We start from the raw sequence: 140,478 nt of genomic DNA, 5'->3' as shown, positions 1-140,478 counted from the left end.
TCGTCAGCAGTTCACTCAAGGAAGGGAACATTCAGTTTATCATTTTCAAAATATCTGTAGCTTTCCCTTTTCTCTCTTTACTTTCTTTTTATATAAGTCCTGTTTGAGCCTTTAATAGAAGCAATCAACCATGAGTTGGTTTCCCTGAACACAAGTAACAACATGCTAATTAATATCTGAGTTTATGTCTTTGAGTTGTTCTTTTTTCAAATTTTATTGAAGTATAATCAGTTACAATGTGTCAATTTCTGGTGTATAGCATCATGTCCCAGTCATGCATATAAATACATATATTTGGTTTTTATATTCTTTTGCATTAAAGATTATTACAAGGTATTGAATATAGTTCCCTGTGCTATATAGAAGAATTTTTTAAATATATTTTTATATATTGTGGTTAACATTTGCAAATCTCAAGCTTCCAAATTTATCCCTTCCCACAGTAACCATAAGATTTTTTACTATGTCTGTCAGACCCCCACTGCGAGTCTGCTTCTTAAGGCTACACTCCCTGCATCTTTCCTGCTCCCTGCATTTCTCTCCTACCCATCTCTATCCAACTCTCGGCCCCGCTCTCTGTCCCTGCTCCTCAGTCCGATGGTCCCCCCAGCTCTGGCTTTTTCTCTACGTCTCTTTCTCTGCCCACGTGTACTCCTCTTTCCTTCAGTTGCTATGCACCCACAGTTTCATTGTCTTGCTCTCCTGCCCAGGCCCCTGGGGCTCACCCTGGGTGTTCTGCAGCTCCTTCACCAGAAACTGAGCCTCCTCCTGAATCCGCTCCTCCACAGTCCTCTTTCCCATCCCAAAGTCCCTCATGGTGGCCAGAGAGAATCGTCGAAGGGCCTTCCAACGTTCCCCGTTGGCAAAGACCACACCTGGGGGTTGAGGAGAGGCATGGGTTGCAGAAGAAGTTGGAAGGAGACTCCGGGTCCCTCTCAATCCCTCATCCTCCTTCCCAGACTCACCCACCCCCATCCCCATTCCGTCTTTCCTTCCTTATGCCTCTGAGTCCCTTACCATATCCTTGGAATACTGAGTCCACGACGGCGATTTGCGCCCGGCCAGAGAAGGCCTCAGCCTGGTCCACCAGGGCCTCCCGCACGGCATCTGTCCCACATATCACAACGACTGGTCTTGGTCCCAGGTACACCGTGAAGACATCCCCGTATTTTTCTTGCAGCTGCCAAGCATAACCATGGCCAGGGTTGCTTTTTGTCAGTATGCCCCTCCGTGGCCATCCCAGTTTTAAACCATTAAAACACTTCCATATACATTGGTGATTAGCCACTGCCCCAAGACCTTCCACCTCACTGCCTTTCTGCTTCTCAGGACCCAGCAACTAAAGGATTAATCCGTGAACCAGCCCTGTCCACATGATCGGTTGGTGCCTTAAGCAGACCAGATGGTTACATAGCCCTCATATCACCCCTACTCAGGTGATATTAGTTGAGTCTAGTCAGATCTCCCCCTGCATCTCAACTAAAGAATCATCCTTCCTGTGACCCAACTTCAACCTCTGGCTGCCGCCTGACAATTTCCCCAGAGAACTACCCTGAATTACCCACCCACATGGAGAACATGAAGGGAAAGTGATGGCCTTCTGGGAGTGATCATGAAATATGAAAAATCATAATATCCTTTCAGCCATTTGGGAAACTGCTCAGCAGTATTTACTGAAGCTGGACGCAGGTATACTCAGTGACTTGGCAACTTCACTCAGATACACACCCAACAAAAATGTGTGCACGTGTTCACCAAAAGAAAAAACGAGGAGATTCACAGACGTTCAGCAACATAGGTAGAGAATAAATAAATAGTCATGTAGTCATGTCGTGGAATACTATACAGCAATCAAAAAGAACAAACTACCACTAACCCCACAACAGAAATGAAACTAACAGGCATCATGTTGAGTGAAAACAACTCAGACCCAGAAGACTCCATGTGTCATCATTCTATTTATATGAAGTTCAAAAAGATAACAGGAGCCTATGGTGTGAGAATAGTGGGAGGATAGTGACTAGAAAGGGGATGGACATAAGGAGGGTCTCTGGGGACAGAATGTGTTGTTACTTATCTGTATGTCAACTATGTGACTATGCTCATTTGAGAAAATTCACTGAGCTGAGCACTTACGATTTGTGCACTTTTACCCTAAATGTGAAACTTCAATTAGAAGTTGGCTTAAGCGAGGGAAGGGTACAGCTCAAGTGGTAGAGCACATGCTTAGCATGCGTGAGGTCATGGGCTCAATCCCCAGCACCTCCATTTAAATAAATAAATAAACCTCTCTGACTTCTCCTCCCACGCACCCCCTTCGCTCACACAGATCCAGCCTCCCTGTTGTCCCCAAACATGCTGAGCCTGCTCCTGCTTCAGGGCCCTTGCACCGACACCTGTCTCTCCCTGGTACCTTCCACCTGCATCTTTCAGGGTATCTGCTGTCTTCTGTTGCCAGAGGAGAAACCTATCTGATTGGTGCCATCAGCCCTTTTTCTCTCCCTTCCATTGGCAGGCGGACACCCAGGGACTTGGTGGAGGGAGGCAGAGGAATGTGAAATTCTACTCCCCTGGCTCACATCCAGACACTTGTTCGTGCCCACTTGCCTGTTCCAGGGACAGGGCCCGTACACCTCCAACTGAGCAGGGACACCTCTGGCTGTCTGACCACCAAGCACCATGCTTCAGCTCCATGCACCTTCCTCACCCGCCTTCCCACACCCCACCCCTGAGCCTGGAAGGATACCTCATGCCTTCAGGGGAGGGATCCCAGGTACAAAGTCAGGGGGCCACCCTCAGACACCATCCATCTTCATCTCACCTTCAGGAAAGATTTAAGCAGGCCTTTTTTGTCCACCTGCAGAATGTTCCCCAGCAAGGGCAGAGGACGGGGGCCTGGTGGGAGGTGGCCATGGGCCTTTGGGCGGCCTCTGGCCAGGAGAAGCAGGAATCCCACAAGCAGAGCAAGGAGGAGGAGCACGCTGAGGTCCATGGCCCCGGTCTGGTAGACTTCCCCCTCACTGCAGCCTCTGAGCTGAGCCTTTTATTCTGAGCCTGCCTCCCCACCCAGTTGTGTAACTTCATTCCTTCCCTGACATCACCCAGGAATATGCACTTGACAGAGAGGTGCTAGGAGCCCATACTTCCTGCTCTGGCTGCCAGGCGACCTATTCATCCCCTACCTCTGCTGCTCTACCTGGGTGCTGGCAGAGATCCCATGCTAGACACTCCAAGGTCCACGTGTGTGCGTGTGTGTGTGTGTGTGTGTGTGTGTGTGTGTGTATTTTTGTGGCTATAGGAGGGCATGCGCTGTCCCTAGTTTTGGTCGTGTTTGTGTGTGTGTGCTTGCACATGCTGGTCCACGCCTGCTTGCATGCATGTGTGCTTGCACAATTCTTACATGTGAAGGAGTGTTTGCACTGATGTGACTGTGCCCATTTTGTTTCTGCATGTGAGTCTGCACGTGCTGATGTTTGTATTTTTGCACGTGTGCAGACTTCTCTGTATTTATACGGTTTCATACCTGAAGGTTGTATGTGCATTTTCGTGGTGGTGGTGGTAGTGTGTGTTCATGTGTGTGAGGGTGTGTGTGTATGTGAATGTGTGTGTGTGCATCAACCAGTCCCTGTCCTTATAGAACCTGCAGGCTCTTAGCATCTGTCTCTTTTATCCCCCTTCCTCCTTCACCCTCCCTTCTGTGACAGCCACATATAGGGGTGATGGGAGAAACAGAACAAGGCGGGGAGAGACACAGAACCGGTGAGACTCAGAGGCAGAGGCAGCGGGGGTCAGGGCGAGAGAGATTGAGACCTGGCAGGTAGAGCATTTTGGGTCTTCTGGAATTTGGATCGCTCTGACCTGCTTCCTGCTCTGTCTTCATAGCGCAAGACTTTTCTCTGGCCCTCTCCATCTCTCCTGCTATCTCTCCCTGTCTCAGTGTCTCTGTTTCCCCCTTTAGACTCTGAGCTCCAGGAGCACAGAGACTGGGTCCAGTTTGACTTATGTCCACTGGGCTTGCCACTATCTCCAGCATCCCTCTGAGCCTGTCCCCATCCAGCCTCTAGCAAGCTCAGCCCATATTTGCTGAATATGTGAATGACTGGATCTGTGTCCCCCTGCCGTGGCCTGGGCCTGGCTTTCCCTTATAGAAGGGAGGTGGCAGCATCTTGCTTGCAATGTTAGGCTAATCCCTCGCTGGAACCAGGACTCTGACCCCAGCAGTTGAGTATGTTCCTCTGAACAAGACCTCATGATATTTCCAAGGGGTGGAACCTATACTTTCCTGACCTTGGAGAGATGCCAACATAGACTTTCCTGACCCCTGGTCCTGGCTCCTGCTGTGTTGTGTAACCTGGCACTGAACTTGGGTCCTTTTTTGAGGCCCAGAAATCACTGATGGGGGAACATGAAGTGCTTTCCACTTAATCCTCACCCTTTGAGGTAGGTGGTGTTATCACCTACACTCTGTAGCTGAAAGGAGTGAAGCACAGAGAGGTTAAGACCTTGCCCAAGGTCACACAGCAATCTAGAGGTAGAATCAGGCATCAAACACAGACAATCTAGTTCCGGAGCCTGTTATTTCAACCACTTCACTGTGCTGCCTTTCCAAGAAAAATGTGAATAAAATAAAATAAATGCATGTAAAATAGACCATGAAGGCACATTAATTGGTGATCCTGGAGTAAAAACATCAATAAAACAATGAGAAGTGGTAGATCTTATCACTAAAAAAAACCAAAACAAAAACAAAGACATCTCTTTCATGCAGAGATGAGACATTGAGAAACAGAAAGAAAAACAGATAGAAAGGGTGAGAGGCAGAAGAGGATATAAGTTCTGGGGGAAAGGGTTCTATAGATAAATAAGCAAAGGAGAGACTGGGTTAAACAAAGGTAAAGCGGTTTATTTTTCCTGCAGGACTTCTCAGGGCCTTTAGATTGCTAATGTGTGCTGTCAGTAACTCACCAAGAGCGGCTTCGGAATTTACAGCAGCTCCCAGGCCATTTGACTTTCCCTTTCTTTCTTTCTTTCTTCCTTTTTTTTTTTTTTACAGGACCCATCACCATCTCCCAGGTCAAGGTGGAGGGAGCACACTCCAGGAAGTGTTCACATGTCAGAATTAAGCACTAATTTTTAGAGTCAGACAGACTGAGTCTCAAACCTCAGCTTCATCATTTATCTGTCATGCCCAACACTTGGGCAAGTGTCTGCTCCTCTTTGAGCCTCAGGTTTCCTCATTGGGAAAATGTGGGTACCTACCCTACAGGGTGGTTGTGAGAATGGAACTGAGACCCAGTACGCAGGCAGCTTGGTACACAGTAAGTGCTCAGTGAATACATCGCTGAGAGACAGAGACTCAGAGACCGAGGCTGAGGGAGGCAGAGGGACAGACAGACCCAGAAAGAGAGTGAGAAACTCAAGACAAGGTGATAGTGTGGCCATGAAGGACACAGTAAGCATTCACTTATTCATTCAACAAACATTTATTGGTTACCTACATTTATTGGGCCCTATTCTAGGCACTGGAGATGCAGCAGTGAACAAAACAGGTAAATACCCTGGCTTTCACAGAGCTAACATTCTGTAGGAGGGACAGATGATAAGGAAACAGCGAAAACACAGTAGTTCACAGAGCGACAGTTAATATTCAGGCATCAAGTCCCAGGTTTCCCTTCCTGGTTGTTGTTCTGCCAGCGTTCACTTTGATTGATCAGTGTCTACGTGTACAGAGTGCAAGGTAGTTTGATCATCATCCTTGGAGTGTGGCAAGTGGAGCAGGGTTAGGAGGCACAAAGAAGGAAACTGTGATACTGGAGGCTTTAAGAGGACAGGCGTGGCGAAGAGATAACGAAAGATGGCAAGAAAACATGGAAGCCCAGAGACTGAAGAACAGAGAGACAGACATAGACACATGGGGAAATGAAGGCACACTGAGAGACAGGAAAGGACTGAGGGAGCTGGTGAGGGCCTGAGGGAGCTTGTGAGAGGCCGAAGGAGCTAGTAAGGGGGATGAAGGAAAAGTCAGGAGCCACCTAAGCCAGGCTGAAAGGCTGAAGGAAAAGCGGGGACAAGGATCACAGGGTGAAGGATCAAAACTACGCCCTGCCAGGCCTCTGGCATCTCCTCCCCAGACTGTGGGAGCCTGCACTGATCACTTCCTCCATTTCCCTGCCTGGGCCAGGTCCTCAGCATCCAGTCCCCAGGGCCCTGCCAGTGACTCTGCCATCTTTCCTCTTTCTTCTCCTCCTTGTGGGCCTGCCCCTCTGGAGCCAGGTCCGGGCCTCCCAAGCTGGCCTGCCCCCAGGCCTGCCATCCCTCCTGGGACTGGGCAACCTCCTGCAGGGTCTGCTCAGGATCAGCAAGCAGGGAGGGAGCAAAGTGTGCGGGAGCCTAGCTTCCCCCTGCGTCCCCCGCCCTCTCCTGGCTGCAGACCGTGGTGGGCTTGGGCAGGGGCAGGATGAGGTCTGAGAGAGGGGAGGGCATGGGGAGAGTTCCTCATCAGCAACATGGAGACACCCAGAGTCAGGGAGACAGCAAGAGATGGAGACAGACAAAGAGAGGAAAGGGGAGGGAAAGAGACACAGAGACAGACTCTGAGAATCCCTGAGAGAAATGCAGAGACAGGGCACAGAGAGAGATTATGACAGAGAGAAGGAGACAGAGACTCAGGGAGAGAAAGAACATAAAGCAAGAGAGGGAGGCAGAGAGCCCTCGAGACAGGAGCAGGGGGGAGGGCATAGCTCAAGTGGAAGAGTGCATGCTTAGCACATGTGAGGTCTTGGGTTCAATATCCAGCTTATTTATTATTTAATTTATGTATTAAGAATAAATAAATATATAAACCTAATTACTTCCCCAATCAGAAAAAAAAAGAGAAACTTATTAAAACAAACAAACAAACAAAAAAACAAGACAGGAATAGAGAGTCACAGAAAGACAGGGACACACACGGAGACCGAGGCCAAGGGGGACAGAAATACAGAGGTGAGGAGAGCAAAAGGCCGAGGCCCAAGGAAGCCGGCCCCGAGAGAAAAGGCCAGTCGGAAAGAGCAACAGGTTGGGAGATACGGAGAAATGACACAGAGACGCTCAGGATCAGAGACACAGAGGCACAGAGATGCCTGGAGAGACCCAGAAACAGTGCCATGGAGACACAGGGGCAGCCCCAGCGACAACCAGAGATGGACAGATGGACGCGTGGCGGCTGGCAGGGCTCACGGCCACCGGCCCGGTCCCCACCGCCGGGGCCGCGCTGGGGTCGCGGGCGCGGGCGCGGGCGCGGGCGCGCTGTGCGGCTCCCAGGCGGTGCGCGGGGCTGCGGGGAGGCCGGGCCGCGAGCCGCTCGGAGGGCGCTGGGCTCTGGGTCAGTTCACCCCAGCAAGGCCCTTGGAGGAAGTGTCTTGGCTAGTGGGTAAGCGCCTGAAGGCTGCTGCCAGAGGACCCAGGTTCGAATCTTGGTTCCAGTGCTGTCTGTATGACTGCTTGTGGGTTTTTTAGCCTCAGTGCCTCTTTTTTCTCACCTATAAAACGAGAATAATGTCCACTTCCCATCCCCAGGGATGCTGTGAGAATTCAGTCAGGTGACAGATCTAAAGCACTTAGACCCAGGCACATAATACTTAATAAACGTTGTTTTTCTGCTAAAGCCAATTCCTACGACAGGTTTGCTACTAGTCCTCTTCTGCCCATTTACACGTGACAATGCGCTGTTGTCTCACAATAATGTTTTTAGCTGCATAGGATTAAAAGCATTAAAGAAGCCAGGCACACAAAGTCATATATTGCATATGATTACTTTTCTATGAAATATCCAGAATAGGCAAATTCATGAACAGAGAAAGCAGATTAGGGGTTGCCGGGGACTGAGGGAAGAGAGAATGGGGAGTGGCTGCCCAGTGTACACAGGGCTTTCCTTTGAGGTGATGAGAAAGTTCTGGAACTACATAGTGATGTGGTTGTACATCATGCATGTACTTCATGCCACTGAATTGTACACTTTAAAGTAGTCAAACGGTAAATCTTATGTGTGTTTTACCACAATAAACATTTTTTAATTTATAAATTCCCACAAAAGTCAATTTTATTAAAATAGTTACCAGATTGTTAAAAAAAAAAATAAACCAAATTTGGGGGGAGGGTATAGCTCAGTGGTAGAGTGCGTGCTTAGCATGCACGAGGTCCTGAGCTTAACCCCCAGTACCATCATTAAATAAATAAATAAACCAAATTACCCCCCACCAAAAAAGTGAAAAAGGATCTTATAAAAATTTTTAAAATTTGTACTGTATTATGTTCTTCTCATGAACATGTTAAATAAAAAAGACCTAGAGGCAAGTCTGTAAGCACCGTAATTTTAGAGTGGTGATGAGTCTGAATGAAGTTTCCAAGACTGAAGCTGTAATGTGCTATGAAAATACCTGTGGTTTCCACTGGTGATTAAGCCATCGCTGTTGACACGACTTTCCCTGTGATCTGCCTTCATAACCAAAGGAAAGGCTAAATTTCAGAAGGAGGTCAGTGGAAAAGATACAATTTTGTTTCCCATCTAAGTTCATGTGCCCCCTGAATTCTAGTGGGGCCTGGACCCTTGTTAAAGAATTCCTGGTCTAGAGGCTTCATACCTGGGTCCTGGAGTCCTGTAACCCTGGATTTAAAAGTTATTTCTGCCATGTGTAAGTTTCTACAAGTGGTGTCCTCCCTCAGCCTCTGCTTTTTCATCTATAAAATAGCGATTTATAAAATTTTTTGCAAATCATCATAAGCATTAAACAAGAACGAGGATAGTGAATGAATCACCCAGATCACCCAGGAGGGCAGGAGCCAGGACCTGGGGTCAGGAAAGTCCATTTTGGCATCTCTCCAAGGTCAAGAAATTGCAGGTTCCACCCATTCAGTGAAATGCGCCACAAAATGAACAACAATAAATAAAGGTCAGGAGGCAGAAAAAATTTAAGATATAGAAATTCCAGTTCCTATGGGGTATGGACCAAATCTGTTTGGTGTTTTCAGCGCCCAGTTCGGTGTTTGACTCACAGGAGGGGCTCAGAAGATGATCGCGGCATGAATGACTGTATTATGGGTTTCAGCTGTGTTAGCCAAAAATTGATATATTGAAGTCCTAACCCCCAGTATCTCAGAATATGACCTCTTATAAAAACCCTTATGGTGGCATTGGGCCCATCCAGATAATCCAGAATAATCTCCCCAATTTAAGATCCTTAACATCATCACATCTGTAAAGTTCCCTACATCATGAAAGGCAACATATTCCCAGGTTTTGAAGATTAGGATATGGAGATCTTTGGGTGGGGAAGGGCATTATGACAGCTACCACACGTGACCTTCCTCTTGTTGCAAACTGAGTCTATGGGAAGCAACTCTGAAATGACATTAGTGCATATGACCTCTATTAGGTCTGGGGGGTTGGCACCTGGGGGAGAGAAGGAAGGGGAGCGGGACTGGGGAGAGGGAGAAGTCAAACCATGATGCAGTCTCTGGGGACATCTCCCGGACACTCCACCAGGCATTCTGGAGGTGCAGTGACCCTTCAGCGCTGTCCCCGTTTGGGCAAGATGTCTGACCCCTGCACGGAGCAGCCAAGAGAGGGGCTGGCTGGGAAGGGGCTGACAGCTGAGGGCAGCCCAGCAGCAAGCGATTTAAGTCCTCTATTCCTAAGGACGGATCTGGGCAGTGCGTCACGGCGTCCGCTTCAGGATTTACCAGAACTCTCAAAGTGAGGCCAATTCCCTAAATACACATTTCTTCAGTATAAGTAGAATTGGCTAATACATCTTTGAAATGCTTGCTCAAAAGTAGGTAGACGCCCAGGGCGACAACTTTCTCTTTCCCACCCTCTTCTGAATGGAGCAGAACTCATACAGCAAGAGACTGAGTGTGTGGTGGTGTTACGGAAATGACAGGCCAGCCAAGAAACAAGCACGACTCAGAGCATTGGAGTACTCAGGTTGATTATGCCGGTGGGCTCAGAGGGGCTTTTGCTCCAAAGCTCTGAACACCTCCAAGATGTGTGCATGGGGTTTTATATGGTTAATGACAAGCTTGGGGTATTTGGCCAATAGGCATGGAACAGCTTTAGCAGCATCATTATTACAAAAGTAGAGGCAGGAAGGCAGCAAGCCAACATTTCAAGGCCAGACATGTCTCTTTGAAAATCCAGCTGGCTAGCAAAGAAAACATGAACAGGGAATCAGCAAACTGACACTTATTAACTTAGATTTACAAGTTACCCCAGCAGAACTCAAATCAGTAAACTGACACTTGTTACACTTAGATTTGTGAGTTAGCTTGTTAGCCCAGCCCGGCTTTTCCTTCACATTACCCCCTCTTCACAACCCTTGTTGGAGTAAGCATCATCATTTACCTGTTGCAGGGGCTTATAATTGGAGGCTAACATCTGGAGTTTTATAGCCTCTGTTTGCTCACAGACAAAGTGGGTCAAGAAGTTTAGGATACAGGGCCCAAATAGCAGACTGCAAAAATCAGGAGCAAGGGATTTATGAACGGTGCCAGCCGGGAGGTCCAGGCCCAGGGGCCTGTCCATGGGCTTTTGTTTAAAATATGTTTTTTTTTTTTTTTCACTCGGTCTTATAACTCTTGAACCATCCCTCTGACAATTCCTGGTTGATTGGCATAAAAACAGCACTCTTTGTTTAGGAAGAGGCACAGTCCCCCCTCTCTGGCCATGAGCAGGTCCAGGCCCCTCCTGTTTTGTAAGATCATGCCAGCCAGAGAGTCAATCTGGCTTTGCAGAGCTTCCAGGGTTTTTGTTACTCATTGGTGATCCTGGCTGAACTCACCTGTAAGCTGGTAATAGTAATAAGAGGATGAGGCTATGCCACCAATTTCTGTGCCCACCCCTGCTGCCATTCTGAGCCCCGCTAGCAAGGGGAGTGAGGGCATTAGCATCAGTAACATCAGCCTTATGATTATCTTAGACATGATGCTGCAGTGATGGCACTAGTTATAACAAGGTATATAATAGCTATCAGGATCCTATGGCCTATATTCCAGTCAGGAGGGGCGGTGCTGGCCAGCCCCACTGCTAATACGCAGGCTAGTATAGCAAACAGGGAAAGAGGCTAGGGAGCACAAGAGGAATACATTTAACAGTTTTGTTGAACTTTCCTCAAGCTTCGGCCGTGCGTTGACTAGACAGCTTCTGGGTGTGGCTAGAGCAGGGCTCGTCAATCTTTTTCTGGTCCTTTTGATCTTGATCTTGAGTGGGTCTCCTGGGACACTCTCAGTTCTTTAGGGACCCTTTGCTGAGGTGGAGTCGCTCTCTTAACCCTGGAGTGGTGGATCCAAGGGTGGATCCCTGCAACTTTAATAGCTTTTCTGAGCTTTGAGGCCGGTATGCTGTGTGTAGGTGCCAGCGGATGCTCAGTGTCTTTGCCACTTGCTGTACAATCTCTGCCATGAAGGTGGGTCCACTGTCAGATGCAATGGAGGTGGGCATTTCAAACCGAGGGATGACATCCCTGAGGAGAGCCTTTGTTACCTCCCTTGCTTTCTCCGTCCTGGTGGGGTAGGCTTCTACCCACCCTGTGAAGGTGCAGACAAAAACCAGCAGGTACTTATATCCCTTACTGAGCCCAAGTTCAGTAAAGTCCACTTCTAAATCTTTGAAGGGAGCCAATCCACATCGTTGTACTCCCTTTGGCCCGGTGGGCCATTGTTTTGAGCACAGAGCAAGCAGCGTTGGGAAACTGATGCACACAGAGTAGGGAGATGAGAAATCAGGAAATATCGCTTTAGGAGGGCCTCCAAAGCAGATTTTCCCATATAGGTGGCTTCATGTTGTTGTTGGACTATGCGATAAGCTAGTCGTTCCGGGATGAAAACCCTTTCATCTGTCATGATCCACTATCCGTCCTTTTTTTCTTCCCTTGTTCAGCCTGTGCCCACTTGTTTTCATCGTGGCTATACTCTGGGGCAGTGGGGAGCTCTGGTGTTGCCATAATTTTAATTACTGGGTGTTCCTGGGTGGCTGCCTCTCTTGTCTTTTGATCAGCCAGCCTGTTCCCCTGGCTCACAGGGTCATTTTCTTTTTGGTGTCCCTTACAATGAATAATGGCCACTTTTTTTGGATCCCATACTGCCTCCAGTAACTGTAAAATTTGGGGGGGGGGTTTGATTTCCTTTTCCCCAGCAGTCAAAAGTCCTCTCTCCTTGTAGATGGCTCCACGTACATGCAAGTTTGCAAATGCATATTTGGAATCAGTGTATATATTCACTCATTTTCCTTTCCCTTCCCTTAGTGCCTGGACCAGTGCCCAAATCTCTGCTCACTGAGCAGACCATCCTGGGGGAAGGGACTCCGCCTTTATTACCTCTCGGGTTGTTGTTACAGTGTAACCTGCTCGCCGGTGTCCATCCTGCACGTAACTGCAGCCGTTTGTGAAAAGTTCCAGGTCTGGGTTTTGTAGGGGCTCGTTGGTTAGATCAGGCCTATTGGCGTAAACTTTTTTTTTTCTTTTTTTTACAGTCGTGGTCAGGCTGCCCTTCCCTCTCAGGAAAATATGTGGTTGGGTTTAAGGTTCACACAGTCTCTAGACCGACTCTTGGATTTTTACATAGAAGCCCCTGGTAGTGGGTCATCCTTGTGTTAGTTATTTATTTGTAACCTGGACCGTTTATCAGGTCCACCACAGAATGGGGCACTTTTACATTTAAAGTCTGTCCCAGTGTGAATTTGTCTGCCTCGTTGACCAAGGGGCTGTGGCAGTGAGGGCCTGTAGACAGGGTGGCCATCCTGATGACACAGGGTCCAGTCTTCTAGACAAATAGTCCATAGCGCGCTGCCATGGCCCCACATTTTGAGCCAGGACTCCGAGAGAATGTCCCAGTCTGGTCTGGTGTCAGGGGCCCGTGTCATGGCCCACCCCTCAACATCCAGTGTGTCCCTGGGGGCTCGGCCCTGCAGCCATTTTCGTGCTTCAGTGAGAATGTGTCTCTTTTCCTCCGTATTGAAAAGAGTCAGAAGCAGCTGGCGAACATCTTCCCAGGTGGGCCGGTGAGAATGAAAGACAGACTCTACGAGGTCAATCAGAGCCTGCGGTTAGACGGCCTGATTACAGTCGTCACACACCACCAACTAGAAATCATTATGGGCTGGACAGAGACCACATATTGACATGTCTTCGCGACAGAGCCCCATGACTGTCCCAGCATCGCTTCGGGACTGGGCAGGTGCCGGCGCTCCCCGACACTTGCCATGCAGGCAGCGGCGGTCGAGGTGGAGGCGGTGCCGGGGCTGCGGGGGCTGCTGCTGCTGTTGCTGGGCGGCTGTGGCCGCTGCTCTGTCTGCCGCCGCTCGGCATGGCTCCCTTGACATCTTCCATGGCCCGCTCTGACACTTTTCACTCCTTTTCTTTGGAGGGCAGGCCAAAAATCCTATTGTGGAAGCTCTTCTTCCTAATTTTGTTTAGACCATAATGTGATTGAAATGCCTGCAATTTTTCAGAGTAGGAAGGAATATGATGGCACCAATTGGGAAGGGCTGTAGTGCTAAAGGGTTGGTAGCAGAGTACGGGGTATCTGGGCTGAACAGTCCTGTCCTCCCCAACTTGCTGTGGCCCTTGTGTCTCCCGCAGCGGTATTTGGAGGGCCGGTGGTGCTGGCCTCCCAGCTTGTGCTGACCGGAGTCTCCTTCCTACCGGCTCAGGCTGGGGGCTGGGCTCTGCCTCTGGGTCCTCAGGTTGGGGAGGTGTTGGTGCCCCGGGGGCGTACGGAGGGGGTAGGCACATTTTGTTCTCTGTGTCTCCCTGGAAAATAGGCTTTTTTTTAATCTGTCCTTTTTGGCCTGGACCGGCTGAGCTGCTCATATCTTGCATTGTCCAGGTCCATTTGAGCAGAACCGATTCCATGGGGGTAGATTTGGGGCAATATTTAGCCAGGAGTTAATGTAAGGGAATTGATCTGGGTGGCCTGCGGCTCCGGTGATTATTCAATAGATTGCTCGCACTGTTGTTCAATCCAAAGTTTTTCCTGAGGGCCACCCGACTCCAAAGGGTGGCCATTTAAGTTTATACAAAGTATGAAGCCTGCCAGAGCTCATTTAAACTCCATAGTTTTCTGAGAACTCCTTTTTGAAATTTTCAATCATGCAGTCCAGAACTGTTAGCTTTGATTTAGAGGCTCTCATTACTATTAGTTGACAGATTTTATGGCCTAGAGGTGTGGGTCTGCTCCTGGCACCGAGGACTGTGACTCCAGTATTTCTGTTGTTTTTTGTTTTTTGTTTTTTCCACTCCTCAAAACAGTGGTTTTGTTTTGGTTTGGTTTTTGCTTTTTTAAACTCTGCTGCCTGGCTGGGCCTAATATCTATCTGCTTGGCTGGAAGAGCTGCCAGTGAGTTAGGGTTTCACAATAGGCACTTGTCCCAGAGGGTCCCCTGGGCCTGGATGAGCTCTAGGGGGTCCCTGCACAAAGCCTTCTCTATAGCCTAAATTGACAAAATATGAGGCTGGGATAGCCGGCCGGTGGCAGAATAAATGAACCAAAAGGGGACCTCAAAAGAGAGTTCCAGCCAGTCCTGGGGTAGCTCCCTGTGGCTCAGGTCTTGCCGGCTTTATTTTAGACAGAGGGGCATTATTGAGGCTGGTTTATTAATCACGACTGGATATTCCAGGGGACTGGTGACAAAGTCGTGTCTGAAACATTTTAAAGTAGCCTCGTTTTAGTCCCCAAAGGCACAGGGGTCGTTTACTTGTACGCTGTTTTATGTCCCTTTCCCTCCCAGTGTAGCCACCCTGTGCCTGTGTTGCAGACAAGACAAGGGAGGGTTTTCGCTCCGTCCGCCTGGCCGCTCCCCTCGCGGGGACGAAGGTGCCTCTTAGCTTTGGCGGGTCAGTATAAGCTGCTGACTCACATCGGGACCCTGAGGGACCGATACCTCTCTGAGCCATTTAAGGTCACCATGGAACCGCAGGTTGGGACACATTCGAACTCCGTAGCGGAATGCTGTGGAGCTACAAACCCGAGCCTGATCTCATGCTTCACAGGACGCACATTCACTTACACACACAGAGGTTAACAACAGTCCTCCCACCAATCCCAATATCCTGTTTCCTGTAGGAGGGGATCTGCCTCCTCTTCTGTCCACTGGGACAGGACCTGATTCCTCCCGGGGGTTCCTACCTTGTCTGGATGGCCACCGGGTGAGTCTGTCCGTCCCTCCACGGAGTCTGGCTCTGGTTGTAGCCCAGCCACACGGGGGCCCGAGTCACCATCACGAAAGAACCCGGAATACCGTCGGGCGGCGCCACATCATTCGCTGTCCCCCAATCGGCCGGAGCCACCAGTCCAGCGGCTCAAGGGGCTGTTGTAGTTGAACCTCGCTAGGGCCTCCAGAAATGTTACGGAAATGACAGGCCAGCCAAGAAACAAGCACGACTCAGAGCATTGGAGTACTCAGATTGATTACGCCGGCAGGCTCAGAGGGGCTTCTGCTCCGAAGCTTTGAGCACCTCCAAGACGTGTGCATGGGGTTTTATATGGTTAATGACACGCTTGGGGTATTTGGCCAATAGGCATGGAACAGCTTTAGCAGCATCATTATTACAAAAGTAGAGGCAGGGAGGCAGCAAACCAACATTTCAAGGCCAGACATGTCTCTTTGAAAATCCAGCTGGCTAGCAAAGAAAACATGAACAGGGAATCAGCAAACTGACACTTATTAACTTACATTTATGAATTACCCCAGCAGAACTCAAATCAGTAAACTGACACTTGTTACACTTAGATTTGTGAGTTAGCTTGTTAGTCCAGCCCGGGTTTTCCTTCACAGCGGGGCCAGAGAGACGGCCCTGCCTGGGGGACAGAGCCCAGACGCCATACACAGATGCTGTCCTCCGTGAGATCCTGAGGTTTGCAGACATCCTACCTTTGGAGGTGCCCCATGCTGTCACCCAGAACACCCAGTTCCGGGGATCCCACATCCCCAGGGTACAGACTGAGTATGGGTACAGACACTTGGGTTCAGCTGGTGTTTCTGGTCTGCTAGATAGAGAGGCAAGACTGGGCCTCGCAGTATCAGGTTCCTGAGTCCTTTCATAGCCTGATTCCCACCCCACCTCCCTCAACCCAAGCAAGTCTGGGATTGCCAGCTCCCTGATGGAACACCAAAGCACAACAGTTGAGAACTAGGACTCTGGAGTCATCTAGAATCCCTGCACCTCCTCTTCCCAGCTGTGCAACTCTGGGCAAGTGACTCAACATCTCTGAGCCTTGGTCTCTTCTTCTATACAATGGGTATAATAAACATACCTCTGCTGTGTGGTTGTGAGGATCCAGTGGGTTTATGGTATATAGTAAATTCTGAAAAATGTTACTGTTCTGATTATTTTTACAACCAGATGTCTGATTATTCTTGTTCTGATTATTTTTACACGAAAGCCAGAGTGGTCTTATAAAACCTGTTAGGTCATGTCCTTCCACTGCTCAAAACTCTTCCATGGCTCCCATCTCACTCTAAGTAAAAATCAAGGGACCCTGCCTGATCTGCTCTCCAATTTCCCACTTGATGTTCATCTCCTACACTCTCTTCCTAGCTCACTCCAACCCACTTGACCCCCTCAGTGTCCTTACATATTCCAGGGCTTCTTTCATTCTCAGGGCCTTTGCGCTGCTGTTCCCCAGCTTGGAAAGCCCTTTACTCAGAGATGCTCACAGCTCACTCTCTCCTCTCCTTCAGAACTTACTCAGAAGTCACCTTCTCCAGGAAGCTTTCCCTGGCCCCCCAGTGAACAGTTGCACAGTGTATAGGGAAGGGTCTGCCTGGTCTGTCAGAGGGATGGCATGGGTGGAGATGTCACCATGAAGGGGAGATGGGGCTCCTAGGGAACCATGTCTGGGGAGAGAAGTCCCAGGTCTATGCCTACCATCGTGATCACAGAGGATCTTAAGTCGGTTTCCTAGAAACAGACTGTGAGATGGCAGTGTGCACACAGGAGGTTCACAGGGGAAGCCTCTAGGGAGTGACACCTGCGGGGAAGCTGGGGCAGCAAGATGGGGCAGCAGGTGGCAGTGGACGGTGACACAGCTACACAGAAGACCCAGCCAGTCCCACAGGGAACTCTGGGACTATGCTGCCCCCCAGAGCTGTCCCAAACCGGAGCAAAGAGCTGGCTTCATACTCCAGCATCAACCAGTGGTTGGATGTGGCTTTCCTCAGGGAGGAGCTCTGACTGAGGCCAAGAACCTCCCTTTGGCCAAAGGCAATTCGTGGAAAGCGATCAGGTCTGAGCTGTTAGCCGCAGACACACTCAGTAGCTAAGAGTGAATGTCTCAGTCAGCCAAGGAAGTCTGGGCGGCCACCATCTTGTCCACTACACAGGGCAGGACACCAGTGGAGGTCCAACTTTGTCTCAGTATTTGGTAGCATGAGATGAACTAACAATCAGCAAATAAAGCCTGCCTTCTCCTCCTTCTCTGACAAAGAGACCTTCCCAATGAACTGGAAAGCAAGGCTTGACCTGGATACTCTCAGACTTTCTCAAAGGAATGCAACAGTTCAAGGAGGGCTGGCACTGGCCCAAGGTACCTGGCCCACGTCCCTTTCCTTCCCACTTCCGGGTCCATCCTGAACCCCAGCCCACATGTGCCAAGCTCCATCCATGCCCATATCCAGCCACTCCACCACCAGCTGAGACCAGAAGGAAGAGGGCAGGGCCTCACGGCTGCCTCTGTCGCTCCCTCCTCTTTGGAGTGTGTGACTACTTTTACTTTAAACTGAGCACCTTACCCCAACACCTTGTGGCCTTTCTCTTGTCTTCTGAAACAGCCTGCACTCTGTCTATGGAGTATGTATCTCTGAATAAATCCACCTTTACTCAACTGTGGCTCGCTCTTGAATTCTTTCCTGCACAAAGCCAAGGACCCACACTGGATAGAGTCATGTCCCGGGGACTCAACCAAGACCTAGGACCCTCCTCTGGCCCCACATTTTTTCTCTATCAGGGGTGTGCACACAGCAAGGATGCAGGTTGTCCTTGGAGGATGGGCCTAGGGAAGTGGACTCCTGGGCTCTGGATGTGGACTTGAAGCCATTGCACAGAGAATTCTGCAGTCCCAGGTGTGCAAAGGGACCTTCAGAGCAGAGTCATGAACACCAAGAAACCAGGGACCCTCAGCCCACAGGCCACTCCCCCCATTTTACAGGCAGGGCTGGAGGAGGGTCAGAGGGCCTAAATCTGTTTCTTTCTCTCTTTTTTCCTCCTTTTAAAAAAATTGTAGTAAAATATACACAACATAAAATTTACCCTTTTAACCATTGTTACGTGTAGAGTTCACTGGCATTAAGCACATTCACATTTTGTGCAAGCATCACCACCACGCGTCTCCCACACTCCATGTCTTGCAAATCTGAATCTCTGTCCCCATTAAACAATTCTCTATTCCCCTCCCCCAGCCCCTGGCAACAACTCTTCTAGCTTCTGTCTCTATGAATCTGGCCACTCGAGGAAACTCATATAAGTGGGATCATAGAGTATTCATCCTTTTGTGACTGATGTATTTCACTTAGCATAATGTCCTCAAGGTTCATCCATGGTGTAGCACATCTCAGACTGTCTTCCCTTTTTAAGGCTGAATCATATTCCCTTGTACAGATATAGCACATTTCATGCATCCATTCATCTGCTGATGGGCTCTTGAGGTGTTTCTACCTTTTGGCTGTTATGAATAACGCCATTATGAACATGGCCATACAATTCTCTCTTCAAGTCCCTGCTTTCAAATCTTTTGGGTACATACCCAGGTCTGGATCTGTTTCTGAGAAGTCCTTTCAGACACTCTCTCCAGGCCTGAGTTGCAGCAGAAATATTGAGCTTCAAGCACCTCCAAAATCATCCCCAAATCTCACCAAATCTCAGTGAGCCCACAATGCACAGGCCTTGGTGAGGGGTGCCAGGAAGGAGAGAAGTTTGCCAGGGGAGTGCCCAGATCTTGGTCCTCAGCAGCCTGAAAGTTCCCGAATGTCCTTAGTGTTGGCTGGATGTTTGCTTGAATGAATAGCAAAAGTGACCTTAGGTGGAGAGGTTAAGAAATCTATGACTTGCTCAAAAGCAGTCAAAATCGCTAAAGATGATCTAAAATATGTGAAAGTTCTCACAACGGGCTGAAATCTGCTTTTGTGGTTAGAAGTGATGTGAATAATACCAGAGGGGCCACTAGCCCCTTCTGATGCACATTTGGGAAAATAAAAAAGGAACCTTCTCCAGGCAAGTGGCCTGTGGAATGCATGGTATGAAGAAAAAGGGCCCATCTGGGATTTTCATCCTGCTGTGCAAGGCACAACCTTTGTGACCTCATGTGGCAGCCCTGAGTAATAATAATCACTTGTTATGTGCCAAGTGATTCTCAATATAGCACGGAATCCTCTGAATAGATACTATTCTTGTGCCCATTTTGCAGATGGAGACACTGAGGTTCAAAGAGAAGTCACTTGCCCAGTCATGCAGCTGGGGAGTGACAGAGCTGGGGATTGAGCCCAGGTTCACAGACCCCAGAGACCATAGTCTCCCCACCCTGTTGCTCCCCAGGGCCGAGGAGACCAGGAAGCTTTGGACCAGAAGCACATCTCTGGGTGCTTTCCTGGATGAGCAGCTGTGAAATTCTGGGCAGACTCCTTCCACAAGGCACCATGGTGTTCCTGCTGCTCCACTCTGTCCTCCACAACCCTGACCAATTCCAAGATTCATCCTCCTTCCAGCTCGAGAGTTTCCTGGATGCCAGTGGAGCTTTTCAGAGGAGCCTCTCTGAAAAATCTGCCCCTCTCTGCAGGTCAGTGTCCAAGCCTATGTCTAGGCTGGGCCAGCTGTGTGGCTCCAGGGAGGATGCCTTCCCTCTGTGCACCTCCTCCTATAAAATAAGCAAGTAGTTTTCTGATTGCTGATTTGCAAGACATGGCACAGGCCAGGCTCAAGTGAAGAGTGTGGATGGGGAGCACAGATAACCTCAAGCACAGTTAATCCTGAGGTCAATCCTCACCCAGGAGCTGTAGAGGGAGCCAGGCTTGTAAAAGAAAAAAAAAAAACACCCCAAGAAAGGTATTTTTAAAATGTCCGTTTGCTTAAAAAAAAAAAAGTTTTTAATTAAGCATAATCCTCCAAATTCTAAACAGCACGTTCAATCATTCAAAATACTAAATACTTTTTAAATGATCACTTTTGTTGTAGTTACCTAAAAGACAGATAGCTATGCAAGTACTGGCTAAGATTTCTATTTAAAATAGTCTTTAATTACACATACAATGCAAACACTTGGTAAAAAATAAGTCAAGCAGAACAAGAGTATGTGAAATGAAAGTAACATCTTCCTTCTCGATCCTGTTTCTAGATTGTCAGTTCTAAACCTAGCCATAAGCACATTAATGGTTCCTTGGGTATCCTTCAAAACTTGTTTAAGCAAATGCAAGCATAAATATGAATATATGTATACGTTTTACAAAAGTAGGTCATCCTAGCCTCCCATTGTGGGCTTCTTTTTTTTAACCATCCATGTTGGATATTGTACCATCAAAGCATGCAGTGTTCTAACTCATGCTTCTTAATGGCTGCATAGCTTTCCATTGCTAATGCCCCATCATGTATCACTGATTCCCATACTGATGGGCATTGCACTGTTTCCAGTTTTTCACTTTGCTCCAGTGTACATTGCTCTGCGTGGGTGTTGGGCCTCCTCTGGGAGTACTGCTGAAGGAGCAATCTCTAGGATTAAACTCCTGGGTCACATGCATTCATTTAAGAAGCTGCTGCCTTCACTTTGCTATATACCTGGAACTAACACAATATTGTAAATCAACTATAGTTCATAAAAAAAGAAAAGGAAAGAAGAAGAAGCAACTGCCTGATTTTATGAGCTGCTACTGAAAGACAGAAGAACGCAGACCCAAGGATATCTAAAATCTAAAGCAGGGCTGATCCACGGCATTCCCATCTGACTATTCAGCGTATTTGAAACATGGGTAATTTCGGGGTCTGTGAAAGCCACAGCACTTCAGACATGGTCACTGTGGGAAGACACGGAAAGGCCTCAGTCTATCTCTTCCTCAAACTGAGGGGCAGCTTCCCTTCTCAGATGGAGCTGTCCACACTCTCTATGACCACCTGGGAGGTACCTGCCTTCACAGGTGGACAAGAGTATGTGGCATCTCGGCTTACAGGAGAATGAGGGTTTCGTGTTCAAGGAGGAAATCAGGAAAGATTTTGCTAAAATCATAGTCTTAAACCATCAGTGGCTTGGACAGTGGCTCAGAGGTCATCTCTGATCTCTTCCCTCTCCCTGTCTCTGTCTCTCCCCCTTCATCTTTGATCTCGTGTCTCCCTGCTCCCCCAGGATGCCGAGCATGCTCCAGGGAGTCTCTAGCCTGGACTGAGCTCTTCCTTTACCTGATGTAGCTGCCAGGGCACTTCTCACCCATCTCGCCACTGCTTCCTGCAGCTCTGGACCTGCAGTCCCAGGACAGGGACTTCGGGAAGTAGCTGCCTCCTTTCCAGCTCATCCTGCAACCACGGAATCTCCTGCAGAGCCAAGCCCACTTCCCACACTGACCAGCCATCACCTGGCTAGGATCCTGTGCCTTCTCTCCATTGTCTGGCCTCACTTTCCCTACATGCACAGCACAGAAGCTTTATAGGGTCCACATATAGGCTCTGGAGTCTGACATCTTGGTTTGGGACTTCCTTCATTCACTGTTGTATCCCCAGCTTCCTAGAATAGGATCTGGCACACAGTAGATGCTCAATGAATGAAATTTTTTTGCTGAATGAGTGAGTTTTTTTTAATTTTTATTTTATTTATTTGGGAGGAGGGGTAATTAGGCTTGTTTGTTTGTTTGTTTGTTTGTTTTTAACGGAGGTGCTGGGAATTGAATCCAGGACATTGTGCCTGCCAAGTACGCACTCTACCAATGAGCTACATCCTCCCCACCTCAGAATGAGTTTTCAAAATAAATCCCAGCTCTGATACTCTACTGTGTGAACTTGGTCAAGTGACATTCCCTCTCACAGCCTCCATTCCCTCATCTGTAAAATGGGGTAATAAAAATAACCTGCCTCACAGGCCATTATTAGTCTTCATTCAATGCATTATTTATCAAGCATATATTATGTTCTAGTCATTCTTCTAGATACTGAGAACACAGCAGGAAACACACAGTAAAAGCTACTTGCCCTTGTGGAGTCGACCTTCATGTGTGTGAGGGGAGAGGGGAAGAGGATAAATAATAATCAAGAGACAGGAATAACTAAATTGTAGGGGATGCTAGAAGGTGATAAAAAAAAAAAGCTGTGAGAAAATAAAATTAAAAGGGCAAGAGTGTAAAACAAGGCCATTTGTAGTTTTCAGTAGGGTGATGGGGTAGACCCTACTGACAAGGAGATGTTCGAACAGAAACATGAAGGAAATGAGAGAGCACTGGTGCAGATGTCTGCATGAAGAGAATTCCAAGCAGCAGGAAAGGCCAGTGCAAAGGCCCTGAGGTGGGAATATGCCTGGCGTTGGGAGGAGCAATCAGGAGGCCAGTGTGGCTAGCACAGGATGAGTGAGCCTGCAAGTTGCAGGAGATGCTGCCAAGAGGGGATGGGATAGATGGTGGAGGTCTTTGACTTTAACCTGGGAAAAGATGGAACACATGGAAGCCTTTCGAGATTTTTGAGACATGATCTGACCTATTTTTAAAGGATCCTGCTAGCTGCACACCTGTGAGTCCTCAGACAATCTTCTCTGAGGCAAGCGCAGGAGGTGGGGTAGGATTGGGCCAGAGGTCATTTCCTCCAACCACCTGCCACGACCCAGGCCCAGACAAGCTAGGTGCCAGGGCTGGCTTCCCACCCACGCTCCTGCCTCTGAGCCAGAGCCTGTACCAGAGAGAGGGAGAGAGAGGGCATAAGGGGTCCCACTCTTTCACCTGCCTTTTGCATAACTCTCTGTCCTCGCGTAAACCAATTACGCAAAAGAAGCTGGTGCAGTGGGGCAAACAGCAAGCCCAGTTTTGTAACATCAGTCCAAAGGCTGGCTCTCTGCTGCCCCCTGTGGAGGGACAAGTTATAGCAAAGATGATCCTTGGAGCCCTTAATTATCAGTAGCGCCCCTTTCACTGTCAAAAAAATCCTGGGGGGGACAATAAAATATATGGTCTCCAGGTTAAATGATTTTACAGCCCAGGTGTCTATGGGGGGAAATAAATTTAGGTGCAATAAAGAGCAAGTAGTTTGCATCATAAATTGGCTGAACGTTAGAATCGTGGACTCTTCAAACAACCAAAAGAGCCGACCTTTATTAACTGCTTCCTCTGTGCTGGGCAATGATGTAAATATTTCAGTTATTAAGTCATTTAATCCTTCTACAACTTTAAGAGTGAGAACTGTAACTATATGCAGTATCTTGTAGTAACCTATAATGAAAAAGAAGATTAAAAGGAATATATATGTATGTACATGTATGACTGAAACATTATGCTGTACACCAGAAATTGACACAAAGTTGTAAAATGATTATATATCGATTTAAACAAAAAGAGTGGGTACCGTTATCTCCATGTTACAGTTGAGGAAACCAGGGTACAGAAGTTGCTGACTGGTAAGAGGGGAAGCCAGGACTTGTAATGTTCTGTGTCACAAGGCTATGTTGTCTCTCTTGTCACAGAGACGCCACAGGTTAGAATTCTCCATCAGTGATAATCACAACCTGTATTTATTACTTGCTCACATGGACCATCTTACTTAAGCCTGTGGAGTAGACATCGTGAGCCCTTCAGGTTTTTTCAAATTATTGATTTATTTATTTTTAATTGTGGTAAAAGAAACATAACACAAAACCTACCACTGTCACCTTTAAGAGTACTGTTCCGTGGGGTTAAGCACATTCACAATGTTGTGTAGCCATCACCACCACTAGTCTCCAAAACGTTTTTTCATTTTACTAGACTGAAACTCCGTACTTGCTTAAGGACAACTCCTCATTACCCTCCTTCCCCAGCCCCTGGCAACCAGCCTTCCACTTGTGGTGTCTATGAATCTGACTGTTTCTAGGTACCTCACATAAGAGGAATCTTATGGGGGAGAGTGTATAGCTCAAGCAGTAGAGTGCTTACCCATGCACAAGTTCCTGGGTTCAATCCCGGTACCTCCTCTGAAAATAAATAAATAAGCTTAATTACTTCCCCCTCCTAAAAAAAAAAAAAAAAAAAGGAATTATACAGCACTTGTCCTTTTGTGACTGGGTTATTTCATTTAGCATAATGTCCTCAAGGTTCATCCACGGTAACACAAAATTCCCTTCCTTTTTAAGGCTGAATAATAGTCCATTGTATGGATATACCACATTTTGTTTATCCAGTCATCTTCATGTCCGTTTTATTCATTCATTCACTTGCTCACTCAACCAATTTTACTTGGTGCCTGCTATGTACCCAACACAATGGCTGTGGCTAAAACTGACACTATTCCCTGCCCTCAAAGTGTTTACATTCTGGTGTGTTTGGAAACATCACAAATGAAAAACAAAATATGTGGTATACCGGCTGGTGATAAGTGCTGTGGTCAAAAATAAAGCAGGGAGGGGGCAAGGGACCTAGAGGAGGTGAGAGCCATTTGGCTACACTAGGGGAGAGCATTCCAAGCAGAAGAGCCAGCCAGTGCAAAGGCCCTGAGGTGGGTGGGCCTGGTGTGTTCAGAAACAGTGAGGGAACCAGTGAGGCTGGAGTTGAGTGAACAAGAGGGAGAAAGGGAGATGAGGGAAGTGAGATTCAGAGAGGCAAAAGGTCTTTCTCAAGGTCACCCAGGCCTGTGACTTAAACAGGATCTGTCTGACTTCAGAGCTCAAGCTCTTAACTTCAGCAGTGTTTTGCTTCACAGATAACCCAGTGTTTTGTGCTGGTCTCAGCCTATCAATAAGCAATGTTGTAGCTGGAACAGCCCTTGGGGTTCTTATTATGATTGCAAGATGCCCTTCAGCAATAACCATCAGGAAACTTTGTAAAAATAGACAGTTACTATTTACAAGACCTGGAAATTACATAGGACAGCAGGGCCACATAGCAGTTTTTCAAGGAGACAGAGAAAGGGAAAGAGAGAACAGGACTGAGGTTCTGCTTTTATTAGGGTCAGGGGTGGGGGCCTAGGGTTTCACTGGCTCACTATTAGTGAATTTAAAGCGTAAGAGTGGGCTGTGGAAGGTATAGCTCAGTGGTAGAGTGCCTGCTTAGCATGACAAGGTCCTGGATTCAATCCCCAGTACTTCCATTTTAAAAATAATAATAAATAAATTAAATAAATAAAACTTAATTACCAAATAAATGAATAAAACCGAAGAGCAGGAATTTAAAGCATAAGAAGAGAAAAAAGCAAGTAGCCCAAATGGTCTGTTATTGAAGCCAAACAAGACCTCAAAAACAAAGAGCCTGGGTCAGGGGAAGGTGACCTGGCTCTTTACCTAGTCCTGCGGCTGACACTGTGATTATTTGAGATCACCTTGGAAGTGGATACCTCTGAAATGGAATGCCTCTGACAAGCCTTAGTCAAGTATTTGCATTACAAAAAAGAAAAAGAAAAAGAAATAAAAACCTGTCAGGGTTTACACTACACCCAGCAACAATTCCCATGAAGTGATCTTGTACTTTGTGCCAATCCTGTGCGCATACATTACTGGCATGAGCCTCATTCAACATGTGGCAAAACAGAAACTCCAACAGGTGAAGGAACAGGCAGGAGCAGAATCGAAGGCAGCCTGGCTGAAGTTTAAGTTCATGTTCTTCGCAGCTGTTGCTCCACTGACACAGGGGACTGTGGAGTCCTTAAATTACGGAACTTCAGCATTTTAGGATCTTGGAGCCAAGACTGACATGGCTATGATATTGGTAGACTATCTGTGTACTTCCCAGGCTGTTTGGTAAAGAGAGGCTCTCCCCATGCTGCTGTCATGGGCTCCACCTTCTGCGAATATGGATGGGTGCCACGCTGGGAAGGAGTCCCTTTGGATGATTGAGTGGTAGCTGGTTTCCCCGACTTGCCCTTGCCCGACTTGCCCGTCTAACCTGAAGACTGAGAGTGGAGGGTTGAGGGTCGGGGGGAGGAGTTCCAGCATAGCCACCAGCTGTTTTGCATGTGAGAATCTCTGTTTTAAAGGAACCATCTGGTTGGGGAAAAGGTAGAGCTCAGTGGTAGTGTGCCAGCACCAGGTCCTGGGTTCAATCCCCAGTGTCTTAATGGAGAGGAAAGAAAAGAAGGAAAGAAAGAAGGAAAGGAAGGAAGGAAGGAAGGAGACGAGAAGAGAAGTGAAGAAAAGAAAAGAAAAGAAAAGAAAAGAAAAGAAAAGAAAGAAAAGAAAAGAAAAGAAAAGAAAAGAAAAGAAACCATTTGGGGCCAGGGCCCTGACTGAGACAAACTGTAACCAGGATTTTCATTCCATTCTATTTCTTTCCATACTTTGGTCCTTTGCCCAGTTGGCCAATAAAGATATTTTTTCATTCCTGCTTCATGGAAGGGATAACACGGGAGAAAACAGAGAAGGAGGAGTTATTTCTTTGCTTTTGAGTTTCCAAAACCTAGCCTACAGTGGGATAGTAATCATTTCAGTGGGAAGACTAGAGATTGTTGAATACAGTCAACTCTGTTTCCTAAATTGACAGAGTTGGTCTGGATTCGAGGAGAGGAGAGGAAATGCTTGGGGAAATGTTGGGCATTTTTGAAAAGGAACAATCTGGCCCTCCCCTTCTGCCCATACACCTGCCTGAACTTGGCTGGTTCTGGTTTGAACAGAACCGGACCCACACTGCTGGGTCAGGATGTGGGACAGGCTCGGGGTGCCTCTGGCAGAGTCCACTGGCAGCCTGCGTCAGGCCTCTTGCTGGGGGGGCCGTGGTTTGGCCCAGAGAGTGGAGTGATCTTAAAACCCAAAGAGACTTTGAAATTCTGAGGCAGAGATAACATAATTGTTAACTAAAGCCCAAGGCGATAACAGACAAAATGACTGGGTAGAAGGTGTTGGAGATTGACTCACATCCCCCCAAAATTCATGTGTTAAAAGTCTCAGCCCCTAGTACCTCAGAATGTGACCTTAATGGGGAACAGGGCCATTGCAGATGTAATTAGTTAAGACGGGGTCATACTGCAGTAGGGTGCGCCCTAATCCAACATGACGGGTGTCTTTATAAAAAGGGGAAATTTGGACACTGAGACAGACACAGGGAGAACACCACGTGAAGATGACGACAGAGACCGAGGTGCTGCTTCTGCAAGTCAAGAATTGCCAAAGATGGCCAGCAAACCACCAGAAGCTGAGGGAGAGGACCAGATTGCCCCTCACAGCGTCGGAAGGAAGCGGCTCTGCCAGCACCTTGAGTTTGGACTTCTAGCTTAACAGAGCTGTGAGAAGACATCTTTGTCATTGACATCACCCAGCAGGTGGTACTCGGTTACAGAAGCCCCGGGAAACATACAGAGGCTTTTCAGAGACAGCCTCAGAGTCCACTCATCCCTCCCTTCATTTATCCCACAGACCTTGATCCATTTCTTGTCCTCATGGAGTTTGCGCTCTAGTGGGAGAGAGACAAGAAGTAAACAAGCCAACACGAAGCACTGTCTTTAACGCCGGGTGGAGGATGGGAGATGTGGGGCCACAGGCAAGTCAGACACAGGCCCTGAGCTTGTGAATCATGAAAATACCTGGTGGCCAGACATGAAGGCTGGCCCAGCAGTGACCTGGCCATGACTTTTGTCCCAAGAGCAGAGGGTAGGGACACGAAGGGACTTTATTTTTAAAAACATCTATGGATAGGCAGTAACTAGGTTTGTTTACTTTAGATGAGGCACCAGGGATTGAACCCAGGACCTCATGCATGATAAGCAGGCGCTCTACCGCTTAAGCTGTACTGGGACTTACATTTTAATGAGAGCTGTGGCTGCTGAGAGGAGGTGAGCAGACCACTTGGGAGAGCCCTGCGGGGAGCCAGGCAAGGAGGCCAGCACACCAGAGGATGGGTTTGTCTGTTGGGGCCTCCGTAAGAGCACCACAGACTGAGCTGCTTAAGCAATGGAAATTTATTAGCTAGAAGCCCGGCTTCCAGGCGCAGCACCACAGACTCTGCCCTCACCTTCACATGGAGTCCTCCTTGGTGTAGCTCTCTGTGTCTAAATTTCCCCTTTTCATAAAGACACAGTCTTACCAGATTACAGTCCAATTAATAACCTCATTCTGACCATCTGCAAGGTTCTATATCCAGATGAGGTCACATTCACAGATCCTAGGGGTTAAGATCTCAGTGTCTCTTGTGGGGACATAATTCAGCCTGCAGTGGTGATGGTGATGCAGAGAAGTGGACACAGTCAGGAGATGTTTTGGAGGTAAAATGGACAAGATTTGGTGGTGAGCTGCACACAGGCAGTGGGGGAGAGATGTGAGGGGGAGGAGGCTGGAGCTGGGGTTGTGGCTGGGACAGTGGATGGAGGGGACATTCCCAGACACACAAAGGGCTGGGGTTGCTCTGATCTTGCTACTGTTCTGGGAGAGGGGGTTAGGGCTGGAGCATCTTCGTTTGCAGGAAAAGCCATTCAGAGCGGCTGGAAGGATGGGTGCTGCAGGATCCTAGAGTCAGAGAATAATAATAGTTGACGTTGACAGGGCCCTTCTTGGTCCAAGCATTGCACTGAGCAATTTACATCCATGACCCTTGTCATCTTCTGAGTCGGCTATCCCTGCCCTCCAGAGAAAGAAACAGCTCAGAAAGGGTGGTCTCCAGCCAGGGTTAGAATGTGGCAGAGATGGATTTGACCCCAGCTCTGCCCAACCCCAAACCCTTTAAACAAGAAGCTTTCCTCATACTGATGCCAATATTAATACTTTTTTAGCAACAATTGTTGCTGCGACAAGAATGCTCTCATGACCGTGCCTGTAGTGAGCCTGCACTGGCTGGATGTTTGATGGGACTTGTGTGACTTCAGCCCCAGTTTGCAGAGGAAGACACCGAGGCTCAAAGATGCTAAGCCACTCATCCAGCATGTAGGTGGCAGAGGTGTGGCTTGAACCCAAGCCATTTCTGTCCCCCAGATCCAGCCTAGAACTCCTCGCTCACCCTGGAACTTGAAAATGAAGGGACTGAGGGCCAGAGAAGGAAAGATCTTGTGTAGGTTTCCCCAGCAAACTGCAGCCGAGGGAAAGCATCGCACTGAGGAAGAGAAGGTGGAAGACTTGAATCAGAGCCCTGTGTTTGTACACATTCTTGTGCATGATTCTTTCACGCCCTTTTTTAGAAGGCTGTAAACACTGGGGACAAAGCAGGCCCAGGCCCGGGCCATTAATCTCCTGAGGAATTCTTCTGGAACTGTGTTCTGAGGCCTCCCCAACCTGTGTACTCTTCCTGCCAAGGCAAGTGCCTCCACTCCAGCCGAGAATACCCCAGGTATGTGTCCATGACTTCTAATGAGGAACCCAGCTCTGCCCTCATCAAGGTTTTGGCCAAGCCCTTTCCTCTCACTGTGCCTCAGTTTCCCCAGCTGTAAAAAGAGATCATACGAGGGGTCATGCACAGAGAAGCAGATTTGAAACAACTGGTCTAAATTCAAAATCTGGACCAGCCACTTACTAGCTGTGTGAACTTGGACGAATGTCTTGACCTCTCTGCCTCAGTGTTCTTATCTGTAAAATGAGGCAATAATAGTACCCATCTCAAAGGGTGGTTCTGTAGCCTCAGTGAGGATGTGGGTGTACCAGGGCAGATAAGTCACTCAAAAAAGTTCACCTCTCCCTATCCTCATTCTAATAAACCAAATGCATCCATGGGAGGATCTGAGGCACTGAGATAGCTGGACAAAGACGGGGTCCTTGAGCTCCAGGGGTGGACAGGGGACTGAGGCACTTAGGTCTGATACAGGGTCCCAAGACCCTAGATCCTGGACTCTCTCTGGTACATGAAGGGGCCGGGGCTTGGATACCTCAAAATACCATCTAAAAACAGGTCTTCAGATATTCTGAGAAAATGAAAAATTGACTATCTGAGCCAAGCCCTGCTTCAGGCTGGGCACTGACCTGGATCCCGGTCGCTCAGTCAATGCTCATCCCTGTCACACATCAGGACCTATCCAAGCTGCTGACCCCGCACTGGTCCTGAGCACAGCCTGGCCCATGAAAGGCATCTCAGGGGGAAGGACTGGCCAGGGCAGTGACCAGGAGACAAGAAGCTGTGTTGCATTTGGTTAGAGACAAGAAGAAAAAATACTTAGGTCAGAGGGCCCATCAGAAAAAAATTTGAAAAATGGACCCAGAGAGGTCCTTTGGGCTGTTAGCAAAATTTTTGAATGTCCCACTGAGGAGTTCTGAATTTTTCTTTGGGCCCTGGGGAACCATGGAGGATTTTAAGCAGAGAGGGTCACAATCAGATTTGTGTTTAAAAGAATTCATTCTGGTTTGGAGACTGGATTAGAGGAGATGAGACTGGATGTGGGAAAGGGAGGAGGCTAGGATGGCCCCTAAGTTTAACTATCAGGGTGGGTTAACCGTTGTAATAAAGAACCCCCCAAATCTCAGCAGTTTGAAGCAACAAATGTTTCTCAGGTCACACCCCATTTGGATGAGGGTTTAGCAGGTCTCCCCCTAGTGGTGGCTTAAGGAAACGTGGGGTAGTTTCTTGTTTTTGTTTTCCCCTCATTTTGTGGCTCTTCTATCTTCTTGTTGATGGAGGGAAAGACTATATAGGATTTCACCCCAAATACGTAATCATCTTGACCCAAAAGTGATACATACCATTTCTGGTCTCATTCTTTTGTTGAGAATTGGTCACATAGTCTCATCCACATAATACCAAGGGACAGCCACTTCCCAGACAGAACACGAATTCTCTGTGGTCAGCTCTCTCTGGCTGCCACACCAGGGTTCTGGTTATGGGGATTCAATAGTTAGGATTTGTTTATTAAATCAATCACTATTTACTGAGCTCCTAAAATGTGTCAGGCACTCTTCTACGTACTTGGAATTCAGCTGGGAACCAGAGTTCCTGCCTTCACAGACCTTGGAGGTTTGTAGAGGAGACTGAAAAATAAACATGTAAATATTGTTTCTCTTCCAGTTACAAATAGCAGAAACTCACCTCAAACCAGTTACGAAAGCAAAAAGGGAACAAAAAGGCAGTACTTATTAGCTCCCATATTGGGTGTTCCACGAGCGTATTTGGCTTCAGTACCTCTTTCTTTCCCTCTCCCTCTTTTGCCTCGCCCTCCACCAACTTGCTGTTATGACTTCATTCTGCCATCATCCTCACATGTTTTGGTGAGAAAGATGGTCCTCAGTAGTCCCAGTTTCCCATAACTCAAGAGGGACTCTGATTGGCTCTACTGAGATCACATGCCTATCCTTGGTCCAATCACCAATGATTTTATGATGGCAGCAGCCAGAGCCATTTGCTCAGCCCTGAGGATGGTGGAGGGCCAGGACTGTGTGACTGACAGTCCGACTGCGAGGAGGCCTTGTGGGGGAGGCTCCCCAGATCAGCTGGTGACCAGACAAGGAAGGAAATGAACGTGTGCTCCAATGACAATAAACGCTAGATCCCTCAGTCCTAGTCTGCTATTTTCCAATGTTTAGAAGACCAGAATCCAGACACACCTATCTGCTCATACAGGCAGCTCAAAAACATCCCCACTCAACAAAAAGCGACTCCCCCACACACAACCAAAACTCATTTACCCTCAGCCCCCAAATTAAGTCTAATCTTTGTGCCAGTGTCTAATCTAGGAACTCAGAGTGACGTGTGAGGCACACGGGAGGGTGAGATGTCAGTTAGATGTCCAAAATCAATAGCCAACTGACAATATAAACCATTCTTTGGGGGAGGGTATAACTCAGTGGTAGAGCACATGCTTAGCATGCACAAGGTCTGGGTTCAATCCCCAGCACCGCCATTAAAAATAATAAAAATAAAATAAAATAAAATAAACCACTCTTCACTCTGCAGTGGAGTTTGTTGATTGCCAACACCCCAGATATTCCCACTGTCTTCAGACGGTGAGGGCCTGTGTCCCACAAGAGAGTTTGGAAATACTCATTTTCCCAGCATGCCTTTTGGCTAGGGGGTATCCATATGTCAAAGTTTTGGTCAGTGAGATGTAGGGGGAATTCTTTGCCATGGTGCTCTAAAAAAAGATTATCCCCCTTTCATAAAAAGAGGGTAGAACTCCAGAAGACTCCTCAACAGTGCAGACTTCCCTCTGCTTTCTTTCTTTGGAGAATGTCATTCAAGGACGTGATGCCTGGAGCCATGGCAGCCACCTACAATCGTAAGACCATTGTCTCATTAGCCCGAGGCCTAAAAGTCAACAAGCAGGATAATGGAGTAAACTGAGTTTTTTATTTCCTCAGTTGATTTACTAAATCAGCTCTGGCACTGCCTACCTCCAGACTTCTTGTTTTATAAGATAATTAAATATATTTATTTTTAACTCCACTGTTGATCTAAGGTTCTCGTGCAGCCAAGGCGAGGAAGCAAATATGTGCCATCCAGGAAAGAGACCTGTGCGTGATTCGAGGTCACGGAGAACAGACAACACGCACACCAGGCGCAGGAGGAATAGCCTTTGTTTACCGCGAGGGAGGAGGCAGAGTGTGGGAGATGCAGGCCCAGGGAGTGCGGCAGTGCCCTGGGATGGCAGACCCGCTCCACCGCCAACACCCAGGCCCCCGGAACAGCCCGCACTTCGCTTGGTGCTGCCGCGGAAGGGACCCGCCCCACTGGGTCTGGAATTCGCAAAGCTGGGGATGCGCCTGAGGACCGCTGACAGGTGCGTGTTCCTAGGCAGAACTGGTTCGTGTTCCTAGGCAGAACTGGTTCTTCCTTGCAAGGCGCTAAGTCCAGCACAGGCTGCGAGGGCTCCTTATCTCTCAGAAAGGAAGTTCCAGGCTCCAGGCCCGTTCTTTTTTTTTTTTTTTTTTTTTAACTGTTAAAAATTTATTGCTTCTCTTTTTCATTACGATAAAATGGACATATAACATTGTGTAAGTTTAAAGTATACAGTCTATTAATATGATAAATTTATGTATTGCAATATGCTTACCACTATAGTGTTAGCTAATAACCTCTATCACCTTCAGTAATTCTTTTTTTTTTTTTCATTAATAGACTTTGTTTTTTAGAGCAGTATCAGTTTCACAGCAGAATTGAGTAGAAAATACAGAGTTCGCACATAGCCCTCCCCACCCACACATATATACTCCCCTACCCTCAACATCCCTCATCAGTGTGGCATATTTGGTACAATGGATGAACCCACAGAGACACGTTATCAACCAAAGTCCATAGTTTACACTAGGGTTCACTCTTGATGTTGTGTGTTCTATGGGTTTTGACAAATGTATAATGACATGTAGCCACCACTATAGTATCATACAGAGTAATTTCATTGCCCTAAAAATCCCTTGTGCTCCATCTCTTCATTCCTCCCTCCCTCCCTCTCCCCAAACCCCTGGAAACCACGATCTTTTTATTGTTTCTATGGCTATGTCAAGGCCCATTCTTATGAGGGGGCAGGGGTGACACTGAAAAACTGCACACAGGGGACCGCCTTTCCCAGTAATTTGGCTGCTTGCAATGGAGAGCATTCTACCTGCCAACTTCTTGGCCGTGGAGTGACTCCCTTTAATAACCAGCGTGGCTGCCTCTAACCCTCTTCTCTGAAAGCTGATTCTCCACCTTGTCCTCCTTGTCCAGCCTGAAGGGAGTTTAAAGGAGGATTTCCCTCCTGGGGTTGTGCTGCTTTACTTCTCATCCCTGGGGTCTTACAATTGTCTCGATCAACCACAGCCTCAGGGTCTATCTGGACAACTCCCTGAAATGTGAATTAGAAGATGTTTCCATTCTTGGGACTGAAACTGAGTTCCCCTAAAACAGAGTTCCCTTCCCGAGTTTATGATTAATCTCTCCATCCAAAACTTGATTCCCTTGCTTGTCTCCTCTGATCTCAATGCCTTTCTTCTCCCCTCTAACCTCAATCCTGTGCTAACTGAACACTAATCGACCAGAGTCAGATGACTAAGATTGCTGTTCTCAAGAACATCATTCATATACTAAAATTGCTATTATAGATCTCATCATTAATGTACAAACTCAGGTTCTTTTCTCCAGGGGAAGATGAGCTCACAGACTCCCAAGCTATGGACCACCTGGCCAGAGAATCCTAAACCAGAGACATCCTGCCTCCCAGAACCACGATTAAGAAATGTTACAAGATGATAATTAATCCCAGTTCCGTTGCTCTTCTCCTTTAAAACATCCTTGACTCAAAGACCAAGATGGAGTGGTTCTGAGACTTGTCTCCCAATCCCTTTCTCAATGGCCTGCAAGTAAACCCTTACTTTTCCGCAAACGCCCATTGTCAGAGTTTGGCTTTCTATGCCACGGGCACACAAGCCTCACTCCATTACAGAAAATCCATGGAGGTTGTCTGTAATACCAGAAAGCTTGGCCACTCCTGATTCTTGAATCTGAACTCAGGGCTAATAAGGTGCTTTTGTGTTAATCGTTCCCTCTAGATGAATAAATTAGAAAAAGAATCTCATCTGGGCAGATCCAATGCTTAGAGTGTAAAGTTTGATGACTGCCACTTTCTTGGGGTGCGGGGGGGGGGATGTGTCTTCCTATGGTTGGATGCAGCTCTGCACCAAGATGAAGAGCTTGGCAGGTGAAGTGTGAGCAGGTTGTGTTTTCTGCTCACTCCTTGTGAGCATAACTGTACAGCCATTCACTGTTTGGACCCCCACCCTCCAGAGTTTGACTCTCAACAACAGTCATTGGAGCTCTAGACCCTTGAAGGGAGTCAACAGATGCTGGCCACATAACTGATGGCTGATGGGACCAAGGGTATTTATCAAGGCATCTCCAAAAACAAGGCTTTAGAAAATATCTGTATTAATTAATGTAAAGGCCAAATTGCTGTAATCAACAGATCCCAAAATACTGTGACTTAAATACAATAAAAGGTTCTTCCTCTCTTTTGCGACCCTCTTGAAGTAGGCAGGTTGTTCAAGATGGCAAGTGGCTCCCCTCCATGTGGTCCATCAAGGACCCAAGTTCCTTCAGTCTTGTTGCTGAGATCAGCAGCAGCAGCGTCTGAGATTTGTTAAAAATGCAAATTCTTGGACCCTATCCTGGACCTACTGAATCAGAAGCTCTAGAGGTGGGCCCAGCCATCTGTGTTTCAACAAGGCCTCTAAGTAATTTTGAAGGATGCTTAAGGTGGAAGACTGCTATCCTATGGCGTGGTCCTGATCTTCATGGTCAAAGGACAGGAAGGGCCTCTTGAATCATCCCTTCCTATCCAGGAGGTGGCCAGGACGGAAGTCATCTGACTGTTCAAAAACCTCAGGCCAAGAAAAAACTTGAATTCTGGGCACGCGATGTGGTTTGAGACAGGGAGAGTGTCTAGTCTGGCATAATAGTTAGTGGTAGGGACTCTGGAGACAGGCTGCCTGGGTTTAAATCCCAGAGTTTCCATGAAGTTGCCATGTACCAGCTGTGTGACTTCCGCCAATGAACTGTTCCTCTCTGAGCCTCAGTTCCCTCTCCTGTGAGGATGGTTACTGTATCTATCTCATGGCGTAACTATGGAATTCACAGTGTTACCGCGTGTCCCCACATAATAAGCCCTCAAAATATTAACTTCATCGTCTTAAATTTTAATGTTGGTAAGAGCTGCTGTTTGTTCCCAGCCATGTATTAAATGCTTTCCCTACAAGATTATATTGAATCCTCACGAAACTGTTGTGAGAGGTGTATTTTACATACAGGTATTCATTTTATAAAGGAGGAAACTGAGGGGCAGACTGGTCAGGTCACATAGGTTATAGGTAGTGGAACAGGAATTCTAACCCAAGTCCGATTTCCGTAGCCTCAAATATAAATCACCTCTTAAGAAAACAGGATTTCTAAAAGTTCCTGTCTTATACAAATGGCCAATAGGCACATGAGAAAAATGCTCCATATCGCCAGTTATCAGAGAAATGCTAATCAAAGCTGTCCTCATTTCAGAAATGAATAAAATGGGGCTCAGAAATAGCAAATTCCCAAAGGCCCGGCAGAGCTGGATTCATACTCAGGGCTAATCATCTCCTGCGCCGGGCTCCCTGTGGAGCTGAGAAGCAGCGCCACCTGGTGGTAGATGGTGTGAACTGCTTCTGGACGAGGAGGGAGAACAAGACAAAAAAGTAACAGCATTTCCAATGTACCAGGCATTGTTCTAAAGCATTGTACTTAGATTTAATTTATATTAATCTGTTTAATTCCTCCTCCTAAAAACACTTTAAGGCAGTTAATTAATAATTAATCATCTCCACCCCCTAATCCACTTTTATTTTACTCTACTTTCTTTGGAAAAACCTATTTTTTATTATGGAAGATTTCAAGCATACACAAGAGTAGATATAATGATATATCCATCATCCAGTTTCAACAATGATCAATTTGTGGCCATCTTGTTTCATCTGTACTCTCAACAATCCCCTTTCCTCCCCTCACTCCCACCCCCCAGCAAAAAAATTCAGGATTATTTTGAAGCAAAGCCTAGACATTGTATCAACTCACCTATAAGTATTTTTAATTACAGAATTTCTAAAAGTAGTGCCACTTTGCTGTTGGGGAAACTGAGTCATGAAGAGGTCACATAACCTGATAGGGTGCAGAGGCTGGATCGACCCCAGCAGTCTGGCTCCAGCGCCTTTGCCATTGGCTACCGTGATGCCTCTGGAACGTAGCATCACCCAGGCAGCAGTACAAGTCAGCCACTTTACAAAGTTGTCAAACTGCTTCTCCAATTGGCAGAGTTGGAATGTAAACAGTAGCGATGAAAGTACTGTTTACAGTGTTAACTTTACTAAAGCTGATAACTTGACTGCAGTTATATCAGAGAATGTCTCTGTTTTTAAGAAATACACATTGAAGTATTTAGGGTAAAGGGCTACATTGTGTGTAATGTAACCTAAATGATTTGGTAAAAGTATTAGATGAAAGAGAAAGAAGAGACAAATGATATTGGAAATGAAATAAAATGTGAACCCAATGTTAATCTGGGTAAAGAGCACAAAATGGATGTTATTTGCACTATATTTAATTTTGAAATGTTTCTATGCATTTAAAATTACTTTGCCCCAAAAGTTTTAAAATTTAGGGGAAATGCATATTATATATAGTGTATAATTTCATTTAGGTGAATTTAAAAAAATCTAATAGAAGGACTTTTACTCAGCATTTATAAAGAACTCTCAGAACCCAGTAATGAGAAAACTTACAACCCCCAATTTAAAATAAGGAGCGGATAGCTCAGTGGTAGAGTGCGTGCTTAGCATGCTGGAGGTCCTGGGTTCAATCCTCAGTACCTCCACTAAGTAAATAAAATAAAAATAAATGAGGGGGGTGGGGAGGGTACAGCTCAAGTGGTTAGCATGCAAAAGGTCCCAGGTTCAATCCCCAGTACCTCCTCTAAAAATAAATAAGTAAACCTAACTACCTCCCCCCCACAAAAAATAAAATAAAATAAATAAAAATCGTCACCTTTAGGTGAAGTTTTAAAACAGGCAAAAGTAGTCTAGATGACAGAAGTCAGAATAGCGTTTCCATTTGGTGGGTATCAGATGGAAAAGGGCAGGACAGAGCTGTCCGGGTTACCAAAAAAATTCTATATCTATTACAAACATGTCTCATTCAGCTGTATGCGTAAAAGCTTTGCACTTACTGTATGTAAATTATGCCTACATAATAATGAAGGCAACAGATCAGAACAAATTGTTATAGTCATAAAACAAATTACTATAAACCAAGGAGAATGAATGAATTACAGTTTTATACAGTAAAAACGATGAATGTCAGAAATATAACTTTGAGCAAAGGAGCCAGACACAGAACAATATTATTACATATTCCGTTTATGCAAAGTCCACAAAAACAGGCATTTAAGTATGCATGCTTAGGATGTAAAATGCTAAAGGCTCTAAAACTCTATGAAAGTCAGGAAAGTGCTTTTCTTTGGGAGGAGAGAGGTGGTAGTCATGGGAAGGGGCAGTAGAGGGGCTTCAGGGATGCAGGCAACATTCTGTCTCCTAACCTGGGTTTCACTTTGTAACAACTGAGCAGATACTCACTTGTTCTGAGTACTTTTCATATGTATTGAAACAAAATGTAGTTTTCCATCACATCTAAATCATGAGATACGACGGAATAAATTTAATAAAACATGTGTAAGACCTTTACACTGAAAACCACAAAAGGTTACTGAGGGAAACTGAAAAAGACAATAAATGGAAAGGAATGCCATGTTCAAGAATCAGATAAGAGGGGAGGGTATAGCTCAGTGGTAGAGTGCCTGCTTAGCAAGCATGAAGTCCTGGGTTCGATCCCCCCTACCTCCACTTTTTTTTTTAAATTAAAAATAAATAAATAAAGCTAATTGCCTCCCCCCACCAAAAAAAAAAAAAAAAAAGAGAGAGAGAGAGAATCAGATAAGCCAAGATTGTTGAAAGATCAATGCTCCATTGATCTGTAGATCAATGAATTCTATTGGTAAAATGAGTCATAGTTATTCACAGATACAAGAACTCAGTTGGGAAAAAAGCCCACTCATCTCCTTAAGAAATGTCAAATATAATTTTGCTTTTTATGTTTAATAATTGCATATCAGATTATGTAAGGGCTTCTATTTCGATCACTTATGTACAAGTAAGAGCTGTAATAAACAGCTAATTAAGGAGGGAAAATGTTAACTTCTTAGAGCCTAATGATCACAAGAAAAAAATTATCTAATCTAATTTCTATGTATTTACATATATTTTGGGGGCAGAAATATGATAATATGATCACTAAACGTCATTTAAGCATAAAAGCATGTTGGGATAAAATTATGTGGTGGCAGTGGAATGAAATACAAGTTCAAAGAGAAAAAGACAAAGTAAAATTAAAGAAAAAGATGCTTATGTCTTTTTTTAAATGGTAGTGGATCTCAGGTCTCGAAGATTCCACTGCACATATTTAAGAGAGTGGCATATCTTTTATTTTTAAATGTCAACACTTGCAATACACCAGAAATCCCCACAACTTAAACTTATGAAAAAGTTTGTCATCAACTTAAAAATGTATGGAGACACAAACTTTTTTCAAAAAAAAATGTTATGTGCTACATGAAGCAAATAGTTAGAAGACTACTACTCTTCAAGTCACTGGGTCTGTCTGCTAAGGACCCCAGAGCTATGCCCACTGCCCTGATCTGGCATCATCTGACCCCTGCCTGCCCCCTTCCCACTCCAGCCACAAGGGCCTTGCTTGTCTCCATGCTACCTCTCAGGTCTCAGGACAGTCTGTTTCCCCACCTGGAATGTTTGCTCCCCTCTTTCCTCCCAAGTCCTGCTCCTCCTTGAGGTGAGAAACCAGTTCCCACACCAGTCTCCCAGCACTCTGTGCTGGAAACATCATCAACAACCCTGAGTTTCTCCACTCTGAGCCTCCCAACATGCTGTTCTCACTACAGGAAACACTCTTCCCCATGATCTTCCAGTACTCATTCTTCAGACTCACGTATGCTCTCCTCCAGGAAGCCCTCCCTGACGCCCACCACTCCCAGGCTGGGGCAGCCACTTAGTCTGGGTTCCCACAGTCCTCTGTGCCTCCCCTATCTGGGCCCTGACCTCTCTGCCTGTGCCTCCCCCAGCCCAGTCCACCCCACTGGACTGTGAGCCCCATGAGGGCGAAGCTGTCTCTGTCTCCACTGTGACCCCAGCATTGCCCAGCTGGGTCTGGGCAGGGCCTTGTGTCAACTATCTAAGGGTGGGTCTCACTAGGTAGAAAGATAGAAAGTAATGGAACCAGCCTGGACCAGTTTGGGCAGCAGAACTGAGAACCTGAGTCCTGACTAACCTTGGATGTTCCTTGGGATCAAGGGCTGGGCATGTGGGCTGAAAAGGGCAGGGCCAGGGAGTGAGGATTTGAAGGGATAAAAAGAATCCTTTTTCTGCAGTCTTTGAGATTTTTAATGAGCCAGTAATCACCTACTACCTGCGTGACTGAAGTTCTATGAAAACCTATAATGGCACTGACTGGGTTATTGTGAGATTTGGGTGCCACGCCTGGCACATAACACACACCCAGAACAAGACGGCAGTAAACTCTGGCACACACTTTTGTCCGCCAGGATTTGCCGTTAATCCTCTGAGGGAGGTACTAAAATAACATCCCATTTCACTGCTGAGAGACTGGAATAGAGGGAGGTTATTCGCTGGCCTGGGGAACGTCACGCGGCTTCTCGAGGTCAGCGCGGGATTTGAACCCAGGTCGCTACTGGCCACACGTGGCGGCTGGAAGAGAAGGAGGAAGGAGGAGAGGGAAGGTTACTGTCTGTCCCTCTCAGGTTCCCTCCAGTCTAGTGTTTCTTCCCCTTCTCCAGTCATCTTCCTTCTCTACTCCGCAGCGCTAAAGCCCAGTGACCTGTGGTGTAGAGGGCGCCCCTGGTGGACGCGGTGCGTAAGCGGCTCAGGGAGCTAAAGGGGTGGCGGGTGGGAGCCGATGGGGGTGGCGGGTCCTACCAGGATATGGGAGAGTGGGCATCAGTGGGGCTCACTCCTTCATTTCTTCATCACAGCCCAGAGCAACCAGTCTAGCAGGCAGGATGGGGGGCAGAGGAGGAGGGATGGAGCAAAACAGTCCTTCCAGAGAGGAGAGTGAAGAAACAACCCAGAACAACTGATCCTTAGGGTAGGTGATCTTGAGCAGGTGACCGTGACTTTCTTCTGCCCCAATTTCCTCATCAGATGTAGATGATGTATTATATCTTCAAAGCATAAATGGGGGATAATACGATTTATGCCTTTTCTAGAAGGAGCCCAAAGGAGATTCCTCAACCCAGCCTGGGGGGGGCGGTGACGAGGGGTCTGGGCTTACTATTTACTGAGCCTTTAAAGCCTGAGGATGCCGAGGTGAGCAAAAACCCCAGCCCTTGCTCTCAGGGCTCACCCGATGGTTCTGTACAGCCCCCGTACAGAGTAGCCCCCTTATCACATTTGGTGGTGACCACACCCCTGGGAAGTGAGTGCAGTTATGAGCCCCATTTACAGATAGGGAAAACCGAGAGGTAGAAATAGTTCGCTGCAGTCACACAGAAAGATGTGGCCGTGGCAGGGCAGAGACTTGAATTCAAGTAATTCCCATTCCCAAAACTTTCCAAACCGGAGGCTCCCTGCCCTTCAAAGCTCACGCTTGAGCCTCCAGCTCCACTCCATCCCTTCTCCCCAAACACTCCCTACCCTTTTGAATGTAAAACTATCAAGCATTCCACTCCTCACCCCCTACCCAACTCCACCCCAACCCCCATCCCCACCCCACCACCAACTGGCTAAGCCACACATTTTCATCAGCCAAGGAAGGTCTTCCCCTGTGAGAATTTGGAAGCCACCTGCTGAGCCAGGTACACTTTCATCCCACTTAACATCTGTGTCTTCCCCGACAGGTGCTGCGGAGTGGGGAGGACGGACCCTGTCCCTGCCCTGGACCCTGTCCAGCTCTTGGCTTGGGGGGCAACAAGCATCAGACAAATGATCAAAGATGGACAATTTGAGTGGAAGGTGGATGGGAGAAATGAGCCTGGAAGCCTGGATGCCAGGAGCTCTGGGACGACACTAAGTTGGACCCAAAGGGAGGAGGGGACAGGGCAGATTGAAGCCAAATGCTTCAGGCAGAAGGAACCAGGCCCCCATGACTCAGACATTTGAAATGAGGCAACTTTAAAAAAAAATTTTTATTGAAGTTTAGTTGATTTACATGAAATGAGGAAATTCTTAACGAAAAGACAGATACAGTGCTTTCTGTATCTGTGTCAAAGCCATTCCATGAAATACTTCCTAGGAGTTAAAACAAATGAACCAGAGCTGCATGTACTGGATTTGAATGATCCCCAAAATTGAAGAAGGCCAGTTGCAGAAAGATATATGTATGCTGTGTGCTGCCTTGTGTATCACAGTTTTTAAATCTGCAAAAGAATACCTTCCCAGATATTGTGTGGGTTGCACAAATATGTAGTAAAAGAATGAAAAGCAGGGTGGGGGGAAGAGTATAGCTCAATTGATAGGGTGCATGCTTAGCATGCATGAGGTCCTGGGTTCAATCCCCAGGACCTCCATTAAGTAAATAAATAAATAAACCTAAATATCTCCCCCCTCAATAAAATAAAATAAAAAACTATGTCAGAATATTAACTGTAAGAGAGTGGTTTCCCTGGAGGAGGGAAGGAGGGAGAAATATGACATCTGGGAGGGGACACAGGAGACCCCGACTCAGTCAGTTATATTTTATTTCTCTAAATAAACAAATGCTAAAGATGGTGAGATATGATAAAGATAGGTGTGCACACACAATTCATCATGACAAGTCTTCAAAATCTGTTCTGTCTCCATATTTGAAATAATTATTTTTAAAACAGAAAAAGGGGATGGGACCAGGTGATGCTCAGACACAGTCATAGATGGGGGCCAGGGAGCAAGAGCCATCAGCAGAAAGACCTACATTTTTATTTTTTAATTTTTCTTGGCCCATGGCTGCCCTCCTGATGTAAATTTGTGGGTGCCTTTTTTTTTTTTTTTTAACTCCCTGCCCTACTAGAGGGTATGATACATAGAAAGCTGCAAGAAAAGAGAGGATGGGGTGAGGGTGTTGCCTAGTCAAATTTGGGTCTGCCCATTCACCATGTAGCAAAGCCAATCTATGACTCGGGGTGTGATGAAGGAAATTATAGCATTTATTTGCAGGTGCCAAGCAAGGAGAATGGGCAGCTGATGCTCAAAAGATCCAAACTCTCCGATGGCTTTCAGAAAAGGGTTTTTAAAGGCAACATTTGGGTTGACAGTTGCAGCTTGTGGACTTTCTTTTGATTGGTTGGTGGTGAGATAACGGAGTGATGTTTCAGGAATCTAAATCATCCTGGTTCCAGCCATCTGGGATCTACTTGCTTATGGTCAGCACATAGTCACCATTCTTCACCGGGGTGAGGAGGGAGGGGTCAGTTTCTGCAGAGTAACTAAAAGATAAGCATCAGGTTGTTCTATACATCACCTGAGGAGGAACTAGCACTCTGCTTTATCTCTAAACAAAACTTTTGTTTAAGCCATCACTACTTTTCTTGTTCAACTGCTCCTCCTTTGTGTCTGCATTCCCTCACTTCCCCAGTTAGCAACTGCTTGAGTCTGCTCTGTGGAACTCAAGGAAGGCCTAGGAGACTAAAGCCTTTTTCTACAAACAAGAAACGGGGACACAGAAGGGCTTTTGTACCTAGGAAAGTCCCATAGAGTCCTGCTCAGTTTCAGTCTCCCCTTTTCTTTGATACTTCTCAATTCTGAGGGGAACAAGGGTGGGACAAGAAAGGGAATAGAGTTTAGGATAGAGGTGGTAATCATACACTCAGCAGGGGAACTCAGATTTAGGGGGACTCAGTTTCAAGAGCATAGGATGAAGTGGTGGATGTGGGGGTGGGATGCAGGTCACAGACCAAAGAATGTTGCTGCCTGTGGTCTGTGACATAGTCCAGTCCCTGGTGTTACTCACAGCCGAGGGTGCTCTTAGAATCCGGGGAAGCCTCAGACCCGAGGTTAGCAGGAAGGAAGCAAGACTCATTTTAAACTTCCTCTTTGCCCAGTTCTGGGTGCTGGGTGAGGTGGCTCTGAAGGAGAGAAAGCAAAGAAACTGAGATATGCAGGGCTGGGAGAAGAACACTGGGGAAAGGCATAGGCCAGAGAGCGGAGGAGCTCATCCCCAGACAGCAAGTCAGGTTCTAAAACAGTAAGGCTTAGAGAAACTCAAGCAAAATAAACCCCCAGCAATTTCCAGAAGCCACCTACCCCTCAGCCTGCTGGAACCCTGGGGTTGGCAGCCCCCAGAGTGGCTTAAGAAAATCCATCATAGGAGGTTAAATTTAAAGAGGATCACTTGGGGCCTCACCTAGCCCGGATCAGAGGATGGTCTGATGGGAAGTAGGTGGTGGGGAAGGACAGGGTCAGCTGTCAGCCACTGAACTGGATGTATGGGCATCTCCAGGTCCAGGGGAGGAGAGGCCAGGATCCACCACAAATGGCTCAGTTATTGCAAAATCGATGTTGGGAAACCTCTGAATCTTTCTCTTTAGACTGAGAATTTGGAAATCTTGATTGTTCTTTCAATAAATTTGAGAGCCTAGCCGATAATATTCAAATCATTCATTCAGCAAAATATATATTGAGTACCTGCTGGGTGCCAGACCTGCCAGACCCTAGGGACACATCAGTGAACCAGACAGAAGCCTCTGCCATCATGGAGAGCATCTGCTGGTAGGGGAAGGCAGAATGAAAATGTAAATCAACATATAAGATGCTTTCAGGTGCTGATAAGAGGTTGTGGAGGAAAGTTTGTATGTATTTAACAAACACATTCAAAGCTGACTACATGCCAGGCACTATTGTAAGTGCTTAGAAAATGTTAACTCATTTAGTATTTATTAAATACCTTATTTAATAATAAAAAGCAGGGTCTGAGATGGGGGAGGGAGCTAATTCAGTTTGTGTGCTCTGGGAAAGTCTCTTCCGGAGGGGACTGGCCTTTGAGCTGGGATTAGAAAAATGAACCAATCTCAATCTCTAGGCCAAACACAGCAGGCAGAGAGCTAGTGCAAAGGCCCTGAAGCTAGCTTGGTGTTCAAGAAACTGAAAGGCCAGTGTAAGTGGAATATCATGAGCAGAGAACAGCGGGGGGCCAAGATGATGTCAAACTCAGCAGCCAGTAGACAGATCCTTAATCACTGTAGGTCACCAGGAGGGGCTTGAATTTTATTACCAAAGTAATGAGAAGTCTTGTCTTGGAATCCTCAGAATTTGAGCAACTTTTAAACTTTCTTATCCATAGGATTTTGCAATCAAGACCATCTTAAAATACTAGGCTCTTGTAATCTTGTCATTTCTCTCCTAGACCAGAGCCCCTTCTCTCAAAACATGGCTGGAATGTTGCCTATAGTCTCCTTTGGCCTTGATTCTAGCCTCCTGACATCCCAGGGCTGTCCCCTGAAACTGGGGAGAGATGTGGGGAGGCTGGCCTACACTTTGTTGCCATGATGTGGGTACCAGTTCTTAGGTTCTCCTTTGTCTTGTTCTGGAGAGTCTTGGGAGGTACCAAATCCAAACTCCAACCTGTCAGTTCACTCAGCTCTTCTCCCGGGATAGCTAACAAGCACCTTAAATTCATGGCTCCAAAAGAGAATTCCTGATTCCCCTCCCTCCTGCAAAACCTGCTTCACCAGTTTTCCACCCCAGTTGGCCCCCATCTCCTTCCTCGTCTCTGGGAAAGGGAATGCCATATTTCCACTTGCTGCAAACAAAAAATCTAGGACAAGGGAAAACATTCATTTCACTAGAAAACACATCTTTCTGGGCTATCGTATTCTGGTGTTGCTCCCTGTCTTCGCAATCATCTCTGTGCCTCTGTGGCAATAGTCTTTTGGAATAAAGTTTCTCCTCCCCCAATATCAGAATTGTTTTTATTTGACAGAAATAATAACCTGGATGCCTTCCTTTGCCTTCAAACCGAATTTGTCAGCAAATTCTGCTGGCTCTACCTCCCAGTATATCCCAAATGCATCTATTTCTTTCTTTCCCCACTGCTACTCACCCTGCTCCCAGCCATTGTCATCCCTTGCCCGGACTTTACTGGCACTAGGTTCCCTGCCTTTTCTTCCCCTATCCCCATCCCCCACAGTTCCTTCTTCAGAGGGCAACCAGAGAAATAAATGCAAAGAGAAAACTAATCTGTGTGTATGTGTTAAGGGTGGGGATCAGTACTTTGGCACGAGTGAGGGTAATTGACTAGGAAAGGTCACGTGAGAGGTTTCTGGCATGATGGTAACTCTCCAAATCCTGAGGAGTTTGAGTCACACGGTTGTATGTGTTTGTCAAAATTTACTTGACAGTTAAGGCTTGTTCAATTCATCATGTGCAAATTAACCTGGGAGGTGGCCGGGAGTGACTCGTAAACCAATATTAAATCTAGCAAGTGATAGGCATGCTGATGTGTTTAGGAGTGAAGGGTACTGGTGTCTGCGACTTTCTTTCGAACACATTAAAAAAAAAAAAGATGGATTGATGAGAGAAGATGAAAAGATACCTAACCAAGTGAGGACAGTAAAACGTTATTGGTGAAAGCTAGGTGGTGAATATTGAAAGTTTTCATAATAAAATGTTAAACGAAAATGCAAAGCAAACCAAGTAACTTCCTGCTGGAAATCCTTCAACTGCTTCTCTTTGCATGAGAAATAAAATGCAAAATCTTTTCAAGGGCCTGGCATGATGTCCTTGCTGACCTCGCTGACCTCATTCCTACATTCAGCCTTTGGTGTAATCAATATTTATTTTATTAAAATTTTTTTCCCTTTCGTTTTTTAAAATTTTGTTTTTTATTATTTTGGGGGGAGGTAATGAGGTTTTGGGGGTTTTTTAGTAGCAGTACTGGGGATTGAACCTGGGACCTTGTGCGTGCTAGGCATGCACTCTACCACTGAGCTATATGCCCCCACCCACCTCAATATTTATTGAGCATCTTCTGTGTGCCAGACACTGCTCTAGATGCTCAGGATACAACATGGATCTGACACGGTCACTGTCATCTGCCCAGACTTTTGGAACTTCCTGAAATTATCTTACTTTACAACTTCATCTGCATGGGGATAAGCATTCCGGGAGGACAGGGTCCTCTCTGTTACTTATAGCGGCATTCCCAGGTCTAGAGCAAAGTCTTCTTTACAGTTAAACTTCAGTAACAATTAGTTGAAAGAATCTTAGCCAGTACATATTTAACACTTGTTATACAAGCACCTGGCCCTGTTTAAAGTTGTGTACACACACACCTACTTACTTAATCCTGAAACACATCCCCATTTTACAGAAGAGTTAACAGAGGCAGAGAAGCTAGGCTGTGAACTCAAGTAGTCTGGCTTCAGACCTCCGGTTTCTAACCACCATACTATACTGCTAAGTGAATTATGATTGAATCAATCGTTCAGCGGGGCCGGAATTCAAATCCCAGCTTTGCCCCTTTATTAGCTGTGTGGCCTAAGGCTAGTCAGTTTACCTCTCTGAATTTCGGATCCTTTATTGTTAAAAGTCACTTTCCTCCTCCCAGTCCGTGGTGAAGATAAAAGATGCTGGAGGAGGTTGGCTCAAAGACACCGTACACGCAGGCTCATGCGAATGCACACTCCGATTACAGGGCGGAGGGAGGTAGGAGCTGGCACGGGGTGTGGCCTCCAGAAGGAGGCCAAAGTCTCTGGCTTCCAGGTTCCCCTGATCGGCCCGCGCACCACCTGGGGTCCAAGACCTGTCTCCGCCCCCTCGAACCTGGGTGACCGGGGAGAAAACCGTTCAAGGGTGTGTCCCCGACACCCGGCGGCATCTGCGATCTGGGAGAAAGATACCCGGCGGCGGGGAGAGAACCCAGCCCCGCAGGCAGGGGGAGAGGCTCGCTGCCCCGCCTCCCTCCACCAGATTTCGTCGGGGAGGGAGCCTCCCGGCTCCCGCCCCCCACAGGCCCAGCCGCGTGGAGCGTCTGGGAGCGAAGAGAAGCAGTCAGCCCGCGGAGATGGAGGAGGCGGGCACCTGGGTGCTGCTGCTGCTGCTGCTGCTGCTCCTGGTGCTGACGCTGGCGCTGCCCGGGACCCGGCGCCGAGGCCACCTGCCCCCGGGGCCCACGCCGCTGCCGCTGCTGGGGAACCTCCTGCAGCTCCGGCCTGGAGCGCTGTACCTGGGGCTTTTGCAGGTGAGGGGCCGCCCGCACGCCCTGGCTAGATGCGGGGGTCGAAGGCCCAGAGAGGGAAGGGACGCACCCCTGGGAGAGAAACCGTAGTGCCAGCGCAAAGCGGCCGTCAGTGTATGTCCTAGAAGAGGCGGGCAGGTGAAGGGTCCCGGATGGGGCTATGGATGCCCTGGGGTGGGGAGGGAGCAAGGGTCCAGGGCTGAAAAGGGTCAGGGGATCCTGGGAAGAGAGGATCCTGGAGTGCGGGGCCAGGGCCAGGAGGGGCAGAATCCTGCCCACAGAATCCTGGAGAGGGATCCGGAGTGGAGAGCAGGACCCAGAGTGACAGGAGCCTGAAGTTAGAGAGGCCCCCAGAATCCTGGGAAGGTGGAATGGAGGCAGCAGGGAGGGAACAAAAACTGAGAGAAATAGGTGTCCTCAAGTAGAAGAGAAACTGATAATGTGATGGTGGTGGCTGGTCCCGAGCAGAGGTCCTGGGGAGATATAAGTGAGCTATCCAGAGGAGTGGGCAGAGAAGAAAAGGGGGTGGGACCCCCAGAGGAGGGGGAGGCAGAGGCTGGAGGGTTCTAGGAATCTATCTGCAGAGACAGATGGGAATGGGGAAGAGGGGGGTAGGAGGGAGCTGGAAGTTCTGCAACAGAGGAAAGGAAGGAGAGCAAGAAGGCTGAGACAGTCCCAACCCTCTGGGGGATTGGGAAGAGGCCAGAGGATCCCCATTCAAAAAGAGTCTGGGGTCTTCCAGGACATGGCAAGGAGGGTGGTGTTCTTGGGGAGAGATGGTTCCAGTGCTCCATGGTTATCTGCTCCAGAATTTGAGGGTTTAGCGGTGATTGAAAAGGGTGGCTAGTTCTGAGGGGAGGGAGCTGAGGGATTGGGGGAGACCAAAGATATAGCTGCCCATTTTTACTGCTGAATGTCTGAGCTGTGGGCATAGGGGTAGGTTCTGGGTTGCCCCAGAGTCATAAATTGGGGCTCTACAGGGGGTAAGGGGATGGGACCCAGAGAGTGTGTTGGGTGAGAGTTTGGGGAAGGAGGACTCTATGGGGAGGGCACCTGGGAGCCTGGTACAGAAAAAAAGAGAACTAAGCCCCCCAACGTGACTATTTCACTATTTCGGTTTAGGGCAGAGCAGGAGGGTTTCCTCTTAGGTGGCTCATCCAGCGACAAGGGGCACGATGGAGACACATAGACTTTAAGAGGCAGTAGCCTCCCCCCACAGCACCTGTCCCCCCTCTCTCTCCCTGCCCCCAGCTGGGTAAGAAGTACGGACCAGTTTTCACTGTGTACCTGGGACCCTGGCGGCGTGTGGTGGTCCTGGTTGGGCGCGAGGCTGTGCAAGAGGCCTTGGGAGGTCAGGCAGAGGAGTTCAGCGGGCGAGGGATAGTGGCGACGCTGGATGGGACCTTTGATGGCCATGGTGAGTCATAAGCAGCCTGGAGGCTTCTGGGGCTTGCACTCAGATCCTGCCAGCTCTTACTGTTCTGCAACCTTCCATGCATGATTCAGTGTCTCCGGATCTCTGTTTCCTCATCTATAGTTAGTGTTTGTTTTGTTCTGTTTTTGTGGAGGGTAGGTAATTAGGTTTATTTATTTATTTTTAGAGGAGGTACGGGGGATTGAACCCAGGACCTCCTGCATGCTAAGCATGAGCTCTATCACTTTAGCTTTACCCTCCCCCTCCTCATCTGTAAAATGGGGTGATAACAGTGCCTGTTACATAGGACTGTAGTAAGGATTGCAAGAGGTAAGAATACGCGGTTGTAATAGTCTTATTACTGCTCCAGGCAAAGTCCCCCCAGGGCCGGGAGGAAGAGGGAAGACATCTGAAGCACTGAGAATGAGTAGGCAAACACTCAAAATGTGTAAACTATTCTCTGTGTTAAGACTGAAAGCAGGAGGCCAGAGTGCGGGGACACAGCAGTGACTAAACCACCTCAGTCCTGCTCCCCCAGAGCACACAAGCCAGTGGGGAGACAGACCCGTCGCCAGTGGGGAGACAGACCCGTCACCAGTGGGGAGACAGACAGTGACAAGCCCAGAAAGGTCAGGGCCGGCCTGGGGGAAGCCCTGAGACGGTGGGAATTGGAGGAGGCGCCCGGCCCAGCCTCTTCAGTGGAGGACATCCAGGAAGTCTTCCTGAGAGACGGGGTGTCTGAGCTGAGACTCACAGGGGGACTGGGAAGGGTGTTCCAGGCAGAGGGACCAGCATGGAGGTGAGAGAAGACGCATTCATTCATCAACTGACAACTTTTCATTACGCCTGCCTTGGGACTGGGGACACGGTAGTGACCAAGACAGCTGTGGTGACATGTCTTACTGTGAGAGAGTGGGGCTTTGCCATAAGACATGAGGGAAGAGAATAGAATTCTAAAATGAGAGGGACAGCCTTGAGAGCAGGACACATGGGGCCCTTTCCTGGCCCAGGGAGCAGAGGGAGTTGGGGTGTGAGAGGAATGGGAGGAATCAGGGAAGGCTTCCCAGAAGAGGTGACATTTGAGCTGAGACCCGAAGGTTGAGTAGAGTTAGTTCAGTGAGGACGAAGAGATGAATGATCCTGGCAGAGGGAACAGCAAGGGCAAAGGCCTAGAGGGGACATCCTGGCATCCTTGAGGACGTGAGAGAAGACCAGTGCGACTGTAGTGAGATGAGTAACAAAGCTGGAGTGGTCTGCAGAGCCTGATTACATGGGACCTGAGTCAAGCCAGCACGTTTGGACTTTGGGTTTTCCTGGGAAGGGATATGGTCGGAGTTAAAAAGATCTTCTGGTTGCGGAGTGGAAGTCCAGGCAGGGGACTGGGCTGGACCAGGACTGGGGCCATGGAGTGGGGAGGGGAGGTGGTCAGGAGAGGAATGCAGGGCTCTGGCCAGGGGGCTGGTCAGTGGCTGAGACAAGGAGGAGAGATGCTGGGTCCAGTTTGGGACAAAATGGAGGGGTGGGTAGACGGGATACCCAGGAGGAGGCGTCTAGGAGGCCATTATGGGCTGGCATTCTACAAATAGGAACAGCTCAGAGCAGGGAAGTGTCCATCCAGAGCAAGTCTCTTGGATAAAGGAGGGAAACGGTGCGATTCCACCCTCCTCCCTCCCTGTTCAACCTCCTAACGACGTGGGACATGGGACCCAACAGTACTCCATAAATGCTGGGGTGGAGGGATGAATGGATAGATGGTTGGAGAGAAGAGAGGGAGGGAGGGAGGGAGGGAGTAAAGGAAAGAGGAAGAAGGAAGGATAAATGAATGGGTGGATGAATAGAGGAATAAAAATATGGATAGATAGTGCTCGCTTCGGCAGCACATATACTAAAATTAGAATGATACAGAGAAGATTAGCATGACCCTTGTACAAGGATGACATGCAAATTCATGAAGCGTTCCATAAAATATATATATATATGGATAAACGGAAGGAAGGAAGAAATCTTCACTCACCCTGCTTAATCATAGAAGGCTCAAGGAGCCTGGATAATTCCAGTTACCAGCCTCTCAGGAGAAGGTCACCCTGTGACCCAAGGTTAGGCATTTATTGAGCATCTCCGGAGTCCTCATCCCTGGGCTAGGCTGGTATGGACTCAGGACAGGGCACCTCACTGGGAGGAAGGGCTGCTACTGTCCTGGGAGAGGGGCCGGTCCCTCCTTGAGCCTAGCCTTCTGTGCAGGGGTTTTGTTCTCCAATGGAGAGCGATGGAGGCAGCTGAGGAAATTCACCACGCTGGCTCTGCGGGAACTGGGCATGGGGAAGCCAGAAGGCGAGGAGCTGATCCAGGCGGAGGCCCAGCATCTGGTGGAGTCGTTCCAGGGGACAAAAGGTCAGCGGGGCCGGTGGCCTGAGTGTAGAGATGGCCTTCCCTCTGGGGCTGGGCTGGGGACTCTGGTCACCTCCCTCTCTCTCCTTCTCCACCTTCCATCTCTGTCCTGCTGTCTCTGTGTCCCTGGGACTGTCATATCACTCTTTCTGCCTCTTTTCTCTCTGTTTTTCTGTTTTTCTCTCCTGCAAGTCTGTCCGTCTCTCTCCCTGTCTCTCTTTCCCTGTGGCTCTCTCTTTTCCTGACTATCTGTTGTCCCACAACCCCTTCCTTATCTGTGTCTCTTGGTCTCTCCCTGTCTATCTGTCTCTGTCTCACTCTCTGTGCTTGTCTCTTTCCAGTCGTGTCTGGTCCCCACTCCATATCCAATCCACCTCCAGGTCAGCTCCCCTCTTCCCAACTCCATCCAGCCCTCCTCCTTGCTCCTCCTCCCCAGGACGGCCATTTGACCCCTCCTTGCTGCTGGCCCAGGCCACCGCCAACATCATCTGCTCCCTTGTCTTCGGCCTCCGCTTCCCCTACGACAGTGAGGAATTCCAGGCCATGGTCCGGGCAGCTGGCGGCACCACCATGGGGGTCAGCTCCCCGTGGGGTCAGGTAAGTGGGTGGGACCCCTCTCCAGCCACTTTCCCCAAAGGCTTGTGTCCACCTCTTCCAGGTAACCCCAGAGCGCTCAGTCCGCCTGCCCCTCCACCCTGGTGCCAAGTCAGGTCCCCGTGAAAACAGCTGTCTTTCTCCCCACAGACATACGAGATGTTCTCCTGGCTCCTGCCGCGCCTGCCAGGCCCCCACACACAGCTCCTTGGCCACTTGGGCACCCTGGCTGCCTTTGCCGTCCAGCAGGTGCAGCGGCACCAGGGAAGCCTGGACACCTCGAGCCCCGCACGTGATGTTGTGGATGCCTTCCTGCTGAAGATGGCAAAGGTGGGGGCATTTGTGGGTTGGGGGGTCCTCCTGAATGGCACTGGCGGCCTGGCTGGTCCCCAGCCAGGTGTAGCCGGGACATACTGTCAGCCTCCATCCTTCTCTGCACGTGTCCCTGTGGATCTGTGTCTCTGCCTGGGTGTGCATAGCTCTTCTTTCTGGTACATTGTTCTCCGCCTCCCCCCACCCCACACTCACCTCAGGTGTGTTTGAGTCTCTTGCATCTCTCCCCCTCCTCTTCCCTCCAATCTCAGGCCCAGCTCAGGCCCCCTGCCCAGTGACCTGCCACCAGCAATCCCCACCAGCCCTTCTCCCCATCCCTACCTCTCGCCTCCCACACAGGACATTTCCTGTGAATTACAATCATTTGCTTATGAAACCCTTCAATCTCAAATTATACTAATAAAGTTCAATTTATTAATTAGGTGAGAACAATCAACTTGTGAGAAAATTAGAATTAAGATGACCCCTGTGGAAATACCTAGTTTTGAATTGTACAGATTTTGCAATGATGGGAGATATTCAGGGCCACATCCTTGAATAAATGCAGCCACCCTCTTGGTGGAGAGAGCAATTTTCTTAACTCTGTGGCCCTGTTTATTTTCCCTTTCATTTTTTTAATTTGTATTTCTTTTTTGTGGGGGAGGTAATTAGGTTTCTTTATTTCTTTAAAAAAAATTTTAGTGTGGGAGGTATTTGGTTTATTTATTTATTTTTAGAGGAGGTACTGGGAATTGAACCCAGGCCCTTGTGCGTGTTGAACAGGCGCTCTACCACTGAGCTCTACCCTCCCCGCCTATTTATTTATTTTTTTAATGGAGGTACTAGGGATTGAACCCAGGACCTCATGTATGCTAGGCATGCACTCTACCACTGAGCTATACCCCCCTTTTCATTTTTTTAATTTAAAAAAGAACGTAATTGTAGTAAAATACACATAACACTTCCCATCTTGGCCACTTTTAAGTGTACAGCTCAGTAGTGTTCATGACATTTGCATCACCACCTTTGCTCTCCAGAATGCTTTTCAACTTGCAAAATTGAAATTCTATACCTGTTAAAGAAGCTCCCACCTTTCCTTCTGCCAGCGCCCGGCAACCACCCTTCTATTTTGTGTCTCTATGAATTTGATGACTCTAGGAACCTCCTGTAAGTGGAATCACACAGTATTTGTCCTACTGAGGTTTATCTCACTTAATGTCCTCAAGGTTCATTCATGTTGTAGCGTGTGACAGGACTTCCTTCCTTTTTAAGGCTGCCTCATATTCCATCGTACGGCTATGTCACATTTTCTTTATCCGTTCATCCATCAGTGGACACTTGGGTTGCTTCTACTCTTTGGCTATTGTGAATAATGCTACTTTGAACATGGATGTACAAATGTCCTTCAAGACCCTACTTTTCTGAGGGGGGGGGTCATTAGGTTTTTATTTAACTTATTTATTTTAATGGAGGTACTGGGGATTGAACCCATGACCTCATGCATGCTGAGCACAGGCTCTACCACTGAGCTCTACCCTCCCCCACCACTTTCCGTTCTTTTGGATAAATCCCCAGAAGTGGAATTGCTAGGTCATATGGCAATTCTATGTTAAGCTTTTGAGGAGCCGCTGTACCATTTGCTGTAACAGCTTCACCATTTATATGTCCCCCTGGTGACAGGAGTTCCAGTTTCTCCACATCCTCACCAATACTTGTTATTTTCTATCGGTGTTTGTTTTTAATAGCAGCCACTCTCTTGCCTTTTTAAAACATTTCAGCCAGAGAGAACTTATATCAAAAGCCCACTTTCCAACTTTCCCAAACATTTGTTTAAACTCCTAACAAAGCTTTAACTTGCTATGCTGCACCCCCAACCTGGCTGTGCTGGGCCTCGACTCCCCGCAGCCCATGTTCTCTAAGCCCCTCTGCCTGGTTTCTCCCAGGAGAAGCAAGACCCAAACACAGAATTCACTGACAAGAACTTGCTGATGACGGTCATTAATCTGCTGTTTGCTGGGACAGTGACAGTCAGCACCACAATCCGCTACACCTTCCTGCTCCTGCTGAAATACCCTGAGGTCCAAGGTAGGAGCCTTTGCCACCAGCCAGGCCCTGGGAACAGGAGGCAGGGCTCAGAGGAAGAACCATCAGGAGAGTCCTCCTGAGCCAGAGCCTGGAGGCGACAATGGGTCTGGCACCCAGGGTGTCTGGGGAGCCAGTTGTTTGGGGACTGCTGGTTGCAGTGTGAGTAGTGAAATGAGAAATGAGGCAGGAGACATCTCCAGACTTGCTGTCTTGGTGGTAACTTGTGTCCCTAATCCTGAGCAATGGGGAGCCATGGAATGTTGTTGAGCAGGGGAAGGACAGGGTCAAATTAGCATTTTAGAAAAACCCTTTAGTCTGCCATGAAGAGGTAGGTTGTAAGGTGTGAAAGAGGATGCCAGGAGCTCAGGGTAAGGACTGGGGTGGGGGAAGACAGCGCTGGGCCAAGCTGTGGGGAGGGGAGAGGGAGCCACGTAGGCAGGTGGTGGAGAAAAATAAGGGAGGGGGTCATCCAGGGATAGGCCAAGGGCTCTGACCAGAGGACTGGGGGACTGGGAAGCCACCCTGAGGTGAGGCCAGAAGGGATGAGGAGCTGTTTCAGGGGAGATGCTGAGGCCGCTTTGGGACAATCTGAATGTGAGGGGCCTGGGGCCACCAGGGGGAGGCCACAAGACACCTGGGTCAGGGCTGGAGAAAAAAAACAAAGTGGAGTTATCAGGGGACAGGCAAGACCTGAAGCTGTGATGGTGACGGAGGATGTGGGGTGAGGCAGGGCTGGGAATTTGCCCCAGGGGACTCCAGCGGTTCAGGGTCAGGCAGCTGCCTTAAGTGCTGTCAAGATGGTGGGGTGGGCTGACCTGGAAGATGGAAGATGGGACCTGGGGCCTGGTGGCCTTGGTGGAATGGAGTCAGCTGTGGTTTCAGCTCACTGGGCTCCAGGGTCCTCATTTGGGAGATGGGGCTATACAGTGGTACCCACCTCGCAGGACTGCTGTGGGGAATGAGAGGACAGATGGGATGCCCAGCACACTGGCTGCTCCAGAAGACCGTCCAAGCAGAGGATCACAGTGCCCCGCCCCACCCCTGACCTCCCACCCCCCTCCTCTTGAGTGCAGAGCGGGTGCAGGAGGAGCTGACTAGGGAGCTGGGGGCCGGCCGGGCACCCTGTCTGGCAGACCGAGCCCGCCTCCCCTACACGGATGCGGTTCTGCACGAGGCACAGAGGCTGCTGGCACTGGTACCCATGAGCATGCCCCGAGCCCTCACCAAGACCACCCGCTTCCGGGGGTACACCCTGCCCCAGGTGGGTATGCGGGTCAGCCCTGCCCAGCAGCTGTCTCTGCCTCGAGCCTGAGTCTGCTGCTATCTGTGTCTCTGACTTTTTCCAGATCTTGGTCTGTCTCTCTTTCTCTCGCTGTTTCTACATCTTCCTCCTCTTTCTCTCTCCTCCCTGGCTGATATCTCCCTCTTTTCTTCTCATCTCCCTTTCTTTCTCTATGTCCCCGTCTGTCTCTGCATCTCTCTCTCTGTGTTGCTTTCTCTTGCCTTTTGACTTTCCCAGCCTTGGTTTCCCTATGTTTCAGATGGGTATCCTAATTCTTCCTCCTCCCAAAGTGGTTAGGACAATCAAATAAGGTGACAGGCAGGGAACAATCTGAGGGCTAACAGAGGCCCTCACCCTCAGTCCCTGCTGTAAACACACAGAATCAGCCCCACCCTCTCTCACTCAGTTCCTGTCCCTTGATTCGAGAGCAATTCAGAGCCATCACCACCAGGGGACGATGTCTCCCTGGAAACCTGAGGCGCCTTCCGCACCAGCTGCTCCCTCCTTGAGCTTGGTTGTAGAATCCAACCCATAGCAGTTAGAATCCAGCCCTGCTGTTTTCAGGCTGAGACCTTGGGCAAATCACTTCACCCTCTGAACCTCCATCTACTCCTATTCTAAACTGGGAGCAGTAATAGCATCAACTGGAGATTATAAGGAATCTGTGAAAAAATGCTTGTAAAACACCAGCTGAGCTCTTTGTACAGGGAGTGGGGCTCCTCTGTACACCCCCGAAGCAACGATTGCTAAAGCAATGACTATAGCAAGTGCAACAACTACTGCTAATGACAACAGTAATAACAGGCATTAGTGGTTGAGGACCTGCTCTGTGCCAGGTATTAGTCTAAATGCTCTACATGTATTACCTTATTCAATCTTCAGAGCCACCCTCTACCATTATCACACCCATTGTACAGATGAGGAAACTGAGTCCCTAAAATGTTAGAAGACTTGCCAACCCCAGCCAGCCTACAAGTGGCAGGGGCAGGATTTGAACCCAGAGCCTGTGCTTTAACCACTGCTCTCTGCCTTTCTCTTATTTTAATGGCAGTTACACGACCTTTTCCTGAAGCCTCACTCACCTTCCCAACTCAGAGCCCCATTAACCAGAGTCCCTAGCAAAGGAGGTCCCTCTTCGTCTCCTCATACTCCCCACCTTGACCGTGCACCACAGTCCTGGGAATACCATAACTCTGATCTCAGCTGAAGGGGCTGCCACTGTCCCCAAACCTGGGCAGGGGAAGCCTTCGTGGACAGCCATCACCCACCCACACTTCGCCTCTGGAATACCATAGTGGCAGAAAGCTGGACTCTGAGCCAAGCTGCTTAGGACAACCACAGCTGAATCCCAGCGTACCCCCAAAGTTTAAAACACTGTGTAAAAATAACAAACTCTGCCGTGTCCAAGTGTTGCCTTAGGGCAAGTTGCTGAAGTTCTCTGGGCCTCTTCCCATCCTTAAAAATGGGGATCAGAAAAAAAGAAAAGAAAGAAATCTTTAAAAAAAAATAAATAAATAAATAAAATGGGGACCATATTAGTAACTGTTTCCTAGGCTTGTTAGAAAGATTTAGCGAGTTTGTGTGTGTGTGTGTGTGTTTGTGTGTGTATGTAAGTAGAACACATGTACCTATTACAAAGGAGGTGAGTTAGATATAAGGCTTAATAAAGTCTCTGACCCATAATCACTCAGATGCCACTGTGTTTTTTTTTTTTCTTTATTTTTTTGGGGGGCTGGTAATTAGGTTTGTTGGTTAGTTTGTTTGTTTACTCTTAAAAGAGTTACTGGGGATTGAACCCAGGACCTCATGCATGCTAAGCATGCGCTCTACCACTGAGCTATACCCTCCTCCCAACCCCTGTATTTTGTGAACTGATTTCCCCAACACACCAGACTCATGTGCTCCGACTCTGAGCGGAAGGCCTGGGTTGTGAGGGATATTTATAGTTTTATTATGATTTCCCCCCAGGGCACAGAGGTCCTCCCTCTCCTTGGCTCCATCCTGCATGACCCCAAGGTCTTCCAGCAGCCGGAGGAGTTCAACCCCGGCCGATTCCTGGACGCAGAAGGGAAGTTCAAGAAGCAGGAGTCGTTTCTGCCCTTCTCCTTAGGTATCTGCTGGGCCGCCCCTGCCCTCCCCGCTGGTCCTCCCCCAGGTCCTCCCCCAGGCCCGGCTCCAGCTCTCTCTTCCTCGCAGGTAAGCGCGTCTGCCTTGGGGAGGGCCTGGCTCGGGCCGAGATCTTCCTCCTGTTCACCACCGTCCTGCAGGCCTTCTCGCTGGAGAGCCCCTGCCCACCGGGTGCCCTGAGCCTCCAGCCAGCCGTCAGCGGCCTTTTCAACATCCCCCAAGCCTTCCAGATGCAATTTCGGCCCCACTGACCTCCATCTGACCCGCCGTGTGGACTGGATGAAGGAGGGCACCTTGGGAGGGGGCAGGCAGCCTCGACAGTGGGCATGGATATGGCTGGGACTCCAGAGCCGCACGTCTACACCACAGGCAGCCACATTCATGCACCTGGAGCTGTTTTCTAGAGTCAGTCACACGTATATTCAGCCTCCACATCCACGGGGTCCTCGGCCCACACAGCTGTTGAGACTTGGAACCACACACCCAGATCCCAACCATGCGGGCCGTGAGGCAATGTGGCCACACAGCTTTCTACAGACATACATTTAGTCCATCAGGAATCACAGCCACATGCCCAGATAACCCACCAACTCAAATACCACACGACCCCCCTGGACTCACAACCTACACATTCAAGTTCAGCCACCAGTGTTCTCGGCCCGTGTGCCCTCTTCACTCCTCAGACTTCCCAGTGTTGCCATCTCTGGGAGCCTGGTGCAGAGAACATGTCCCATGCTGGCTCACGTCACCTCACAGAGACCCTCTTTATCTGCGGCCCTCAGGTCATGGTACCAGTGTCCTTGTACAAGGCTTTCTCCAGCTACATGCCCCCAACCAGTGAACCACACAGTCAACCCAAGTGTGACACTGGCCTGCCCACTGAGACAAGCTACTCCCACAGGGACACAGCCATGGTCTCCTGTGCACCTTCAGCCCTCAGGGACACCCCTTTCCAAGCACCCTGATCCCCAGATGCTCCCAAATACAAACACACCCCCAATGTGCAGTTGTGCATACAAGCCTGTGGACTAAGCAAACTTGGACACACATGGACCCTCAGAACAGAGGAACACACACACACACACACACACACACACACACACACACACACACTCCAGCTTATATAACTTGAAAAACCTCCCCTGCTCCCCAGTCCCCCTCAACACACACTGACGCACTGCCCCTACTCTGTGTCAAAGTCCCAGTTAGACCTCGTGGAAGGGACCAGACTCCAACTCCCTGGGTCAGGGAAGAGGCCAGGTCTGACGTCTTTGTGACTCCGAAGATCCCCGTTTTGCAATAAAAGTTCCTTTCTAGACCCTGGTCTGGCCCAGGGCAGGGCCTAGCGTGAGTGTGACAGTGTCCATCATTGTGAGTAAGGGGTGGGAATGGGGAGGGTCCACCCCTCCCTCGAGGCTAGGCGGGAGCTGAAAAACACGGCCCCCGCCCACCCTGGCTGCTGACATCAGTAGCAGATGTGGAGATGGGGGGGAGGGGAGCGGTCCTGGGCCTCACTTCCGGTGAGGCTGATGTGGATGGGGTGGGCAGGCCTGGGGCTGGGGTTGGAGGGGTGGAGGGCCTCAGTTAGGAAAAGCCTGAAGGTGACCCCTCCACGCCCTGGGCGCTCTCCCAAACTAAAAGTAGATGCTGAAACAGGAGCCCTCACTCTACCCTCACTCTGGCCTCTTCTGCTACCCTTTCCCTCCCTTCTCTTCGTAAGGAAGCCAGAAGCATCTTTTTACTTGTCAGTTATCTACGAAGGAAGTGTTCAGACCCACGATAGTAGAATAGTGCGATGAACCTCTGGGCCCTTGACCCAGCCTCATTGGATAACCATCCAATTTCTGCTAATTTTATTTTGTCGATCACAATCTTCCGATTATTTTAAAGCAAATCTCAGAAAATAATTGAATACACATTTCTAATAGTAAAAGGACATTTTCCCCCTGACATTTTATGAGGACAATTTTCAAAGTTGAAGGGATTCTACGGGAAGGCCCATGGGCCACCTCTGGATTCTCCCACGGCAGTTTGCCACGTGTATTAGCACATTTCTAGCCACCTGCCCATCCAGCTCATTTTTTTAGGCATTTCAAAATAAATTACAGACATCTGTCTCTGAATGTTTCAGCAATGCTTCGTTAGCTTTTTTTTTTTTTAATTTTCCACAATGTTATCACTTTATTTTTTGGCTTAAGTTCTATAGAGGTAGCACAGAACAGCGATACAATAGAAAACAGACGAGCTTGGGATCAGACCCTGACTTTGCCACTTTCTAGCTAATGACTCCTTCACTGAGGGTTGAGCATCTAAAAGACCAAATTTAAAAGAAGAGATGTGAACAATTCTGGAACTTAATAGGAACGAAGTACACGTTGAGTTCTTGAATTTATTATTGTTACTGCTTTTCATATGTCTGTGATGTGAAAAGGAATAAATGAGGTTTCAGGTTTCCTCCTTTTGAATTAAGGCAATGACTTGCTTTCCTTTGTGCTCAAAATTCACACCCAGGGAAATTTGGGATCAGAAATACCAGCAAACAGGTGGGGAAAGCAGGGGAGGATTTAACTCAGTGGTAGAGCACGTGCTTAGCATGCAGGAGGTCCTGGGTTCAATCCCCAGCACCTCCAAATAAATAAATAAATAAATAAATACCTAATTATGCAACCCCCCAAGAAAATAAAGTAAAAAAAGAATTTTTTAATAAAAGAATTTTTAAAAAAGAAATAGCAGCAACCTCATTTATTAAGGAAGAATGGAACTAGGATTGTATCAAAATGAAAGTTGACATGAGTTAAGATGATTCGAGTAGCAAGCAAAAGAAAGCATAAACTCAAAATGGCTTAACCAGTAATTATTGGACCCCAAAGTAAAAGTATTTACAATTAGTAGGGTCTTCAGGGTTATTCTGGGGGAGGGGTTAAAATATACATAGCATAATATTTCTCATTCTCACCACTTGTAAGTGTACAACTCAGTGGCATTACATACATTCACAATGTATAACCATCACACTGTCTATACCCCAAACTTTCATTACCCCCAGCAAATACTCAACTTATTAAAATGATAACTCCTCCTTTACAATTCACTTTTTAAAAGTCACAACCATAATATCCATTTCCACACCTATTACAATTACCGATTTTGCAGTGTTAGTGTTCACGTTTCCCTGGCTGTCCCAGAAATGTATTTCATAGTCAAGTTTGTTCAAATCAGAACCCAAAGGTTCACCATGCAGTGCCTTCGTTTGAACATGCAGGTCTTCTAAATCTGTAACCGGTCCCCAACCTTTTGTATGCCACTTATTTCTTAAAGAAACTGGGTTATTTGCCCTGTGCAGGTTTTCACATCCTGTCTTCGGCTGATGGCCTCTTTGGGGTGCCACTCAAGATGTCTTTCCATTGTCTGGAATTCCCTGTAAAGTGGGAGTTAGACCAGATTCGGGCTCATTCTGGCAAGAACTCTTCACATCATATCTCAATAATAAATGGTCTCATATAGCGTGTCCAGGTCCTGATCCCTCTTTTAGAAAGTTTCCCATCAACCTTTCACTTACTGGCCTTAGCAAAGGGATCCTTTAAAACCAAATCAATCAGGTCTCTCCCCTGCTCAAAGCCCCCCAGTGGGGCACCCTTGTGCACTGCTGGTAGCAAAGTAAATTGGTGCAGCCACTATAGAAAACAGTTTGGAGGTTCCTCAAAAAATTAGGATTGTCAAATGACCCAGCAATCTCATTTCTTGGTATACATCCAAAGGAAACACATCAATATGTCAAAGAGATCTCTGCACTCCCATGTCCATGGCAGCGTTGTTCACAATAGCCAAGATACAGAACCATCTAAGAGTCTGTCAGCAGATGATTGGATAAAGAAAATGACATAGCTATGTAACAGAATATTATTCAGTCATAAAAAAGAAGGAAATCCTGCCTTTGGTGATAAACGTGGATGGACCTTGAAGGCATTATGCTAAGTGAACTAAGTCAGACACAGAAAGACAAATACTGCATGATCTCACTTATATGTGGAATCTAAAAAAGCCGAATTCATAGAAACAGAGGGATGTAATGTACAGCATGGTGACAATAGTTAATAACACTATATTATAGAACATTGGAAATTTGCTAAGAGAGTAGATCTTAAAAGTTCTCTTAAAACGAGAGAAAAACATTTGTAACTGTGTAGTGATGGATGTTAATAGACTTATTGTGATCATTTCACAATGTATAAAATGCTGAATTGCTATGTATACCTGAACCTAATATAATGTTCTACGTCAGTTATAGCTCAATAAAAATTAATAATTAATAAGTTAAATTAAAAAACAAAAGAATAGTGGTTGCCCAGGGCTGGGGGTGGGAGAAATCAGGAGATGCTGGTTAAAGGGTACACATTTTTTAGTTATAAGATGAAGTTCTGGCTCTAATGTACAGCATGACAGCTATAAGTTAATCTTGTGATGTATACTTGAAATTTACTAAGAGTAGATCTTAAATGTTCTCACCATACGCACCAAAAATGGTAACCGAGGTGATGGATGTGTTAACTAAGTTAATTGTGGTAATCATTTCACAGTCTGTACATGTATATCAGGAGGAGGCCCTGAGGCCCGTGAGCCAGGGATAAGAGCCAGGTGGACACCAGGGGGCATGAGGTAAGCAGTTTGGGAGTTTATCTTGGAAGGTTTGAGGCCAAGGAGGGAAAGGGTTTGACTTGGGATTGAGACACATTCCTCTTGTTGTTTGGCAGGTTAGAGGGAAGGAGAGTGGCGGCCCGGGAGGAGGCGGGAGGAGGCCAGAGGAGAGGACCAAGCTGGAGCAGGGTGAGGTAACCGGGAGGAGGGTAGGATGAGGCGGGAGAGAGCTTTGTGAATCGAATCCCCCATGGCACCTGGAAACCTACTGCAGGGTGGAGGGTATCCAAGAAGACCCTGAGGGTTGGGGCTGGGTGACAGGATCTAGGTACTGAGGCTGTCACTGCAGTGGGACACAAATGATACAGCTTCAGGGAAGCTAATGGTGAAAAGCCCTAAGTGGCAGGTTGAGAGCTGGGAGCTCACCTGGAGGGCAGCAGGGGAGCTGAGGTTAAGCAGAGAAGGGACAGGGTCAGATCTGAGTTTCAGAAATATCCCTCTGCTTAAGAATGGGAGATGGACTGGAGGGAGGAAAAGTGGAGGCGAGGAGGCCGGCAAGGAGGCCAGGGAGGAGGCCAGGGCAGGGTCCTGGTGGGAAAGGATGGGGCTGGACTCCATGAGGTGGGGAGAAGAGGCAGGTGCGAGAGACATGGGCAGGTGGAGAGGAGAGGAGTTTGTAAGGAGCTGTAGGGATGCCAGTGCACAGAACGGCCAAGAGCAGAGAGATGGTGCCCAGCCCCCTCTTGCAGGCACCCAGGCTTGAAGAGACCCCGTTCCATATGCGCAACACACAGGGGCAAGGAGATGGACAAGCAGGCGAACCAACACACAGGCATCGGATCTGCAAGGATCAGGGCACACAATCCACCAGAGGGAGACAGCAATGCCAGTGCACAGGGAGACATACAGATGAGATGCAAAAAAATCAAGGGCACCTTGTCAGCTGTCGTCACCACGTGCAAAGAACTGCACGTGCACTGCCCTGGGACACCCGCCCTGTAGCCTGCCAAGTGGGCGCTGTTCTTACTCCCACCTTACAGATGGACACGCCGAGGCTCAGGGAGGCCAGTCACTTGTAAGATCACACAGTTAGTGGCAGAAACAGGATTCCAACCCTGGTCAACTCAACTGGTGTCCTGTTTCTGGGCCCATGTGGGTCTTCTTTGTAGGAGGATCCACGTCTCCCTGAGTGTAGCCCGGGGATGCCCATGAGGCCGTGTCCTGGTTTCTGAGGTTTCTCCAGGAATGGAGTTCCAGACCCAGCTTGTCTGAGTGTGGGCCAGCAGCGTGCCCCTGCGTGTCTCCTCCTGTCCAGCCTCCATGTGTGGATGACATCCGAGAGAGAGAGAGAGAGAGAGAGAGAGAGAGAGAGAGAGAGAGAGAGAGAGAGTGCGAGAGCGAGAGAGTGAGCGAGCGAGAGAGAGAGAGAGAGAGAGAGAGAGAGAGAGAGAGAGAGAGAGAGAGAGAGAGAGAGTGTGTCCTTGTCGAGGAGCCCTGAGTGTGAGGGGGAGTGCCTGGCTGGGCTGGGCTGGGGGTGGAGGCAGGGTGGGGGGGTCGCAGAGGGGAATGGAGTTCTGGAGGAATGTTTACCAGACACAGAGATAGCCCAGAGGGACAGCGCCCAGAGCTGGGACAGAGAGACACACAGCTTCCCTGCCTCCCTGGCTCAGGATTAGGGGCCCCTTCCCACTCCTCAGCCTCCCTCCAGGGCCCCTTTAAGACAGAGCTGGTCTTCTTTTCTCCACTTTAACCCCTCGAAGTTCAGGTGGCCCCTTGGGCTCCGGCCGGTGGTGGGCGGAGGCAGGGGGGGGAGCCAGGGGCGGGGAAAGGGTTGCCCGAAGTCTGGGAGGGAGAGAAGGAGGCAAAGGAGGCAGGGGAGCAGGGAAGGCGGCCGCTGAGCAGAGCCGGCAAGGGGCCCCCCTGCCGTGCCAGGCGGGCAGTGCCAAATCCAGGGAGCCCGGAGTTGGGGGGAGGGCCGAGGGCCGGGGACAACCCGGCCCTGCCCCCTCCCCCGCGGGGTGCCCAGCAACTTCTGAGGAAAGTTTGGCATTGATTGCTCGGTGCCCCGAGGATGGGCAGGGTCCTGCTGGCCTGGTGCTGGGCGCTGTGCTACTGGGGGTGTGTGGCCCCCAAGGGTGAGTGATGGGGGGCCCTGTGGGGCAGGACCACCGGTGGAGGGGCTGGGACAGGAAGGAGAGGAGGGGGATGGATGGCAGGTGTTTTGGGAGGGGGTGGTGAGTCCTGGGCTGGCTCAAGGAGTTTCCTTGGGACGACAGAGAGGGAGACAGGGACACAGAGACAAGCCCAGAGAGGCCAGGAAAGAAAAAGGGACAGGAGAGAGGAACAGAAGGACAAGAAACAGAAACTAGGAGAGTCAGAGACGGGAAGAGATGGACACAGAGAGACAGACAGACAGGAGAAGCTGAGGGCAAGGGTAGGGGCTGGACTTGAGTTGGGGGCCTTGGGGAGAGGGGCTGAGCTGGGGGCTGCCCGGAAAGGAACCTTCTGGAAAGGAGCCCTAAGTCAGGCAGAGGGATGGGGAGGGCTCCGGAGCCCTAGGGGAAAACCCTGGCCACTGTCACCCCCCACCCTCCTTTCCCCCTCGCTGCTGGTCTGTGTGTGCTCCGCCTCTGGGGCTGGGGGCTTTGGCTCTGCCTCCAACCCTGCCATCTCTGTGGGTCTCCATTTCTCTCTCTCCCTCCCCCTGTCTCTGTCTTTCTCTCTCCCCGCTCTCTAGGGGTCTCTGTCAGTGTCTCTGCCTGTGTGTCTCTGTTTCTCTGCCTCTCTCTGTTTTCCTCTGCGTGTCTCTCCCCACTTTTTCCCGTCTGGGCGGGAAGTGGGGGGGTCTCCATCTCTCATTCTTTGTCTCTCCAGGTCTCTGTTCCTTTCTGTCTGCCTTTCTCTGGTTTCTCTCTCTGTCTCTCCTTTCCTGTTTCTCTCCCCTCTCCCTCTCATCCCTTTTTGTTCCCCACCATCCACCAGTCTGATCTGTCAAGCCTCTAGAGACCCTGGGGGAGGACAGGGGAGGGGAGCAGTCCGGCCGGGCAGTCAGGGCGTGGGAGGCTGCCAGGCCCCGGGGCCTCCTTCCCAACAGACGGCGAAGGATGGAGGCCGGACCCAGTCCCCTGGGAAGGCTCCCATCCTCTCCTCAAAGTCTCCACCCTCCACCCCCCACTGAGGTCACTCTACAACTATGTGGGCCTAAGGGCCTGGCGGGGTCCTGGCAGCCGTGGGCAGGCGGGAGAGGTGGAACTGAGGCGTCAGAGGGAAGCCCGGGTTCCTAAGCTAACTCTTCCCCACCTCCCTGCAGGTGTACAGGCTGAGGTGCACCCCTTTGTGGGGAGTCCGGGGAACATCACTGGTGCCCGAGGACTCATGGGGGCCCTTCGGTGTGAGCTCCAGGTTCAGGGGGAGCCCCCCGAGGTGACCTGGCTTCGGGATGGACAGGTTCTGGAGCTGGCCGACAGCACCCAGACCCAGGTGCCCCTGGGCGAAGACGGGCAGGATGACTGGAAAGTGGTCAGCCAACTCAGGTGCCCAGCCTCCCCAACCAGCCACGACCCACATCTCTTCTGACCCCCCACCCCCCACCTCCATCACATGGCGGGGTCAAAAGTCACTTGCAGGAGCCCAACCTGGGTTGGACCCCAGGGTGGCCATCCCGTGGCTTTCAGCCTGTGATGTAACCCTGGCTTTCACTTTCCTCTTCTGTAAAGTGAGTTAATAACACTTCCCACCGCTTAGCTCTTATGAGTTTCCAGTCCAGACCCCTCCCTTTTTCAGTTCTAATGACCCTCTCCCTGTGTCCAGCTCTGACCCTGAACCTCTCCGGCCCTCCTCTTGCCCCCTCAGAATCTCATCCCTGCAGCTCTCGGACGCGGGATGGTACCAGTGTTCCGTGGTCCTGGAAGGAAAGACCTTCGTGTCCCAGCCTGGCTACGTTGGGCTGGAGGGTGAGCCCTGGCCTCAAAGGTCATGGGAAGGCAAGAACCCTGAAGGGTCAGAGGGTGCTGGAGGATTCAGGGTGTCCACTGGGGACACGCAGTCGAGGAATGTCAGAGATCTTGGGGGGGGGGTCAGGCAGCTGGAGAGTCTATAAATTATTGGGGCAGGCCTGGGTGGGATTGTATGTTTGAGGGGAAAAGATATCTTGATTGTTGTCAGATGTCCCGGGGTCAGACGTGGTTGGGGCAGGACATCTGGGGATCAGATAAGGGATCAGAGGCACAATTTAAGCTTCTCCCCCGCTCCTGGGGGCCCCGCTTTTCTCACTGGTAGAGTAGAATAAGGAGTAAGACATTCCAGCAAAGAGACATGAGAGGCTCAGGTATCCTAAGGGTTAGACGTTGGAGTGGGAATCAGACATCAGGACCCTGTGCACTGGGGCTAGAGGTGTCCCGAGGGTCAGACAGAGGGATCAAAGACCCTGCAGCCTACAACTTCCCAGAGGTGAGTCAGACTCCCGGGGGCTCAGAGGGACTCCAGCCTCCACCACCGCCCCTGCCCCCAGGCCTGCCTTACTTCCTGGAGGAGCCTGAGGACAGGACTGTGGTCGCCAATACTCCCTTCAGCCTGAGCTGCCAGGCCCAGGGGCCCCCAGAGCCCGTGGACTTGCTCTGGCTCCAGGATGCTGTCCCGCTGTCCCCAGGTGTGGACCACGGCCCCCAGCACACGCTCCGTGTTCCAGGTGAGTGAGGGGACGTGGCCACCTCAGTGCAGAGGACCAGACCGGATGGAAGGGTCTGCTCGTCCCTCTGTCCTTGTCTGTCTGTCTCTCTCTGTCTCTGAGTCTTTCTGTTTTTTCCTGTCTCTGAGTATCTCTGTCTCTGCACCTCTGTCCCGTCTCTCTCATTTCTCTCTGCCTGCTTTCTCTGTCTCTTTCTGTCTCTCTCTTCTCTATCTCTCTGTTTTTCTGTGTGTGTGGGGGGGGGGGTCTGTCTCCCTGTCCCTCTGTCTCTCTGCTTTTTCTCCTTCCACTCACCCCAGCCTCTCTGAATAGAATTCTTTGTCCTGGGTTTCCTCTGAGCTGCTCTGTGGCCAAGTGTGTGTGGGCCTGATGCCCCTTTGTCAGCCCTTGACCCCAGGCTGGGCACCGGAACCAGCTGTGCCTTCCTCTCCTCCACCTCCTTACAGAGGTGACCCAGGATGGAGAGAGACAGGACAGGGAGATCTGAGTGACAGGAGAAACCCTCCCAGCCTCAGTGGGATCATCCCCTTCTGCACCACATAGATGGGGCAGGACCTGGCTTGGGGTCACTCAGCGGTCAGAGGCAGAGTTGGGGGACCCTGGGCACAGGGGCTTCCCCTCACTGAGGAAAGAGAGACAGAGGAACACAGATCGGGGAGGCTGAGTCAGTCAGAGGCAAGAGGCTAGACATTGGAGGCATCAGCTTCCAGCATCCCCAACCTGCTGCCCCCATCTGCTGGCATCCGGAGGGGACTCCTGACTGAGGGTCTCATAGGGTGGAAGGAGGTGCCCACATTCCCAGCATTCTGGGGGCCCTGAGTATGCAAGGAAGCAGTGGTGACCATGCCGGCCTCCAGAGCGGTGACTCAGGCCCACGGCTCTGGGACCTGAGTCAGCCTGGCAGGACCCTGGAGGGGGAGGGAGATGGTTCCCCCACCCATCCCAGGAAGAGGGAGAAATGGGGGGAGGCACAGGTGTGGAGGGTCTGTGTCTGTATTAGCCCGTGGCAGAGCCATCAGGCAGGGTCTTTGTGTGGGTCTCAGTGTAGGGGGGCGGGATGGGAGGGTCTGGGTGTGTCTCTGGATCTGTGTCTCAGTGGTTCTGTCAGCATCAACCCCTTTGTATGAGGGTGTGCCTTAGTGAGGGCCAGCTTGTGTGTGTGTATGGGTGTGTGTGTGTGTGTGTGTGAGAGAGAGAGAGAGTAGGTATGTTTCTGTTGGCTTGGGTGTGTTTGGGTCTTTATGACATGTTTCTGTAAGTTTCTCAGGGGCTGTCAATGTGTATGTGTGTGTGTGTGTGTGTGTGTGTGTGTGTGTGTGTGTGTGTGTGTGTGATCCACAGGAGGCAGTAACAAAACCCTCGTCTGTCTGGTCTCCTGGTGTATCAGCCCCACCCCAATTGCCTCTTGGTGGAGAACCTGGGGGTTTGGGGTGCTTACTAGCCAGTGTATAGGTGTGTGTCTGTGCTGCGTATGGACATGTGGCAGTGTCTCCACCTTGTGTGCCTGCAGCAGCCCAGTGTGTCTATGCAAGTGTGTGTTTCTGTATCCATCTGCATCTTGAAGAATGTGTCTGAAGCAACCTAGTGTGTCCAGCTGTGTTCTGAAGGTTTCGCTGTGTTCGTGTGGAGCAAGTCAACGTCAGCCTTATGTGTGTCCTGGTGTGTATCTGTTCCTCCACTTCAAACCCCAGCGTATGTCTGCTGCTTGGTGGGTGTATCTCAATCTGCAGGGAAGTTTGTGTTTGTCAGCTTCAGCCTAGGTTTATACAGTGCTGCTAGCTGTTTGTAGTCAATGTGTGCTCCTTTGTGTGTTTATATTAGTGTATGTGTGTGTCTGTGTGTGTGCGTGTCAGTGTCAGCCCAGTGTGTGTACATGTAAGACAGTGAGTGTGTAATGCGTCAATGCGTGTTTGCCACAGCATCAGTCCTGTGTGTAGCTTTAGTGAGTGCTGCCCTATTTTAGTTTGGGGCCAATAACGGCCTCTGTGTGTCGTGTTGATTCACTGTGCGTGTGGAGGAATTCACTGTGGGTGCTGTGTCAAGGAATTTCGTCCGTTTGTGTCTGCCCCTCCAGGATCTGACTCAGGGCGTGTCCCTTCTCTCCTTCCATCCAGTCCATTCCCTCGGAAAAAGCAAAATGCGCTCAGGGGTGGGGGAAGGCGGAGCAGGGTGCAGAGGGGGAGAGGGACGGGACATCTGGAAAGCACATCTGGAGTCGGGCGGCTTGGGTCATGGAGGAAGAGCCCCGCCGGAGGGAAGGGGTCCCAGGCCCCTTCGTAGGTGTCCGTCCCCCCTCCACCCCCCCCCCCCCCCGCAAGGTGCACGCCGCTTGGGCCAGGGAAGGGGGATCCCGGCCCGGCCGGAAGTGCCAGAGCGGGAGGGGGCGCCCTGGTGACTCACGCGGGGGCAGGAATGCTGCGGTCGGAACGGGAACGGGACCGGGACCGGCTCCAGAACCCCCTCCCGCCCCAGGGCTCCTCCGGCGGCGGGCAGCGCCAGCTCCGCGCGGTGACCCTGCCGGGCCCCCACGTGCCAGGTGGCTGGACGGGACCCAGCCCCCCCCTACCCCGGACAGCCGCCCGCGGGCTGGCCTGTCCCTCCCCGGGGCCGCGGGGGCTGCGGCCGGGCACCTGACCTTGGCTGGGAACTGTCGCCCGGGCAGCGGAGCCCAGGAGCTCCCCTGCCCACCCCCTTCCGGCCTCGGCCGGCCGCCTTGCCCTCCTTCCACTCCCTCTGCTGACGGAGAAAAGGAAACTTTGTGTCTGCGTGTAGCCGGGTAGCCGGGGGTGGTAGGAACACAGCACCCGCGCAGAACAAACGCAGGAGACACACACACAAGGGGACAGCATCCACAGTCACACGAGGCCGCAAACACACCCGCACAGGAACACGGACAGACGGACGCAGATCTGCAGTCCACATACAGACTAAAGCCTCGGTCCTTCCCACACCCTGGCACCCAGATGTTGTGTGTGCGCGCCTGTTTCTGTGTGTGACTGTGTGTGTTGTATAGCTCTCTGTGTTGTGTATCTGTGTGTGTCTGCATCTCTTATGTTTTTCTCTTGTACGTGCCTTTGTGTGCGTGTATGTGTGTCTGTCTGTGTCCCCGCCACCACCACACTGGGGTGGGGAGGCAGTCCACCCCCAGACACTCAAAAACAGTTACTCAAGACCCATACACGAACTCACCTACCCATAGAATGACACGTTCACGTTCCTACGTACACACCGATAAACGCTCATAAGTACACTCATGTGTCCACACAAATTCATCCACTCATGCTACAAACGTTTATGGAGCACCTACTGTGTACCAGGCCATTTCTGGCCCCGAGGGGGATACAGCAGGGAACAAAACGGACAGAAACCGATGCCCTGGGAGCTGACATGCTGGTGGAGTTGACACACGGGATGAGGGCCACAAGACTGTCAAGTACACTGTGGTGAGAGGAGTACATAGGGAAGAGGCTGGAGACGGAGGGGAGGTTCCCATTTCCACCAAGGTGGTCAGGGGCAGAGTGATTGGAACAAATTGGAAGTAACAGATGTGAAGGAGGGCTGGAGGAAGCCACGTGGACATCTGTGAGTGTGCTGTTCCAAGCAGAGGGAATGGAAGTGCAAAGTTCCCGAGGTGGAAAGTGTGTTTGGTGTTTGGTACGTTCCAGAGACACCAGGGGGCCAGTGGGGCTGGAATGAATGAGTGAGTGAGTGAAGGGGAGAGGCGTTGGGAGCAGCTGAGCTTATAAATGAACAGACACCTCGACATCCACCCCACATGAGGGCCTGTTTCTTAAGTGTGTGTCTGTTACGTGTATATGCCTCTATGTGTGTCTCTGTGGCTCAGGGTGATTGTGTCTGGGTTTGTGAGTGTATGTGAGTGTCTATGTCTGCGTATGTGTCTGTTTGTCTGAGTATGTGGGTTTCTGTGTGTCTGTGTGTATAACTGTGTGTTGGTGCTGGTGTGGGTCTGGTGTGTCTATGTATATGTGTGTGTTTGAGCATGTATGTGTTTCTCTGCATGTGTGTGTGCCTGTGTGTGTCTGTGTATGTGGTTCTGAGTGTGAGTGTGTGTCTATGGATGTGTGTCTCTCTCTGGGCTGTTAGCTGGCCTTGTGTTTGGGGACGGAGGCCTGTGTTCCCAATGCCCTGCCTCTCCTTCTCACACTCTCCCTTCAAGGCGGTGCCCATGGGGCTGGACTGACCCTGTCGGGGAAGCGTGGTAGGGGGTTGCCCAGCATGGCACGGGAACCCCTCCCTCCCTCTCTGACACTGGGCCCCTCCCTTATGCCTCCCAGGCCTGAACAAGACTGCTTCTTTCTCTTGTGAAGCCCATAACGCCAAAGGGGTCACCACATCCCGAACGGCCACCATCACAGGTGACAGAAGAGGGAGCTGGGGAGCTGGGTGTCTGAGGTTGTGGGGTTTGGGTCAAAGGTCAGAGCTAGGGTAGAGGGCAGAGTGGGGAGCTTTGGGCAAAAGCCCCCCAGGGTCAGTCTCTCCCCTCATCTGTCCACAGTGCTCCCCCAGCGGCCCCGCGACCTCCACCTGCTTGCCAGCCAGCCGACAGAGCTGGAGGTGGCTTGGACCCCAGGCCTGAGCGGCATCTACCCCCTCACCCACTGCACCCTGCAGGTGAGACCTCAGACTTTCCTCGCCTGGATCTCAGCCCTCTTTCCATTCACAGCCACAAGCCCCATCCTCTCCCTGGGAAACCGGCCCCTCCCAGCCATTCGTGTGTTGAGAGGCAGTGGAGCCTCCAGTTAAGCCAGATGTCCTAGATTCAAATCCTAGCTCTGCCAGCTGCTGGCTGCATGAGCTCGGGCAGGTGACTTAACCTCCTTGAGTCTCAGTTCTCTCATCTATAAAATGGGCATAATGGTAGTACCTACCTGGTAGCCTGGCTGTGGGAATTCAATGAGTGAATGCAATGAGTATCCGGGACTTAGGACATATGTAATAGACTTAGCTGCTTTCATTTTTTTTTAGTGTTAATGATATTGACTCTAGCTGGAATGGGAACCATGAGACAGCAGGGCCCCGAGCCATCTCTGTCTTCACTGGGTACCCACAGCCCTGGGCTTCTCCGTCCCAGCCCTGAAGCACCCTGGGTTGTCTCTGTCTGGGAGTGAGTCTGTCTCCCCACTGGACTGTGAGCTCTAGGAGGGCAGGGCTGGGCTGGTTCAGCCACCACTGGGTCCCCATTATGGCCCAGCCCAAGGCCAGACATTGAGGAGGGAATGTTTGCTGGAAGAACACCTGACAGTTTGAGATGGACTGGACCCAGCCTTCGACACTGAAGTTGCTCCTAGTCTCAAGTAAGAAAAACCAACCCCCACACATCTCTGAATACAAAGTCCAGTTCTGGCCTGAAGTTTTCTGAGGTTTGGAAGTTTAAATGAGGACGGGACAGGGCCTGTGAAGGAGATGACAGTAACTAATAATGACCAACTCTGAGTGCCAGCTGTGTGCTAGGCTTCATGTTACAGCTTTGCACACACTCCCTCAAGTGTTTGTGAAATAGGGTCTGTGGATACGCCCATTTTCTGGATGAAGAAACGCAGACTCAGAGTAATTAAACGGCTTGCCCAAGGTCGCAGCCAGGAAATGGCAGAGATGGGATTCGAACCCCTGTATCACGAAACCCAAAGGCCCCCCCACCTCCTTAAAGACTGTTTAGAGCCAGTGCTTGATGAAACAGAAGCCCTGTCCTGGAGACAACTCATTCACTTGTCATTTTAACCCCAGAAACTAGCATCTGTTAATCTTCCCATTTTCAAGGTAAGGAACTGAGGCCCAGAGAGGGGGAAGTGACCAGCCCTCCTCAATGGCTAAAAAGGACAAAACCTATTCAATTCCAGAGGCTGGGCTGATTTGGGGAGACCTCAAATGCCGGGTCAGACTCCAGCTGTACCCCCCAACCCACATCCATCCAGTGTCTGCCAGAAAGCAGAAGTGTGTCCTCTTCCCTCTCCGGGTCTCACTTCCTGCTGTTCATGGGCTTGGGGCTAAGGGTTCAAATGAGAGGGTTACAGCCATCCTATGGAAAAGAGAAAAGAGAAGTGGGAGTGGGTAGGGGGCGGCTGACTGTCTGCACTCGTGTCCCCTCTTTCCTGGCAGAGGTTCCCCTTCCTGTCTGTCGCTGTGGGTCAGAGAGCAGGCTTGGAGACAGCCTCCCCCAGCCTCCTACCAACCATCTGCTCATCACCTCCCCAGGTCTTGTGGTGGTGTCATCTCCCCACGTGGGGGCTGTGTGACTTTGGGCAAGCTGCTGAACCTCTCTGTGCCTCTGTTTTCTCATCTGCAAAATGGGACTAGAAAAAAGAAATTGACCCCATAGGGTGGTGATAAAAAGTCAATGAGGTCATCCAGGAATGTGTTTGGCAAGCTGCTTGGTACACAGTTGGCCCTCAAATGTCAGCTGTTGACAGGATGTGCCCACCCGTTTACGTGCATCGTGTCATTAAACCTCACAGTTTGATAGGTAAGGTCTCTTGGAAGACCATTTTCCAGAGATGACAACTGAGACTCAGAAGTTTAAGACACTCAATCTGGTCCCTCAGCAAACAATATCCAAGCCAAGACTTGGACCCAAGGAATCTGGCTTCAGAGTCTTAAGCAGTAAACTCCTTCATAACACACTGTGCAGTGTAGTTGGGTCTCCTGGGTGTTCCCCAGGGTGAAGGCAGCAATCCTGAGCTGTGTGGCTGTGTGTTGGGGGACTGTGACGGATTTGTGCTTCTGTGGGGAAGGGCTGTACAGACGTCTTCCTCCACTGTGGCCCCTGCCATCCTGATGGTGCCAGTCCTGGGGACCAGGTGGGTGTACCAGCCTGTGTCACTGTGCAGGGTGTGCCAAGTTTGACACTCGTTGCCAGACAAGCTCGCACATACGAAGCAGTTAATGACAAACACTCAATAGGCATAGACACTTCTACAGTCTTACAAGCATCAGTCTACTTAACCCTGCGAAGTAGGGTAACACTGTTGTCATCCCATTTTACGATGAGAAAACTGAAGCACAGAACTAGGGAGTAGTAGAGGCTGGTTTTGAAGTCCAGATCCAATATCTGTGCTTTTCAGCACTAAGCTGCATTGTCTCTCTGGACAGAAGTGTTGTTACTATTGCTGATGTCCTTATATGGACATTCTTATCGTCAGTAGGGCAAAGGTTTTGAAGACAGGATGGGGTTCAGGTCCCAGCTTCATCAGTGACAAGCTGGTGTCCTTGGGTGAGCAATTCCATCTCTCCAAGCCTCAGTGTCCTCATCTGTGTAACAGGGATAAACACAGCACATACTTACAATGCACAGCTGAGGTGAGGGTCAAATGAGTTCAGATTTGTAAAAGGCTTTTCTTTTCTTTTTTGATTAATATGTAACATAAATAATGTGCATAATTTTTGGTGCACACCTAGATTGTTTAACCAACGTGACCAGCCTTCAAATCAAGACGCAGGCACTTCCTAGCTCCCTGGGAGGCTCCGTCAGCCCCTAGAGATGCTCACTCTTCTGACTTCTATTGTAGGACATTGCTTTTGCCTGTGGTCGAATGTCATTGTCATTATTGTTGATGCTGATCGCCTGCCATGCGCTGTGCAACTGTCCTACATTTAATCTTTAAGCAGCCCTGGAGGGCATTTGCTCCTCTAAGCTCCCATTTTCCAGATGAGGAAACTGAGGCTCGGAGAGAGAATGTCTTGTCAGAGGTGCCTTTTGCGAGTGATGACAGAGCCACATCGTGCAGCTGGGTGGTCTCCTTGCTTTGCAAATGCAGGTGCCTATGTTGCACTAACCTGGATTTGTCTCACGCACACACACACAGACACACACCCTGGCAAAGTTGTGTCATTATACCAGGTTCATCACCATCGAGAGTTGTGTGACCACCTCTAGTGACTGCCACCGTGTTTTCGTGCCCCCTCCCTCTCCCCAGGCTGTGCTGTCAGACGATGGGGTGGGCACCTGGCTGGGAGAGCCAGACCCCCCTGAGGAACCCCTCACCTTACAAGCATCCGTTCCCCCTCACCAACTTCGGCTGGAAAGCCTTCATCCTCACACCCCTTATCACATCCGGGTGGCGTGTGTCAGTAGCCAGGGCCCCTCACCCTGGACCCACTGGCTTCCCGTGGAGACACCAGAGGGAGGTAAGAAGGGGCTGGTGGTGGGGAGGCGTTGCTCACCGCCCTGCCGAACTTTGCTTCCATCAGTGTCACCCCCAGCATCTCCTCTCACCCATTTACCCAACGTGGCTTAAATCACCTTCCCATCCAATCCCTGACTCCTCAGCAAGGCCCACTGGCTCCTCTCCCAGACCTCCTCCCTGTGCATCTGCTCATGGGAGGCCTGCGCGAGTGGCCCACGTGCGTGCCCTTCGTACCCTGCTCCCACTTCCTGGGAACAGGGGACGGGGGTCAGGAAGAGGTGGGGATGCCAGCTTCCCCTCTCGCCTGTCCTCCAGTGCCCTTGGGCCCTCCGGAGAACGTCAGCGCCATGCGGAATGGGAGCCAAGCCCTTGTGCGTTGGCAGGAGCCAAGGGCACCCCTGCAGGGCACCCTGTTAGGGTACCGACTGGCCTATCGAGGCCAGGACACCCCTGAGGTGGGTGCTGCTGGCTGGGTTGGGGCAGAGCGGCTGTGGAGGAGGGAGACAGGAGGAGAAGACAGGGCAGACTCAGACAGTTGTGCAGGTTGGGCGCGATCACACTGCGCCCAGGAGAGCACATTCTGGGGAGGTTAAACGGGTCCAGGAGAGGGTTATAAGTCATTGTACAGAGTGTTTCAATAGCCTTATACATTTACTATGATGATTTTACAGCAGATAATTGTATAGCATCTTGAGGAAGGGGTGGCTCCTCCTAATTTGCACAAAAGTACTGTCTGAACGAAAGCTAGCGAGTGGGACCCCTGTGGGGGAGAAATGGGGTGAGAGAGAGGGTTGGGAGTGAGAAGAGGGTGGAGCAATGAGGGTGAAAAGTTGAGAATTCCATTCTTCAACAAAAGTACTGCATTCCACGCGCTATGCTCAGACTGAGGGCATGGCGGTGAGTAAGACAAGGTGCCTGGCCCGGTGGAGCTGGTACTTCAGTGTGCGTGGGGATGGAGAGTGGAGATGAAAGGACCGGCCGCGGGGGGAGAGACAAAGAGTAGGAAGCGGTAGAGGATAAGAGGCTGGAGGTGAGGAGACGGCTGTGAGAAAGATGGGGAGTTGAGGCTGAGGGTGCAGCTTAAGAGTTAGGGGCCTGGGGCTCTACTCTCATGCCCCGTCTGGACGTCCTAGGTGCTAATGGACATAGGGCTAAAGCGAGAGGTGACCCTGGAGCTGCGGGGGGACGGGGCTGTGCCCAACCTGACGGTGTGTGTGGCAGCCTACACCGCTGCTGGGGACGGACCCTGGAGCCTCCCTGTGCCCCTGGAGCCCTGGCGCCCAGGTAACTCCAAAGCTGTGCTCAGCCCCCTTCAGCCTACCCACAGGGACCTTGTCTCTCTCAGACGCCCGTGACTTGCTCCCTGGACCTTTCAGTGTTACCCAAGTCTACGCTTTGTTCCTACGTGGAACATTACTGAGAGCTTCACTCCCTCACCCGTGTCTCATCAGTCTTGCCCTCTCTGAGCTTGTCCTCCCCCTGTCCTTTCTCCTCACAGGACAAGGACAGCCAGTCCACCATCTGGGTAAGGGCTTTTGCACCCCCTCTTCTCCCTTCCTTCCCTCAGTGCTCAGGGAGGACCCCATCACCACACGTACTCTTTGTACATCCCTTTCATGTTTCTCAGACTCATCACTCTAATCCTCTGCTTCTTGGGTTTGTGTGGCCTTTGATGGAGGAGTCTGGAATGGCCCAGTGCATTGTAGGTACTCAGTGAATGGTGGATGGATGGATGGAAGGATGGATGGATGAATGGATGGATGAGTGGATGGATAAATGGATGAGTAGATGGGTGGATGAATGAATAAGTGGGTGGGTGGATGGATGGATAAATGGACAGACAGATGAGTTTGCCCCTCACATCCATCCTTCTCAAATATTTCTCCAACAATTCTCAAACATTCCTCTTACACCCATTGTACCCTCCTGTTTCTAGTACAGCCCACCTCTTGTAATTCAACCTTCTATCCTGAGATATTCCTTCCATGCCTCCCTGCATTTCTCTGCATATCCTTTCTGCACTGATCCCACCTTCCTTTCACATTCATCCCATTATAACCCTTCTTCCTCACACATGACTCCCAAACCCATTGCACACCCACACTGCTCATTCACAAACTCTGTAGACTTTTTACACACTCACCATACATCCCACATTGCAAAGCACTGAGAAACTTTCAGTCCACACTATCCCACATTCTGCAACTCTCCTTGCACACTCGCCTGACACTCCTTACATGTTATCCCTCCGCCCCAGCCAATTCTAACCCAAGCCCGCTTTCTGCACACACCCACACCAAACCCCTGGTGCACTCAGCACATACCAATCCTCCATTCCTTACACTCCCACTTCCACCTTTTTGCACACCCTTTCCACTCATCCCTTGTGCCTCATTTTCCCTTCCCACATCTTTTGCATGCTCATTGCACACTCCTCTCACACTGAAATTACATCCTTACAAATCAGTGCTTCCTCTTGTATCCAGTACCCCTTGAATACCCACATACCCCAAATTTCTCCAACACCCATCCGACACTCTGAGCACACTTCTTTGCATGCCATGCCCTTTTGCACATTTATTTCATTCTCATCCCTCGCTTTGTGAAGACCCTTCGTAGTATTCACACATGCCTCAAAAATATAACCTGGCCGTTTGTCCCTTGAGCCTCACACTCCTTGCATGCTCACCGCACATGCTTCCTGCCCCCATCCTCTGTGCGTGCACCCTCTCCCTACTCATCTGTCTTCCACACCCAAGTCTGCCTTCCTTGCACAGTCATCACTGCATATCACTCACCCTTATACCACTTAAGATTTACTCACAACCATTTCACTCTCATCCAGCCTTCCTTGCAAACTCGTAGCCCATCCCGCACACGTCTCTCACTCCTATCCCACACTCCTTCCACACTCATCACACACTCCCCAGGTACCCAGCCACTCTTAACTCACTGCACTCATCCAACAAGTTTCACGCTTCTCCTTTAATGTACGCTCACGTCCCATCCATTGCCTGCCCTGTGCAGCCCAGCCCAGTCTCCCCAAAGATGGGACTGTAGCCATTACATGCCTCATCAAATACACCCACATCTACCTCCCTGCGACATCACCCTCTTGGGGGCCAGGGAGCTGGAACCAAGACCTCAACCTTGACCTGTCCCACTACCCCCTGACAGTGAGTGAACCCCCAGCCCCTGCCTTCTCGTGGCCCTGGTGGTATGTACTGCTGGGAGCACTTGTGGCCGCTGCCTGTGTCCTCATCTTGGCCATGTTCCTCGTCCACCGGCGGAAGAAAGAGACCCGCTATGGGTGAGCTGGGACCCCGTGGGGAGGGAGGCCAGCGTGGGCTGGGATGGAGAGGCTGGCAGTAGGGAGACCATGAGGAGGCTGGTGCAAGAGGAAAGATTACCAAGAATCAGAACGAGGGCAGGGGTCTGGGGAGTGAACGGAAGGCGGAAGGCAGCAGTGCGAGACAGGCTCAGCAGACCGCGGAGGAGAGGGCAGGCAGGCCTGCGGTTTGAGATGGTGCTCGCTTTCACTGCTGGTGGAAGGAGGGCGTTCCACATCATTCTGCCCTATCCTCATCTCCTCTCTATTCTCCGCTAGAGAGGTGTTTGAACCAACAGTGGAAAGGGGCGAGCTGGTGGTCAGGTACCGTGTTCGCAAGTCCTACAGTCGTCGGACCACTGAAGCCACCTGTAAGTGAACGTCATGCCTCCGTGCTTTGGTTTGGGATAAGCAGTATAGAGATTTGGGCCTGCTGGGCTGGTGCAGATGCAGAACCCAAAAGTTTCTGAAGGCCTTGGAATACTAGGGTGTTAGAACCAACCACAGACCCTAAGAGCAAGAGAATTGTGGAACCACACACAACCTTAGAGAATCTTAGACACAGTAAATCTTAGAAAGACCAAAACTCAGAGCCATAGGATCTTAGAACAGTGTAATGATGCTGGTGATAAAGATGATGATGATGACAATAAAGAAGACGACAATGAGCTGTGTAGGGTGCTGATGATGACAGTCAACCCTAGCACTTCCCAAGTGACAGGTGCTATTCTGAGTGCGCCACACATGTCACTTAATCCTCACAACCTCCCAATGAGGCAGGCATGTTATCCATCCCACTTCATGTGTAAGGAAGTTGTGGCACAGGGTGGTTAAGTAACTTGCTCAAGGCCACACAGCTTGTAACTTGGAAAGTGGGGATTCAAATCCAGGCAGTTTCCCTTTAAGGTCCATCCTCTTAACCGCTTCTTGGAATTATAGAATGTTAGAGAAGCAGAAGATCTTGGCTGAAGAATTATAGGCTCAGTGCTGTAGACTCTTAGGATCTTGAAAGTCATAGAATCTTAGCACCATAAACTCTCAGTTAGAGGATTATAGTGTTCTGGAGGATCCTAGCTAAGGAGGGACCTCAGAGGCCACCCAGTCAAATCTCTTCATCTCTCCAGTTGGGAAAACAAATCCAGAAAGAAAAGGGATAGAGATCTCATCCTAGCTCACAATGAGAAGACTGCCAGGGCCCCAGGGAGATATGAGAAGGGGCTGGGAAAGCCATTTATTGACGAGGGGAAGGAAGCGGAAGTGAGGAGGTCACAGCGATCGAACAGAGTAACACACAGCAGCAGTTCTCAAAGTGTGATCTGAGTCCCCGGGGGTCCCCGAGGCCTTAGCAGGGGGTCCAGGAGGTCAAAACTATTTTCATAATAATTCCAAGATGTTATTTGCCCTTTTGTACTCTCATTCTCTCACACGCACTCCGTGGAGTTTTCCAGAGGCTTCCTAATGTGTGATGATGTCATCAGTCTGTTGGTGGGTGGAACATGGGCTTGTATCTGGGAAACCTATCCATTTTCATTTTTTAAATTTCCAGTTTATTACTTATTTATTTTTCTGGGGGGGGTAATTAGGTTTAATTCTTAACTTATTCATTTTTAATGGAGGTGCTGGGTTTTGAACCCAGGACCTTGTGCATGCTAAGCATGCGCTCTACCACTGAGCTATATCCTCCCCCTTTTTTAAAGGAGGATACCTAGTATGTATAAGGATTCTATTTTTTTTAATTTTTTTTAAATTTTGGGAGGGGGAAGGTAATTAGGTTTTTGTTTACTTACTTTCTTATTGAACCCAGTACCTCATGCATGCTAGGCATGTACTCTACCACTGAGCTATCCCCTCCCTGCTATTTTTTTTTTAGTACAATTTCTGATTGTGTAGGTAAAAGGACTTGGAGATGCCGGGGATCGAACCCGGGGCCTCATACATGCGAAGCATGCGCTCTACCACTGAGCTACATCCCCGTCCTCCGTTTTTGTTTTGAGTAGAGCAAATGTTGGTGTATATATAACCCACAGAAAAGAAAGCTCTTTTCAGCCTTCAGTAATTTTAAGAATGTAAAGGGATCTGAGGCCAATAAATTGAAGAAGTATTGCTACACAGGCTGAAAATGAATAAATACAACTACACACAGCAACTCCATGATGGTGGTCTCGCAGACGTTGTGTTGAGTGAAAGAAGCCAGACACAGAAGAGAACATGTTATGTGTTCCATGTTTATAACATGCCCAAACCGAGAAGACTAACCTGTGGGAAGAGAAGTCAGGAAGGTGGCTGCCTCTGAGAGGGCAGGTCACGGTCTGTTCTTGACCTGGGTGCTAGTTACACTGTTGTGTTTGGTTTGTGAAAAGCCACTGAGCTGCTCACTTAGGACTTTTGCAGATTATTCTTCAATAAAAAGTTAAGAAATATTTTTAACAACTGGTGCAGCAGGACCCTAACAAGTCAGGGTGCCCACTGGTGCGAGATTACATGCCAGGCTCTAACCCTCCTGTTACTGCTCAGGGGGAAGACTCAGGGGGTCCAGGGGAGGAGCTAGGGTAGGGGGTAAGGGTTGCTTAGGGCCATAGCTTATTTTGAATGAATGCAGAAGTATTTTAGTATTTTAACAATGGATATACAGGCATACATTGGAGATATGGTGACTTTGATTCCAGACCACCACGATAAAGCAAATAATGCCATAAAGCTGATCACACGCATTTTTGGGTTTCCCAGTGTATATGAAAATTATGTTTACACTGTATTTCAGTCTACTAAGTGTGCAATAGCATTATGTCTTTAAAAACAGGGGTGGGAGAGTATAGCTCAAGTGGTAGAGCACATACCTAGCATGCATGAGGTCCTGGGTTCAATCCCCAGTACCTCCTCCAAAAATAAAATAAACCAAATACCTCCCCACCTGAAAATTAATTAATTAATTAAAAAACAACGTACATAGCTTAAATTTTTTGAACGGATTTGAGAGTCTGTCTTATTTATTTATATATTTTTTTTATTTTTAGGAGGGAAGTAAGTAGGTTTATTTGTTTATTTACTTTTAATGGAGGTACTGGGGATCGAACCCAGGACCTCATGCGTGCTAAGCATGCGCTCTACCACCTGAGCGACCTCCCCCATAACTTAATTTAAAAATGCTTTCTTTCTTAAAAAAAAAAAAAAAAACACATGCTAACCACCATATGAGCCAATTGTCACAGTAATATCAAAGATCGCTGATCACAGATCACCATAACAAATATAAAAATAATGAAAAGGCTTGAAATATTGGGAGAATTATCCAAATGTGACACAGAGACACAAAGTGAGCAAATGCTGTTGGAAAAATGGGCACCCATAGACTGGCTCAACACAAGTTTGCTGCAAACCTTCAATGCGTAAAAAACATTTCTACGAAGTGCAGTAAAGCAAAGTGCAATAAGGTGAGGCATGCCTATACCCCCATCAGCGAGTGTCGCCCGAATGTCAGCCCTGTTTTCTGTCTCTGTCTACCCTGCCCCACCCCCACCCTCACGCAGTGAACAGCCTAGGCATCAGTGAGGAGCTGAAGGAGAAGCTGCGGGATGTGATGGTGGACCGGCATAAGGTGGCCCTGGGGAAGACCCTGGGGGAAGGTGAGTACCCTCAGCACACACGCACACCCACACACATCTCCCCAAACCATGAAGCCCTTCCCACCCACCCCCAACCACAGGAAATGCAGTCCCCATGGCCCCCCCTGAAGTCACCGTCTTTCTCCGGTCCCCCTCCAGGAGAGTTTGGAGCTGTGATGGAGGGCCAGCTCAACCAAGACGACTCCATCCTCAAGGTGGCTGTGAAGACGATGAAGAGTGAGTCTGTCTATGCACATACATGGGATCCCTGTCCCCTAACCTCACACCCCTTCCCTATGCCCTTCAGGAGGCAGAAGAACAGAAAAAGTACCAGCAAATGCGTCCTACCACAGAGCCTCAGTGCTTCCAGACAGGAAATGGAGTCCATGCCAGGTCCTTCAACAGAAGGAACTTGATATGGGGAGATTACTACAAAGGTGTAGGGAAAGCACAGCAGGGTGCAGAGAAACAACCCAGAGATTAGCAGCAGTATGTCCCTCCAACCCCTAGGCCTGAGCGCAGAGGGAGGAAATGGTGTTAGCAGAGCCCCCAGCCAGGGCCCCTTGGTGGGATTTAGGAATCACAGGGGCTGCTGTGTGGGAACTTGAAACACAAAGGAGACACAGCCACTACCGAGGCAATACTGGAAGCAGAAAGAGAGAGTGAAAGGCCCTGGCCTCTTCCTTCCTCTCATCCACCTGCCAGTCCCCATCGTGCTTCCCATTGGCAAACTCCATTAAGAAACCTTGAGGAAAGGGAGCCTGGGAAATGCAGTTTTCAGGGGCCAGCCCCCTGTGATACATAGCAGAGCAGGGAAAGGTTCAGAATGAGGCCCACCTGGCTTCACCATTTACTAGCTGTGTGATTTCAGGTAAGTGACTATCCGTCTCTGAGCCTCCCATTTCTTAAAGCTCAAAAAGAAGATCCTAACGTCCCTACTTCCTACAGTGTTGTGAGGCAAAGCACTTAATGCTGGTGGTGGCACAGAGTACACACAATTAATATGGACTGCAACCATATTATTTACATCACCAGAGAGGGTGAGAGCTAGTCCAGAGTCACACAGCACAGGAAGTCCAGGGCCACATCCTTTCCACGCAGGGAAGAAGCTTAGAGGGTCAGGATGGAGGTAAGGGAGGAATGGTCCTTTCGGAATTGCAGGGGCTAAAAGCTTGGGTTATGGAATCATCACTCATTTATTCATTCATTATCAAGTGCCTCCTGCGTACCAGGTTATGTTCCCGGCCTGGGTGTGAATCCCAGCTGTGCGGCGCTGGGCAAGTCACTGACTCTATGAGCCAGTATCCCCAGTTGTAAAACGGAGACATTCATACGGATCCCCAGGGCTGTTGGGAGAGTGCTGGGAACTCACACGGACCCCGGAGCCAGGACCCCGGAGCCAGTCGGCCTGGGTTTGAACTCTGCCTATTCCTCTTGCAAGCTGTGTGTGCCTGTAAGCAGGTTCCTTAAACATTCTCTGCCTTGGTTTCCCCATCTTTAAAATGGGGGAAATAATAGAAGCACCTCAGAGGATTAGATGAGTGAATACATATAAAGTGCTAAGTACAGAACCTGGTACTTACTGATCATGCTTGATGAAGAAGATGGTGATGCTGAGGAGGATGACGATGAAGAGGAGGAAGAGGGAAGGAGTCCTCCCTCCCCTCCCCTCCTCCTCATCCACCTTCCTTTCTTCCCCAAGTTGCCATCTGCACAAGGTCGGAGCTGGAGGATTTCCTGAGTGAAGCTGTCTGCATGAAGGAATTCGACCACCCCAACGTCATGAGACTCATCGGTGAGGGAGGGGCTGACTTAAGGTGTCTACAGGCCCCGTGGAGGCCACACCACAGGGGAGACCCCTCCCTCTGGCCCTGGGAAGATGAAACCTCCAGGCTTCCTTTCTCCCCACTCCCTGAGAGTCAGCAAGCTCCCCCCTTCTTCTCTCCCTCAGCTTGGAATGTGACCTCTGACCTTCCCCAGAAATAGCTGAGGTCCCCAGGAGGGCTCGAGAAACATCCCTGGGAACAGTGCTGGAAATGGTTTCTCTGAAGCATGGTCCTTGCCACCAGCGCCCCCGCTCCCCAACAGTCTGGAGGCCCGCTTTGAGCGGGAGGGAAGGACAGAGGTGGGAGAGGGGATGGCTTCCCCTTCCTTCTGCTCAACCCCCATGACGAGGCTGCCTGGGGGGACTCAGGCGTCTGCTTCCAGGGTTCCGAACGGGAGGGCTTCCCAGCACCTGTGGTCATCTTACCTTTCATGAAACACGGAGACCTACACAGTTTCCTTCTCTACTCCCGGCTTGGGGACCAGCCAGTGGTGAGGGCATTTGATTGTCTGGCCCACAAGTTAACGAACAATAAGCAAGTTAACAAATCAATAAGCGAGATAATGTAAGTGCTAGGAAGGAAATAAAGAAGCACGAGTGACAGGGAGGCCATGCAGTTAGTTTGGGTGGACAGGGAAGGTCTCACGGAGGAGGGGACCTTGAAAGAGGAGTCAGCTGGTGGGAGGTGGGGAGATCTGGGAGGAAGCAGTCCTGGCAGAGGGCACAGCGTGGGCAAAGGCTCAGAGAATGGGCACAAGCATGGCTTGTTTTAAGACCGGAAAGTGAGCTCCCGGTTGGAGCATATGTCGAGGGTAAGAACTGTAGGAGATCAAGACAGAGAGGAAGGCAGGAGGCGATGGTGACATGGCGCCATGTGGTAAAGGGGTTGGATTTCATTCTCAGAGCCACGGGAAACCATTGCTGGGCAGAGCTAGGCCCACATGGGAAGGGAGGGAGGTAGAGGGGAGGGATGGATCTCGGGGCCTCTGCTGACCTCATCTCCCTCCTGCCCTGGCCCCCCAGTTCCTGCCCACTCAGATGCTGGTGAAGTTCATGGCAGACATCGCCAGCGGCATGGAGTATCTGAGTACCAAGAGGTTCATCCACCGGGACCTGGCGGCCAGGAACTGCATGTGAGTGTCCAGCCTTCCAGGAATCCCTCTCCTTCAGGGAGCCCCCTCCCTCCTTCCCAGGATGGAAGAGGGGCCCAGGCACACTGGCCCCTCTGGCAGGTCAGAAATCAGGAGTGGTCAGCAAGGAGGTTGGGGAAGGCTTTCTGGAGGAGGTGGGCCCTGAACTGAGATCCTGAAGGAGTATTGGGATGTGAAGAGAAGAGGCCAGAGGGCAGGCTCAGTGGGTAGCGTGAGATGAGCAGAAGGGCAGAGGTGACGATGAGGCTGGTGACATTTAGGCCTCATCTTTGCCCTCCTCCATGCTTAGTGACTCACTTGGGGCTACCTTTGGGGAGGGGCCACATCGAATAAGGAGACCAGACCCCCTGCCAGTGGACAAGCAGAAATTAGGCCAGAACCAGGGCTAATGTGAGGGTGTGTGTTTGTGTGTGTGTACATAGGCTTAGAATACTGGTCTCATTACAATGCTGGACTCAGAAATTGGAGCTAGAGAATCTTCTATAAGATGTGCAAATGTTCACAACTCTTGGGAATATGGAAATTTCTTTATTCCTCTCCCCTTTTTATTTTGAAAATTTCCAGATCTATAGAAAAGGAGAAAGACTTGTGCAACTAACACCCATGCACCCTCCTCCTTGAGATTCTGCCAAATTTCTCCTCCTCTTTCTCTCACCCCTCAACCATTTGAATGCAAATTGCCGAGAGGGTAACTAACACTCCACCCCTAAATCTTCAATAGGTATCTCCTAAAATAAGGACTAGATCACAATTCTGTTATCACACCTAAGAAGATTAACGATCATTCTGTAACTTAACCTACTATCCAATCCATATTCAAATTCTTCCAGCTGTCCTCCAGAATATCTTTTAGGGCTATTTTTTTCCCCTGAGCCAGGATCTGTGAAAGGTTCCCACATTGCATTTGCTTGTTACACCTTTTTGGTCTCTTCTAACCTAGAACAGCCTCCTCCAGCGCCGTCTGGGTATATTTTTGTGGCATATTCTTTTGTAAGAGATCAGGCTGGTTGTCTAGTAGAATGTCCTCTATCTAAGATGTGTCTGTTTCCTCTTGGTTGCATTTGCCTTGTTCCTCTGTTTCCTGTATTTCTTGTTAACTGGAAGGTAGGTCTAAAGGCATGAACAGTCTCAGTCAAAATGGAAGTTCTTTTATTTCTGTAACTTGGGCTGACCCTAGTCAAGTCCCCAGTGTAACAATAACATCGAGAATCAGAGTGGACAGTCTAGTGTCCCGCCTGTGCCATGCTTTCTGTTAAGTTGTTAAAATATTAAAATACTCCCTTACCAGTTGGCAACTGGCCACTACCCCGAGCTTCCCACATTCTCCGTAGACACCAGCTTAGATGCCTGAGCATCACCCATCTCCATTCCCTGCCGCGATCCTTCAGACCCCCCACCCCCGACCTCCAGGGCCCAGGACATTAGGGGCCTCCATGGTCTGTTCTGGTTGGTCAATGCCCAAGTCCACCACTCTGGCTAGAAATCATCAATTCTTAAAAAAATAGAATCCCAGAAACTCAAATGCAAGAATCAGGGAGGCTTCTATTTATATAAAGCACAAAAACAAGCACAAGTAATCTATGCTGTTGGAAGTGGAGATCTTGGTCACCCGGGAAGGGTAATTTCAGGAAGGAAGGACTGGGAACCTTTCTTTCTCATTTTTAAAAAATCGATGTCTAGTTTATGTGCACTAAAGTACACACATCTTATGTGTGCAGTTCAGTGAATGTTTACGTGTCTATAGACCCAGTGAACAACCACCACTAGATCAATATAGAGAACATTTCTAGGCCCCGGCAGGCTCTCTCCTGTCTGTTCCAGCTGCTGCCCGCAAGGGGTGACCACTGTTCTGGACTTTTGTCACCATCAACTTCTGTCACCTGATTTTAAATGTCATATACATGGAATCATGCAATTTTCACTCCGTTGTATCTGGCTTCTGTTGCTTAGCATAATGTTTTTGAGATTAGTCCATGTAAGTATAAGTATATCGTTGTACGTATCAGGAGTTCTTTTTCTTTGCTGTGTGGTATTCCATTGTACAGATTTTCAAGGCTGTTCTGTTTCTTTATCTGGGTGCTGGTTATGTGGGTGTGCATGTGGAAATTCAGTCAGCTGGTCACTTAAGATTTGTGCATGTTTCTGTATAAATATAGTATACTTCAAAGAAACATTTTTTTAAAAACCAGAGAGTCAAGCCCAAGGAGCCTGGGAAGGACCTTAGAATCTGGCAAAAAGCCAGAGATGGGCGGGCCAATAGCAGCCCCTGTCCCACCCACGTTTTACAGTTCACTCCTAGTCTGGGCCAAGGCCAGAGACAGATCCCCATCCCCAAGCAGGACAGCCAGGGCAGGAGATGGAGAGTGAGGGTGGGCTTCCTGGTGGAGGGGGCTGGCGCCGTGACCCTGTTCCTCTTCCCGACCTGGGCAGGCTGAACGAGAACATGTCAGTGTGTGTGGCAGACTTTGGGCTCTCCAAGAAGATCTATAATGGAGACTACTACCGCCAGGGACGCATCGCCAAGATGCCAGTCAAATGGATCGCCATCGAGAGCCTGGCTGACCGCGTGTACACCAGCAAGAGTGACGTGGTACGTGCCCCCCTGGTAGGAGTAGGGAGCAGTGAGAGAGCATGGCCTAATCACCTCACATTGCACCGGGGCTCACGGGGACATGAGGGCTTCCCTGTGCAGGGGCCTGTCTACATGGACCACATGTGGCGGGCATCTGTGAATGGTGGTGTGGACACACTGGGGGTATGGGGTTATGTACTGGCCCATGTGTGCGTGGTGACAGGTTGATGATACATGGGACGTGTGGACAGTTTAGGTTAGGAGAACCAGTGGTAAATACTTATCCCTGTGTATAATCAGGGTGTAGAGCCAGCCATGAGACCATGTGTCCACGAGTGTATAAATGTGTGCATGTGTGAGCATCTCTGTGTGCATACAAGTTGTCTCTGTGAGTGTGTACCTGTACCAAAGTATTTCTGTGAATAGCTGTGATGCACCCACAAAGCTCACTGTGTCCACATAAGTGCGGGTGTGCCCATGAACCTGTGTGTTGGGCGGGGGTGTCTTTGTGCAGGAGACACCCTCTAATTCTCTCCCCTCCGCCCCCCACAGTGGTCCTTTGGGGTGACGATGTGGGAGATTGCCACACGGGGCCAAACCCCATATCCAGGAGTGGAGAACAGTGAGATTTACGACTACCTGCGCCAGGGAAACCGCCTGAAGCAGCCCGTGGACTGTCTTGATGGACTGTGAGGACCCTGAGGACACCCTCCCTGCCAATCCTAGATTTCACTCTAAAACCCTGAGCTCCCCACATGGCCCCAGCATATCCAGAACCCTCGAAAACCTGCACAGAATCCCTCAGACTGTTGAGGAACCCCCTGCCCCCTCACCAATGCTCTGCAGGAACATTCTAGCCCATGAAGTATGAATTAGCAAAAGGTGCCCTTTCCTCCTTTGCTTTGTGTGTGGAGTGCAGGCTGGATCCACCCCCACAGCCAGGCATCCGTGTGCAGGAAGTAACTACACGACCTCAGTGGCGGCCCTGCCTCTGAGACCCCCTACTCCTGAGGAATTCTAATTCCTCCCACACTCCCGAGCACCCACACTTCCCCCATGTGCTCTTCCACATCCAGGAGCCTCTGCAAAACCCTTATAATGAGCTTCTCCAAACTCTCAGGTCTCCTCTGTGATGTTCTCAGGATCCTTTCCGGTGGTGCTTATCAAACTTTGCTGTTTCATGAAACACACACACTTTGGGGGTAAAGAGAAACTGTCACTTGGGTCAGAAAGGGACAGCCTGGGGCTTCCAACTCCCCAGGTCCTCCTTGGGAGCTCCAAGAGCTGAGGGGAGTAAGAATAGCTCACATTTCTGTAGAATTTACTAGAAGGCACTGTTTTAGGCGCTTCACATGAATTAACTCATCTGGTCCTCGCCCCAGCAGTATGAGGTAGGTTGGCCCCATTATTATTCCCATATGCTGATGATGTAACTGAGGCCCACATAAAGGGCAAATCGTTTGCCAAAGGCTGCATAGCTTATGTATTAGTTATCTGCACCCCAAAATCCAGTAGCTTAAAACAACAAGCATTTATTACCTCACACGGTTTCTGAAGGTCAGGAATCTAGGAACAGCTTAAAAGGGTGATTCTGGATCAGGGTTTCTAATGAAGTTACAGTCAAGATATCAGCCGGGGCTGCAGCCATCCAAAGGTGGGGACTGGAAGATGGAGTTCAAGGTGGCTCACTCCCATGGCTATAAGCAGGAGGCCTCGGTTCCTTGCCACGTGGAGCCCTCCATAGTGCTGCTTGAGTTTCCTCCTGACATGGTGGCCGGCCTCCCCTAGATGAGCATTCCAAAAGATACAGCCAGGAGGAAGTCACAGTAGCTTTTACAGCCTAATCTCAGATGTCACACACACCATCATTGCTGCCAAGTCAGAATCCAGTGACCAAATCCAGCCCACACTAGGGAGGGAAATTAGGCTCCATCTTTTGAAGAGAGGAATGTTAAGGAATTCAAGCATGTATTTTTCAAATTTAATTAATTACTTATTTTATTTTGTTTTTTATTGAAGTGTAGTTAACTTACAATGTTAGTTTCAGGTATACAACAAATACAACAAAGTGATTTGGTTATACACCCTGCATACATTTTTTTTTCAGACTCTTTTCCATTATACGTTATTACGAGAAATGGAATATAGTTCCCTGTGTTGAGCACATATTTTAAACCAGCACAGTTTGCAAAGCTTTGATTCCAGAGTCTGTTCTGGGGAGCCACACTGGGAAGCTCCGCCCTAGCAAACCCTCACAAGAACATCCCCCTATATCTAGAGAGGTTTCCCAAGACTCTTTCCAGCTCCTGAGTCTGTTCCAGGAGCCCCCTCAGAAATTCTTGAGAATCCCCAAATCCCCATAGATGCTCACAAACTGCTACAGTTCCCTACACTTCCATGAAATGCCCCCAGTCCCCTGAGGGTCCTAAAGTGCCCCCAAACTCCCAGAATGTTTCCCTTGTGAGCCCCTGCTCAGTCTCCCACCCCTCATTCTGCTGCCTTAGGTATGCCCTGATGTCCCGGTGCTGGGAGCTAAACCCTCGGGACCGGCCAAGTTTTGCAGAGCTGCGGGAAGATCTGGAGAACACGCTGAAGGCCCTGCCCCCGGCCCAGGAGCCTGATGAAATCCTCTATGTCAACATGGATGAAGGTGGGGGTCATCCTGAACCACCTGGAGCTGCTGGAGGAGCTGACCCCCCAACTCAGCCTGACCCGAAGGATTCCTGCAGCTGCCTCACCTCAGCGGAGGTCCATCCTGCTGGACGCTATGTCCTCTGCCCTTCTACAGCCCCCGGCCCCACCCTGCCTCCTGACAGGAGCTCCCCAGCAACCCCAGGGCAGGAGGATGGCGCCTGAGACAGCCTTCCACCTGGGACTCCCTCTCAGGACCCAAGCTAGGCACTGCCACTGGGGGACCCCCCACTTTCCCACTCTAAGCCTTACCCTCAACCGCAACCCTCTCTTCCTGCCTATTCCACTTCCATCCCAGACAGATCCTCTCCCTTTTCCGCACCTTAGTGTCCCCCTGTGTAAAAAGGAAGGGGTTGGGTTGCAATCCCTAAGCTCTTCCCCCCAGGTCTAACATTCCAAGATGCTAGACTCTAAGGTTTAAAGAGTCTAGATTCAGAGGTTCTACGTTTCAAAGATGAGTCTTTGCTTCTAAGGACCTGAAATTCCAAAGTCTCTAATTCTGAAGTGCTGAGGTTCTAGACATGGAAGTTCTATAAAGCCCATATTCTAAGGCTCTGAGATTCTATGGCTCTAGATGTTTCTGGTTCTAAGAATCTTGATAAAGCCTGCAAGATTTTAGGTTCTAAAATGCTAAGATTCTAATTCTAGGATCTAAGGCTCTATGATTCTAGATTTCGTTTTTCTGGAGTTCTGAGACTTTAGGGTGTAAGATTCTAGCTTCGACAATTCTAAAAATTCTATAATTCTAGACACGGAGGTTCTAAGGACTAATGCTCTCAAATTTGATGTTGTAAGCCTCTTCGAGTATAAATCATCTGGCTATTAAGACTCTAGACCATGAGGCTTCAAGATTTGATATTCTCAAATTCTAAGATTCTAATGATGGCCAATTATAGGTTCTAAGGCTTTATGATCCTCGAAACTCTTGTTATGAGATTCTGGATCCTAAATGTCTAAGATTCTAGAATCTGTAATTCAAAGGTTCTAAGAGTCTAAAGATGAAGGTACTAAGGTCTAAAGTTCTAAGATGTGATGTTTTAAGACTTAGTCTAAGAACCTAGAGTCTCTGTGTCTAAGATTCCAGATCATATGCTTCAAGATTCTAGACTATTAAACTCTAAAATTCTAATGTTGTTCTGTTCTGTGTTCCAAGGCACTGTAGATTCTATTGATCCATGATTCTGATCCTCGGCATCTACAGTGTAAGACTCTACAGTTGGTTGTGACTAAACAGATGTCAACGTTCTAATCATTTCTAATTTTGGACACCTTTAAGTTCTATGTTGCATCCTACCTTTCTAGGATTTTAGTTTCGGGTCCAAGAATTCACAATTCTAAATCTTAAGAGTCTGGGTGCTGTAGTTCTTAAGATTCACACGTTGTAAGTTCTACAGGTCTCCGGGTCTAGATTTCCAAGGCACGCTATTCCAAGGTTCTAACCTTACAATATTCTTTGGTGTGACCTTTCCCCCTCTTAGCCACCTCTGCTTCCTCCTCCTGCACGTAGGGGTGTGCCCCCTGAAGCATGTGCAATGCATTAAGGATGCCTCCTTTCCCCAGAGGACAATCCTTTGGGGCCATGCTGCCCCTCTGAGCCAGTCTCTCATGCCCCCTATATGAGTGTGGACTCTGGCACCTCCAAAGGGGCTCAGATTACATAAAACTTTGTAACCGTGCTTCTGTCTCCTCTTGTCTCCACTCAGTTGTCCTGTGGCCCCTCTCCCTGGCAACTCAGTTACCCCTTCAGTAAAAAAGAAGGGTTTGGTGGTGTCTAGGAGTTCTCCCCTCGCTAAAGAAGGTAGAAACGAACATATTTATGGAGAAAAAGACAAACACGCAGAGAAAAGCAGACTTTCTGAAGCTCCTAGTGAGGAATAGGCACATAGATACTCACATGGTCACACAGACAGCCTCCCCCACTGCAAAGTAACAGACACATGAATTAACACTTAGGCTCAACTGGTCACAAATACAGAGACACACATCCAGACACAGAGTAACAAAATTATTTGCAAACACATGCACAGGCAGGTAGTCACCAGGAACAGGAAAAAGTAGAGTAACAGATACGGATATTGTAAAGTGACACAAATACTCAGACATACAGAGTACGTATAGAGTACTCACAGACCCAAGCGTTCAGATTCACACAGAAACACAGGCACAGAACACCTCCGATAGTCACAAGCCCACAAAGGGACTCTTGCCAAGACAAGCCCACTGTGTTTTGCACGCATCGCGGGCACACGTTCCTGGGTGTGTCCCGCAGCAGCTGGAGGAACCCTTGGCAGCGCCCGGACGCCCCCCGGTGGTAGCTCTTGAGAACCGAGAACAGTTCAATCCGGGCCACAAACTTTTTTAGGACAAACCATTGTGGGAAGCTGGGAGGAGAGAGGAAGTCGGACGTGGGCGAGGGGCGGGGTGTCTGGACTGGAACCTCCGGGCCCACGTGAGTGTCTGTCCCGCTTCTGAGTGGGTGCTGTGTGTCTAGGTTGCCGTTGTGTAAGCTTGTAGTGTAACTGTCCTGTGCGTCTTTATCATTTGATGCTGTGCCAACCTTAGTGGGCACATCTATACCTCAGTTTGGTATATTGTCCCCTGAATTGATACATTTGATCCTACATATGCCATTTGTTTATCTATGCTGTGTGTGCGCCTTTGTCTAAGCAGAGGTTGTGCGGGGCTTTTGTGGGCTTTAGGTATGATTCAGTGGGCAGCGGGAGTTTGCGTTGTGTATTTCCATAGTGTATCTTGTGTCTTTTGAGTTAGAAGCGACAAGTGGTGCAGGGTTAGACATTGTGAAATTCTGTGGGTTTAGTGGCATGAGGCTTAATTACGGACCTGTCTGTATAAGCTTGTCACTATAGACGCCAAACAGGCGGATCTACTGAAGAGCAGTTCAGAGGATTTGGGGTAGAGACTCCTGAACTTCTGGAGGTCTTTCCGGAAGGGAAGGCTCTATGATCCCGTGCAGAGCGCCCATTCCACGTAAGATCTCAACCATAGAGAAAGACGGCAGCCCAGTTGTGATCAGGGAAAGAGGCGCCCGAGAGATGTACTATCAAAGGGGAGAGGGTGCGATTTCCCTTACAACTTTTCTCCGGTTGTTAGTCTAGCCTTCTATTTTCAAACCTTCAGGACGCTCTGAGTGAAAGGGTTGCTTTTCATAAAAGCAACTGAGTTTATTCCAGATTAAAAATCATTTATCTACTCAATCTCTATTTCGTATACTTCCCTCTGTAGCCAAATTTGTAAGGCCGACCGTAACCAGAATGACCAATCTGGTTAGGTTTTCCTAAAACGATCCAACTGTACTAGCTTTTGTGAGATAAGACAGTAACTGTGATTGGTGGACAGGTTGTTTTGAAACCGCCCTAACGGCAAGGGGCAGGTCCTTCGTGAATTCATCTCTTTCCGGTTTCTTAAAGGCAATAGTGAAAGGGGCGGGGGAGGGGTCCGCCGACCCTCCATTTGATTGGTTCTAGTGATTTTACCCGCTTGTACCCCTCTAGGGGCGGGAGATTTAGTCCAATCAAAATATGTGTTACAGAGACACTAGTTTGATGAAAGGACTGTGCAGGACAGGCCGTGGTGGTGGGGGTGGATCATTTTGAGACCTCATCGCTAAATGGCCCAAGTCTTTACTCCCTTTCCCTGATTTGACTCTACGGGAGCGGGCGCGCGGGCGCTACCCAATCACTGCGCGCTCCGCCTCCCTCCTTTTCCCGCCCTCCCGCTTCGGCCAGGGTATCGACGTAGGCCAACGCTTCCTCCCCGGCAGCTCTTAAGCACTTTCATTGCCGTTTTTTTGAAAGACGTGCTCTGATTGGCTTAGTCTCTGGGCCCGCGCCCGTTGCCCCCATGCGGTGGCCAATTGGCACCCGTGTTGCATCGCACAGGTCCGCGGAGGAGGGGGAGGTGGCGGCGGCGGCCATTTTGAGCTGCCGCCGCCATTGGAGTGGGGGGCCCCCCCCTTTCCCCCTTCGCCTCCTGACAGGAAAGGTTTAAGGGGGACAGAGCCCTGGGAGGCCGGTCCGGGCTCGGGGGCCGCCCCGGGGGCCCGGGCCATGGATGTGCGCCGTCTGAAGGTGAACGAACTTCGCGAGGAGCTGCAGCGCCGCGGCCTGGACACTCGCGGCCTCAAGGCCGAGCTTGCTGAGCGGCTGCAGGCGGCGCTGGAGGCCGAGGAGCCCGACGACGAGCGGGAGCTCGAGGCCGACGACGAACCGGGGCGACCCGGGCACAACAACGAGGAGGTCGAGACCGAGGGGGGCTCCGAGCTGGAGGGGACCGCACAGCCACCGCCGCCCGGGCTGCAGCCGCACTCGGAGCCCGGCGGCTACTCGGGGCCGGACGGACATTGTGAGAGTGCGCGGGGCGGGGGCCGGGGAGCCCGGAGTCCGGGCCGAGGAAGGGCTGTGGGACGCGGGAGTCCGGCGCCTGAGGTCGGGGAGACGGTCGTAGGATCGGGGGATCCCGCTACCCGCCGCTGAAAAGGATCTGGGGACAAGGCCCGCGGGACGACTGGAGGGTGGATCCTGGCTTTCGGTGCAGGGGAGATACTGGATTGGGGGCCTTGGTTCCGAAGATGAGGAAGGTCTTGGGGGGTGTAGAGGATTCTGAAGCCTAGGGCTCAGAAACCGGAAGCCGTGGTTTCTGGAGCCGAAGACAGACGGAAGAACGAGAGGTTTTCTATTCTGGGGTTGAGGAGGGTCTTGGAAATGGTGATTTTAGGGTTTGAAGCTGGGGAGGCTTGGGAGCTGTGTTAGCCCAGCCTATGGGCTGGGCATTGGGAGCTGTGTTTTCAGAGCTGGGGAAGGAGTGACCAGGTGCCTAGGGCTGGGAGAGTTTTGAGGATGGAGGATCCTGGAGTTTGCTGCTGTATGAGGTACCGAGAATTCTTATATTTGGTACTGGGATGGGTTGGTAAGATGGAGTGCTGGTGTCTGTCTGGGGAAGGTCTGATGGACTATGTGTTCTGGTGTTCCGCTGGTGAGCATTTAGAGGATGTGGGAGACTACTGTATATTGTACTATGTTGGACCCACATCTGTGTGAGGATGGCCTGGGGGACGCTGAGGTCCAGGGCTGGAAGGCCAACCTTGAGGCAGGGGCAACCTGGTATCTGGTGCTGGCAATATGGGGACCTTCTGGTTGACTTCTAGAGGGAGGTATATGGAAACTTGGTGTCCAGAGGCTGGTGGAGGACAGAAGGGTGATTCACTGGGTGAGGGACCTGGAGGTCTAGAGCTCGGAAGGCTCTGAGAACGTAACACAGTGGCCACTGTAAATAGTATAGGTTGTTTGGAGAATAAAGGTAGCTGGGAGTGGGATGGAGTAGATAATAAGCTGGTGGAGTTTGAAGTCAATGGAGTATCTGGGGGATAGAGAATTCTTGTGTCCAGCACAGGAGTATGTAGCTGATCTGGCAGATATAGGGGAGAGGAGAGCACGTAGGATGTGGAAAGTGAAAGAAAACCTATTGACTTGGCTGGGGGCCTCAGGGTGGAGTAGAGGGAGTGTTTCTGGGGCTGAGCATCTCCACGAGAGGGCTCCTTGGTCCCCAGAAATAGTTGTGTGCCTGGGGATTGGAGGGGGCTTCATGGGGTAGCAGGGAATCTCTGCATCAGCCAGAAGGTATGACTGAAGGAGAGGGGATGGAGTAGGTCTGTGATTTTCTAAATAGAGGAGACCCTGGTATGGGAGGGAGTAAATCTGGAGTTTAAAAAGGGTGGCTTTCTAGCAGGACTAGGGAATGGGGATCGGAGAGATTGAGGAGTAAGTGGAAAGGACTCTGGCATCCAGAGTTTATGTTATTTCTCTGAAAAGAAGATACCCTGAGCCATGGGGCTAAGAGGGAATGAGGTGAGCAACAGGGTCAGGGAAGAGACTAGATTTGGGGTTGACGTTGGGTGTTTTCTTGTTCAAGAGAGATGGGATCTTCTGGAGCAGGGTAATCTGAGTGTAGATTTGGGGTAGAGGGCCATTGACTAGGACCCATGTGCTGTGAAGAGTACTGTCTATTTCGTAGATCTGTGAGGGAAGGAGGAGTGGCCCAGTGTGCCTGTCTAGGGCAGGCAAGACCCTGGCAAGAATGCCTAGGAAGAAGGGCCAGTGACCCAGTGTCTCCAAAAGAGTGAGGTGCTTTAGAGCACAGACTCTAGATTCAAATTTGTTTCAAATCTGGCTCCATGGCTCGAGCAAGTAACTTCACCTCTGTGAGCTCTGTTTTCTTTGTGTGTAAAGTAGGGATAATAATAGTGCCCCCAGGATTGTTATGAATGAGATCACATGTGTAAGGGGCTTAGCACTGGACCTGCCTATTATTCCGACTTGGATGTTTTAGCAGAGAAGGGCCCCAGAATCATACCTTCTGTGGGCGAGGCTGCCTCTGTGAGCACAGGAAAGATCCTCAGAAAGAGAGATGTGAGGCTTTTGTGGCAAGAACACTGCTTAGAGCTTGAAAGAAACAGAATGGTTTGAAAGGGCCCCCTGTATTCTAATTAAGGAGATACTCTCTTCCTTTCTCCCCTATTCCCTATGACAAAATCCTTTGAGCTCTCTTTATACCCCTCTCCAACCCTTCCTTCAGCCCTGGTAAACAGACCTGTAGCAAACCACGTGATCTGTGACTTTTCCTCCCTTTGGGCTGCACCTGGTTTGTGCCCAGATATATTTGTCCTCTGAGAAAGGATCCAGTCAGTTAGTAGGCGGCAGAATAGTCTCTTCTTCCCTGTGGTTCTGCCTCACTGGTCCTGGCACAGCCACCACTAGGGCCCTGGAGGCACCTGGCAGAGCTTGCCCCTGGGGCGGAGAACCTGCTTACTCCTCACCCTAGGTTTCCAAGGTTCTCTTTAGGTTTGACTACAGGGTTCTCCTTGAGGAAGTTTCAGGTTTTAATCCCACCTCTGAGCTTTCACATGTGTTATCTCAACCCCAGGAATGTTTTCTCCATTCTCATCACTGAATTATCACCTGTGTATTCTTTGAGTTGAGGCTTATTTTTTACTTTCTGAATCCCTGGTCTCAGCCCCTTGTACTTCTTTTGTAGCCCTTAACATGATCATAATTTTTGTGCTTAAGTATTTGTTTAATGTGTGTCTATCTCACTAAACTGAAGGCTTCAGTGAGGTAAGCTTATTCTCGGCTGTCTCCCAGCATCTGGTGTGTAGTATGCACTCCGTGAATAGTTGGTATTATTATTTGCCCCACTTCAGTTAAGCTCCTCTTGGACCCACAGGACACCTTCCCCAAACCCTTCTCATCCACCTAACTCCAAAGATTTTAGGACTTACCTCTAATGAGACGGAGGCCACTATTATCATGACTCCTGTTTTCTTAACAGTTCCTTTCATTTCTTCCCCATCTCCCCTTCATCTGAGATGGTTACCCCTTATCATTACAGTTATTTTAAGGTGGAAGAGATTTTTAAAGAGGGTTGGCTATGCAGGTGGAGATAGTGAATTCGGTTGGACAGAGGACTGGTTTGTAATCTGAACAATTTTTAAGGTTGTACTCTGAAGGTAACTCCCTAAGCATTATACCATGTCAGAGAATAGCTTGGCTGGTGGCTTTTAAACTGTGCTCCATGGAGTCCCAGGTGTCTGGAGCTGCCCCCCACCCCCGCCCTAGTGGGGACTTAGAGGATGAAGTCAAGCTGGACTTCTCTGATTGTCCCATTTCCTTGCTTCAGCTGGAGCAGTTCTGCTTCATTTGGTTTTGTATGTTGGGATTTCTTAGAACCCAGTCACAGATAGATCTCCAACCTTTTGAGGGGCAAGAGGGCACGTCCTCAGGCAACTGGGGCCCCTTACTGCATAGGTGGGTTTCCATCTGAAGGTGTTGTATACCTTTTAGCCTTTAGCAGGCTGTCCCCAGTGGGGATGGTGTTGTGTTGCATTAAAATGCCACCCCTGGTCCCAAGAAGCACCCTTCTGACTGGCCATTTTTTGTTTTAAGATGTCATGGACAATATTACCAGGCAGAACCAATTCTATGAGACCCAGGTCATCAAGCAAGAGAACGAGTCAGGCTACGAGAGGAGACCACTGGAAATGGAGCAGCAGCAGCAGACCTATCGCCCAGGTAGGAAAGCAGGTATTTCTTTTGAAGGAAATAGAATCAATATGTGAGTGGCCCTTACCCTCTGCCTGGGGCCTCTCTTCTCGAAGAGACTTTGCATCTTCCTCTTGGGCAGTCCATTTGGGCTTTGTCAGTCTGGCAAGGTTTTTTGAAGGAAAGAACTTAGTCTCACTCCCAGGTGTTAGGAGTAGGGGTGTCTTCAAAGTGTCTGTTTCCAAATCTTGGTACCAACATCCTAGAGAGTTTGGCCTGGGGGCCAATACTTGAATCTTACTTAGAATCTTAGAGTGTGGAAGCCAGGGCCTTCTAAATGTAGTCCAGTGTTTCCCATGTTCTGAATAACATTGTTTCAGGAAATCATACTAGAGACATCTTAGAAAAGAGTTCGTTGGTCAGACACATCCGGAAAAAGCAACATATGGTATACCACCTCTGGAGAGTCACTGTGCTCGTTAGAGTACTAAAGACTCTGAGAAGCCCAGGATTGAAAAAAAAAAACCCTGTGTCACATTGTTTAAACCCAGGGTTTCCCAAACGTGTGCACGTGTGTTTGTAGAACAGGGTTCCCTGTAATGCCAGTTTGAGAAACAATTGTAATCCCCCTCTCCCCATTTTTCAGATGGGGGAGGTAGCAGGGCTGAGGTCAGAACATGGGAAACTGGCTCCTGAGCCACTGCTCTTGGTTACTAAGCAGCATCCCTCACCAGTGTGTCCTACTGTTTGGGAAGCAAAGTCTCACTGTTGAGTAATGATAGAGCTGGGACTGACTGTCTTGTACTCCTTTCACTCTGCTGTGGCCTCAGTGCCTTTTCGTAGTGAATCCAGTTGATTCTATCTAATTCTATCCTGATTCATCCACAAACTGAAATCTCCAGACTTTTCTTGTGGGTGGCTCAGGATTTTAATGAATGTAGGTTAAACCATAGATTTGTGTCAGGCTCTGTGAGACTTGTAGGATCATCTGGCCCAAGGAGAGTATTTTTTTCTGCTGTTATTAACAGATGGTTATCGGGGCCTCCTGTGAGCCCAGCAATGTGCTGGGAACCATGGAAGCTTTCTTACATGAGTGAATACCATCTCTACCCTGGAGAACCAGGAGCCTTCTCTGAGAGAGTTGATCTGCATGCCAAAGCCAGGGAGTGGCTTGAATGTTGAAATGTGTAGATGTGAGTGATCCACAGCATCAGGCATAGGTGCTGTGGGAGAAATGAGGAGAGGCTGAATTCACAGTTTGCTCTTGGTTAGGCACTGATTCTTGGAGTCTGTGTGAGATTGGGACTTTCCTATGGTCCACAGCATGTTATCCCATCCTTACTTCCTATCTGTGGTGTGACTTAATTGAGGCCATAACACCTAGGGCTGGCTTATGTGCAGATCGTCCCTTCTGAAGTAATTCTGCACTTTGTGGTAGAGAGATTAGAGCTGGTTAAATTACCTGTGGGACCACAACACTGTTGAGTTGACCTTCCCCCCCTCCATCGCTAGATTGAAGAAGCTTTGTGAGAACTGAAGTGGAGGTTCTTTGGGAGGAGAAATTGGAGAATGTAGAATCATGGAATCGCAGAGTTTAAACGGATCTTAGAAATCTTTTAGGGCTCCTTCCCACTTGGTGCAGGCCAGCTTTTATGGGGCCTTTGGCAAAGTAGCCAAGGCAGCCTTTCGCCTTTGGGTAGGCCCTTAATGAACTTGTCCTTGGTTAGTGCTGAAGTCCCCTCTCCCTCCCCATGAAGCCTGAGAGTTATCTGACTGACATCTGTCACGCCATCAACTGTCAGTGCTGATATGCCTAGATGGCCATCCTCAGCCTCCCTGTGGAGAGCCTTGTTCTCCAGCTCAGCCTTCTTTGCTCCCTCAGCAGGCTTCCATTAAACCCAGCAAGCTGCCTGTGCCTAGACTTTCATCACTGTAGTCAGGATCCTGCCGATACCTCCTGAAGTAAAGGGGACCAGAAAAGTGATAGCTGAGGAGTTTCTGAGTGTCTTGACCATCTGAATTTGTCCTGACAGTAGAAGTGAAGACAGAGATGAAGCAAGAAGCACCCACTGGCTTCCTCCCACCCGATTCATCTCAACTCAAACCAGACAGACAGCAATTCCAGAGTCGCAAGAGGCCTTATGAAGAAAACCGGGGACGGGGGTACTTTGAGCACCGAGAGGATAGGAGGTGGGTGTGTGAGGCAACCCTTTGTCCAGTAGGTCTCCACGTCTGTAGCCCGGCACCTGCTGGAACCTTTGTACTAACCAGGAGGGGCAGAGTTCTCCCTGCCCTTACATTCTCCACCAGTCCTTCCTGCACTCACTATCAGATTCAACTTTGCTAAACTTTTGGTCCTTCCCCCAGTCCCTCCCTTTCCATTACCTGGAGGGTGAAGTCCAAACACCTTGTGTTTACATGTGAGATTCAATCTGCTTTTCCAGTCCTTTGCCCCACTGCCCTGCAGTCCTGCACAGTGTCCTGTCCTTAACGGTTGCTTGATACTCCTCCATTGAAAGAAAGATCTATTTGCTGACCTACTCCCAAACATACCCCTTCCAGCCATCTACTCATTCATTTATCATCAGCACTCAGTGCTTTTACAAGTTGCCCACCCTTGGGCTGGACACTGGAGACACACAGATGATTTTCAGCAGTGAGTTTCGCCTTCTATTGTTCCCAGTATAGGGATTGAGACACACATACACACTAGTAAGCCACAGTCTATTGAGGTAGGTAGTCAGGGTGGGTGTGTCAGGAGCTCATGGGAGACAGTGGCCTCTGCCCTGGTCATTTTCTTTTCCCCTTTCTTTACAACCCTTCCCTCCCTTCACCCCAGTCCCATCTCTACCCCTCCCACCTTTCCTCCTTCAGCTCCTGTGTGAGGCCTTTTCTAATCACATCACAGAAACTAGGAATGACCACTTATTTTCTCCTCATTGTGGCTGGTCATCTGACACATTTTATTTCCTATCTGGTGGAGTCACTCTTCTAATTTGCTTGTGACTTTTTTTTTAAGACAGGGCCTAGGTCTCATGGCTGTGGCTAATGTTAGGAGATGGAATCTACCTCTTATGAATTGCTCTCACTGACTCCTACAGAACAGAGGCCTAGAGCGACTTACTGACAGAGAGCAGAGGAAGAACAATTGGTTTCATCCAGGGGTGGCAGAGAAAGCTTCCTAGGATGGACTCACCATGTGATGAGCTGCTTCTTCATACTGGGCTTCGTGCTAGCCCTGGACTGGCAGGGTGGAAAGGCTTTCCACCAGATGGGAGCCTGCTGCTGGGGGAGTGCCAGTGGCTTGATGGGTGTGGGACCCGATCGGGGCATATGGTGGATGAAGGTCATCCAGACTGTCCTAGGCAGGACCCTGGGCATTAGACCCCGTGCTTCTATCCTTTACTCTTATTTCTATACGTTGGAAACCAGCAGTATTTTCATATAGTCCCTTTTTAGTATTTTGGTTGGAATGAATCTCGTTCATAATTTAGGACACTTTTGAAAGAGAAAGAATGAAAAAAATGGGTCATTTCAAACCTTTCAGATACGGAGTTTTTGAAAGCCTGGAATGTGGACAGATTGTAATAACTGGTGTTTGTCTAGCTTTTATACATTCCCCTTCCTGGCCCAGTACCCTACCATAGCCTCCCATCAGTAACAGAGTCCAGTACACAGGCAATTCGCGCATGTAGATGATATGAATCAGAATCTGGGAGTGTGAGCGAAGAGTCTCTGAAAAAGCTCTATAAATGATTCTGATGGCCTCCTAACAGAGCACACCCTCTCCGGTCTCTGTCCCCACATTAGGAGTTAACAGTCAGTGCTCTCCTTGCAAGGATATAGGGTTCCAGAATTCTTCTGCTAACCTCTGCGGGAAGAACTTGAAATCCAGGAAGCAGCCTGAAAGCCACTTATAAATTCCGGCAGAACCTTCAGTTCCCTTCCTCTGTGCTTGTCCAGCTGTTCTTGTGTGACTTAATCCTTCTTTATGACACAGGGGCCGCTCTCCTCAGCCTCCTGCTGAAGAGGATGAAGATGACTTTGACGACACCCTTGTTGCCATCGACACATGTGAGTCCTTGGAGTCTTTATCTGATTCCGCCTTCCAGTCAGTACTGGGAAACTGTACCTTGACCTTCACAGAATCTCTGCCCAGTACCATCCAGAGCCAGTGTTAGTTCTGATGTGAGAAACGGCAGCTCTGGGGCAAGGGTGCTGGTTTGGAGGCAGAAATTCTGCTCCCAGCTCTAGATGTGAGATTCTGGGCAAGTCATTCTACTTCTCGGGACTTCTCTTCAGGGAGGAGTAATCCAGCCCTGATACCTCAGAGAACTTTCAGTGACACTCATCAGAGTGGATACAAGTGCCATTTGGAAAACCCTGAACACCCTGTAAATACAGAGGGTTGTCGTCTAATCAGGAAGGGAACCTGAGTGCTGCTGGGGAAACTTAACTCTTTGACAGCCATTTCCCCAGTTTCCATCAGCTGCTCAAGTTCCTGGTAAAATCAGTGCTGCTTTGCCTTCTCAGGCGTTAACCTGGCTTGCTATGCTCTCTGTCCTCCAGTTCAGTTTTTTTTCCTCTGAATAAGAGGCATTCCCCTTGACTGTACATCTAAACTCCTGGGGGAATGAATATAGAGATCTTGTTCTTCCTCAGACATCCTAAGACAGAATCTAAGTGTAGAGCCTATGAATCCAAGTTTATAAATGCACCCAGAAGCCCAGTCAGGTCTGAGAACTGTGCTTTTCAGCAGAGCAGAACGTTAACAGCAGTTCATTCGTGTGTTTCTTTTCATAACTCATGTTTATAGAGCAGTGGCTGCATACTTTGGAAGAGGTAAAGACATCTCGTACAGTCTCTTCTATCACAAGATTTCAAAGACAGTATACCCAGAGTAAAGCCAAATGTTTTTTAAAGTTGGGTGGCAGTGGTCCATGAAGCAACATCTGATTAGATTAAATGCCAAATGTACAGACCATGGCACTCAGCCTTTTGAGAAAGGAGAAAGCCTACTGGATGAGATGATCAGGAAAGACTCTCCTGAAGGCATGAGAGGCTCCTTAAAAGGTAGGGAGAGTCCAAGCTACAGCAGCAGAGCCCTGGGCCCACATGAGGAGGTGGGAGCCTGTGGTGCACCTGACAGTGGTCCTGGGTGGTGAGTATGGATCAGGGTCAGATGTTTGTTCAGCTGTTGGCAGCACGAGTCTGGCTCCCACACACATAGTTAGCACAGAAGATGGTTGAAATGTGTGGCAGTGGGGATTAGCCTTTCCTAAGTTCTAAAATCCCTTGAAATTGGTGAGGATATGGAATCCTCTTACTAGCAAGCATACATCTCCATAAAAGGCATGTGTACAGTTTCTAGGGGTCCCCCTGATGGCCATCCTTGAACCCCAACCAGATGAAGAACCCTAGTTCCTATGTGAAATGGTTGCTTTCATCCTGTGCAGGCCAGTTGTCAGTAGTCCAGGGCCTTTCTACTAAAAGGGAGAATGGTAAGGTGGTATAGCTGGTTTCTCATGAACCTATCCCCACAATGTGTCAGCTTGTGTACTCCTGGCTAACACTCTTGGGGAACTTAACCTCTGCCAGTGCCTGTCTCTCTCTTGGGACCATTAAAACATCAGCCAACTACAGCCTTTGTTTTCCACAGATAACTGTGATCTCCACTTCAAGGTGGCCCGAGACCGGAGTAGTGGCTACCCACTCACAATTGAAGGCTTTGCATACCTGTGGTCAGGAGCCCGTGCCAGCTATGGGGTCAGAAGGGGCCGTGTGTGCTTTGAGATGAAGGTGAGTGGGAACAACAGAGGAGACAGGGACAGAAAGCCGGTCCATCCTTTGGAATAGCCTATCACCAGCCACCTTGTTCAGAGCCATGATAGCAGAAGAGATTTGACTGAAAATAGACTTTGTGTCCAAACAAAAAAAATATATAATGAATTCAAGAGAACTATACCATTGCTAAACATTATATGGGAAAAACAGGCCGACCATACATTGCTTCATCAAGCATATTTTCCTTGGTGGGATTTGACCCAGGTATTATACAACCAACCATTTTAGAGGTGACATGTTTGCAGAACTGGGAAAAGGAGTTGTTTGGAAAAAAAGTGGGCTAGAAAGAATGGATTTGGGCAACACCAATTAAATGGAAGCCAGAGGGAGAGCTGGGCAAAGAAAGCTTCTGCCATCAGGCCATCCTCTACCATGATCTCTCCACAGTTTCATGTCATGTTTATGAAAATAACACATGCTCGTGTATAACACAAGTTCAGATGGCACAGAATATAGGGTAAAAAGCAAGGTTATACTCACATCCTCCCAGTCCCCATCCTACCCTCTAGAGATAACTTACATGTTAACAATTTCTTGTATAGACTTTGTATATTTAAACTTATTTATGATTGTATTTGTATTTGCATATGATAGATACTCCAGGTTCTTTACATGGTTATTTCCGTTAATCCTCACAGTATCATCATGAAATAGATACTGTTATCCCCATTTTTTAGAGGTGAAAGTTGAGACCAAGGGTTATCATATTTGATTGGCTAAGACCATTAATTCTAAGTTGCACATTGTTTTGTGTGCTACTCATAAAGAAATGCTGCCAGTTAAACTGCCACAGTGCTTTCTTATCACATCAATTGTAAGATATATCCGGATTTGGGGGATGTTAAAATGTGAAAAATGTACATCCAGAAGTCAGTGAAATAGGGTAACTTTCCAAAAGCCACAAACAAGTACAGATAAATAGGCAGTCTAACCTCTAACTTAATTAGAGGTTAAGTCAGAAGGCGCTTTTTATTCTTTCTGCTTCTTTTACTTAGTACTATATCTTGGACATTTTTCTATACCAGTATATCCCCTGCCTCATTTTTAACTGCTGTGTCATATTCTGTGGCTTGGATGTGCCATAATGTGACCAGTGCCTTATTGATGGTTCTTTCTTCCCTTCCTTTCTTTCTGTCGTATAAACAATGCCACACTGAGTATTTTTGTGTGTAGTTACAGGATAAACTGGAAGTTGAATTGCTTGGTTATAGAGCATGTGCCCTCCAAAGACGTTGTACCAATTTATGTTTCTACAACAGGTGTTCAGTCCCTGTTTCCCTTGCAGCAAGTGTTAAAACTAAAAAAAACTGTGTTTTGAAATACCTGTCTCTGGCCCTGCACTCTCCAGAGCCTTTTGGAAGCCCTGGTTTCAGTATAACAGGCTCTTCAGAGCAGCTTAAATACCTTTTCCTCAGCAACAAAAACCATTCCTGTTTTTTGCGGTCTGTGCACTTCCCTCCTGTATTGCCTTGTAACCCACCAGCCTCCAGAGAATAATTCTGGGCCCTCTTGTTCTCTGTCCCCAGATCAATGAGGAAATCTCTGTGAAGCACCTCCCTTCTACGGAGCCAGACCCACACGTTGTCCGTATCGGTTGGTCCCTGGACTCCTGCAGCACGCAGCTAGGTAAGGGGAGATCAGTCAAGCAATCCAGAAGAGTAGAGCAAGTGGCTCTGTCCCTGGATTCTCACGCTTCCTAAGCTTCTCTTCCCAGCGTTGGACCTGGAACGGAACTACCTAGGGTGGAACAGACACAAGAATTAGGTATATGCCACTGCCCAACTTCAGGCATACAAGTTTCGACTGGAAGATCACAGTCATATGACAACTTTTCTACCGAAAATTTATCCTTAATCTTTAAGAAGACGGTCCAAAGGTCTCTTTAGAAAACTGTTCCCTTTAAAAAAAAAAAAAAAGGATCAGTTGTCCCCTGTTCTCAAACTATGCTGAATGTAGTAAGTTCCTCAGGCCCCATTAAGTTCTGCTGAGATTTTTTGTCCCGAGCCTAACCCTGAGTAAAAGAGAAATCAGAGATCAGTGGGGCCAGGGCTGGTTGACAGAGAGAGGCAGCGGCTGCCAATTGGGAGGTTTTGAATTTTCATAGGACCCCAGGCCTCAATGACGTTCTGACCCCAAGTGACTGATTTCAGTGACCAATACTGAGACCTCTTTCCTTGGTCATATATACATTCTGATTATGAAAATAACGTGAGCTCCTTGTAAAAATTCAGGCCATTATAGAGGGTAAAAATGGAAATGCCCCTAGACTGTGAGATGATAACCAGTGTTAACATTTTCACGTGTGGTCTTCTGAAACGCTCCTGTGTCCTTTGCGTATCTCAAATGGGGTATATTATGCGTACTATTCTGTTTGTTGCCTGATTGCTCTTTCCTACTTAGTATATGATGTATATATAAATTTTTTTTAAGTTGAGAGTTAGGTTTTATTCGGTGGACATTTCTGAGAACTTCTGATGGATATATTTTTGTAAATAAGTATAGCTCTTTTGACCACTGCATAATTTTTCATTTTATAGTTGTATCACTTATTTATAAATGCTTTGTAGACCATTTAAGTTGATTGCAGGTTTTTGCTATTAAACACTTGAGCTGTCCTTGTGTGTAATTAATCTGACTGGTCCTTAAAAGTAGAAATGCTAGGTCCAAAGGAGTGTACAGTTTTCATTGTGATATGCATTAGCACTTTTTAATTTAGGATTCATATGCCACCTTTTATTTTTGTTTCAGTTTTGAGATGTAAGTGAAGGGTAGTTGATACAGATAAAGATACAAAGCCCAGAACAGTCACGCAGATGTCCAGGGTCACACAGCTGGTTCATACAGGAACTGGGCCTGGAATTCATGCTTGTTGGCTCCTGGTTTTCTGGCAGAATGCTCCTTGGGTTCCTAGCCTAGGATTTGTCTATAACCCAGATGTCAGCCAGGGCCCTTGGGATCAGATTCACATTGCTTCAGCCCCTGGTTCTGTAGCCTAAGGAAATCCAGTACCTTTCCTAGGGCTTAGACCTCATTGTCTGCAGGAGAGAAGTGCAGCCCCTTCACTACTTTATGACCAAAACTCACTGGCACCAAAAATTGACACCATTAGTAGACTTGACTGAATATTGAGTGTCACAGGGAAGGGTTGCATCTCAGCATACAGCCTTCCTCTATCCCAGCTCCTCTCTTCCCTCTTCCCTGTCTTTCCAAATTCTCCCCTTCTATGCAAAGCAGTTCAGTTCAGCTCCTACGCCCAGATTTAACAAACTAAACCCATCAAGACCTCAGAAGTTCTGCATAATGAAGTGCTTCCTTTCTACGGAACCTCCTTACCTTTCCCCCCAAAAAGCATCTGATTAGTAACACTAGTAAAGAAAGTGATTTTTTTTTTCTTAAAAAGTATGTGACAGCCATAAAGGCTGTTGTGACCATCGCAGGTTTAACCTGCCTTTGCCTATTTCTTCCGTCAGGCGAAGAGCCTTTCTCCTATGGCTATGGAGGCACTGGGAAGAAGTCCACCAATAGCCGGTTTGAAAACTACGGAGACAAGTTTGCAGAGAATGATGTGATTGGCTGCTTTGCGGTGAGTGCTGGCAGCCTGTGGGAGTTGGCAGAACCAAATGTTGGTCCTATCAGTTCAACCTGCAGACTTCTTTCTCATAATACCTCTGTCCATCGTCTGTCCCATGTCCAGCCACTCTCACCATACCTCTTTGTGTCTCTGACAGACTGGAATGTTTTCAGTCATTTTGTGCAAAATTCTGCCATTCTTCCCCTTCAGGTCTTTTGTGCAAAGCTGTCAGATGGCACCCTGAAGATGTTTGGGGCATCAAGTGTGCACAACCTTCCTCCATTCCTAGATAAGAGAGACGTTTTCTAAACAAACCCAGGAATTTCTTATTTTTCTTTGCTATGGAATAGACTTTCTGCTCTTGAAGGCAGTGATGTTGACTCTTGCCTCACTTTGGCATCATCTCTTCCCAAAACTTCTCCCTTCCTTCATTTCACATTGGTTAAGTCAGGCTTCCTGCGTTGCCTTTTAAAAGGGCAGGGGAGGATGTAAAACAGAAAAAGATAGAGGGTACCTGACCTGCTGCTGCACTTCAGTCCCTAAGAGCAGTGACCAACACTCACAGTGCTGTGGAGTGTGGCTGTCAGCTTTGGACCAGATTCCCTAGACCCGGACCCAGTCCCTGCTCTTCCACTCACAGTCCTGGACAACTTACCCTCCCTGCATTTCAGTTCCTTCCAGACGAGAATCTTTGCATCTCTCTGAGAATTTCATGTAGGTCACTAAGTTAACCCAGTAGAAGCACTTACAACAATGTCTGGCACATACCAAGTGCTCAGTAAGTACAGCTTAACGCCGATATCACTAGGAGTTGTAGATGTTTGTAAAATGTGCCATGAAGCCCCAAAAAGGAGTTACTTAGGTGGATCCTTCCTCTTGGTCTTCTTCTCTCTTCCTCATATTTGTACACATGTTCTCTGTTTTTCACCCCGTTTCCTTTTACCTCTTATGTTGAAATAATTTCAAACTTAAAAGCCATTAGAATTCTCACAGAGCCTTGTCCAAATTATAAGATTTGCTTTACCATTTTCTCAAATGTATATTGATTTTTATCTGACCTGTTTGAGTACATTGCCCACATCGTGTCTTCGTTCCTTAATACTTTGGCATGCATCTCTTAAGGATAAACCTCAGTACAGTTATCACATTTACCATTGGGTAATTCTGTTACCTGCTCCATAGTCCACATTTAAATTTTGTCAGCTGTCCCAACCATGTCCTTTAGAGCAGTTTGGTTTCTGGTTCAGGATCCAATCCAGCATCACATATCACATCCTCTTGTCATGTGTTTTTAGTCTGAAACTGTTTCTCAGTCTTCGTCTTTCACAACCTCATTATCTTTTTAATAAAAAGCATGTTTTCTTGAACAAAAATTAAGCATGTTTATATTCTGCACACTGTTCTAAACTTGATTTTCTTTTCCACTTAACAGTAAACCTCGGCTCTTTCCCTGTCCGCACAGATAATATAGATCCAGTTCAGTTTAAAGCATTGTTGAATAATTAATAAATTCCCATGGTTTCCAAAAATACCAAGAAATACAGAAAGCTATGCAGTGTCTTCTTCAGATCTGTCCCCTCCACCCATGGTTCACATATATCCTCCCCTACATGTGAACCTCTTGGTACTCAGGATTTCTTTATCAAAATACAAGAAAGATGATTGTTATTTTTCTTCTTTTACACAGAAGGCAGCATATTACATATATGTCATTCGCATCTTTTTTTTGCTTAAATATATATCTTAGAGATTTTAAAAAATATCACTACCTAGAGGACTTTGTTCTTTTATATAGTCTGTAGTCATTGTGTGGATCTGCCATATTTATATAGTCAGTCCTATATTATTAATGTATTAATGGACATTTGACTAATTTCTCACCTTTTTATTTAGTGGTTGCCTAATATTCTGATGCAGGTGTCAGTTTCCCCTGGTGTAATTTAGCCAGTCTTCTGTAGGTGGACCTGAAAGTCATCTGCTGGAAAAATCAATGCTACGATGACAGCTTATCTTTTCCCCACTTGCCAGAGTATCTTGGAGAGTCTTTTGGGTCCCCACACATGGATCCCTTGTGTGATTTAGTTTCTCCTACTTCCCCATTGGAGCACATTTAGCAGTGCTGGAGTGAGCAATTTTCACATAATTTTTGCATTCTTGTGGGAATATAGGTGTAGTGTTTACTCCTGAAAGCATAACATCTGAGTCAAAGGTGTATTGTTAATTTTTGACAGCTATTGTCAGACTGCACTTCAGAGAGGTAGTAGCAATAAAATGTGTTGTCAGTGCGTGACAGTGTTTCCCAGACTCTGCCCCACCCAAACGTGAGGTTATGTGAATGTGTGGCATTTTGGAACTCCAGGCCTTGAGTCTTGCTTCAGCCAATTCACCTCTACTTCTATTTTTGAGATTCCATGTGCAATTTCCTTTGTTTAAAGGATGCCATAACTTTAAAAGGCTCAGAGTGAGGGGTTGCAGGAGATGTAAAAATCAGTGACCTGAAGGAACCAGTAGGGAGAACATTTGTGTCAGGTCTTGACTTCTCAATATTTACGAAACAGAAAGGACAAAACAGCCTTCCAGGTAGGGAAAACAGTATAACCCATTTCAGTAAACGTAAGGAGTGAAATATTTGGAGCCCCGGGGAGAACACAAAGAGATATGAGAAGTGAGGCTACACAAATGGTGCGCTCTGAATGATGCTAGGCACCACTGGAGTGTATGGCACCTGGAGGATTTTAGCAGAAGTGACACAACAACACTTACTTCTTCAACAGATGGCCCTGTCAGTGGTGGATTTGTCAGTTGAGGGTACTGATTTATGTACAACATGGTAAGTTCCTGTAGTGAAGCTGATGGCCAAAAGGAAAGTTAAACCTTGATGATGTTCATTTCCATGTTAGAGGAAAGGTGACCTGGGCCACTCTTCCTCGGGTAAGAAGACAGGGCAGGGACCGTGCTGCAGGAATCAAGAAAGGATTCAGTCCACAGATGTCTGCATGCCTCCCCTGCATGGTCTCAATTCGTGGGCGCTTACAGAGGAACAGATAGAAAGGACTGTGTAGAGCTGTACCATGTGAGCACTGAAGAGGGTGGTGAGGAAGCTCCTTTAGGGAAGGGGCTTTCACAGCTTCTCAAAGGGCGAGTCCCGAGCTGGTCTCCCTATGAAGAGGGAAGGAATACCACATCTTGTACTTTTTCTATCAGGAACCCAACCTTTGCTTCTATTTGTTGTCTGATCCCAAGTTTTGAGTCTCCTTTAACTGTAAACCTTCACCCTGCAGCCAGAGTGATCTCTCTAAAACACAGTTTTGACCAGGCCACTCTCCAGTTTGAAACAAGTCAGGGGCTCTGCTCTGTTGCCGTCAGCACGAATCCAAATCCCTGAGGTGACAGAGAGCCCCTCACACATTGAGGGCAGGGGCCATGCCTCCTACCTTTACTTCAGCCGAGCACAGTACCTGGCATCTTGGAGTGAGAGTGCCCATTCACTGTGTGCTCACAGTGTAGTAAATACACTAACCTGTTTAATCCTCAGAACAGCTCTATGCTGTGTAAATTCTTATCATGGTCCCTCTTTTTGATAAGGAAACTGAATAGGAAGTAAATGGTAGCACTGAAGCAGTCTAACTTCTAAAACAATCTTAACCACTAAACTTCAGCTGCTCAGTAAAGACTCAATAAATTGTTGTGTTAATAACTATGGTCCCTGCCTGGCTCTCCAGCTGTACCTGAAATTACTCCCCCCACCCCATTCTTTATGCTTCGGCCAGTCTCACCCTATGTTGCCTCACTGCCAGATCTGTACAAAAACAATACTTCTATTTAGAACTCTCTCTTCCCGCACCAAACCTGGCTCATTTCCATTTATTGTTCAGTACTTGGTTTATGGGTTCCTCCTCAGATAATCTTGCTCCTGTGAGGTGCTCTTACTGAATTAGGACAGTGTCCTTTGTCCAATTCCCTACTAGGCCCTGAGCTCTGTCAGGCCCAGATCACTGTAGACATACACACCAGGAAGAACAGGAACTGGGAACACGTCTTGAATGCATAAATGAATGCATTTGTACGAGCTGAACTTGACTTCAAAGGCCCTGCTTTGGCTTTCTTTCCATCTGTTAATCTTGCTGGGATTGGGGGCAGACAGGATTGCTTTTGTCTTCCTCTCAATCTCAGACTAGGCACAAGACTGAAATACTTGGAGCTTCCTAAAATTATACACTTCACATTGGCCAGCTTTTGGGTCTTGGGCAAGCTTTGGGCTACACATTTTCTGAGCTGTTCCCTGGTGCTGCCCAACGTATCTGTATGCTGGGGAGGGATACACTTAAATCTGGAAAGCTGGCTCTGTTTTTACTCCCTACATCTACTCTCTGACTTGTGCCTTAAGCTGAGCATTAGTAGTTACCTTCCTTTGGCTTTTTCTCCTAGGACTTTGAATGTGGAAATGACGTGGAACTTTCCTTCACCAAAAATGGGAAGTGGATGGGCATTGCTTTCCGAATCCAGAAGGAAGCCTTGGGGGGTCAGGCCCTCTACCCTCATGTCCTGGTGAAGAATTGTGCAGTGGAGTTCAATTTTGGGCAGAGGGCGGAGCCCTACTGTTCTGTCCTCCCAGGCTTCACCTTCATCCAGCACCTTCCCCTGAGCGAGCGAATCCGGGGCACCGTTGGACCAAAGAGCAAGGCAGAGTGTGAGGTGAGTGGGCCTGGAAGCCTGAATTGGTGGCCTCCTCTCCAGAACCATGTTGCTGCCAAGACCGAGGGGAGACATTGGGCAGCCAGGTGTGGTGAAAACAGCACAGCCTTGCTGCCTGGCTAACCTTTGTGGGGAAGGGCCTCTTCCCGGCTCCTCCGTGCTGGACTTGGAGTTGAAAGCTGCTGTGAGAGTGAGGTGAGAGTTGTGGGTGTGTGGCTTACGCCAAAGAGGGAGGGGCTAAGGTAAGAGACCTAAATCTTGGAAAGATTCCAAAAGGAAGTTGCCACATTGCTCCTTGGGTGAGGTCAGAATCTTGGAAAAGGAGGCTTTCCTTCCAGCAGAAAAGGGTGCAAAGGCACTTCCTGGTGGGCGAGTTCTTGGAGGAGATGTGCAGCTCCACACTCCCAGCCAGGGCTGTCTGAGAACAAGAATGGCAGCGGGGCGTGGAACTGATTTGGCTGCAGAAGCTGTACTAGTGGTCTTTGTTCTGAAATATTTTTTCTGATACATGAATGATTTTGTGTTTATTCTAGAAAATTAAGAAATATAAAGAAATGAAAGTTTCCCATAATTTCATCATCCACAAAGAAGTTTCCTTTGAAAGTTTTGGAGTTTGTTTGCTGTGCTAGGTGCTTGTTATACACACACACATTTGTAATTGAGATCTCATGATACAAGCGTTTTGATATCCTGCCCTTTTCACTTAATGTTATTTTATGAGAGCACCGTTTTATTTTGTTTGGAGTTTTTTGGTGGGGGGAGGTAATTAGGTTTATTTATTTATGTATGTATTTAATGGAGGTGCTGGGGATTGAACCCAGGACTTCGTGCATGCTAAGCATGTATTCTAACCACTGAACTATACCCACCCACCCCACCTCCCAACACCTTTTTTAAAACTCATTCTTAGTAGCCTCACATACCATTTTCCTATTGTTGGCATTTAGGTTGCATCCAGTGTTTGCCAAGTTCTAAACATAATGATTAAATACGACATATGTCCTTGTGTGTACAGTCGTCCTCATCTGAGACTCCGGGAAGGTTCTACCACTCCTTGTGCCTATTCCCTGGACCCTTCCCTGTCTGAGGCCACTGAATCTTGTCTGAACAAAAATGTAAATACTCATAATAACAGCACTTGATTGTGTGCTCATTTCATGCCAGGCCCTCTGCTGAGAGTCTGACAACCCTCATCTCTGAATTCCAACAGCAGTGCTTTGAGGTAGATGCTTTTTACTTCCCAGAGGTGACCTGAGGTTTAGAGTCACCCTCACGGTCACAGGCAAGTCAGAGTGGTGCCAGGCTGCCATGCTTCACGCTGTTCTTGCTTCAAAGTGTCCCTCCTGGTCCTGTTCTTATAGATTCTGATGATGGTGGGCCTGCCCGCTGCTGGTAAAACCACGTGGGCCATCAAACATGCAGCCTCCAACCCTTCCAAGAAGTACAACATCCTGGGTACCAATGCCATCATGGATAAGATGCGGGTAAGTATGCCCCTGGTCTTTATTTACCTCCCATTCCCTGAGTACTGCTCAGCAAACAGCACTACCCACCCCTCACCACCCTCTGCCCACAGGTGATGGGCCTGCGCCGGCAGCGGAACTATGCTGGCCGCTGGGATGTCCTGATCCAGCAGGCCACCCAGTGCCTCAACCGCCTCATCCAGATCGCTGCCCGCAAGAAACGCAACTATATCCTAGATCAGGTACTTACTGGTGACCATCATGCCCCAGGAGAGGAGAGGGTACCCGAGGAATCCCCCTCTGTCCTTGTATTTTTTCCCCCATAATGCTCTTGGACTGCAGTGCTGGTCAGAGGTCAGCCACATGTGATGGTGCAGTTCCAGATGCTTAACACAGCTCTGTGAGTCCAGTCTGTGAGGGGGGTCTGGGGCAGTAATCCAGGTGTAGCTCAGGCCCTGAGCAGTGCAGAAGAACATCATCAGGTGAGAGCAATTTAGTGAAATGGAATGATACGGATTTCTGAGCTGAACAGACCTCGGCTTGAATCCCAGCTCTGCCACTTCTAGCTGCATGCCTGTGGGCAGCTAGCTGGCTTCATCCTCTGACTCTAAGCCTCCTAGTCCTTAAAATGGCAATCATAATAGTACCCAAAATGTTACTTATTAACATGGGGACAGGCACATAGAAGCTAGAGTTTGTTGTTAGTTATTCTACAGAATAGGTGTGTCTCAGCTTCTCTGAGCATGTTTTTATGACTGTCAGGTACATGTGTAAGTCATGTATTTTCTACCAAATTTCAATTAAAAGCAGGGTTCTTAACATCAGGCAATTTGGGAACCTTCAAAATTAAACACAGAATTTTGTATGCAGATGCAGGTATGTCCTTTTTTTAGCTAGAAAATTTTGAGTTAGGGGAGGAAGATTGCCCGTGGCTTTCAGCAGTCTCAAAAATATGGGTGACCCGAACATGGTTAAAAATCCCTATCTCAGAGTAATGTTTTCCTCATATTTACCACCTGTGAGATATCCTTGACATTTGTCCTGAAGGGTTTTTCAAGTGGTAAATTCTAAATTTAGGGATGTGCAAACAAGTCTCTGTTCCCCTCAGCCTTGGATTTGTGCTTTCTTAAAAACCTGTTTGGGGGAGAGTGTGGCTCAGCGGTAGAGCACATGCCTAGCGTGCATGAGGTCCTGAATTCAGTCCCCAGTACCTCCATTAAAAATAAATAGATAAGCCTAATTACCTCTCCCCAGAAAACAAAAACAAAAAAACCTGTGAGTGTGCAAATACATAAACTAAGCAGCACACCCAACGTGGCAGCCTTACTGGGTTTGCTTTCCATACATGTAACCCTGAGTACTTGGTTACCATGAGTTCAAAGGGCTTTTGAGCTGGTGATGATAGTTGGCTGACCAGAAAGGTGGTTAGAAACTTCAGGGGATCAAGGTGTTTTGCTTAGATGTGAGCAGCTTATACAAAACATTTAAACAGGAGCTTCTGGATTGGTAAACAAGTGGAGATTTGGGAAAGGTGGTGCACTCAGCATGGGAGCTCCCTGCCCCTTCCCATTTTCCTTGCCTTTTGCATCTGTTCCATCTGGCTATTCCTGCATTATATCTTTTTATAATATACCACCATTTACAGTTGAAAAATGATGCCTCAATAGCCAACATTTGAAAGGAGCACATAGTAAGAACTTACTTTTAAAAAGAAAAAGGGCTACTGGCTGGTAATAGTTCATCATGATAGACAAATTAGATGATCTCACCGAATAGTTAGGTATTGAGAGTGAAAATCTGGTTTGCTGATGAAAACTAGAAATGAAAACTGAAAGTTGGCAAAGGCTGTGCAACACCACTGGCACTCTTCTGTGACGGGGGAGATGTGAGATTTACTCTGCTTTTCAGGAAGGTAGACATGAAAAGGTGTACTTTATCCGGTGACCAGTGCTGCAAACCATGGAACTGAGCCTGAAGACTCATGTTTGTGAATAAGACGGGACATGATTCCATAATACTAAATTTTGATAAAAACAAAGTAATTGGGCTAATGTCTAGAATATAGTTACAGTGGGGGAAACGTTGAGCACAGGATAGTCCAAGAGCCATCCAGGGGTACTGCCCCAGCTCAGCCCCATAAGTAATGCATACAGACAGCTTCTTCCCCTTGGAAGACTTTGTCTTTTGTTTGTTTGTTAACCCTGGCCTCAACTTTGCCCCATTTTTCTTGTCAAGGCATTTTGGAATTTTCGCCCCAAAGGGACTCAGTGTCCTGAAAGGTCGAGCAGTGGTGTTTTAATACCCTGAGAATCCCTTTTTTGGATACCCCAGCAAGTATTCCCTGCTTGTCTTTTTCTTAGTTTGCTGGTTAAATCATCTATGAAACCCATTTCAGATACGTGGTCCAGTAAAAAAGGTTTATAGTCCAAGGAGTAGATCATCTTAACATATCTGTCTATCATTTCTCTGGAGGTCAGGCCCCCAGCACCTCAACCAGGCATAGAAAAGCTGACACTGTAAATATTCACTGTTGGCCCTCTTGGCTTGTGCTGGCTTGCTCAGGGACAGCGTCCTGGGCTGTCCCAGGTGAACTTGTGGTCTTCAGGGCTCCTGATGGAGGAGCATGCAGGTCAGGCCAAGTGCTCTAAGCCAACAGCGAGGCAAAAGAACCTAAACTCTGAAGGTGGAAGAGGACGGTTCTCTGGTTAACCACAGATGGGGGCCTGAAACTAGAGGTTATTGAGGCCTAGGAAGAGGTCTAAAGCCACTGGTTTTGACCTGTTTTGGCTTACACCCCAAAAGTGTGATCCAGAAAACCCTCGGTGGATGTGTAGAAGATTCAGACCAAGCCCCAGGCCAGATCCTGGCATTTCCCACCCCACCAGCCTTGGCAGTGAGGGCCAAGTTGATGCAGAGCTGTCTCCTGAGTTAGATGGAACTTCCCAGAGCAGAGACTGGTACTACAGGCAAAGTCCCTGCAGTCCCTGGATCTCAGACCAGAGCTGTTTTTCCCAAGTGCTCTGACCTCCCTGCATTTGGCTCTTCTGGGTCTCCTATGACATAGTTAGACCTCAGAACTGCCATCCTCGAGAGGGAAGGAGAATGTGCCTGCAGAAGCCAGGCTACCCTGAGTGAGCCAGGATTCTGCCTTTGTCTGGCCAGGACCCCAGCCCTTACCCTAGGATGTGTCTCACTGGGCACAAGCTTTCATGTGTGTTGGACCTTTTAAGTACATTCCATGATGGACCAGAGTATTCTCTTCAGATCTTCTGGGTATTAGAGCTGTGGAACACTCAAAGAGAATAAGAAAGAAGGCCATATTGCTTCAAGTGGCTCTTTGGGGTCCTCTGTTGCCCATGGAAAACCTCTGGAATGAGATGCTGGCTGGCCTTTCCCTAGCATATCAAGGTGCCTTGAGCCTGGGTGCAGAGCAGGAGCTGGCCCTGTGTGAGGCAGCAAAGTTGCCCTCCTGGAAGCTTCTGAGAAGGCCTCTGCAGGGCCACATTTGAGGGCCAAAACCACCCCTAGAGCTGAGGTCTGCAGGCTAGGCATTCTCTTAGGATTGCAACAGCCCACAGCCAGGCCAGGCAGTGATCAGAGGCAGGGCTGGATGAGACAGCATTGCTAACCTCGCCTTAACCCTCAGAATGTACAGTTGTGGTTCTGCTTTGCATCCCTGTTGGCAGGTGCCATGCCTTTGCCTGAAACAGAAACCGAGGGCTACAGTGGAGGCCCAAAAGTAAATTACCTCTTGTTGACAAGCATTGGAGAAGATGTTTCTTTCCTCCACCCTCCCCAGAGCCTCAGCCCATTCCTTTGTTGACACTGGCCAATTCTCTCCCCGCACACGTGGTTTGTTCCACTGGGTTTAGCTCACTCAGCCCAGAGTGAACTCTTGTCACCAGCTTTAAGGTTGCTCCTCTGGGATCCTGGCAGGTTTTTCCTACTGCCAGTCTGACCCTGTTGAATTGCAGACAGGGGACAAGTGAGAATGGACAGGGGACAGTGGGACTCTTACAGAACTCAGGCTGTGAGCAGCCTGCTCTGTTCCTCACTTCCCCAGACTGTCACACACCAAAACTACCCCATGTAGCTGCTCTGAGAAACCCAATTCCTATCAACTATATTTCAGTTTAAAAAATAAGATGTTGTAAAATAAATACATAAAATAAAACTAGCCCAGGCTTCCTACCCAAAAAACTCCAAAACTCAATTCCTGCCCTTTGGCCCACATCACAGGGGAATGGGAGTAGCCTGGAGGCCAGGGAACACAGACAGCCCCAGACCTCCTTAGAGTCAGCATCTTCAAGCAGGGTGGGACTGGAAGAAGCAGGAGCTACGGAGAGGGAGCCCACACAGCTGGAAAAGCTGACCTAGCTGTTGTGCTGGTCTCCTAGCAACAGCCACCAGCAGCCCCCAGTGACCACAGCAGTGTTGGGCCAGCCCAGGGGCTCTGACCTCACTGTTTGCTGTGGCAACAGCCACTGACAGCTAACTCCCTTCCTCCAGGAAAGCCAAGTATTTGCATTTCTGCTGTCGTGGCTTAGGTGCCCTTCTTCCCTTCCTGAAGCCAAGGAGTGAGGGAAAGGAGGTGCAGTCTTAAAAACTGTCACCAAGAGGATTCTCAGCACCTTAGTTCCAAAGTGTCTGAGGAGCCATCCCTTCAACTTTGAGTCTAGCCACTTCCCAGGACAGGGGCCAGCAGTTTATGAGTTCAGGCTGCTCTGCCCCCATTCCTCCCATTATGAAGCTGCAGGGACTAGCCCCCTTGGCAGTGTTGCTTTTCTTCTTTGTCCCCTCATCAGTACATTGACAGGACAGGTCTGCCCCCAGAGAAAACCTCCAGGAGGTGTTTATCCATGTCCTCAGGATTCAAAGGAATCAAAATAGGATCACATCTTATGGGCAAGCAAAGAGTGGGATGGGTTGTCCACAGAATGGCTGGGGCCACATCCACCCACTCTGGCTTTTGTGCCAGGAAAAAAAAACTCATTTTCTAGCTGGAGGTAGCCAAATTCTATCTTCCTATGGCCAGATGCCACTTGCTATGGTTTTAGGAATGGAGTCTAAGAAGATCAGGGGGGAGAGGGCTTAACTTTTCCTTTGTAACCTGATGTGCTTTTTAACCACTTGTGGCTCAAGACCTCTCCTTGGGCCAGTGCTCTAGGCACAGATTACAGCATGTGTATGCCCACCGCACACCCTCATTGCCCCCTGCCCCCTTAACAAAGTTGGGACATTTTCCCTGGGGAACAGGGAAGAGCATCTTCGCCTGCTGTGTGTGTCAGGGCCTCTAGGTCTGGTTGGTATAGAGAATAGCTACACCCTCAGCCCAGATCTCCCAGCAGGCTGCACTGGGGTCCCTGGCCTCTGGCCGACCCACAGTCCAGCTTCCTGTTCCTTGTGTCTTGGAAGACGCTCTCTTGTGCCTCATCTTTTCCTCAAATGTAACTTTCCTTGGTCCTTTCCATTGGGAAGCCTTTCCTAAGACAGTGTCAGTTCTGTTGGCTATATTTTCAGACTTCTTTCCCGCCAGATTTTTTGTTTTCTTTTAAACGGAGGTACTGGGGATTGAACCCACCTTATGCATGCTAAGCACGCATTCTACCACTGAGCCATACGTTCTCCCCTTAAAATGGAACATGTAGTCTTTTGGGGGGTGGGGGAAGGGAGAGGTATTAGGTTTATTTATTTATTTATTCCTTGTTGGAGGTACTGGGAGGTACCCAGGACGTCGTGCATGCTAAGCAGGCACTCTACTACTGAGCTGTACCCTCCCCCCACCAGACATTTTTACATCTCCAGGTCCTCACCAGAGCCAGGAGGAAGGTGATATGATCCCTGCCTCTCAGATGGAAAAATCTGAGACTTAGACAAGTAGTAGCAATGCCCAGCCATTTGGAATCCCTTGTCCTGTGACTGTCAGCAGCCGCTTTCCCAAGTCAGTTCATTTTGTGAGGGTGGACTCAAGAATCTTAAAAGTGAAGAAGAGCAGTTTCCTGAGCTTCCCTGCTTAGGAGAACTAGTATCCTTTTCTCAGTCCCTGTCCTACATAACATCCCACAGAGGAAAAAAACCAACTGATACCATTTCTTGCCTCTTCTGTTACCTACTCCTAGACAAATGTTTATGGGTCAGCCCAGAGACGAAAAATGAGACCATTTGAAGGCTTCCAGCGCAAAGCTATTGTAATTTGTCCCACTGATGAGGACCTAAAAGACCGAACAATAAAGCGAACTGATGAAGAAGGAAAGGATGTCCCAGATCACGCGGTCTTAGAAATGAAAGGTAGGAGATGAATGATTCCCAGAGGGACATCGCAACAGGGTCCTTAAGGGAAAAGGTACCTTACACTGTTTTCCCTCTCCAGCCCCTTAATTTTTTTGATCTTGTTCTTTCTTTCTTTGCTTCTGCTTTGTCCCTTCCGAACTGTCTTGTACAGCTGTAAATGGAAAAGCTTCCTGAATCTCTTCTGTGGCAGGATTTTCAGACTAGATGGGCCTAGGGCCAGGGGAGGGAGATGTGTGGGAGCACGTGCTGAGAGACGGGCACAGGCATCTGCCTCTGGCACCCACTGGGTGGGCTGACTGAGGAAACCTCAGTTTGCGCCTCGGTTAAAACAAGAATGGTGACTGAACCCGTCTGGCCTGCTCCCTGCATTATAAAACATTGGTTTGGTGGGGCTTAGCCACCTCTTCAGGAAAGGGAGAAGAGGGTCTTTGTAAGCCCCTGACCATTGTCAAAGAGGCTGAGCTTGGGACCCTGTCTTGCTGCTGTTGCTCATGTGGCAGTCCCCTCCTTCCTTCTGGCAGGGCAGTGTCCTGGGGGTAAAGGAGACCAGACCTCAGAAGGTACTGACCGCCTCTCCTTTTTCCCTCTGGGGCCCTCTCTGCCTCCTAGCCAACTTCACATTGCCAGATGTTGGGGACTTTCTGGACGAGGTGCTGTTCATTGAGCTGCAGCGGGAGGAAGCAGACAAGCTGGTGAGGCAGTACAATGAAGAAGGCCGCAAGGCTGGTCCACCCCCTGAAAAGCGCTTTGACAACCGAGGCGGTGGTGGCTTCCGGGGCCGTGGGGGTGGCGGCGGTTTCCAGCGATATGACAACCGAGGTCCCCCCGGAGGCAACAGAGGAGGCTTCCAAAACCGAGGAGGAGGCAGCGGTGGAGGAGGCAACTACCGAGGAGGTGAGACATCTCACACTGAGCTCTCCCTACTTTCGGTTCCCAGGTGAGGGTTGGGCTTTGTGACTCCTTCCTCAGTCAGCAGATGGAAGTTTCCCTGGCACCAGCTGTTGGCTAAACTCTGGTAGAGAACTGAGACAAATTAAGAGTCTGTGACCTCAGGGAAACTGTCGCACTGTCCTGCTCCCCTGGACATTGCTCCTGAAACCCTTGCCTATGTGTATGTCACATTGCTGTCATTTTTGTGAATCTTTTTCCCCCTCATCTGACCATGAGCTCCTTGAGAAGAGGGGCCAGACTGAGTTGACTGCCAGTTCTGGGTCCCACCTCAGGACCTGGCACAAGGCAAATGTTAGAATTGGTTTTGGTTTCTGGTTTTAAAACAAATGGAGAAATAGGCTTGGAGGGGTTAATTTGCCCAAGATTCATCTAGCTGAATCCAGAGCTAGGATCAGGTGATCCAAAGCCCAAGTTCTTATTCACTAAGTTGTGCCATCTCTGAAATAAAGTGTAAGATCATGATTTAATAAGCATACCCTACTCCGTTTTAGTCTTGTGCTGGATAGTTCTGGGGACACAGCCATGACCCAGACACTTTATCACCCTTCAGTGATGGTCCAGAAGTGTTCTGGGCTGAATGGGAAAGTACTGTGAGTTCATTTATACCCGATCCAGCCTGCACGGGAGCAGGGCTCAGGAAAGGCTTCCTGACATACTGGTGTCTAAGCTAAGGTCCAGAGGCCAGTAGGAGTTGGTCAGGGGAAGGGTTCTGGGCCTAAGAAAGCTGCATAAAAGCTTAGAAGAGGCTAGCCTATTTGGCCACGCCCAAAGAGGACTGTCCCCAATGCTTAGATGTTGGGGACACAGTAGAAACCAAGAGAACTGGTCCTGGGCCGACAGTCCAGTGGGTAAGACAGACCTGTCAGCAGGCAGTGAGGACTAAGCATAATCAGGGCTTCACAAGGGGATAGTCCCAGAGCTCTAGAGAAGCCCAGAGAGGGCGCTTTACTTGTTCACTGGGACTGGGTTTTTGCTCTGTATCTGGTCATACTGGAGCCTCAGTGGTCACACAGGCAGCCCAGCTCCTGAGGGTCCCGAGTTGAGAACAACAAGGCCTCATCTGGTTTCTCCAATGCAGGTTTCAACCGCAGTGGAGGTGGTGGCTACAACCAGAACCGCTGGGGTAACAACAGCCGGGATAACAACAACTCCAACAACAGAGGCAGCTACAACCGGGCTCCCCAGCAACAGCCGCCACCACAGCAGCCACCGCCGCCACAGCCACCACCACAGCAGCCTCCACCGCCGCCCAGCTACAGCCCTGCTCGGAACCCCCCAGGGGCCAGCAGCTACAACAAGAGCAGCAACATCCCTGGCTCAAGCGCAAATACCAGCACCCCTACTGTCAGCAGCTACAGCCCTCCACAGGTGAGAGAAGGAGAGCAAGCGTGCGCAGTGCGAGGAGGTGGGGCTGGGGGAGAGGTCAACAGTGCTCCAGCCACGGGTGGCCACTCTTACCTCCAGCCCTGCCCTTTCTCCCTGCCAGTGCTTCTGACTGGAACAGACCCTTGACATTCCCAGATCCCTTCCAGACCCAGAGTAAATTGAGAACCTACATATTCTACCATCCCCCTCGGGGTGGGCTGTGAACGGTGCTTCTTCCAGCAAGTACATTTCTCTTGGCTGTGTCACTGGCCTCTGTGAATCCCCAAGAAAGCAGCCGATTGTAGTTACCCTTTGCCCAGGCTGGCCCCCTGTCTTCAGGATGTGGAGATGGGCCCTAAGGTTGGTGAGGACTTGCCCTCTGCCCTGAGAACTTCACTGCGAGCAGCTCCAGGATGAGTTTGAGTTCTCAGAGAGCCAGTGCCTGGCTCTGGTATGCACAGGCCCCTTCATCAGAGCAGTCTCCATTTACTGTGCACCTTCCACATGCCAGGCCTCGGGGCAGCTGCCAGGAGGCAGAGGTAAATTGTTCCAGTTCTGGTCTAACCAATACAGATTCAGACCCTAGCCCCACAGCGTTCTGGTTTTGTGACCTTGGACAAAACAACTTCACCTCTTTGGACCTCGTTTTCCTCATAAAGGTCTAGAGTTGTTAGTAGAACTCACTTCCAACATTTGTTGTGAGGGAAGGGTGGCATTATAGCTTCACAGGTAAGGCTCTGGTACTAGGCAGGCCTGGGAGCATGTCACGGCTCTGCCACTTTTTACCTGTGTGACTTGGGCCCAGTGATTTCACCTCTCTGAGCCTCACCTTCCTTCTCTGTAAATAAAGCCGATGGAACCTACCTCACAGAGTTGATGGGATTAGAATAGTTAAGAGTACAGCCTGGACATAGGAAGCACTTAGGAATTTGCCACAACTGTTTTTCTCAGTAGATCTTCCTGTAACAAATGCCACCATTTACTTATTGTGCCCAGTGGATTGTGCACATAAGCTTACTGAATACTTGAGGCAGTCCGAAGGAGTGGTTCTGTTGTAATTCTCATTTTACGGAAAAAAACAAAAGCTGGGATTTCAAGAGATGCCGTGTGCCTTGCTTCCCCAAGGTCTCAGAGCTGGGATTAGAGTCTAGATTATAGCCCCACATCCTCCCCTGTCCTGCCCTGTCGCAGAGCTGGCCTCCCTCCTCCTCAGCCCTCAAACAGCCTCCACCAGGGAAGTTCCTTTGTGGGCCCATTGCTTACAAAGGCCCTTCCTCCATCCCAGCTTAACTGGCTATTTCACAGAGCCCTGGTTTTTCTCCCTATTTTCCAGCCAAGTTACAGCCAGCCACCCTACAACCAGGGAGGTTACAGCCAGGGCTACACAGCCCCACCGCCTCCACCTCCGCCACCACCTGCCTACAATTATGGGAGCTACGGCGGCTACAACCCAGCCCCTTATACCCCACCGCCGCCCCCCACCGCACAGACCTACCCTCAGCCCAGCTATAACCAGTATCAACAGGTAGGTGCCAGAAGGGGTTGGGGGTGGAATGGAATGGAGAGACTTCTGGGGCCCCCTCGTTGGTGTGTATTCTCAGACTCATGTCCCTGCTCATCCCTAAGAAGATGGACAGCCTTCTGGCCTCAGGCTGGCATTCATCTGGTATAGCCATTCCATTTGAACAGCTCTGCACTGACTGCTAAGTAACTGGTATCGTAGTCCCTCTTCCCAGTGCAGCAAGAAAAGGGCATAGCAGGAACCGCAAATCCTGCTTCAGCACCATGGCCAGTGTCCATTCTTATTGGTTGATGCTAGATCACCACACCTCTTTTTGAGTATTTTGAACATATTATCTAGCAATACCTGAAAGGGCACTAGGTTGGCAAGCCAGAAGATCTGGGCTTCAGTCACTAACTGCCCACGCATGTGGCATCAGGTCAGTCACTTGTCCTCCCTCCAAAGGTGCCTTGATTTCTCTGTTAGGAGACCTATTTGCCGACTGTCATCATTGTACCCATCTCTGCTCTGGGCTAGAGTAGGGTCAGAGGAGGAGCTGAATGTGGGTATGGATGTGACGACCTGGTGCTCTTGGTTTCTCTCTCCCCAGTATGCCCAGCAGTGGAACCAGTACTATCAGAACCAGGGCCAGTGGCCGCCATACTACGGGAACTACGACTACGGGAGCTACTCTGGGAACACACAAGGGGGCACAAGCACACAGTAGCCCGTGTGTCCTGGAGGCCCCTGCCGGCTTCCTCCACCAGCGCCCACCTCGGCCCCCTCGCCCACCTCCTCACCGGGTCCCGTGGTGCTGGGGGACGGGTCCTCCCAGGGCTGCCTCCCTTCTGAGGGGCTCTTCTCCCACACAGGGCCGGGCATTTTTCCTCTGGATTCAAACAGGCAACAATGACCTTTTATTTTCTGTTTGTCCCCCTACCCCCGTCCTCTTTCTCTTCCTCCCTTCCTCATTTTTGACTAAAGACCCCCTCCCTTGGTCTTACAGTGTGGCTACAGGGCTAAGGGGAGGGCCCCCTTCCTGTCCTCTTGTTCCAGTCCTGCTCCATCCCCTCAGCTTCCCAGACCCTCATGCAGTTGGTTGTAAATTCTTCCAGGAGCTGTTTTACTGTCTACTTTTCAGGATTAAAAAAAAAAAATCAAAAACTTAAAAAAAAAGTTTAAAAAAGCAAAATGCAGAGGGAGGAAGCAATGACAGATTTTTTTTGGTAATTATGCTTTTTTTTTTAATTTTTAGAATTTGTCTTTTTACTGTGGGTCGGCTGTTGATATTTCATCAGGAACCATTTCTTTGCTGAGTTCAGGTGACTGAGGAAGAGCCACACCCTCAAAACAAAACACACAAACAAAACCACAGAATCATCTTTAACCTAACTTTTTATACGATGTCTCAGTTTCCCGTAACTTTGCACACAAGCTTCTGTGTTGAGTTGAATTGTACCTGCTTTTTGTATTTGGAGAGAGTGTGACTATTGAACTTGAAACCTTTTATTCTGGGCGTCTTAGTAGTTTCTGGTGGGATAAAGTGGGTGAGAGGGAAGAAGGGAGTTGGGGGGCTCCTTCCCCTTCAAAACATGAAATTTCTCCCACTGACTCCTCTCCAGAGTCTCCCAGGTGCCAGACTTAAAGGTTTTTCCTACAGTGATCCTATGATTATTTTTACTTCCCCTTGATCCATATGTTTTAACAGGATTTTAACAAACTGCACTTACTAAGAAATGTGTTTGCCCTGTTTTGTTTTGTTTTTGGTTTGTTTTCAATAAATGACATGGCACCTCCTAGCAGGAAGAAAGCAAGGTTTCAACCCTAAAGTGTTACTGCAGTTGGCCTTTCATTGGGTTGGGGGCCTTTTCAAGGGGACATTATTTACTCATTCATTAAACACTTATCGTGGGATTTGTGTGCCTGTCCCCGTTTTTCGTACTGAGGATGCCCCCTTAAACTTGGGGCCCTCAGTTTTAAATCCACTAGTTCATTTTTAAAGTGGTTCCTGGTCTCAGCCCTTTCCATTCTACCCATAATCCCAAATCCCTACCGGAATTTGTGAGTAGATAGGATGGAACAGGTCCCTAGGCAGAGAGCGAGCCAGTGCTTGGAAACTAGGGCTAGACTGTTCGGGGTCATCAGTGAGTGTGACTGCCCATCCATGTTAGGCCTAGCATATGTGCTGGACTTAGGATGTTTACTGTCTTGTGTTCCTGGATCCAGGCTAGTGGGGATTCCAGGAGCTTCTTTATCCAGCCAATAAGTGTTAGGTACTTGCTCTGTTCTTTACTCTGGACAGTGCTGAGGACACAGCATGACCAGGGTGGTCCTGGACCCTGCCCTCATGGGGCTCCCAGTCCAGAGGTAACAGGGACCTGTCATGGAAGGGTGACAACACCAGGGTCAGCTGTGAGGGTGAGGGCTTCCTGGAGAAGGGGAAATTTCTTAAAATAGGAATAAGCTAGAGTAAAAGATTCTCAGCACCCCACAGCCTATCCTCCTCCAGCAACTTGAGTCATTTCTTCATCCCCTCTGGGCACACTGTGCTCCTCACCCCAATGCTGTAGCACATGAATGGCCAGTTCAGCCTCATCTCTTCCCTCAGGAACTATCACAGAGCTTTGTGAAGGGGACACAGGCTACAAAAAGGGAGGAAGAGGTTGACTTTTTAAGGTCAGGTGTGAGGTATATGAACATGAGATGGAGCCAAGGTTGGTAGCTATGGGATAAAAGGGAGGCTAGGGTGGCCTTTCCTGTTCAGGGAGGGCCTCGGATCTTGTAGTCAGCAAGTCCCCTTCCCTGTAGATCCATGTGCTGGGCAACAGTGCCCTCTGCTGGCCCTTCCTGGCAATGTCTAAGGGTAGTTAGTCCCCACCTTTTCTCTGGATCCTTCATCATGGGGAGTTATTCCTCTGCTTTTGGCCACCAGTGTCTATTTTACTGCATCAACCTCCTCACAGATCTCCCTTACCTCCAGTGCCTTACTCTACCAACTCCCCACAGGATAAGGGAGCTCAAGCTACTTAATATGGCTAATGAGGCCCACATGCCTGGCCCCTGGTGACCTCACTGGCATTTTCTCTTTCAAATTTCAGATCAGTGGTTTGTTCGGGGGGGGGGGGGTCACAAATCCCTTTTAAAATCTAAATACCATGAACTACCTTGTAAATGCATGTGTTCACAGTATTTTGCATAGATTCTTGAGATTCTCAAATCCTTGCAGTCCAATCTTGGCCTTCAAGTGAGAACTCCTTTCCTATTCCCTGACCATACTGAAGTCCTTGCAACAAACAGAACTATCCATGCCTGTCTACCCTCCCACCTGAGACCCTTTCTCTACCTCCCTTCCTCTTATCCTGATTCTCACTCATCCTTCAGGTCTCAGTTTAGGTGTCCTCCCAGAAAGGAGCCTTCCCTGACCCTCCAGGATTAGGTGGGCAGCTCCCTTAGCCCCGTAGGTCCATCAGAGCCCTAGCCATTCAGGGTGGTCACTGGTAACACTTGAATGTGAGTTCCTACCCATCACCTAGGGCAACTCCGGACCAGGGTCTCCCCTCCACATCTGCAGATTCTCTAGATCCTGGAAACACAAAGTAGGAAATTCACTCTCTGGTCTCACCACCTATCAGGCTAACCAGGGACTGGGTGTGATGACAAAAGCAAGAGACACGGCATAGTGAATACTCTTTGAAGAAATAAGAGGATAGAATGGGGTACAAGCTAGACAAGCCCTCAGACGCCCTGAAGGTGGTCATTCAAACCATTCATCCCCAAATTAAGCACGTGGGCCTCTGGAATCACAGCAGTGCACAGGTTGAACAACGATTCAGATCCCTCCGGATATTGCAGTTTCTTAGTGGTTCGGGTTGGGGGCGGGCGTTAGAGCCGATCTGACCCTGACACACTTTTCCTTCCTGGTCGTGTAAGGGCGGGACCGGACAGAGGCACGCATGCTCATAGGAAGGTCCGTCTTCGTCCCGGAACTTTGGTTCCAGGCGCGGCGGGGCACCGGTGACCCCCGGGAATGCGCTTGGCCGGAAGTGGCCGCTGACGACCTGGGGCCAGGGTTGGCGTGAGGATCCTGCTGTGGCGGTTAACAGGTCGTAGAGAATCAGAATGGAGGCCATGGCGACCGCGGCAGGGGCGAGGGAGCCCGGTGAAGGTGAGGTCCTGGCCACGCGGAGGCAGCGGGAGGGTGGGGTTACGGTGTCACTGAGAAATGATTCCCCGTGAAGGCGAAGGAGGACTCTTTAAAAGGGAACACCCGCCCTAGACCTTTCACCACTGTCGATTAAGCCCTCTTGTTTCGTTCTGACCTCCTTTACCTCATTCCCTCCGTCGAAATTAACCTCTTCCAAGTTCCAGGCTAACCCAATTCCTAACCAAGCTAACTCTCAGGGTAGCATAGACCTCTCCTTCCCTCAGGCTAACTCTCGCGTTGTCCCAGGAAACCCTGCTTCTCAAGCTACCTCCGTCCTTATATCAAACTGACCCTTCCCTTGCATCCTCCTCCTGTCCCATGCAAACTCTACTCAGCCCAGACTAACGGCTCCCACATTTAATTCTAATTCCTCCTTCCCCAAAGGCCAGAGTCCCATCTGCCGCCTCAGGGCCCTTAATCCATTTCTGTGCTCCCCCAACTCTATCGCATTTTCAATGTCTTTATTTCTCCTGATGCCTCCCCATCAGTACCTAAAATGCTTTTGTTTTGCTAACCTTAAAATTCTATCCCATGTGGGATGAGGTGCGGTTGGGAGGTTGGTTGAAATATCACTGGCCAAGAATTAGTAATTGTTGAAGCTGGATGATGGGCATATTGGGGGTGGGGGTCATCATTGTACTCTCTACTTTCTTGCATGTTTGAAATTTTCCATAATTAAAAAAAAAAAGTTTTAACCTAAAAAAAATATATCCCTTGATCCCATACTGCCTTCCAGATAACATCTATCTTCTCCAAAGAGTCACCCACACTTCCTTGTATTTCCTCACCTCCCACCCACTGCAGTCTGGCTTTTACCTTCAGAAACTGCACCTGTTAGGGTCCCCAGTGACCTCCCGTGTAGTTAAACCGAGTTGCCCCATTTGTTTTTTTACTTACTAGACTGTGGGGCCAGCTGGTGTTCTTCAAAGTTAAACGACCCCCATAGACTACTTGGAGAATTCAGTGCCATTGACACCTGTCCTTCTCGAAAGTTTTCCTTTGGTTTCTGTGACACTACTGTTTCTAATTTCCTTCTTATCTCTCAGGCTCCTTCTCAGCCAGTATTAGTTTGCTGGAGCTGCTGTAACAAATTACCACAAACCGGGTGGCTTGAAACAACAGAAATTTATTCTCTCACATTTCTGGAGGCCAGAAGTCTGAAATCAGAATTACTGGATTGAAATCAAGGTGTCAGCAGAGACACAGAGGGCTCCCTCAGAGGCACTAAGGGAGAACCTGTTCCTCGCATCTTCCAGCTTCTTGTGGCTCTTGGCATTCCTTGGTTTGTAGCCACCTCACCCCAGTTTCTGCTCCTGTCTGTCTTCACCTTGCCTTCTCTGCATATGTTCACGCTCCCTCTTATAGGACACTTGCAATGGCATTTAGGGCCCACCTGGATAATCCAAGATAATCTCCCTATGTCAAGATCCATAACTTAATCACATCTGCAAAGATATATATATTTTGGGGGGACCATATAAGGTAACAGTAACAGGTTCCAGGAATTAAGATGTGGCTATCTTTCGGGGGCCATCTTTTAGCCTCTCACAGCCTCCTCCACAAGCATGTCTTCTCCCCATCTATGCAGGGCTCTTTCCTAGCCCCTCTTCTCTTCTCATCCCTCACACACTACCCCCTGCCTATCTTCACTTATTTCCTGCTTGCTGCAGCCTTGCTCCCATTCCCACCACTTTTGAGAAGCAGATCTCACCAAGGTTTGCCCAGCACTCTGCTTTCCTGTCACCACTGCGTGTATTGTCTTTGACCTTGCCTGTCTTCCCCTATCAGACGGAGTGCGCCCTGGGAGTGGACTGGATCCCTCCATGGGTCCTCAGCATTGCCCAGCTCAGGGCCCAACATAGATTTAGAGTTGCTGAAGAGTGGTTGAATGAATGTGTAAATGAGTAGGAGATAATGAATGAATGAATGAATGAGTGAGTGAACAAGTTAATGAGTATGTTAATGATTTCATGAACAAGTGGAAAGGCAAAATTGAGTGAATTAGTGAATGAAGTGGTAAAGGATCAAGTAAACACCAACACACTCCTGTCTTAGGACCATTGCTTTGGCTTTTCCCTCTTCCAGTTTGCCCCAGAAATCTCATGGCTCAGTCCCTCACCACTTCAGGTCTCTACTGAAATGTCACTTTTGTGTAATCTCTTTAAAAATCACATAAATAATAAAATAAAATACTTAGGAATAAACCTGAGCAAGGAGATGAAAGACTTACATGCTGAGAACTATAAAACATCAATAAAGGAAATTGAAGATGATTCAAAGAAATGGAAAGATATCCCATGCTCTTAGATTGGAAGAATTAATATTATTAAAATGGCCATACTTGGGAGGAGGGTATAGCTCAGTGGTAGAGTGCATGCTTAGCATGCATGAGTCCTGGGTTCAATCGCCAGTACCTCCATCGAAAAACCAAATAAATAAATAAACTTAATTACCATGCCCCCTGCAAAAAAATAAAAGAAAAAATAGCCATACTACCCAAAGCAATCTACAGATTTTATGCAATCCCTATCAAATTACCCATGACAGATTTCACAGAGCTAGAAAAAAAAAATCCTAAAATGTATATGGAACCATAAAAGACCCAGAATTGCCAAAGCAATCTTGAGGAAAGAGAACAAAGCTGGAGGCATAACCCTCCCAGACTTCAGACACTACTACAAAGCTACAGTAATCAAAACAGCATGGTATTGGCACTAAAACATGTATGGATCAATGAAACTGAATAGAGAGCTCAGAAATAAACCCACACACCTATGGTCAGTTAATCTTTGACAAAGGAGGCAAGAATATACAATGGAGAAAAGACCATCTCTTTCAGCAAGTAGTGTTGGGAAAGCTGGACAGCCACATGTAAATCAATGAAGTTAGAACACCCTCACACCATACAGAAAAATTCAAAATGGCTTAAAGACTTAAATATAAGACATGGTACCATAAACCTCCTAGAGGAGAACATGGGCATAAATCGTACCAATGACATAAATCTGACATAAATCATACCAATGTTTTCTTAGGTCAGTCTTCCAAGACTATAGAAGCAAAAGCAAAAATAAACAAAAGGAACCTGATCAAACTTTAAGCTTCTGCATAGCAAAGGAAACCATAAACAAAATGAAAAGACAACCTAAGGACTGGGAGAAAATATTTGCTAGCCATGTGACTGGCAAGAGCTTAATTTCCAGAATATACAAATAGCTCATACAACTCAGTAACAAAAAAACAAACAACCCAATCAAAAAGTGGGCAGAAGGCATAAGTAGACATTTCTCCAAATAAGACAGGCAGATGGCCAACAGGCACATGAAAAGATGCTCAGCATCACTAATTATTAGAGAAATGGAAATCAAAACTACAATGAGGTATCACCGCACACTGGTCAGAATGGCCATCATTAAAAAGTCTACAAATAGCAAATGCTGGAGAGGGTGAGGAGAAAAGGGAACCAACCCTTCTACACTGTTGGTGGGAATGTAAATTGGTGCAGCCACTATGGAAAACAGTATGGAGTTTTTTCCTTAAAAAACTAAAAATAGAGTTGCCATATGATCCAGCAATCCCACTCCTGTGTGTATATTCCAGAGAAAACTATAATTTGAAAAGATTCATGCACCCCAATGTTCATAGCAACACTGTTTACAATAGCCAAGACATGGAAGCAATCTAAATGTCTATAAACAGATGACTGGGTAAAGAAGATGTGATTGGTCTGTCTGTCTGTCTGTCTATCTGTCTATCTATCTATCTGTCTGTCTATCTATCTATCTATCTATCTATCTATCTATCTATCTATCTATATCTCTCTCTCAGCCATAAAAAAAGAATGAAATACTGCCATGCAGCAACGTGGATGGACCTAGAGATTATCATACTAAGTGAAAAAAGTCAGAAAGAGAATGACAAATACCATGTGATATCACTTATATGTGGAATCTAAAATATGACACAAATGAACTTATTTACAAAATAGAAACAGACTCAGACATAGCTTATGGTTACCAAAGGGGAAAAGGTGGGGGAGGGATAAATTAGGAGTTACAAACTACCAAATATAAAATAAACAATGAGGTCCAACTGTATAACACGTGGGACTATCTCTAATATCCTGTAATAAATCATAATGGAAAAGAATACATATATATATGTATACCTGAATCACTGCTCTGCACCAGGAACATACACATTATAAATCAACTATACGTAAGTTTAAAAAAAATCACTTTTTTGGCAAGTTTCATTTAAAATTGTAGCCTCACCCCCATTCCCTCCTCCTTCCTTCTTTATTTTCCTACACAGCTCTTGAAACTACTTAACACTATACGTTTCCTAATACACTGTATGTTTTCACTCACTATGTTTTTAATTGTATGTGTTCCCCCACTAAACTGTCAACTTCTTGCTAACTGGTGTCTTCAGGGCCTAGAATGGTGTCCAGAATATAGTAAGTGCTCAATAAATGTGCAGTGAGGGAGGGAGCGCCCAGTCCCTTCCACCCACTCCTCCTTCTCCTGCTCCCATCCCTGGACTGACTGATCTTCCCTCTCGCGGCAGGCTGTGAGGAGCCCAGTCCTGGGCACTGGGGGGAGCTGAGCTGCACGCCGGTCGCATCCAGACCCCAGGACAAGGTGGAAGCAGTAGAGGGAGCACCCAGGGCCCCGGATGGTGAAGACGCCCCGGAGGCCAAGAACGCGGCGGTGAGCGCCATGCTGCGCGCTGTGGCTGCCAGCCGCCTGCCCGTGTGCAGCCAGCAGCAGGGCGAGCCCGACCTGACCGAGCGCGAGAAGGTGGCCATCCTGGGCCAGCTGTACCACGAGAAGCCGCTCGTGTTCCTGGAGCGCTTCCGCACGGGCCTCCGCGAGGAGCACCTACCTTGCTTTGGGCACTTGCGTGGTGACCACCGCGCGGACTTCTACTGTGCCGAGGTGGCCCGGCAAGGCACTGCCCGACCTCGCGCCCTGCGCACCCGCCTGCGTAACCGGCGCTACGCCGCCCTGCGGGAACTCATCCAAGGTGCAGGGGCGACCGGGCCGGGTGGCAGGGGAGACTGTGGCAGAGGAAGTGAGAGAGGAGAATGCAGAGCAGAAGCGCAGATGGAAATCCTAGGAGAGACAGATAGAAATGTGAGGTAAACTAGGAAGAGACGAGCAGGGACCCAGGGGAAGAGAATGCGACCAACAGTGAGAAGGCTTAGCATTTAGGAGAGGACAGAAGTGCCGTTTGGGACCAGCGGGCGGAGGACACCGTATCCAGCACTGTGATAACTGGTTACCCCTCAGGAAAACTAGATCCCTCCCTGCCCCATGCACAGAGGCATTGACAGAAACCTGGGGGACTATGTTCATGACCCTGGGGAGACAGAGTTCTCTTGAACAGGACACCCACGTGAAAAGCATGAAGGAAAACATCGGTGATGTTTCTTACAGCATGTTGTACTTATAAGCAGCTTTGTGATCAAAGACACCAGAACTAAAGATAAAAAGACGAGAGCAAATGTAGGAGAGTGGGTTAAGGTTCTGGTTAGGGAGAAGGCGCAGCTGTGGAGAGAGGGATCTGGAAAGAGTGGGACACAGCGGCAGATGTCGGGCAGAGATGAAGATGGGGGCAGGGGAGTGGGAGATGAATGAAGGAAGTGGGGTTAGGTGGCAGAAACAGACTGGGGCATGGTAGGGGGCGAGGAGGGTGGGCAGAGGAGGGGTGGGAGGGACTGAGACCCAGAGAGAGAGTTAGGAAGAAGGAAGGAGAGAAACAAAATGTTTGATGGAAAACACTGGAAACAAATGAGGGTAAGAGAGAGGGCAGGACGGGGATGGTCGATGGTCACAGACTCAGGTACCACAGAGGCCCGGGTTCCTCAGCTCTGAGGGTGGGGATAATGACAGTGGGTGGGAGGGACTGAGCTACCCCTGCAGGAAGAGGCAGCTGGGGGAGGTGCGAAGGACCAGGATCTGGGGCGGTGGGGAAGCCAGTCCCACCTGAGGGGTGGCTACAGAGAGGAGCACGCTGGGGAGAGGTGTGACCTGAGCTCTGGAGGACCCTCACCTGGGCAGATGCCTTCGTGCCACCCTATCCCATGCACACACATGCCTACTCGGAGCAGATGTACACGTACATGCCCGGCAGTGCGTGTCCAGGCATGTGCACCAACAGACAGGCACATACAGTCTACCTACTGGCTCCTGCCCGTGTGCAGGACACCTGCCCATGACATCCTGCACACGGGCTCCCAGTCACAGCTCCCCATGGCTGTGTGCTCACACACACGCATACACAGGAGGATGTGTGTGTACGTGTGGCCACGCACGCTGATGGGCAGGAGCTTGTGAATGCTGCCTAGGCACAATTGTACACAGGCCGGAGACCACCAGTGCCTCAGGCCAGGGTGTACACCGGCCTCACTGCACCCACACTTGCTGAGACACAAGTCCACACGTAGATACAGGCCTAGTCACGCACGTGTGCTCAGACACAGTGCATGACTGCTCGTGGTCACATGACCACAGGCATCTGTGCATGCTTCCTAACATTGCTGAATGTGCACACTGACACTCACTTGTGTTCAAGCTTCCAGTAAGCGTGGTCACACGCATGTGTGGACACAGGTCTGCTCAGGAACACTCACTCCCCCCCTCCACCAGCCCCTCACCTCGCCTGCAGACCCCTGACCCTGCGCCCACCCCGTCTCCTCCGTGCAGGGGGCGAGTACTTCAGCGATGAGCAGATGCGGTTCCGGGCCCCGCTCCTCTATGAGCAGTACATCGGGCAGTACCTGACCCAGGAGGAGCTCAGTGCTCGCGCCCCAGGCCCACCAGCCGCCCAAGCCCGGCACGCCTGCCTGCCCGCTCTCCGACCTGCTGCTCCAGTCCTACCAGGAGCGGGAGCTGCAGCAGCGACTGCTCCAGCAGCAGGAGGAGGAGGAAGCCTGCTTGGAGGAGGAGGAAGAGGAGGAGGACAGCGATGAGGAAGGTGAGGGCCAGCAGCCTAGAGGCCCCAGTGTCAGGACACCCCAGCCCTGGGCCTGTGTGTCTCCACGGCACCAGGCTGGGCCCACTTGCAAGAGCAGACATCGAGTCCCTTCCCTGCTACCCCAGCTGCCCTGGCCCTGTCCATCCTCTCCAGCTTCCCTGTCCCAACTCCTCAAAAGCACCAAGCTATCCCTCACCTCCAGGCGTTGCTCATGCCGTTCCCTCCTCCAGGAATGCCTTCCTGTCACCAGCCTTCAGGTGTCAGGTCATGTTCTGCAGCCTCCGGAGCACTGTAGTGTCCTGTGTCTGGTGTGTGCTCTGGGAAGGTAGAGATGGGGCCATCTTGGTCACTGCTGTGTTCCCAGTGCCACCCAGCACCAAGGAGGCAGCTCTCTGTGGGTGTGAGTTCAATGCCCTCCTCATACACTCCCACCGTGGGTGTCTCCCTGCAGACCAGAGGCCCGGCAAAGACTCGGAGGCCTGGGTCCCCGACTCGGAAGAGAGACTGATCCTGCGGGAAGAGTTCACCAGCCGGATGCACCAGCGCTTCCTGGACGGCAAGGATGGGGACTTTGACTACAGGTGCTCCCGTGCCCTCACCCCCCGTCCAGCACCCCACAGGACATCGGCTCTGCGGTCACACAGCCTAGGGGTTTCAGATCAACCAAAGATCCGTGGGTGACCTTGTAGTAGCTTTGTCCATCTCTGAGCCTCAGTCCCCTCATCTGAAGGAGGGGAATGAGCAGGGCTGACATTCAACTCTATATTCATGAAACATTGAAACATTCCATTTGGGAAGGTGGTGGTGGCCTGGTAGGGTGCCACTACCCCAAGCTCCCTCCCTAAGTGTCCCCCAGGACCCTGGACCCCTTCATGCGGCAGGAACTAATCCCTGGCAGGGTCGCTGCCTGGCGTGGAGGGGCCTGTGGTGGGGGCCCCTGCAGTGCTGGCTGTTCATTTCTCCAGTAGATCCCCAGGGGTGAGACACCTGGGCCACCTGCTTTGGAAAAGAAGTTTGCCATCAGGGAAAAGAATGCAGGCTAGTGAAGTACCAGAGTCAAAGATAATGGTTTTGTCCACTGAGGCAGCCTCGCCTTGTGGTCCAGAACACCAGGTGTGGCAGCAGAGGGCCCTGGTTTCAAACCCCCATGACAGACAGGCAGGCAGACCCTCGGGGCCTTGTCAGTAGAATGGGGGTCATGATTGCCACTGCCAGGGGCAGCACCTGGTACCAGAGCATCGCTTGGGCCTCTCTGGGATCCCCCGGCTCCAGAAGTGAGCCTGGCTGATCACTTCCAGCTGGGGTGGAACATCTCCGTGCTCCACACGAGCAGCGAGCAGAGTGTCTGGGCCGTGGGGGCCCTCAGGGAGGGCACCACTGCCCTTGTGGAGCCAGGCGCCCACAAGGAAGTAGGGCCTGGTGTGAGGAATGGGGAGTAGTGTGGACCGAAGCCTGTCCCGTCTCCTCAGGGCTGCTGCTGGGCTGCATTCAGCGCCAAAGAGGGTGTGAGGGGGCCTGGGAGGGGTTGGGCCGAGTCGGGGGTCCTCCTCATGATTTGGGAACCCTCATTCCCTGAGGTCAGAGTTTCTCAGCTTAGGACTGTGAACCCTTGGGGCTGGACAGTCCTGTGTGTGGGGACAGTCCTGTGTGCGGTGAGGTGTTGAGCAGCATCCCTGGCCTCCACCCACTGGATGCCAGTAGTAGCCCCCGCAGTTGTAACAACCACAGTATCTCCACTTATCACCAAATGTCCTCTGGGGGACAGAATCTTCCCGGTTGAGAACAACTGCCTCAGGGAATGTGGGCCCACGTGTCAGCACATCTTCTAGCTTTTCAAGAGAAACTAGATATTTCCATGTAAAATCTCTACTTTGGAAAATGTTGCCTTCTGTTTGAAGTCTTGAGAGACCCAGAGTAACTCAGCTGCAAGTTAGCTCTGACTTGCGGCTGCCAGCATATGGCCTTTCTCTTCGGGGGGCCCCAGGCCCCAGCTCCTCCCAAGGGTTAGAAGTGGGGAGGCTGGGGATACAGGCCGAGCCAGCCCCTGACAGCCCCCTCCCCCTGCAGCACTGTGGATGACAACCCTGACTTCGACAACCTGGACATCGTGGCCCGGGATGAGGAGGAGAGGTACTTCGACGAGGAGGAGCCTGAGGATGCGCCCAGCCCAGAGCTGGACAGGGACTGATGGCTGCCCGCCCCGCCCCCCCACCACAGCAAGGCCACTGATTACAGGCCAGCTCAGTGACTTTCTCTAGGGGACAGCAGGGCAGTCACCCCACACCACCAGCCTCGCTGAGTCTGGTCCCATCTCAGCAGCCCCCTTCCCCACTGTGCCTGGAGCTAGCTCCCTACCTTCTCCCTCAAACCCTGAGTCTCTTTCTCCTATTATCTCTCGGTCTCTTTCTCCCCCTCCTTTCTGTGTCTCTGTCCCTCTCTCTGTACCTCCCTCTTTTTCTTCTCTGCCTGTCTCTTTCTCCCCCTCTCTCTGCGCCTTGGCCTCCATCCCCATGACAGGGCCCAGGATGAACATCCTCCCCTTGACCAAGGCCAGTGGGGCCCTTTGGAGTTGGAGCTGGAGCTGGCCAGGTTGACACGAGTGCACAGCTCGGTCGAGGCTGACCCAGGGCCCTAGAGTGGGCTCTGCTTCTCCCTCCTGGTCCCCGCCTGTTTTCCTCCGCCTCTATTCTTGAATCTCAGCCTCACGCTCGGGCCTCCTTGCCTGTGTTACATTCCACCTCTCCTTCAGCCTCACAGGCTCGGCCTCTGTGCTGCGTCTGTCCCTCTCTCTGCCTTGCAGCCTTTATCTCTGGGTTTCAGTGTTCCCCACAGGCCCTGGCTGCCCCCCATCCTGGCAGCTGTGGGATTACTGCTGAGCAATCCAGCCTCACTGTGGGCAGTGGGGAGACCCTGAGGGTGGCCACCAGCTCTCACCTCTCCCTGAGGACCCAGGTTTGGGAGATGTGGGCAGGGGCAACCCTGGGGATTATGGACCTACTAGCTTGGGTGCAGGGGGAGGAGGTGGTACAGGGAGAGGGGACTCTCCCATCCCAGCCCCCCGGCCCCCCTCTGCTCAGCCACAATTTTCCCTTCCTTCACTTCCTTCACCTCCCTCTCCCTCTCCTGTTTACACTCCCCAAATACGCACAGGCTGTTATCATGGGTCCTGAGTCATCACACACACACACACACACACTTACAGCCTGCCCCAGCGTCCCTGCCCCAAGCCGGCCACAGAGCCCGCCCCACGGAGCCCCCTGCCGCCCCAGGCTAATGGGAGCCAGATGGCCGCCTGGTGACTCAGCCACTGGCCTGTGGGAACCCAGGCGTCCTGTCTTCCCATGCCCCCACACCCAGCTCATGCTCCCCCAGTAGACATACACAGAGAAAGGGCCAGCTGCTAGGGGAGGGAGGACCTGGGGACCCCTCAGTCTGTGAGCTAGAATGGTGGCATCCTGCCATGGCCAAGCCGGAGGAACCCTCTAAACTGCCTCATCCAGCATGTGGCCCAGAATGAAGGGGAGACCCCAAGGCTTCCTGGGGCCACAGCTCTTGACCCCCAGGCCTTGGCTGTGCCCTCTGGGTCAACCAGAATTAGAGCCAGACATGAAAAGTGAGAGCTGGACAAAGGCCGAGGGACATTCAGACAGAGAGACTATTAAATAGGGAAACTTCCGGTTACTGAGCAGTTCTATCCTGTGCCAGGCCCCAGCAAAGTGCTTGGTGCACTGAATCCTCCAGACAACCCTGAGAACCAGGGCCTCGGCTCTGTTCCATAGGTGGGGCGCAAGAGGCCGGGAAAGAAGATGTTAATGTACTCAATGCCATGTGGCCATCAGAGGTGGAAACCCAGGTGTAGAATCACACAAGTCCTAGACACCACTCTGCTGGCCTGCCTGTCCACTATCAGGGCCACACAGAGCAGACCGACACACAGACTTCCTCAGATGGGAAGACTGAAGAAGAGTTAGCTGTGGAGGACGATAGCAGCAGCTGACACCTCCGGGACCCGCCCAGTGCACTGAGCACCATCCTGTACACGGACGTGGACAGAGGCATCCTGATAGTTTAATCAGTACTCGAATCACTGAACCATCCCAGCGGTCCCATGTGGCACGGACTATCAGTACCGCCAGTGCGTCTCCCAGGGGGCCCATGGCAGGTCCAGCCAGCTAGACGCATGCGATTTGGGAAGATGAAGAGGGCGAGGTGTCCTTCAGGCGTTTGTGTCCACGCTCTCAGGTTGTGAGAGCGCTTTCATAATCCAGGTTTCAGCCCTAGGTGATGTGCACATTTTTCACCAGTCTATCATTTGATCATTAAATTTGTTTGTGATATACTTTGCCATACATAAATTTGTTACATAATTTTTTTAAGTGATGAGAGACAGCAATTGAGTCAGAATTAGGGTTAGTCAGATAGCAGAGAAGGAGCGTCTGTAGCTGAGACAGAAGTGGAGCCGAGAGACACACCCCCATCATGGCCTTGGAGCCGCTGAGACCCAGAGAGGTGCCTGTCCCTCTGCTCCCGGGCCCGGCCGGGGTTGGGGTGGGCGGAGAGGCTGAGTCAGGCAGGGGAGAGCCCCTCCGTGGGCATCCGGCCCCCACCCACCATGTCTCCTGTGTGTCCTCCCCGCCGGGCTCTGCTGGCCGCCACCCCCACCCCCCACGTCTGACACCTCTGTGTGTCCTGCCAAGGCTGAAAATGCCTGCCTGCTCTTCTTGTCCCCTCCAACGGCCTGCCCCGCTGTCGCTGTCCCTTCTCCCTGCTGCTGTCTCCTCTCCTCTGCCTCTCCCCCAACGCCTGCCCCGTCATCCCTTTCATTCTGTCTCCGCACCTCTCTGGCTGTCAGTGTTTCCCCATCACTTTTCATCTCCCCTCTCTGAGCCCCTTCTTTTTTCCCCCTCGTTTTGCCAGGGCCTCTCCC

At 49.3% G+C, this 140,478-nt stretch overlaps 5 protein-coding genes, 1 long non-coding RNA gene and 2 other non-coding genes across 14 annotated transcripts in view; 6 read left to right on the top strand and 2 right to left on the bottom strand.

Moving 5' to 3' along the window:
• The window catches only part of LOC102506939 (cytochrome P450 2B4), an 11,683-nt gene extending 8,637 nt beyond the window's left edge, over positions 1–3,046 (bottom strand). The window contains exons 1-3 of the mRNA XM_006189823.3: positions 2,822–3,046; positions 1,018–1,180; positions 726–875 (exon numbers count right to left, since the gene is read on the bottom strand). Of these exons, the coding sequence (XP_006189885.1) occupies positions 726–875; positions 1,018–1,180; positions 2,822–2,992 (484 nt within the window). The 5' untranslated portion in view covers positions 2,993–3,046. The remainder of the gene's footprint in view (positions 1–725; positions 876–1,017; positions 1,181–2,821) is intronic.
• Positions 3,047–40,260: 37,214 nt separating this feature from the next.
• On the top strand, positions 40,261–42,782 carry LOC116666068. Its single transcript, XR_004322943.1, has 3 exons — positions 40,261–40,500; positions 40,623–40,735; positions 41,487–42,782. It is a non-coding gene; the product is annotated as an uncharacterized LOC116666068 (long non-coding RNA).
• A 4,501-nt stretch (positions 42,783–47,283) lies between these two features.
• LOC102510405 (cytochrome P450 2S1) lies at positions 47,284–59,346 on the top strand. Its single transcript, XM_032485993.1, is given in 10 exon segments — positions 47,284–47,800; positions 49,049–49,214; positions 51,453–51,602; positions 52,036–52,196; positions 52,344–52,523; positions 54,449–54,590; positions 55,664–55,851; positions 57,841–57,982; positions 58,069–58,241; positions 58,243–59,346. Coding segments are annotated over 10 exon segments (1,785 nt in total). The 5' UTR covers positions 47,284–47,623; the 3' UTR covers positions 58,549–59,346.
• On the top strand, positions 51,073–51,179 carry LOC116666170. Its single transcript, XR_004323014.1, has one exon. It is a non-coding gene; the product is annotated as a U6 spliceosomal RNA (small nuclear RNA).
• Positions 59,347–64,453: 5,107 nt separating the features above from the next.
• On the top strand, positions 64,454–92,307 carry AXL (AXL receptor tyrosine kinase). Of its 2 annotated transcripts, XM_006189820.3 has the most exons (20): positions 64,456–64,769; positions 65,945–66,167; positions 66,487–66,587; positions 67,145–67,321; positions 71,617–71,697; positions 71,838–71,953; positions 75,253–75,463; positions 75,778–75,917; positions 76,596–76,746; positions 76,961–76,987; positions 78,640–78,772; positions 79,070–79,161; positions 82,318–82,413; positions 82,552–82,629; positions 84,095–84,187; positions 84,587–84,708; positions 85,241–85,350; positions 87,799–87,958; positions 88,493–88,629; positions 90,445–92,307. In XM_006189820.3, the coding sequence occupies exons 1-20, from the start codon at positions 64,706–64,708 to the stop codon at positions 90,794–90,796; spliced, it is 2,664 nt and encodes an 887-aa protein (XP_006189882.1). In that variant the 5' UTR covers positions 64,456–64,705; the 3' UTR covers positions 90,797–92,307. The 2 variants fall into 2 exon arrangements, with proteins under 2 accessions (XP_006189883.1, XP_006189882.1); XM_006189821.3 differs by lacking the exon at positions 76,961–76,987 and having other exon boundaries at positions 64,454–64,769.
• TRNAA-CGC lies at positions 80,692–80,763 on the bottom strand. The gene has a single exon. It is a non-coding gene; the product is annotated as a tRNA-Ala (tRNA).
• Positions 92,308–93,061: 754 nt separating the features above from the next.
• HNRNPUL1 (heterogeneous nuclear ribonucleoprotein U like 1) lies at positions 93,062–126,195 on the top strand. 6 transcript variants are annotated; one of them, XM_032485992.1, is made up of 15 exons: positions 93,062–93,080; positions 98,590–98,715; positions 100,719–100,875; positions 102,686–102,759; positions 104,345–104,484; positions 106,056–106,155; positions 108,000–108,112; positions 112,529–112,795; positions 114,157–114,279; positions 114,372–114,500; positions 120,378–120,546; positions 121,159–121,443; positions 122,579–122,868; positions 124,199–124,390; positions 124,977–126,195. In XM_032485992.1, exons 2-15 carry the CDS (start codon positions 98,595–98,597, stop codon positions 125,091–125,093), a joined length of 2,277 nt encoding a protein of 758 aa, XP_032341883.1. In that variant the 5' UTR covers positions 93,062–93,080; positions 98,590–98,594; the 3' UTR covers positions 125,094–126,195. The 6 variants fall into 6 exon arrangements, with proteins under 6 accessions (XP_032341883.1, XP_006189880.1, XP_032341881.1 ...); XM_006189818.3 differs by having other exon boundaries at positions 100,722–100,875; positions 124,977–125,093; XM_032485990.1 differs by lacking the exon at positions 93,062–93,080 and adding an exon at positions 94,542–94,993.
• Positions 126,196–127,880: 1,685 nt separating this feature from the next.
• CCDC97 (coiled-coil domain containing 97) lies at positions 127,881–139,906 on the top strand. The gene is given in 6 exon segments (XM_006189834.3): positions 127,881–128,531; positions 133,140–133,598; positions 135,281–135,387; positions 135,389–135,551; positions 136,003–136,132; positions 137,619–139,906. Coding segments are annotated over 6 exon segments (1,026 nt in total). The 5' UTR covers positions 127,881–128,485; the 3' UTR covers positions 137,740–139,906.
• Positions 139,907–140,478: the final 572 nt, after the last annotated feature.

The sequence above is a fragment of the Camelus ferus genome, chromosome 9 (assembly GCF_009834535.1).
Source record: "Camelus ferus isolate YT-003-E chromosome 9, BCGSAC_Cfer_1.0, whole genome shotgun sequence".
In the NCBI taxonomy this organism is placed as follows: Eukaryota; Metazoa; Chordata; class Mammalia; order Artiodactyla; family Camelidae; genus Camelus; species Camelus ferus.
This window is presented reverse-complemented; position numbering and strand designations above follow the sequence as displayed.

Excerpts from the sequence above, each read along its gene's own strand:
- AXL (XM_006189820.3), top strand. The coding sequence starts at position 64,706 with ATGGGCAGGGTCCTGCTGGCCTGGTGCTGGGCGCTGTGCTACTGGGGG. Across the intron at positions 71,954-75,252 it reads TCACCCACTGCACCCTGCAG|GCTGTGCTGTCAGACGATGG; the intron begins GTGAGACCTCAG and ends CCCTCTCCCCAG. Across the intron at positions 76,988-78,639 it reads ACAGCCAGTCCACCATCTGG|TGAGTGAACCCCCAGCCCCT; the intron begins GTAAGGGCTTTT and ends ACCCCCTGACAG.
- HNRNPUL1 (XM_032485990.1), top strand. The coding sequence starts at position 94,699 with ATGGATGTGCGCCGTCTGAAGGTGAACGAACTTCGCGAGGAGCTGCAG. Across the intron at positions 120,547-121,158 it reads CGCGGTCTTAGAAATGAAAG|CCAACTTCACATTGCCAGAT; the intron begins GTAGGAGATGAA and ends TCTGCCTCCTAG. Across the intron at positions 124,391-124,976 it reads GCTATAACCAGTATCAACAG|TATGCCCAGCAGTGGAACCA; the intron begins GTAGGTGCCAGA and ends CTCTCTCCCCAG.